The sequence below is a fragment of the Astatotilapia calliptera genome, chromosome 2 (assembly GCF_964374335.1).
Source record: "Astatotilapia calliptera chromosome 2, fAstCal68.1, whole genome shotgun sequence".
Lineage (NCBI taxonomy): Eukaryota > Metazoa > Chordata > Actinopteri > Cichliformes > Cichlidae > Astatotilapia > Astatotilapia calliptera.
The window spans coordinates 37,548,831-37,693,009 of NC_137423.1; the positions used below are offsets into that span (position 1 = coordinate 37,548,831).

Below are 144,179 nucleotides of genomic sequence, written 5' to 3' on the forward strand. Positions count from 1 at the left end.
AAAAACCGTCATCCTTCCAAACAGGCAAAATGAATAAGTGGTGTTTCATCACATACTCTGATTTTATTTTCTGCTAAATGTTAGGTAGAAATAATATTTCTAAATAAGTGGATTCTGTTTAAAATGTTGGGTATGCTAAATTCAAGATTTCTCACTGATCAAATTATAATGACAGCCAGAATATAGTATCTGCTAAGGTTAAATTATTATGCGTGAAAATAAAAAAGTTTACCAAGTATGTCCCATCATCTGGTGCTCCAGAAGCAAAGAGTACTAGTAGTAGTACTAAACACACATAAAACTCTGATCCACATACAGTCTGATGATCATTACCATCTGCAAACTGATTCACGATGACTCCTGACGTCTCCCGTTCTTCCTTTTTGCTCTTCATTTAGTTCTTGTGATGCAGGAAAAGGTAATGATATTGCAAAGAAAACTTAAGGAGAACTGGAAGATGTTGCTGTTTTTTTAAGAGCTGCAGCTTGAATGGTCTTGCAAGCAGGTCCACAGGTAGAAGAGAGTTGGGTCACTACACATAGCACCTTAATGCCCTCTCTGCCAATCAGAGACGAGTTGGTTCTAAGTGCATAAAATCATGTGGAAGGTGGAATATTTAATGAAACTACTTTTAACGCAAACTGGGACTCTTTGCCATCTTAACATGACTGCTTTGTAAAAGTTTTACTGCTGTTAAACAGTGACTTCAAACTATTTTTTCCCCAGTGAAGTGTTTATATGTATGATTCACTACAACATCACAGGCATTCAAACCAAGGATTTCTACTTCTGCATTCATTAGCACTATTTAAAGGTTTCTATTATTGTAGATATTGGCATGTGTTAGTTCATGTTTTTATATTCATAATCTTTGTAATCCAAGAAAAAAAAGTTATTGCATATGTTAAGTATACATATAAATTCCGTATAAATTATTTTGTGCCAAATGCTACTCACTGTTGTGAACTAATTAAAGCAGTTACTAGGGAAATAGTTTCCGTAGCCCATATTATCCAAATTCAGAGTAGTGTATGTCTAGTCTAGTCCAAGTTTTCAGCAGCTCTTCGTGGCCACACTTTGGGAGCTGTTTAAGCAAGCAGTGGAGACGGACAAGGCACAATAATCCAAAGTTGCAAACAAAAGGACCAAATGAGCAAATATCCTTGACTTCACCTCTTACAAGCTCTTCTCCTAAACCAATGGAGCTAAATTTAGTGCAATCATCTACCGTCATGTGTAATTTGTAACTTATTGTGTGAGCTTCTTCAAACAAACCTCAGATCCATAAAACAGAGTACTAACTAAATTTTTTCCACATTATCTTAATTTTTCAAGTCTTTTTCTTACCTCCTCTGTGTGGGGGACAAACGTTTAAGCAAATGAAGAGGACACTTAAAAAAATCTCTTCCAAAGTTGCTTGAACTTGCTAACACTATTCAAATTGCTTCAGGAAAGCATTTTCACAGCAAGTTATCCAATTACTTGCCTGCTGTTCATGGCTGAGTCTACATTACAAATTATCCAGAATGATTTGATTGCAGCAGAATAGTGCTATTTACATCAAAACTGCCTGAATAAAAAAAAAACAACAAAAAAGTTCAAGGAAGTCTAAAGTGCATGTCTGCCAACATGCATACATACATGTACAAACTGTAAAATGAAAAAAATGACCTTTTCTTATGTAGAAATATTTTAGAAATACAATTGTAGTAGCAATAAAGCCAGGTGTCACAACTTAGTCTGAGTCTGACTGGTACTTATAGCACTGTTGGTCTTTAACTGAGCACACACATTCATACAGCACTATTTTCTATGCTTTTAAGCATTTTCTAACTGTCAGGAAAACACAATGTTTTCATCATCCTTTATTCATCACTATCTTGCTCAAGGACACTCAGAAATGTAGGCTGGATGAACCAGGGTTCAAATCATCCACCTGCTTTACTAACAGAGCAGAGTGTTTTGAGCTATCACTCATTAATTTGAAATAGGTCCAATGATACATGGAAATACAAGAAATGAACTATAAGTATAGGGCTAAAACTGAGACTGTACTATTCCAACAGGTATGTGTAGGTTCTCAATCATCCAGGTCATGGTAGTCTAAGGAGCTTCGAAAGAAAGCGACTGGACTTCTTTAAAATTCTTGAAGATGTTTTAACTCTCATTCGAGAAGTTTCGTCAGTTAAAAAAAAAGGGAGCTGTCCCTTAAGAGGGTCAATGACCAACCATTGATCATGTGCCTCATCACATGAACCAAAAAGGGCGGGGGTCATTATCAGCTGAGGTTTCAAGTCGAACCATTGTGAGACCTTGTCTAAACCTGTCATGTGACCTGTTGAGGTCACCTGATGCAAGATGTGAGTAGGGGTTAAGGGCACCTGGGAAGGGGCCTCAAAACTGCATTCTGCGTGGCTGACATTTGGTGTCTTAAGCCATGGCCTCTGTTCAAAGACAGTCACGGTGGGCATAAATGGCCTCTTTCACTCATTGTTTTAACCATCTGTCTTCTCTGTCCAAAATGTGAACACTGGCATCTTCGAAAGAGTGACCTTTGTCCTTTAGATGCAGATGTACAGCTGAGTCTTGTCCTGCCGAGGTGGCTCTGCTATGTTGTGACATGCTTTACGGAGTGGCTGTTTGGTTTCTCCAATGTACAGGTCTGAGCATCCTCACTGCACAGCATACACTATGTTGTTTAGGTTGTGTTTTGGAGTTTTGTCCTTGGGCTAAAAGGCAAAGACAGAGTATTTCAAAATATATTTTGATGAAGTAATACATTTGTTTCTGTTATGAAGTTACTTGCACAGCTCTACTGTCATGACATGTCATCTTATGTATTATCAGCTGTCACCGGACAGAAAACGTTCCCTCTAAAGCCAGAAGAGAAAGAAAAGGAATACATACATCATCAGATAGCTCTTAAAATATGTGGTTATCCCAACTGGGTCTTCATTGAATCAGCAAAGCTAGACAGGAAAGAAGGTGAGACACCAACTTGGAAGAAACAGAATGACAAACGAAACAACATTTTTATCCCTTATGTAGCAGGTTTATCCAAGAAACACAGGAGAATTTTCTCCAAGCAGCCCAAGAAGTGCAGTCGTTTTCTTTCCAAGCTCCTTAGACTACTATTCCAACAAGCCTGAAAGCCTATAATTGGTATGATCATCTTAGTTTTCCAACACTTTTTGTAATTAGCTTTTTGAAGGACAGTCCAAAGCTCATCTTTGGGTGTTGGGTGCCTTTCATTTTGTTCTTTGGACCAAAAGAGTGGAAGGTCACTGGATTGGTTCTCCAGCTTCATGTCAAAGTATCCTTAGGCAAGATACTGAACTCTGCGCTGCTCCATTGTAGTGTGAACATGTCAATGAATGTTGGGTATACAAGGTATAGAAAAAACATGCTTGAATGATCATGTGTGGTTTGTTAAATGAGGGTTGCAGTGAAAAGTGCGTTCAAGAGTCAGAGTGGAAAGCTGCTAAATAAGTACCAGTCCATTTATCAAGACAACCCTATACTGCTTCAGTAATCTTGTGGGAAGGCCGATCCATGACTTATAGTGTTGTATTGTATGTTTTTCTATCCAAATGTGCTTTTACTGCATTGACAACATATTTGGGATCATTTTCATGCTGAAAAGGTTGAATTGTTGCCAATTAGATGCTTCCAGATGGTATTGTATGGTGGATTAAAAAAAACGACTTTTGTGTGTTCATAGCTCATAGCTTTTTTCATCCCCTTATCCATTTTTAAGGACACACTGCACACCATAGTGGCATATGCCAAATTTCAGGTTTTTCCCTTTGGGCATCACTATGTTGATGCAAAAACAGCATTTTATGTTGGTCGAACTGTGGTGTCGTTGGCATTTTTCTGAGCCTAAAGAAATGGGGAAAAAGACTTCTTCTTTGTGACAGTGCCTTAAGATGCAACTTAAAACTGTGTTATGTTGAGTTGTATGTTATATTTAGATACAACTGGTTCATTTCTTGAGTTAGGACTCAACAAACAAACAAAAAAAGCTCCTTAAATGATCAAGTAAAAGCACTGGGCAGAAATTCATGTTCAATGTTCAAAGACAAACTGGAAAACTATTGCTCAAGAGCACTTTAAAAAAATTAAAGTCTGGATCCTTGGAAGCAAAATATTAAGAAATGAGAAGTGGCTCAAGACTTTTTGCCAGGACGTGCTGTGTGGCAGGAGGATGTAGGACCCACATGCAGGACTTGGAGACTGAATGATAAACTAAAGGCAGCAGCTTTATTGCTGGAGAAAAACCTTAACATGAAATACAGGGAAGTAAACTAGAAACTCAAAACATGAAGCTTAAACTAGAAAACTGGGAAACTAGAAAACAAAACCAGGAAACAGTGAGCTTGAACATTATCAGAAACACTGAGGAAAAACACAGCACGAAGCAGGTACAACACGACACAGAGCAAGGAAAACACAGGGCTTAAATACGCTGAGAGATAAGGATGGAATGGGACACAGGAAGAGAGCACAGCTGGGAGTAATCAGACCTAACAAGACAAGGGAAGCAAAACTGGAAACGCTGACATGAGACATGGACTTTCAAAGTAAAACAGGAAACACGACAGGCACAGATTTGACACCGAACTAAACCTACGCTAAACACGAGGGCACAAGAACAAAACCTAAAACTAAACTCTTAACCAGAATTAAACTGAAACATAGGACAATAATAATAATCAAAACAGCACAACTAGAGAATCAGAATATAAATCATATCACAGAATAATACCAAAATACAAGAAACTAAAAATGCTCAGTCAAAATGACCCAGAACAGAACTGTGCCACTTTTGCTTATACGTTTACACTATGTTACAATATGTGTCTAAAATCTGGGCAATCCATCACCTTATGTACATTTTTAAAGAAATGAAATACAAAAAAGAAATGTATGTGGAGCATTTTAATATGGCCTCACAGCTGATAACAAATAAGCTGACATGTCATGACAGTAGAGCTATGCAAATAACTTCATCACAGAGACACAATTATCACTTCAAATTTTGCAATACATCTTTGCCTTTCAGTCCCTCCACTTTCCTTTACCTTTGCCATTTGCTGGAATCCCAAATAAACAGCCCACCAGCCTCTGGCACGTTTATTTAATCCCTTTCTTTGTTATTAATTTTTGCATTTGAACTGCAAATAAAATTCAAGGCAATAAATTCTATGTTTTAATAAAGTCAATGAGTAATTCTGTTAATCAATCTAAAACAATTGTTATTATAAGTTTATTATAACTAAGCAGCCTTGCGTGACCTGGACATTCACATAATAACATTCTATAATAACAGTTTTAACACAGAAGCCTTTCCAGGCATTCATACTTTCTTCTAAGTCCTGTCGTTCTACTCGTTATACTTGCCTCTTCCAGAACCTCGTGCATATAATACATCACCAGCATACATGAACTGCCCCTACACATCAGGAATTCAGCAACCAAACATGCAACACCCATACATGTTAAGCACCTGAAGGTTCTCATCTAGGTCACATATTTTCATGTTGTCTAGCACCCACCTTCTATCAGGCTAAATTTAACCATTTGGAGCACTTAGTCCATATAACACCTATGGATGTGCACCGATGTATAACACCTAAGAAAAGCACAACATTTGAATTTTCAGTTATATACTATGGTGTCATCATGTTGCCTAACAACCATTTAACAACAGACGAAAATCACAGACCAAACAACTAAAAATAAAGCATGGGTATATACCATGTAAAACATTCGAACATTCTTTTCATAGGATGTCTTTATTGGCTTACTGCACATGTAGAGATCAGGTCAATGTGCAAGTGGGACATAAGGTAGCCACAAATCAGATAGATAGAGAGATAGAGAGATAGAGAGATAGAGAGATAGATAGATAGATAGATAGATAGATAGATAGATAGATAGATAGATAGATAGATAGATAGATAGATAGATAGATAGATAGATAGATAGATAGATAGATAGATAGATAGATAGATAGATAGATAGATAGATAGATAGATAGATAGATAGATAGATAGATAGATAGATAGATAGATAGATAGATAGATAGATAGATAGATAGATAGATAGATAGATAGATAGATAGATAGATAGATAGATAGATAGATAGATAGATAGATAGATAGATAGATAGATAGATAGGACCTAAAGTCTTATTTGTGTTTACATTTTGGTAAATAAATTTACGTGGATAATCCTGCTGGTTGGTTGATAAAACAATACGCTTTCATGGCTCTCAGATCAATTAACGTCAGTGACAAAGCTAAAACCTGGATCTAGCATAAATTAGTCTGTTATTTTGGAGGCCACAAAGAGTGCATGCACTATGAACATCAGTTAGCAGTGCTTTAAAATGCAAAGCGAAAGCTCACATAGCTGCCCGAAATCTGTTTTCATTGTTGCTTGGTTCATGCCTGAAATGTGATAAGGAAGACTGGTATGAAGAGGTCATAAGGGCTTTGGAGTTAGTGAGCAAACAATTAGGTAATTAGTGACCTTGTTTTCTTTTGACCCTGACAGAGGTGTTAGCTATCTATAATAACCATGGTGAGAAGTGAACTGCAAGCTTTACAAAAAGGGCAGACATAATAATACAGATAGGTAACATATTTTTCTGCTTCAATGCCTCAACAGACCTTTGGCATCGAGGCAGTGCTAATAAGGTGACAGGGATAGGTTGCATCAAGGTAGCACATGAAGAAGTTCTGCCAGCTTTGCAACGTAAGACTGTTTTTGCACATAACACACAGGAGAAAATATATAATTTCCCTGTCGGCTTTTCAATAACACCTTTGCATCAAGGTCTCGGTTAATAAGTCTCTGTCAGGAAAAGCACAACTCGCATAATTGTGTGAAAGCATACATATTTAAATAGACTGCAGCTTAAAAGTATTTCCATTATCGAGTAACTTTGTTTTGTTATTCTACTTGATATATTTTGTCATAATCCTTTACTGTGTCTGTTTCCTTCTATTTTCAGTATGACAAATGTTAAACTATGTGTTAGGAAAGCTCAATAAATGGCATTTGCATTTGCCATTTTCAAATGGCATTCCTCGCTGGTCTGTGTGAAACTTGACTTTTCTATATAAGTATGTTTGAGCACCTGTGTAGACTCTCAGGCTGTTTCTCTGGGGGTTGCCATGACTGCAGAGCCTTAATTATTGCAGATTGCTTTAAGATGCTCTGAAATATCAGAGCTACAAAGAGGCAGCAGTGTGAGAATATCACTCTTAGATAGTATATACAACAAGCTTCATTTCATTGACTCCAGCACTGATGAGACTGTGTTCTTATCACTAAGAGTGATGGAGTCTTTGTGTTTCAAAGTCTGGAGAAGCGGGAGTTGTACTACTCTTTAAACCCATTAGAGGGCAGTATAAACCCAGCTGAGTCTCTCAAAAATGAAAAACCACAGATAATATTTTCTTGTTTTTCAGTTTTGATATAAGGAATTAATTAATGTTATACAGAAAATAACAGCGATGAGATTAAATATTCCTGTGAGGTTTACAAAGCATAATCTTTTTAGTGTTGTTGATCATGTCAGCTCCAGGACTGATTGCTTTTGTGTTTTGATTGTTAATTGCATCTTTCCTAGTGATTTCTATTCTTTACGTACCCACACTTACACTGTAGTTGTGCTATGGTCAGTATTCATTATAGAGTGTTTTTAAAAGACAAATAAGGGTCACAATTAGAATGATTGCAACAATTACTGGCTCAACTATCGAGTAGATTCATAAAAAATACTATTTTGATAACTGATAACAGTTTTTTTATATTAACAAGGCTCTTGGAGATTGAACTTCTGGATTTTGTGTGTAGAAAAGGCTTGTTGTAACATTCACTCCTTGTTAAGGGAAAGATGGAGAATGCACGCGTGGGTTTCATAAAGGCTGACTAGATCACCAATGGACAGGTGCTGACTTGGCTTACATCTGGAGCTAAAGATGTTGAAAGGTTACCCAGCAATATGTGTAAATCTGCAGAAAAAGAAGAGGCAGACAACATGCCAGCCTCTAGCCCATATCGTTGCCCATGCAGAGACTTTTCTTCAGGCCAAATAGCTGCTCGGTTTAATCTGACTGGCTTCACAACAATGATAGTGACTGAGTGAGGGCATGGCTGGTATCAGAAGTGGATGTGAACTGACATCCTCATACACTCAGCCCACCAGACTGTTGCCTTCAGAATGTCTCATTTAGCAGTAGAGCAGAAATACAGATAGAAATGCTCAGAAAGATTAATGTCAGTGCGCTGGTTCAGCGTCAAGATTTTGAATCAGCCAAAATATGTTTTTTGGCCTAATTTGAATGTGTGTCTATCTGCAACTTTTACTAACAAATAATATGCATAATCATTTGTGAGTATCGTATGTAATGACACCTTTATGTTTGCTCTGGAAAATCTCATGTTTGGGATCATTTATCTGATTTCAAACCCTTTTTTCTGGAAGTTCTTGCTTTGCCATTCAAGAGTCATTTGTTGAAAATGTAGTGAGGTTTTTTTTTTACCACTGGGTCATCCAATTAATTGCACTGGAGGCTATGCTTCTGTTGCTTCTGCTCTTTTCAAACCGAAAACACACTTTCCTCCAATTAAATCCCATGGGAATAGAAATAACCATGGGTGAAGAGTTTCATTTAATTATTGCACTTCAACTTGACTTGGGCTATCTATTTATAGGGCCTTTCTCAATGTACCTATTACATTTACATGAAGAGCTGCACTGAAACTGGAACTGAACGGGAACCTTTTGCAAACATGTGTTGACTGTGTTTTCAAAAGAAAAACAACCTCATGTTTTTATTCAGTCGTTCGCTTTTAACAATCATTATTTCCCATAAGCCCTAGACATCTGCCATCTAAAGATCACAACTACACATGAGAGGCAAGTCAGGAAAGGAAAGGCATGGTTCACTGCTAGTTCAACCATTTCTAAAACCACAGTAGCACAGAGAGGACAGGGAGGAGCAAATATTTTCGAGGGTTGCTGGACCCCAGAGATTAAAACTAAGAGGCTAAAAGTTGGAGAGTTTTGGTGAGGTGGGGGTGGATGAAACTAAGATCAAATGAAGCCATGTACATTTGCCTATCACATGGGCCATAGATTTTTTTTTTTTCATAAAAAAGTAATCATTGTTAAAGTCAATCGTTTCCATTTTTAGCTCATCTGGACAAAGATTCGACCTAAAACACTTTTTAAAAGTGTTGTAAATATGTTAGTTTCATTTTATGATCATTTTGAAGTAAAAAGAAGTAAATGAAAAGATCTGTTTCTGTTATTTAGCCGAGACTCACTAATAAAAACAAGAGGTTAAGAAAAATGTAACCAGCTTCACCTGAAATACTGAGACAGTAACTGTGAAATTGCCTCAGGAGAAGGAGCGTTTGTTCAGAAAATGGCCTCCACAGGGAGAATTTTAAGTATGTAGGAATCTAGTGAGCTCCCATGAGAACTCAGTTGGACCCATAGGATTAAAGGCCATTGAAGGATTGGTGAATAGTGGGCAGTCATTACTGTCCAGCTGCTCTCCCTCTGATGCTGTTCTGCTCCAGGACCTGAATGCAGCTAATACAGTGCAGCTGCTGGCAACTGTAACACATTACAACATAGTGAACCTTTAAGTGTAAACGCTTACATGCATCTATAACCCCATAAGATATGCAGCTAAAGGTACACTGAATTCCCTTCTATCAGAAAACATGGTAGAAATCGAAGCAAAAATTACATTTACTAGACTTCTTTGTAGTTGTCCATGCATTCTCACATGGACACATTTAATTACACAAAAAAACAGATGTCTGCAGACATACACCTACAGGCTTTACACACATAGCCATGAATAAGCAGGCTTGTATTGAAGCGCAGATACGAGTGGATGAAAGTGAATATACACATGGAATTGGAGGAGCTGTGCAACACTGTTTATTAACCTATGAAGACACGTTTTTCACATTTTACATTATAAATGTAATTCAGTTCGTTTTGGTTTCATGTCACAATTATATAAGATCCCTGCCCACGCCTTCTCATCACAAATTATGCTCAGGGCTCCTTTTACTTGATACTGATTGGTCTGTAGACAAAACCTGAATTTGCCATTTTGTTGTTCTTCGCCTTGTCATCTATTGGCATTTGACTACATGCTACTTTGTGTACTGTTTGTATGATGCAGTATAATAAACTTATCCGTAGTTACGTGTCCATGGTCTGGAGAGATTTAAGACCTATCATTGTGGTTTGGAACGTGAATGCTTGCTTGCTGCCAAAGCAGTTCATGCTGCAGCTACTTTTCCTCATCTGTGCACTCTTTGCCCAGACTTGCCAAAGTCAGCCTAAGGACATTTCCAAAAAAGAAACACCCTCAAAAAGAATAGATAAACTATTTTTTTTACTTTTTAAGTTTTACTTATTTTTTATGAACACCCAGTCCCTCATAAAATCATCTCAATCAGAATAACTAAATCTGTATCAATAGAATGACATCTGGCAGATGCTCCAGCACAAACCTAACCCTGAATTGGACTGGTGGAAGAAAATCTGTGTATTTTTCATATCATGGTAATAAAATGTAAAAGTGTCTGTTCATTGTCATACAGTCTGGCTGGCAAATGTCACAGTCCAGTATAATAATAACCTGCATTAGATTTTCTTGCTGTGACTCTTGCAGTGATGCTTTTCAGACCGATTAGTAATACTGAGTCCGACTCATTAAAAATCTGAACACAATGTACAGGGGGCATAGGGGGTGCAGGAGATTCTGGGACTGTACTTGCTTGAGGCTTTTTTGTCTGGTGTTTTTAAGCATGTTGTCTTCCAACATGCTTGAAAGACAAGCATGTTGGTTAGAAATTAGCAGTAGGTGTGGATACACAGCTACATTTATACTTCTGTGAAAGAACAGAGTGTTGTGATTTTGTTACATTTATCTGTGGAAGTAAAATTACAGAAGCTAACAAGTCATTATACCCTTGAAAGGCTAAAAATTGTCATGATAATGTCGTGAGCTATTAACGTATTTTTCTTCTGTGTTTACAGCTGTTAGTTGCAGGTAGCAGTCTCGCTTTACCTTGGAAACAGAAGACAAACACACCAGAAAATAACATGGTAACCTCATGGAGTTTGAAAATACTACAAGTGAAACTTTGTGTTGATTTGATGCAGGTAAAATGATCCACTGGTAAATGGCAAGAGGTTTTAACACCCTAGGGCAGAATTTGATTGTTGTTATTGATTGCTGTTCGATTCAGAGCCACCACTGGGTGGAAACTGCAGTGTACGGAGGGGGAAGGGCAAAAGAGGTGAATGAATCCAAGTGATAGTCCCAAACACATGAAAGTTACAGAAAAATACAGATATATTAGAAAGGAATGAGGTTAGATGTAGAGGGAAAAACATCATATTTCTTCTTTTGTTTTGTGCTTCAGGATCATTTTACCTGCCCAATTTATAAGGCAGATTTTCGATCTAGCGAAGCTAACCTGAATACCACAAATGGGTTACTGACCCAAATGCTAAATTTATATTTAATCTGAAAAAAAAATCTTCAAACCAGGATAGTGAACAAAATATGTTGTCTTCACAGGCAGTGAGAGCAGTGTTGGGAAGGTTACTTTTTAAATGTATTCCACTACAGATTACAGATTACATGCCCCAAAATGTATTTTGTAACATATTCTGTTAAGTTACTCAATGAGAGTAACGTATTCTGAATACTTTGGATTACTTAATATATTATCATGCTTTTTACAACTACATGAATGTACTATTGCTGTGATTTATTACTATTACTGAAGGTCCGCGGCTCCGAACCGTAAAGGGACCTCTGACTAATACGGCGGGGTCCCTGTCGGCTTGTAGCTGAAAAATAGCTTTACTTTGTTGTGTGGGTCAACTTTGAGACAGAGAGAGGCGTTGAAAGGCTGCTCCAACGGAACTTATTGTTTCGGAGGAAAACACGAACACAGTCGAGTCTTAATAGCTTACTTACAACTGGGCTCGTCAGGCACTCTTCTTGGCTGCAGTGGTTATTATTATATTTACATGCTTACGGTTCTCCACAGGGAGAGCACGTCACCCTGTAACCATGGCAACCGTAACACTGCCGCCTGGAACAACAGAGCGTAGCTGTCAAACAAAACCCAAACAGTCCTGACCCGCCACAATATGAAACAGGAAAGTACCGCAGTGTAATCCATTTATTTCAACAAAGTAACTGTATTCTAAATACCACCTTTTTAAACGGTAACTGTAACGGAATACAGTTACTCATATTTTGTATTTTAAATACGTAACGGCGGTACATGTATTCCGTTACTCCCCAACACTGAGTGAGAGGGATATGTTAGTTTCCAATAGGCACTGTGTGGCACAAGTGGGGTCCTGGAAATGTGTTAAGTGAGCAGCAAATGGATTTTAGCACATACTACAAATGTATCAAGTTGCTGTAATTGGTAATAATGAATATGATATGAATTCCTTTGTGTAAAAAGGTAACAATTAATTTGCAAGTAATTCATTATCACTTTTATGTCCTAAATTAAAAGTATGGACATTAATTTAAATACTTAAGTAAACTACAGAGGTTCTAGAGTGGAGTTTATTTAAGATAAAGTCATTGTGTTTTTCAATAAGTTGTCTGTCCAGATATCAGATAATCCATCTCATTGTCATGATTGTCCACTGATAATACCAGTGAAGACAAGTGTAGGCAAAATATCTTTAAGCTCTGCCTTGTGCCACTCTACAGCTGAAATATTATATTTAGTTTTATCTTTTAAAAAAAAAACATTATTGAGGGGAAAGACACACAGCAAAGGGTCACAGGCTGGACTCTGACACTCTGACCATGTGGCATGTGGCCACCTGCTTTTTCTAAGCTTTTCATGAACTTTAACATTTAACATGCTATACAGGCCTGTATAGTTTGAGCTGTAGCTCTTTGCTCTTGGGTTTTATCTGCAGTTTCTCTGAGCATTTGCTGGAGTGCCCAGTCCTGGGAGGACTATGGTCACACTTGCTGATTAATCAGTTGATCAAATCCATTTTATTAGCAGCCCTGTCTGCTGTTTACCCTCTTAATTCCTATGCAAGCAGGAAGGGTGGACATAGGTTTTCATGTAACTGAATAGAGTCCCGTTGAAGGACACAATCTACCCAGTGTATCCTGGCATCTCATCCCATGGACATGGCTCACATGGAAGGCATCCGAGAATGATGCCCAAACCACCTCCGTTTGCTCAGCCAGACTCAGTGTCTCCCGCCTCCCTTGGAATGGCGTACGACTTCTGTCAGAGGTGAGAGGACATCCCAGTCTGCCAAGCAGACCTCTCAGTCTTTTTCTCTGCTATCTGATTCCAATTCAGGTCTAATGTTACAATTAAGACAAACAGCCATCAGCCTGTTACCTAAGGTCTCCTAGTGCCAAGTACACTTAAACACTTGTTGTTATTGACAAGCTGCAGACAGGCCATTGTTCCCATAGTTCCCAGCGTCCCACCCGAGGATACAGCTGGCCACTTGTAGATTTGAATGCTTTAATATAAAACACTGCTTTGAACGCTAAACATCCAAAGCAATGTTATACTTTTATGCTAAATGATTTAAATTATAGTTAATCTCTATTATACTGCACACTGCAGCACTCTACTATAACGTTCTGGTTTCAGTTAGCCAACTTCTAGTGTTTGTGGGATTGACGTTCAGCCACTTTCCAGCAAGCCTTGGTTGCATGGACATAGAAAACACTATGTGTAAAGTAAAAGTGGGCTGCATTTGTCAAAATACATTGAATATCTTTTATTAGTTGTTTTTTTAAAATCCATCTTTATATGTAAAAATAAACGAATAAAAAAATAAAAGTGTCCAATAATAAGTTTTCAGTTATTCACTGCCTACACAGAAAGGTCTTGTCGGTGGGATCCTAGATTGTGTTTAAGTCAATGTAGGACTGCTTTATATTTATGGAAACCGCCATCTTTTTGACTGCAAAACAAGCTATGCTATATGGAACAATGTTATTAGCAAAACCTTTCTGTGACAAACTCAGCAAGAGTAAACATGCAAGCTCTATGCATGTGGAGGTGTGCATTTGACATTTCCAGAGCTCCATTAAACTTTCTTTAGGATTTTTTTTAATTTTCTCGTGGATATTAAAGGACCAATATTACAAGAAGTAAAGTTCCAGTTTGACAAATTGCATTATGGGTCATCAGGGATAAGAGATGATTCTAAACTGGGTTTGTTTTTTCCACGACGCTGCACAGTGAAAATGAAAATGCATCACTCATGAGGTAATGAGTCTGGTATAAATCAGCTGAGCAGTTCTGATATAATCACAGCAATCTGTTTATCATCCACATTAATTTTAAAATGAGCATTGTTCCTCACTGCCATGCATTATGTTGGAGGTCACTCCACTGACTTCATTATACATTCCTACGGTGTAACTGCACGATGATGCAAACAAGTGTTGTATTCTTCATTTAGTTCTGATAAAGAGCTTTGTAGGCTCCACATTTTTTTATCATAAGTGGGGACTTTCATCTGCAGTCATAACTCTGAGTCTTGTATAAATTGGATTTACCTGATTATTTTTTTCTCCTTGTTAACTTTCCAGCCTATCGTTCTTTTATCTCTGTGTTAAGGGAAAACTGCTATGTTTATTTTTAATTATTTAAAATAACACGGACATAGAAGACATAGAAAAGGACAAAAGTGCTGTAGAAAAAAGGCAAACATGACATTGTACAGCAGTTCTACTATGTGTGACTGTTTTTTTAAATTGTATTTAATCAGAGAGTAAAATTCTTCAGATTAGGAATCTCTGTTGAAATGGTGTTCTGGGTCAATATTGACATATAGGTTTTGCAAACCATAATGTTAATCTTTAATATCTTTGGGAATTTTTATGTTATTAATTAGAAAAAAGTAGCGCATTAGGGATAACTAAACTTGTAACTTTGTATCATTTTAAGAGTAATAATCATTTATTATTCAAAACAACACAAAGAAAGTTTAATAGTCAAATAAGTAGTTAGTCTCATTTTTGTGTGTTGACAATTTTCCCAAAGATTTGTTTAATACAATATGTGTTGCCATTAAGACGTTTTCAAATTATCAGACAAAAAGGGATATTTTTGAGCCAAAATGGCCAATAGACTGGAATTTTAATATCATATATAACTATTACTTTTCTACTTCTTTTGAGCACTTGAATCATTTTCCTCAATCATCTGTCTCACCCAAAGATACAACGAGACTAAGGGAGCCAGAGGTCCAACCACCAAGCTTCTGATTAGCAGAACTATCCTAGTCATAGTGTAACAAATCCTCAAAATAATAAGTAGACATATGTGAGGCATATACAGGTTAATAAAAGCTACCATACTACCTACGTGTGTGTGTGTGTGTGTGTGTGTGTGTGTGTGTGTGTGTGTGTGTGTGTGTGTGTGTGTGTGTGTGTGTGTGTGTGTGTGTGTGTGTGTGTGTACCCAGTCTTGCTTGCAATGTTTGCAAAGGTAATTTAGTCCATTGCTATTTTTAGTAGCTAGTCAGGGGATGACTATGAACTTTGATTCTGTCTTGGACTTATTACCACATATAACTGCAACAATAATATTTGCATTTCCAACACCTACACTAACAATTCGTTAGATGGTGCATGACGCTTGATAATCATCAGCTTGAGCTAATGATTATCAAGCTCCATTTTTGTCTGCAAGCAGAGTTACACCATAGCAAGTTCAGTCGAATGACCTTTATTTACAATTAACTCAATTTATAGCTATTTATATATTTGAAGTTGTCTTGTTTGTTGAAGAGGTTTGGCAACAGGCACAATGAATATTTCTAATCTTGCTAATTTCTTTCTTTCTTTCTTTTTTACATAAATAGCTGGATTAGGCCTACAACAGTTTATTGGGTGATATTAGCAATTTGCTTAACCAATATCTATCAGCATTTATATGTGTCTGAAAAAAATTGACTCATTTATATCAGAACATCATGAAATATTGGCATTGCTTTCTGTCTTAAAAATCAGTTTGTCTCTAATTTAGATGTAAATGATCTTTGCTTCCATTCAAAGATTAAACTCATGAGTATTAGTAAAAAGCACACTGAATTTTATCATGGCAGTGTTTGGAAATGTTTCATTTTGCACACAATTATGAGCAAACAGGCATTCATTTAGCCAGCTGTATGCAGTGAATCAACAAAACCCCAAAACGTGTTGGCATTTGTTATATTCCATAAATGTATGCAAATTTAATTCATTTTGCAATTTTTACAATGCTAACAACAAGATAATTCAGCATTTTATGTCACAGCTTATTGAATACCGATAATTTTCTGCTTAAACCAAATGCAAAATGTAAATACTGGTAAAGGACGAATGTTTATAGTGACTATCTGCAGAAATCAGCAAATCAGCCAGATTTTACTTTTACTGCTGAGCATTACAGCAGTTCCAGTTTTCAAAGCTATACAGGATTCTCAGAAAAAAAAGGATCACTCATGATAGTCATTTCACGGCAATTCGTGTGTGTGTGTGTGTGTGTGTGTGTGTGTGTGTGTGTGTGTGTGTGTGTGTGTGTGTGTGTGTGTACTCTGTTGAGCCTCTTATGAATAAGGGCTTTCCTTTAAAAAAAATATGTTTTGCAACATGTTCAGCTATGATGGTATAGTAAATTAGTGAATTTTGTATTGTCTTATTTAGTCTTTGGCAGTAACATGTAGCACTAGTTGTATCTACTGTTGGTAATAGCTAGTAAGTGCAGCAAAAATCAATACAGTTTTCAAATAATTAACTTATTTAAGTATGTATAATTAATATATTGAATGCCTTTAAAATTAGTTTCAAATAGCCGTTAAGGAATTCGAAGCAAGATATAAGCGCATCTCCAATATGAAGCAATTTATCGGCTTAAGACAGATCAGACTTTGTCAAAAGGGCTGAATTATTATGTAAATCCTGTTATATTCTTACTTCAAATAATCACTTGATAGTACCTCATAGGTTTTATGACTGTTAGTTTAGCTGTCAGTGGTTCTCAAACTCTGGTGAGTGTAAAAAATATGGAGTGAAATTGTAACCTAATAGTGTTAACTTCAACAGCACTAAACATTGCTAATTTAATTAGAAAAGGTTGAATAATAGCAAAATGTATTCATAATGATCAGAGAACTTTTATTTGCTACTCCTCTGGTTGGCATGTTCCCAGACAGGAAATACTGAATCATTCATTACTGTCAAATCTCTAACAGGCCCCCTACTGGTGTAGGTGACACCTCAATAAGTAAAACCATTCCCTTTGTTCTCCGGCACAAAAATTCAGAGCGCTGTATAGAAATGGTCACTTACACAATGAGAAACAAAGGGCCATTGCACTCACAAACACAAAGCACAGCAGCTACAGGTAAAGAGTCTCAGCTTCTCTGGTTATTTCCTTTCAAGTCCCAGAAGTCACCTTCGCTGATAAAGACCAAGGACTTCTATTTTCTATCAACAGCTTCTGAGGTTTTAGAGATAAAAAGTGAAATGTTGCTGGGGAGTTTGAGAAAGGGACAGTTTCAATGGAAAAGATGATGTCAAGGTTTTTCTTATGTTCTCGCCACATCTCTTCTTGATAGTTGTGCTAGACATTTTTGGAATCAGTGCATTAGTCCAGGATGTCTGAGTGAAATGCAGCTCTGTTGTCTCTTGGTCGCTCGACAGTTCCAGTATTGGTCAGGTATAATGGTCCTCTTTCACTCAGTTGAAGAGACAGCAGCTTTCTGAACACTTTATCCACAGAGCACATACAAAGTTTGCTCCAGTCATTTTTCAGAATCATATTTAAACAAGAGCCTCTGTTTATAATACAAATCTTCACAGTACATACTTCATGTCTAAATATCATACACATTTGTTATAATATAACTGAATAGAGATACACAGAGAGCTGAAAACTTAGCTAGTCCACAGAAGCAGCACCTTGACTTCATTTCAGCTTGATCGCAATAATATACAAATGCACAGACAGGCATCTGTCTGTCAAAGGCTCCCACACTCAGAATGAGAACTCTGACAGGTGGAACCGGACTATTTAGAGAGAAAAATAGAAGAACAGAATCGCTGTACAAATTTAGAGGGAGGAATAGCGCCACACGGTCCACTTCCTCTGAACTGCACAGGTGCTCCCATTTGCTTGGTACTAGGAGAATCCTTGGCATGCCCCCTGTGCTCTTTAGCGTTCATTGATAAGGATTTGAAGGAGTAGCAACAGAAGGCTGAAGGCAGCTTGAAGCATTAGACTGTGAGGTGAGGCAGCGTTTAGGAGACTGTTAGATGACATGGTGGAGTGGCCCACCAGTAATTCATTTCCCAAGACCTGGAAAGAGACAGGGAAGTTAGTCTTTTCATCTTTTCATGACTTCCAATCTCTTTAATTGTTGTAAACGCTTTGAGTTTCATGTGTCATTACTGCTCATATAAAAGCAGATTAGTGATTAGGTGCCAAACACAGATATGAATTAATGTCCTTGTGTCATCTCTTGTCAAATACAAATTTATCTCTTTCACCTTTGAAATTTCTCTTTTCATTTTCAGTAAAATTAAAATACTTGGACTTTGTGGGAGCTACACAAACATTTCAAAGAATGTGGTTCATACCTGATGTGCTCATTTGATTGTTTCCCCCCACCTCCTGGTCTAGTCTGTATTGGAACCTGCTATTCAGCAGTCGTCTGCAGCTTCTGTACTACATCTCTACCTAAAGTACATCTCAATATAAACTATTCAGTAACCACTTTAACTTAAATCCATCTTGTTCCACTCCCATTGAATTTTTACATATTTATTTTCTTATTTCACAACAAGACACTCAAAGTAAAGTTTTTAGTTATCATCATTGTATACAAAAGCTATGCAGTGAAGCAATGTAGCCCAAATTTGCACTTCCCAATGCAAATACAGGCAGCAACTTGGGTGAAAAATGTGTTTAAAGCTGCACCGTGAAAAACCCTATCAGCTGGGACTCTCCTACAGACAGTGGTGTGTGTGTGTGTGTGTGTGTGTGTGTGTGTGTGTGTGTGTGTGTGTGTGTGTGTGTGTGTGTGTGTGTGTGTGTGTGTGTGTGTGTGTGTGTGTGCAAGGCGTAGATAAAAGTGCTGCATAACTGTGTGGCTAAATGAGACTTGTAGTAAGAAAGCAGTCTGAGTGCTCAAACAGACACGCTGTAAGTACCAGGCCATTCTCTCCTGCTGCTACCAATAATCACAGGACAAACTTAATGATACTTTTAAACTTTGCTTTTACATAGAGAAAGGGAGAAAAGGATTCAGCCTAAAGACAAGTGAGCAAAAATGTAGAGCTTAATGGTACATAAGTACAAAAATCTTTCTATAACTAGAATCTATCTATTATTGTACCTGTTTAGGGATTTGTAATGTGGCTATATTCACAAAAGTAATAAAAAGGACAATTTAGCTTTGCTTGTGGTTCACCGTGAGGACTGAAGTAAAGCTAAAGTGGAAGCAAGAGCTGCTTCCACTGCTGAAATGCAGTGAGAAGACCCTCACACACACAATCGCGTTTTGAAATGGTTTCTGTGTCAGATTAGGTGATCATAGTCAAAAATGTAATATATTATATTGTAATGTATTATACTTAATGTCCTCCCCAAGAAAAATGGCTGGCTGCAGTGCTACATTGGACCTTGAACATGCATAGCCTGCTGCACATGGATGTGCCAAAGACTAGCTGCAGTGGTCCATTGAATATTTATGTGTGCAACTTACATTTTTATGAATAAAATTTAACCTAGGCGCCACAGATCATCACTTGGCAATGAAAACAGTGTTTTTTATACTTCTCATTCTGAATAAAGAGAGTGAACTTGCTATTGTGCTGTATGTGTATGCAGAAGTTAAAATGCACTACATATTTATTTGCACTGAAATGAATTAACAAAAAGGTAAACCTTATTTCGAGACTTCCTAATCAGCACCCCATGTCAGCTTGGTTAGGGTATTATCTGGCTAGTATTGTGTTGCCTAATGCAAGTATTAGCAGCAGTATTAGTTATAAAAGTGTCCCATGATGGTCCTATATAAGGGTGAATTCAAATGTCTTGATGCATGTTCAATCATCCAGGTAAGTAAAACTCCAAAAGTTGATCCTGTTCATCTGGACGAAGCGTTTTCAGTGGGAGAAACGTTTCGTCACTCATCCAAGTGACGGCTTCAGACTGATGAGTGACGAATACTGATGAACAGAATCAACTTTTGGAGGTGAATTCAAATGTTTATACCTTAAAAAAATGGTCATATTAACACGATTTATGTCATTTTTCAGCAGACAAATTCCATTTGGAATACGGAAAATGAGCAGCTGAAACAATAACACAGACAGCAACAAATCTCACTGTCGTTGTCTCGGTCCTGTACAAAATAATTTCAGAAGCCTACAATGTTGCACATCTGAGAAAGTTGTTTTGCCAGAAATGGTTCACTTCTAAACGTGGGATTTTGTAGAGATGCAAGAAAAGAATGACGAGAAAACTGCACACCTGTGTTGGTATTATTGTATCCAGAATGTTCCTCATAGTTTCTATGGTTCCGGGTGGAGAGGTGGTGCTGCTGTTTTCTCTTCTGCCTTGGCTGGTTGTGCTGTACTGGCTGTGAGTCGGCTGTTGGTCTGATTCCCTTCCAAACATCATGAACGCATTACCTGAAACATTAGATATAGCAGTAAAAAACGTTACTATTCCTCAGCAGCAGCACCTTGGTGTTTTCATTGAGTTACATTCATGTCTTATTCAGTCATGACAGATGCCTCCTGTTCTGCGTTGTAAATCTTGCATAAGAGGTTCTCCTAGGCCAAGGCCAGTTTGGATTTGGACAGCATAGGAGAAAAGGAAAAAAGAAAGGCGAAAATACTCAGTATTCTCTTCAAGCATCCAAACTGCACCTGCCTCTCCACATCGACCTCATTAACACTTAGACCGTTTGCACTGGCCAAATAACTGTGAGACGTCTCTGTATCTTTTCTAGGCAGGGGGCCCGAGGAAAGACTGGCCAAAGATTCACCTCGCTACACATACCAAAGATTTTCTCAATGTGTACAGGTTCTGTGATAGATATATGCTTGCCAGGGTCAGTAATAAGGACATTCATTATTCACACTCCAGAGCAGAGGTCATAAAAATATGAAGGAAAGAGAGGAAGTTTAAAAATTTGCATGGAAAACAAAGAGACTAGAGAAAGACATAATGCAAATACATGTATGGCAATGGTGACTAATTTATGTTGTGTCAGCTGAGAGTGTCTGAGAGTTACAGTTTAAAAAAGCATTATATACATTATATACAGGGAGTGCAGAATTATTAGGCAAGTTGTATTTTTGAGGAATAATTTTATTATTGAACAACAACCATGTTCTCAATGAACCCAAAAAACTCATTAATATCAAAGCTGAATGTTTTTGGAAGTAGTTTTTAGTTTGTTTTTAGTTGTAGCTATTTTAGTTTTAGCTATGTCAGAAATATACATTTCTGACATTCAAAAACAGAACAAAAACAAATCAGCGACCAATATAGCCACCTTTCTTTGCAAGGACACTCAAAAGCCTGCCATCCATGGATTCTGTCAGTGTTTTGATCTGTTCACCATCAACATTGCGTGCAGCAGCAACCACAGCCTCCCAGACACTGTTCAGAGAGGTGTACTGTTTTCCCTCCTTGTAAATCTCACATTTGATGATGGACCACAGGTTCTCAATGGGGTTCAGATCAGGTGAACAAGGAGGCCATGTCATTAGTTTTTCTTCTTTTATACCCTTTCTTGAAGCCACGCTGTGGAGTACTTGGACGCGTGTGATGGAGCATTGTCCTGCATGACAATCATGTTTTTCTTGAAGGATGCAGACTTCTTTCTGTTTCTTGGCCCAGTCTTGACGTTTCAGCTTGTGTGTCTTGTTCAGTGGTGGTCGTCTTTCAGCCTTTCTTACCTTGGCCATGTCTCTGAGTATTGCACACCTTGTGCTTTTGGGCACTCCAGTGATGTTGCAGCTCTGAAATATGGCCAAACTGGTGGCAAGTGGCATCTTGGCAGCTGCACGCTTGACTTTTCTCAGTTCATGGGCAGTTATTTTGCGCCTTGGTTTTTCCACACGCTTCTTGCGACCCTGTTGACTATTTTGAATGAAACGCTTGATTGTTCGATGATCACGCTTCAGAAGCTTTGCAATTTTGAGACTGCTGCATCCCTCTGCAAGATATCTCACTATTTTTGACTTTTCTGAGCCTGTCAAGTCCTTCTTTTGACCCATTTTGCCAAAGGAAAGGATGTTGCCTAATAATTATGCACACCTGATATAGGGTGTTGATGTCATTAGACCACACCCCTTCTCATTACAGAGATGCACATCACCTAATATGCTTAATTGGTAGTAGGCTTTCGAGCCTATACAGCTTGGAGTAAGACAACATGCATGAAGAGGATGAAGTGGACAAAATACTCATTTGCCTAATAACTCTGCACTCCCTGTATATAGACATTTCAACAAATATCAGCAAGTTCTGCAAGGAAAGCTGTAGCATCCTTGTTACATGGCTACAGATAATCAAAGAGTGTGTCAGTGTACTTTAGTTTAACAGTTTCAAGCACTTTGGTTAGCAACACTATAAAAATAAAGTTTGGCCTATGTTATCTTATAAAGGTAAACAACAAAATGCTCACTACGTAAGTCAACAAACGTATCAGCATTGTTTCCCTCTTAAATAACAGGAGAACCTGGCAGATTAAATGCATGTACAGATGTGTGTAAAATACCTTTAAATTAACAATGAAGAATAAGTTAAAAGAATAAACATAAAACCAAAGTTCAAATGCAGCCTATACTTGCTAATTTGATAGTATAGATAGTATAGTACAAATAGGTGCTCTGTTTTAAAGATCAGATATCAATCAGATCTTTAAAGAATCTTTAAGATTCTCTTTAAGAAAGAGGTTTTTACAAGTATCTAAAGCAGGAAAGGACTATTAGTTTTCCAGAGCTTCCATAAGACACACGGGGCAGTCCCAATTTCTCATGTGGCCCCTTGAGAAAATTAATTGCCCACTCCTTTTCTAAACTCTTTTTTTTCTTTCAGAGGTGAGCAAGAAACAAATTCTTAGACACAATTTTTATCCCTTTTTTTGTTTGTTTGTTTCTCTTGGGCTACTAGAAATTTTAAAGTAATGTTATTGTTCTTTAGACCTTGATATCTTATGTCTGTGAAGGTTCTCAGTCATCCAGGTCATTGTAGTCAAAGGAGCTTGCAAAGAAAAGCGTCTTTCTACCTACCCACCAAGGTCTGAGGGATCTTCCAAGAATGGTGTGATTATTTTCCTGAGCACTGATTGGTCAGTAGACAGTGCTTTTGCACATTTATCTCTTTTTTGATCACTTTAACACACCTGGGGAATTAAAAAATTTCCAAAATCTTCAACAGCATTTATTTTCCATCAGTTCTTTAAATAAGATATGATAAGTTTTAAATAGGCTAATAATTACAGGGTTGCTTACATATAATTCAGTTAGAAGTGAATGTCTGAAAGAGCAGGTGGAATTACCAAGAAACCACATAAAGTGCAAATGATCGTGCAACATTTAAAAAAGTGTTTTGTTTCATTCATAAATGAAAGAATGAACCAGAGGGAGTGAGAAAGAGCACACTCTGAATTTTACAAAGAGACCTTTGATTTAAACACATCTCTCTCTGTGCCAGTGATGAAGTATGCTGGAAAACATTTTTCTCACTGAATCCCAACAGCTCCATCCTATCATTATGCCTGCCATGGAGCTTAATTTGGTTTTCATATCAAGCCCCTTGAATGTCCTGTATTACAGGTTATCAGTGAAAATTATACTGATTACAAAATTCATTTTTTCTGTTTTATCTTACAAATGAAATTACACTGCTCAACCAGGAGTTAAGTGGAAGGATGTGAAACCACAGAAATCAGAGTGAGCCAGCAATTTGGGAAAACAGGATTTGTTTCATCTCTACAGTTGCAGGCTCTGTCTTTTTACCTGTGCCAGATGCAGTTCAATTTCACATAAAGTAATGTACTATATAGTGAATATAATATGAAATATAAATGAGCAAAATTGTTAATATCCCCAGTAAGTCTCCCTGAAGTTTAACCCCTAACTTCATTCTGTAAACACTGAGTGGGTGGATGGAGCAGGGTGTATTTGTTTGTGTATGTGTACCTGCATGCATGTCCATTTTCATCTTTGCTCCTGATTTTCCTGCACAAGTTCCCAACAGTGTTACATTTCATGCACTTACACCTGTCATCCTGTACATCCTGCACACTTTACCCTCTTTTTTGGGAACTACTCAAATCGACTGCAAGTCAGTGGTGGAACGCAGCACTTCGCCTGTGTTACTGTGTATCCATCAAGACAGTGAAAAGATTTTGAACTCAGAAATTGTAGAAGAGAGGCGAATTTGGAAGATAATGAATGCAAGGCCTTTTGCTTTTATTGGATAGGACAGTGTAAACTCTAGTTAGAAGGGTGGGGAAGGAGTGTATGTGTGTGGGGGGTAACCCATAGGAAATGGTCTGGGGCAGAGTCAAACTCTCTGTCTAAATAAATAAATAAATCTTGTTACGATTCGGTGTTGTCAGTGTTTTGTTTTAGGCGTGACTGTTATGTGTTTCCTGCTTTACTCTGAAAGTCTGTCTTATCTCAGTGTGTTCAGTTTACGCTTCCTTGTCTCGTCAGTTCTGATTTGCCCCAGCTGTGTTTCCCTCCTGTTGTCCGTTCCCTGATTGCTCCCTCTATGTATTTAAGCCCTGTGTTTCAGTTTGTCAGGTTGGCGATCTTCCCCCCTGGTTGTAAATAGTTTGGTGTTTTGATGTAAATAAATGTCTTAGTTTGCTTTGATGTAAATAGTTGTCGATACTTTCGTTTTGGGATTTTTTTGTGGAGACCCGTAGTAGTTTTTTTTGTTTTTTTTCCTTTATTTTTATTTTCCCTGTGTTGCACGCCGGTTGCCTAGGCCGGGGTGTAACAATCTGGGTAAATTGCCAGATGATTAAACATGCAACTATTTTGCTGGTAATACCTGAAATTAGGAAAGAAAATCAACAGCCTATTTATGCAAAATAATTCATAATTTTATTGAGGGAGTTATATTGGAGGGGTCATAACCCCCCTAACCCCCCTGGAAATTACACCCCTGTGCTCAACCGTTTAAGGCAGGGCTGCCCAATCCCAGTCCTCGAGAGCTACTATCCTGCAGCTTTTAGATGCATCCCTGCTCCAACACAGCTGAATCAAATGGTTTGATTACCTCTCCAGCATGCCATCATGTTTGGCAAAGGCCTGATAACAAGCCATTCATTTGATTCGGGTGTGTGGGAACAAGGATGCATCTAAAAGCTGCAGGACGGTAGCTCTCGAGGACCGGGATTGGGCACCCCTGGTTTAAGGTATAGCAATGCATATGACAAGGATGAGCTTGACCATAATTTATGCCGAGAACAAGCCCAACACCAGCAAGGAGAGAAAACTGTTGAAATTGATTGGCCTTCTTCCCCAAGGAATGAGCGACCCCGCAGAACTGCCAGCATGGGGCAACCATGACCAGGACCTCAAATCTGATTAAGAACTTTTCATCCCAGATGCCACTAAAATTCATCAAGAAATGTTCCCTGTTCTAAATTCTGTTCTAGATCCAGTGACAACAAATATAAGAGCTGCAATGTGTGACAAAACAAAATGGGCAGGCAGTCACAGTATACTTTCATCAAGTGTAGGAAATACATATGCAAGACACAGCAAAATAGTCCCTCATGTGTCATATAGATCAGCAGACACGGGCTATTTGTTTTCCAGAGTGGCACTAATCTAGTCCGTTTCACAGAAGTAAACAGTTAGTTACCAGAAAACCTTCCTTCATTTATATTTGTTCAAGATAAACATATTTCTTTCTGCCTACAGTATATCTTGATTATGATTGATTTTTCTTTTTTCATTACATTTTGTCACGAGTATCACTTCTGTACATACGTGTGTTTTAACAGCGGTAAATTCTAAATATTAACCATACATGTGGTCTCCAATGCTTGCCATTGAGAAAAAATAAACATCCATAAACTGCTATGGTTGTACCCCGCGTCTCGCCACGTGGCGGCTGGGAAATGCTTCAGCGCCAGCAAGTCCCTGACATGGATAAGCGGAAGAGAATGGATGGATGGTTGTGGTTGTATTGATTTAATAACACAATAAATGTTGGCAGAGTAACAAAAATATTGACATTACACAGGCAAGGGTTAATCTATAAACCAAAACTTACAAAAAAGGCGCATTAACCCTTTCTTTTGAACCACATATCACCAGTTAAACAGGCTGCCAACAGCATAGTCTAATGATTTATTCCCAAATATCTCTAAATGAACACAATCCTACAACAAAAACCTGAGTCTGTGCACTACTTTGTTGACATTAGAGTAAAAAGGTAGCACTCACTGAGACAGATGTTGTCTGTGAAATATCCCAGGAAATTCTCACACTCTTCTCTCTGGCTCCCACTGGCTGAGCATGAGCACCATGGGGCTACGCTGGACGTGGAGTTGTCAACATAGTTGGGAGTTATTGTACTTCCTGCAGAGAGACAGCGCCAGCCGTCAATCAATATTAAATGCGCATTGCTTTTGAGTTGTTACACTGTAATCATGATGCATTATTTTCTGAAGCCTTAATGGACTCTGCATTCCCTATACACTGACCTGATGTAAAAGCATGGTAATATTATAACACCACAGGTTAGATTAGCTGCAGTCATATTATATAATAGAGTGATGCTGAAAAATGCTCCAATTTTCTCTTTTTTAGGTCACAGAAGTCTCTGGCATTGAGATTGTTTTCTGTTCCCCCCGCGCCCCCCAACATAGTGTTGGTGGGATTTCAAGTACTTTAATAAATACAAGACAAGAATGAAAACGCCAAGTGTGTGTTTGTGCTGAGGGGCACCATTTGAGATTCTTGAAATGCATTAGGTTAGCTCCTCTTTCCAGTGCATGGAAAAGAAATGTCTGCTCTACCTGCTCCTTTTCTTTTGCCACCTGTTATAAAACAGATTAAACCTCACTCTGCATAAAGAGCTTCAGTTTTTTCTGCAATGAGAGATATTTATACTTATACCATCTTATACCAAGCTGAACTTTGTCTTTTCGTTCTCCCACTCAATCTTAACCTGTTCTGTATTTATTAATTTAGCTTCTAGCTAGCTTTTGCTCATTCCGGTGCATTTAAGGCTGCACAGTTTTCTCTTTCCTTCTCTCTCCCAACATATGCCACACAGCGTCACTTACATACTGTCTTTTTCCTCCTACAGGTGGTGATTTTATGTTTTCGACTGTGTGTTTTCGCTCTCCGTGTTACATTCCAGATGTTCACATACCTATAAGCCCTGTGTAGGCAAGGAGGCAGGCTCCATAGTTCTCTTGCTTGCAGCCACTGGCAGATGTTTTGGACGGTTCACAGTCATACTGAAACTGTGCCAGACGAGACCTATAAAAACACAAAATGCATACTAGTTAGGAAGAACACAACAGAACTCTACATTTTTATCTAAAAGGTTTGCTGATTTCATTTTTACATATCATTTCTTACTCTAAGTAACTTAAGTTATAACTCAGTCATTTAATTAAGAGTTTGCTGCTCCAACATTAAAGAAATATTGCAGGCCATGGTGAAGAGTGAAAGCACTGAGCTGTAATGTGAAAGTGATAGAAAGAGTAATATATTTCATTCCCCAGACCTGGGATCATTAGTAAAGCCCTCTGAGTCTAATGGGGCTGTGGAAAAATAATGGCCATGACCAGAGATAGCAATGAGTGATAACTCTGATCCATCTGGCTCTTTATCTGTGCTAAATATTTAATGTGTTATTCCAACAGGCTCTCTGGGGTGTTCTAACCACTGGTGGTACAAAGCTTTAGGGTAAAACAGCAGGCCATTTTGTTGATTGAGTGGCTGTTTATTTAGTTTCAAAGAGCCATACGATTGAACAGCACTGGCCTAAATATGTATGGAGAATACAAGTAAAATCTATATCCAAGAAAAACAAGAGAAACTAGAGTATTTAGCAATATCAAAGCTGGAGTAAACAATTATCTTAGTGCCGTGTGTTGCTGTATCAAAATAAGATGCATAGTGATAAATGCTTTCCAACAAAAAACTTTTACTCATGCAGGTTGCTGAAGAAGGCTGCATTTAGAAATTTTTTTCTTCTTCTGGGAGAAAATGCCATCTGCAATTGATTAACTAGTTGGTAATACCCTCGCTCTTACTTTGAAAGAGTCGTTTTTGCTGTTCAGTCCTTTCCGTTTCCTGCTTTCTCACCAGCTACCTTCTCCAGAGAGAAACTCTAACTTCAGTAGCTGGTGATGTTAGTCTTGTTCTGCCCTGGAAAATTTACTTCAGGCTTGAATTACCCTCTAGCCAGAACCTGTAGCAGGTGAAAAACTGGTTTTGGCTCCAAAGCAGAACAAGAAGTACAACCGTGACCTCACTGGGGAGGTGTCTGATTATATCTGCTGGTTATTTATTTCCCAAAAACTGTTGAAAAATTATATTTGTAAGGAGAAACCAATAACATGTTGATATTATATAAATAATTTACGGATGCAAGCAAACCTCCTTTATGTTTTGATGCATACATTTGCCAAGTGGAGTCTGTTATTAGTCTATTATTACGTATTTACTTCTGTTCCTACCTGCACACATAGTCAGCTTTGCAGATCCTCATCTGTGCAATGCAGTTGGGTTTATCCACCGTTTCATACGAGCAGCTGGGCACAATGGTCTGCCTTCGACGCTCTGCACAGGCTGTGTCCGTACATGGGCAGAAGAGCAGCTCATGTGTATAATCAGCAGGAACACGGTCAAAGAACCTGCGCAGGGCCTTATTGCATTTGGGCCGGTTGCACAGGCCTGACTTGGCAGTGGGTTTGATACAAGCCGAGACATATTCTGTGCGGAGCTTCTGGCACAAGTCGTCCACATTGCAAGCCTTGGCTGCATCCAGGCAGCGATTCACAGTTGTCATGCCAACATCAGAGTCTGTGGACGGAAGTAAGGTTAGTGACAAGGTTTCAACAGAAAACTAATCGAGAGGTTTTGTGTGTATGTGAATGAGAACATAAGCATGTACTAGTTTACCAATTCATCCTGATGAGATGTAATCTCCTGTTGTTAAAACATCAGATAAGGAGTTTGGAATTGAACATCAGGTTTAAGGAGAAAGTGTGTGTGTAAACAAAAAATGGGGGACTTGTTTTTGACTATCAGAAAAACAAAAGGAGCATCAGACGAAGAGTCTGGCCTTCAGTGCTTTGAACATAGCACAATGTCATAATTTTGAATGATTGGTTGATTGCTTTATTTCAACTCTTAACATATTTAACACCCCTCTATGACCTTATACTGGAGAAAATTTTTTTTTTTTTTTAAAGTGTTTCATATTTGGTAGAGCGCAGTGATTAGCACTATTGCCTCACATCAGAAGGTCCTGAAGGTGCGAATCGAGCCAGGGCCTTTCTGTGTGAGGTTTGAATGTTTCTCTGTGTTTGTCTGGATTCTCCCCTTTGCAGTCCAAAGACATGCAGCTAGTAGGGTTAGGTTAACTGGTCTGTCTAAATTGCTCATAGATATGAATGAGTGTGTGAATGGTTGTCTGTCACTCTGTTAGCCCTGTGACAGACTGGAGAACTGTCCAGGGTCTACCCTGCCTCTGGCCCTATCATAACTGAGATGCGCTCCTTTAATCTGAATATTGTGAATCTTTGAATTTAATTTGCCTTTTAAATTGTACCCCGTCCCCCAGCCCAACAGAAAAATTATGAACACTCAATTGTTCCTTTTTTCTAATTTGAATTCCACAGGGTCGCAGAATTTAAACATGACAGTAAGAAAAGAAAAATTGTGCTTTCACAAAACCCAGTAAGACGTGCAATTCTTGTTACTTTTCTGCAGAATGTACACCAGAACGTTTACATGTATTTACCCACACCTCCACAAAGTAGGTTAAATAAGGTATTACCAGAGAACAGTAAAGAATTTTAATGTATTATTATAGAGTCCTTAACTTACGACATAAAGCGCCTTGGAGTATTTGTTTTACTGATTTGGTGCTTAAAAAAAACCTGAATTAAATGCAAAGTGATTTCTGAGTTGCCATGTCCTTTGCTTTAGACAAGACTGAAATGCTTGTCAACAGCTAAAATACTTCACTATCAGACTTTTAACTACTTACTTTTTATCTTTTACTTTACAAGATCTCATCTTCCATTTCTTATTTCATGGTGACTGTAAATCTTCAGTCGTATGTAACATCCAATAGCACAGGTACACAAACTTATTGTAACAAGTTATCTTTTGCATCAGAACACTATTGTTATACTAATGTAATATTGAATTAAAGGTTTTGACATCTAAAATTAAGAGTCTGAGGTAAAATTTTAGATGTCATGACTAATTATAAATTAACATGAAACATAACATGTTTCATTATATTATAGGTAAAATATATCAAAATCATTAGGAGTTTTTTTAACTAAGGATGTGTTGGATTATAATGCCCTGCATATAAGTTACTGTTCACTTATACTTCCTGTTTTTTCTTACTGTGTGGAACTGTGGGGCATGACCCTCAAAACAATAAATCCAATAGTTATGTTACAAAAAAAGAGTAATAGGGGTCATTAACAAGTCTGGATATTATGATCACACTGAGCCATTGTTTCTCAGGTTCGATATGATGAAACTGGTTTAAATTAAATGCAAACAAATGAAATGTGTTGTTGTTGTTGTTGTTGTTGTTGTTGTTGTTGTTGTTGTTGTGTGGTTTTTTTTTGTTTTTTGTTTTTTGTTTTTTTTTTAAACAATGCTAATTAAGTTCAAGCTAAATCTAAGGTACTCTCAAACTGCGTGTGAAGGTTTTTCTCAGTGTGGGACATTAAGTTTGACTTGAGAGATTTTTTTTCTATTTTATTATAATAAAGCAAAGAAAGAGATTCAACAAAGATTTATTTCTGTTGTTGGGATTAAATTGTGGAATGATGTTAATATGTGCATAAAAATGTGCAATTCATTATTCTGTTTGTTGATGTTTGTTAATGATAAGAATATAGGCGGGGCATAAATATAGGGACTACTGAGCCTGTTCAGTGATTTATTAGTATTATTATTATTATTATTATTATTGAAGAGTGTTATTTTTTTTTGCTCGTAATATATGACGACTGAACTAATAAATATATATCAAATATTTCTGTGTAGATCTGCCACTGAAATGAGCAGCACAGTGATTGCAGCTTTTGCTACTTTGTGACAATTTGTGAATGAGCCTTTGGGATTTATGTTGGGAAATGTGGAAGTGAGCTGACCTCTGTGAGTTGTGTACTTCAGAGATGAGTGATAAGCTTGTTTACATATATATTTTTTAAAGCTGGCAGGTCCTCTGGTCAAACTAGATGAAGACAGCGGTGCAGTTTATGAAATGTCAACGGAGAAAAGTCAGCAATATTTTAATAACTGATTTATTTTTAGTTCTTTTTTTGGGCTAAATGCCAAATATTTGGTCCCAGTTTTTAACATAAACATTTGCTACTTGTGTTCATTATTTATGAATTTGGTTTTGTTGTGTTGGTTCCAGTCCCATTCCCAGCAGATTCATATAATGTAGAGCCAAAACATGGCTTTGGCTCTTGATAACAATGACCACATCAGTATCAAAACCTGATTTCAGCTGTTCTTAAATAAAACTTTGCCTCATTTGATAAGGGATATTTAGTTCAGTCTGTTGTCATTCGGTGTTATATTAAGCTAGTATGTTCTTTTCATAGGCCAGATTTGGAATAGTCACTTATTTTAAGACAGTAGTATCAAAAAATGCCTCCATTAGTATGCTTTGACGTTCATGGATTATGTTATTTCAGCTGAGTCTGAGATGTGAATGTTTATATTGGGCATGTTTACAGTGAAAAGGCTTTGGCGTAATGTTGTATACTTAATAGAACACAAACATCTTCAAAGGGTAAAGGGGTTTACAATATGGTGAAAGTTAATGAAGGTTGGTGAACTTGCCAGCAGAAATAGAGGCCAAGCGGACATAGTTGTAATCCCTCTCCACTGTCTCATAAGGGTAACTCTCCACCAGCTTGAGTCCTGGGGAAAAAAACAACACACAGTTAGGAATAAAGGCTTCAGTAGGCACTACAGTTTATCTAAATCTCAAGAAACACAAATAATGGCATGTAGTCATTTTTATTTAGTCACTGAGACTCCAGTTCACTCAGTCATAAATTACACACACATTCCCTCAGCTTATTATTCATTTGTCAGGGTTATTGTGTTATTTTCAACCCACTCGCCAATGCTGGCATTTACGTTTCTGTAGCCACATGTATAATCCAAACATTTCTCAACCTAAAAAGGGTTTCATATCTATATTTATATCAACATTGCGGTATTTTTAAACACTCATGGTGCTCTTTGTTTTCAGAAAATACAATGGGGGTAAGTATAATAACGTCTATGAACATAAATAACAAATGATATACTTTATTGTACACCACATGTGGAATCCCCCAGTAATCCAGTCCTCTTATACAGGCTTGCTTACAGCCTCTGGCCACAATTTAATTTTCCGCCACACACTTCCTGTAGACCTTTTCATGAAATATGAACACTAGTTGCATTCTTAACGGTGCCTCAAAATAACTGATTCTTGATTAATTGTTTAGGTTGACACTGAGAACAGTTCACTTTATTTACAAATGTCTGGAATCTATCTATTATCAGTGACAAAGTATTCCTTGGGGAGCCATGAGAAGACTGGAACCAGCCTTTCAGTAGGAGAGTGCTCCTCTGTCTGTTATCCTCCTCAGCCTGTTGCTTCTTGCTTTGATTTTCTGCTGTGCCATGTTGTTTGATGAACAGCGCAACTGATATATGAGCCTCTATTGGCCTTTCACAGATAAATAAGCATCGGTGTGTATGTTATCCAATATGTCTGTTTTTTCTTTTTACTGAATCTAATGTTGATAAATTGCATTTCATTTAAAATTTCTCTCTCATAGGTTACCCAGCAGAGTGCCTTCGACTTTATTGCTGGCTGTACCTTTCAGCACTGCCCACACCACATACGATACTATCACAGCAAAGCGGACGGTGGTGAAAAGTCATGCAGTGTCTTTGTAGTAAGTTGCCAATTAGGTTGCAAAAACATTGCTTTAAAGTTAATAAATATCTCATTATTTTCCCTTTACTTCAATGTAACTTTAACATGATCTGTGTTTATCCGGTATAACAGCCTGTGACCCGAGCTCTGCTTCACAACGCATTTTAAATTTCACCTAGCTATTCCAAATATGTTAAGTATTGAAACTAAGCATTAACGTAAATTGTTGTTGTTGTTTTTTAAGTAACAATGTAACAAATGATAAAACACTGAGTAGAATGAATTATAAGGTGCAGAAAAACCAAATGTAAGGTCCATATGAGGGCATAGGGTGTCAAGAGGGTAGCAGAGTATTGGCTGGTGTATGATTACTAATTTTTATTTTTATTTTTAACGCTCTGGATCTGCATATGCACCCATACAAACAGTATTGGTCAGGCTCTAATCTGACATAGTCCATACTGGCCACATATACATTCCTGCTATCCATTTTAGCCAAAGATAATCTGTTCAAAGCCTGTTCTTTTATTCTGATCATTCTTTTGTATGTATCAATGGACTCTCATGTACATATATACATCAATGCTGACAGTGTTTATTATCATTAGTTGTGACTTCTGATCACCACCTCCTGGGAGACACTGTCTCTGCCTGAGAATGGTAGACAACCGAAAAAACAACAGCAAAAAAAGAACATTTAAAAAATATAGAAAAAAAAATGAAATGGCTGAAGTGCTTAAGTGATATTCTATAAGCTAAGCTAACCGGTCTGGATGCTAATTTATCTATAAATTACGTATGACTTTGAATGCTTGACAATTTTCTTAATTATTTCTTTGCTTCATCATAATGTTGTGTTTTTAAAAAGCCAAGAACCAATTGTTTCTGCAGGTGGTAAGAATATGCTTTCATGCCACAGAAACTAAATTCTGGCCATACGTAGGTCTATAAACAAGGGCATGTACACAGCCTGGGTGGCTTCCAAACATAAATGTATTTCATTGCTCCACATAGGTAATGTATGCTAAAAACATGTTACCTGACAAACAGGCAAATGGTTGTTACGCCCAACCTTCATTTTATTCCATCAAAATGGCAAAGCCACCAGTTTACACGCTGTAAAATGTATACATATAACGAGAAACACATTTTGGTTCAGATAGAGTGTGTGTGTGTGTGTTAGATACCATGTATGATAGACTGGTGCAGACTCCAGTAGATGCTTAGACAGTTCTTCTCCTTCTTCATTCCTCGTTTACATTGGCAGCCATGTAAAGGACTGGACAGCAGAGCAGACACTGCACTGGCACACTGGCTCCTGGCGCCCGGGCCCAGTTTCATGCTGCCATTGCCTGCCACACACTGGCGCAAAGTACGAAGACGTGGACTACAAGTCTCATCACTCGAGCACGAGTCTCCGGCCACCAAGCAGTCTCTACTGGCATGTACAACCTCTAACAGAGCTGTTTCAGGAAAAAATGAGAGAAATGTAGAAACATGAGGGGATTGGAAAAAGCAGTTAATGTGTAAGATCATGAGATGAAAAAAAGACCCATGCTAATGCAGACCAATAGTGCATAAGAAGAAAGGGGAAGGAAAGAATTGACACTTTGAATAAATTGTAAAGTGTTCTGAAAAGTACAGAATTTTAAAACAGCCGGAGATTTTATTGTGAAATCCTGCCAATGTAATGGTTGAGGTGAGCAGGACAATGAACGAGTTTACTCTCTTTTGTATATTTCATGCTTGTGTGGTAACATATTGACCATTTCATTCTAAAACCAAGTGAAATATAACTATTACTCTGTTTGTTTCCATAGCTTCCATTAATATTTTAACAGAAATGCCTAAAATGACCACTGCAAAATTACAGTGAACAAATCCCCTGCAACTGTTGATGGAAAACCCCCACCTGCAAACAAGGTCACTCTTTGCTCTTGCCATTATGAATTTTTATTCCATTGTGGTTTCTTGTTTGTAAAGCTTCCCCAAAACCTAGAAAAATGAGCTTTGCTTCTCATGGTTGGGTCTATGAGCCAAATAGGGCAGCGGAACATTTTTGGACAATATGCAGTTGGCCACATGATAAAAGAGAAGACACAATAGTAAAAAACCAGCTGAAGTTTGATGAGAGATTATTTCCAGACAGCAGTCGGTTGATATTGAACTTAAAATCACCTAATGAATCAGCATGTTTCAGACCTGACTAAATATAACAGATGAAGACTTTAAGCTTTGAGTTATAATAATTTAATATAAACCTAGAAATGGACATGATATGTCGACACATCAAAGAGGAGAAAAGGAGTCTTGATAGTTAAAAGCATGAATTAATACGTCTTTGTGTCCAGAAATGGAAAATAGAGTTTTGCATAAAGTATATCAGATCTTTTTGTTGAGGTTCAGTATTTCTTTCACACAGAGTTTCTCTTTACGTCAGAAAAGTACGAACTGAAGAACTGAGCACACCTACTCTGAAAACAAACCTATTACTTTATAGGTTTGTTCAAATTCAGTGGATAACTGGATGACATGTATTTGGACTATTCAGTACCTTGCAAATGGCCCTGCAGGCTACAGCATTTGCTGCTTTATTGAGAAGAGAACAGCTTCAAGGATGAAGATATGAAAATAATGTCTCTGCATATTAAATGTGCATGTATTTTATTCAGTTACTGTGGGAAACCTCTTGAATGGCAGACCTATACAGATGCTAATTCATGTCCTTAACAATTCATTGCCAGACCTTGTCCCGAGTAGCTTGGACTCCTACAGTTGTACTGCATGACTCAAGCTCATTCTATTCAATATGCTGAGGTTCTTGAACCTCCAATGAGTGTCATTTACAGAACATGTTAAGAACATTATTGATTAAGAGGAACACACACACATTCATCTGTTGCTTTGGTGAAGAAAGGCTTTTAATTAAGGTTTAGAATAAAGTGAAATAACCTCCAAGCAAAAGGCTTTTTTCTTTCTTCTACAGCCAACTGGGCTCTGTTGTTTGTGTTAACATTCTGTCCACTTTTGTCAGATTTCTCAGAATATGTTTTTGTCTATTTAAGTCACAAACCCCTTTAAGTGCTGCCATTTCTAAGGATGCTCCTTGTGTACATTTGTATCTTAGGGAAATTCTGTAAACATATTCCTTAGCATGGCCTGCAGGAAACCAATTGTATCTTTTTATTCAAACAGTGAAAAATCATACCACCTTCATTTCACATGAAATCTTTTACCCCATCAGCTAAAACCACATTTTTCCATTTCATGCTGTTTTCATCTGCTTACACAGCGGGTATTTCTGGGGCAACATTGTCTCAGCTACCGTTTTGATCTCTAAAACATATATGCATACTCAGGAACAATGTATTAAAAAACAAATAATTTTCCATTCAGTCAGCACTATGCTATCAATTACATCTCCTTCCAAAGCTGGAGCTTTACTCAAACCCCACAGGTGTCCTGCGTCTCACTCACATCAGGAGTTTTGCATACGCTCATATTCTATTCATCACATACCAGCTAAGCGCAGACATGTGGATGCTGGGTTGGGGAAAAGTTGCAGCCAATGCCAGTGTCCTGGAAGGCCAGATGGTCAGTTGCAAATTTATCCCAAGCCTTTCTTTACAGCTATGTCTGTCAGTTTGTGCTGCCTGGGCAGAAGCTGGAATAGACACCATACATCATGAATGCAAATTAGCCACTTGATTTGACATTTCCAATAAGCCTGTCTCAATGTACCAGTAGGGTTAGCCAATTAACCATGTCAGTAATCAATGCGTTCCAAGGCTCAGTTAAGTCCTCAGTTTCCCTGCCACATAAATCACAGGCAGATTAGCTGATCAGTTACCCTCGTGCGCCAGCTTAATCGTCCACTTCAAGAGAGATAAAATGGAAGATGAAACTTAATGAAGTCAGCTGGAATGTTACCGTCACTCCTATGTCTCTATAAAGCTGTGAAGCTGTGGGCTAAAATGGCAACACACTGGTGCATGTAATGAGTGTCTTTTTTCCAGTGCTTTTAGAATTTGTAAATTATCTTGGATAGCTGGATTAAAACTAGCAGCCTCACATTAAAGTGATTATATGACTGCTTAGCCAAGGGTGTTAGCCAACGTGATACAAGCCATTGTAGTGTAACTGCTCATTTAACACAATTGTGGCTCTATTTTTGCTCTATTTTGCAGCGCTAAACCTGTACTGAGACAAAGGGAGTTTGGTTCACGTGGGGCTTTTTTTCTTCATATGCAGCTCTTGAGTCATTTTCTGCCACCAAACAATTGTGGTTAAGCCAAGGCACTTGCAGAGCTCCCGCAATACACGGGCAAATATTGTAATTTGTAATTAATAATTTATTTTACCATTTTTTTTCCATCTACTGCAGAGTGGCGTGTGCACTGAAATACAGTTTATTTCTGCAACTGATGAAGATTCTTGCCTATAATCCAATCCACTAAAGTGTGATCCAGTTACAAAGAAATGTCAATACTGACGTTGTGTTTGATAAGTGAGCAGTCTGTCTATGCAGTTAATTAAACACCTGTAGTCATTACAGACCAGCAGAGATTATATGATTTGCGAGAGGGGCTCTACTAATTCACATGGGTGGCAACGCAGCAATTTCATTGAATCACAAGGCTCTGTGTTACCATTGTTCAGGATTTAAAGATAAATAATGATAAATAATCTGGTGTACCTGTAGCACCACAAAATGATCCATCCTATAAATTAAGATTCTAATTATACTAGAATTTAATCTTGATATGATAACTAAGAAAAAACCAATAACCATTGCCATTTTCAATACCATGGAAGGAAAAATGACAATAAATTAATAAGATAATCTATAATGTATTGTAGTTTATGTACTTATAAGTATATGTACAGTGTACAATGACAGTGCTATTTTAAGCTCTTTCACATAGTGTCAAAATAAAGTCAACATGATTATCATGTATTTATAACATATTAAATTTTAAGTATTAACTAAAAATTTCAAGATATTTTTAAATAGCAAAAAGCAGAAATATTTCAAGGTTTTGTCTTTAATACGTTGCTTAGAGATGGTGGTGACTCTCAAAGCAGAGCCAGTGAGAACCGAATGAGAATTGATAAGGAATTGAATCAATGATAACAGAACCAGAATCTCTAAATTCTTATCAATTCCCATCCCTAGTAACCTATGACATAATTTAAAGCTTATCATACCTCACTAGTGCCTCCCTGGTAATATAGATATATTTTATGTTGCCACAGCGCAAAACTATTGAGACTGCTCAGTTTAGTATTGACAAATCTTCCAAAGCATGTCTGGCTACTTTTTAACCAAAGTTTTTCAATCATTCGGATCCATCAAGTCCATAAAAGGAAGAATAACCTAATGGCCTAAATATAAGAAATCAGAGATATCAGAGAATATGTGAAACTATTGGGATGAGTATCAGGTAATGTGCAAACAGTGGGGGCACAGAAAGGAAAAAAGTCCTAGGATCTCAATTATCACCACATATAAAACCCAACAGCAAAGTAATTAACATATAATGCACCACACAAGCATGAATGCTGGCAACAGCATCGGCCACTTACGTAGGTTACATAGTAAACTCTACAAAGATTCAACACAGAGGTCTACATCTGGGTAATTGATAATAGTTAAACAGTGTCTGGGATTGCATCAAGGAGGCCATCTGGCATAAAAACACAAAAAGAAGAAAGAAAAAAAGAAATCCACCTCCAAACATGATGTGGAGCTTCCTGCTGTGATAGCATCGTGTGAATAAGGAAGGAACTGAAAGTAGCTTCTAGCACATTAGACCAAAAAAAACCAAAAACAAGAAGCAACACACAAAAAGACCCTGATTAAGACACATGACACTGGGACCGGAGAGATAAAAGAACAAAACACAGAGAAGAACATGGGGAAGGAAACAATACAGGGGCCAGGGCTACAATCATTTTATCTAGACGACGAGTACAGACAACCACTGAGACAATTCAGAGAGAAACCAGAAAGACACTATTACAAATGCGTTTAACACTTTAATTCACACATCAGAAGTCCTTAACATATAAAGTGTTCCACATGACATAATTTAATAACATTCAAATGAAATTTGCTCTTACTCCTTCTTGATCTACAAATGGTCACAATGAACTTCTTAAGTTTGGCATTTTACCTCTGAGAGAAAAGTGAACCTCAACTTCCTGTGAATGTGATCTAAGTCTTAATGTTCTGTGAAATTTGGCCGCCTTTTCAGTGATGACATCTACGAGGTTATGATTTAAATGAATTGTTAGTGAGCGTAAATTGTTCTTCCAGTGTATCAATCTTCTTAGCAGAGATGTAGCCTGTGCCTTTCTATTATAACTTATTGCCGTCTGATGCTCTGCATAAGGCAACATTATTTCCACTCATAGCACAAAATTAGTAACTTCAGACATCAAAGCAGAGTAGATTGAATTTGGAAAAATGAAGCCGCAAAATAGCATCTTCATTCAGAATAAAGCAAAGTCAGCCGCACTTATACTTCATGTTAGACATCAAACAAATAGCACATGAAGACCTAAATAGGCCTGTAATTTAGCTTCAAAGTTTTGAAAGCAGTCTGACTTTCAGCAGAATACATCACGTTATGAGCTACACACATATTTCTTTTCAGTTTAGAAATATTATCCATTCAGTTGATCCCATTCCAACAAGAGATATTTCCCACTTTTACTAAGGAAAATGTTTAGCATCATATAAATTGTTTACTGAGAGCTTCGGTGCAAATATGCGACCACATTACCAGGAACAGGTACAATAGCAAGTCCAAGACACACACATGAAGGAGCTATTTTTGAGGTGAGCTCATTTGCCCAAACATAAGATTCATAGCACTTAAAGCACAGTTAAAAAGCACCACCAAAACTGGGCCTTAAGAACCAGGATTATAGGACGCTGTAGTGATGAAAGGACAACCAATGAAAGATGAAATAAATGCCTGACAGCAGGAGTAGCATGAAGGGCTACAGTGAAAGAGTTCATTATAATACAAAGACTGTCTCACTAGTTTAAATCAGTCAGCCAATAACCTACTCTCATTCTTTTATATTATATTATTAGGATATAAATATTAGGAGATTAGATTTTTTTAGTGTAGCAGGAGTTCAGGCAGACCACAGAATCAGAGCAAATGTTGCAGATGTTTTGTTTAAGCTGCTTTACTGTCCCCAGTTGCTTCACTTCTGCAAGCTACTTTGAAACCCACTTCTCGTCTGTGGTGAGATCTTGCTTGTGGTCTGTCTACAAATTTCCACGCATGTACATGTAAGGTAGTGGTGGGCGGATCGATCCAAATATCGATTGTATCGATACCAAGTCGGCATCGGTATCTGATCAATACTAGCCTGGTGAGATCGATTCTTTACTTTAAGTTCTGCTCTTGTTTGCAATGGTGTACTTTCAGCAAAGACGAAACAGCCAGGTCGCCGGACTCGCCGCTCCTGTGTCAGCGAAGACCAGGCACATTTTGCCCCCCTTGTGTTTAGGTGTTGTGCTGTCACGTGACTTACACACTTTGGGGGTTGTTAAGTTGTTTACATATTAATCATATTTTCACCAGTTGTTTTTGTTGAGAATTTTAATTGTAATTTTTGTATTATAGTTTCTCAACAGTACCTGTTTGTTTGAATTTGTTTACTGGTTTGCGTGCACTTTAAAACAAAACAAAAAAAACACTTGATAATTTTCATGCTTCCCAGCATCATTTACTCTTACAATAATCACTCGGTTGCTGTAAAACTACATCAACGGCTGCAGCTCTCCCACTGCCAGCTGTACACATCACCACCAAAAACTACAACAGCACAAGCAGAGCACAGGTTTTAAGCCGGCCAGGCATGATTGTAGATGCCGTGCAGGTGAGTCCATCTCACCTGCACGGCATCGCAGACCATAATAATAAAGCGTTTTCGATTTAATTATAAATTTTGTCCTAATTATCTCCTGGGTTTGAACTATTTAATAATAAAAAAGGAAACATCACAAAAACAAAAAAAAAACTCAAGGTCATTAAATGACGCATCCACCTTATTTATTGAAAATATTGATATCGTTATAGGCGATACTGGCCTGTATTTACTTGGTATAGGATCAATACAAAAATATGCAGTATCGCACACCATTGATTTAAGGCCACAGTGGTCCTAGAATAAACCAGTACTGCCAAATAGAAATGACTGCAGATAGTAATGAGAACCGGTGATTCTAAACTGGCCACAGGTGTGAATGTGAACTTAAATAGCTGTCGATTTCTCTCTTGGTTAGCTCTGTGATAGACTTATGACCTGCCCAGGGTGCACCCTGCCTCTAGCCCTATGAGCTATAGATAGGCTTTAAATGGCCCCCACCCCTCAACAACCTTAAACTGGATAAGCAGTTAAGAAAATTAATGGATGGGTGGATTTTCTCTGTAACAGCCATTTAAAGTATTTACATTCTGTATGTTTATTTTCCTTGGTAGCAGAATAGCTTGCTATTCCCCCACTGGGTTCAAATCACCTTCACACTCACAGAGGATTCATTTGAAACAACGCATGCATGTAATCAGCATTTTAGTTTGTAATTTAACTTGTGGCTATCAGCCTCACTGTTTACTGTTCACTTTCCCAGCTGTGTCAGAGCTCTACTAAGATAACAGTAATTCTAACAAAATATTTCCTGCTGCAGCTGCATCACATTAAAAGCAGTCAACAGGAAGACTGAGTTGGCTCTTATTTTGATAGTGACAGAAAATGGAATATTAAGATCCACCATGTGTTATTATCAAACAAAATTGTTCTCTTTAAATTTTCCATATGGATCATTTTAGAGAAACATGAAGGAGCAGTGATTGAACTGCACACTTCCAAATCCTCACCATGGTAACAAACTCCTTAGTGTGCCTCACGGCCATGTGCTAAACTTTTCACGCAGTGTGCAGAGCGAAATCAGATTGCAGCTGCAATTGCAGTATCTTATTTGAGACAGAGTGACAGAAGTCTGTTACAGCAAGCACTAAAAACCTGTATTCCTCTAAATGACGTCTCAGGTCCCTGAGATTGCATCAGGTCTTGGATAGAAACCATTTAGTTCCCTGATAACAATCTCTCTCCTCCAGCAACATGAACGACCCCGTCTTTAATCAATGCTTTCCCTCAGAGGAGCTTCAGCCCAAAAGGAGTGACTCTTCTTCCTTTCACTTATCCAAAGATTCACAAAAACACTGCACTGAAACACTTGTGTGAATAACAAATATATACCACACTCATCCTTAAAAATATCAAAATTACACGTGTCTGCTACTCTGGATCAACTATAATTATCAATAAACCCTAATCCTTCTTTGTGATGCTGCATGTCCTCACATCTTTGCCAAAGCTCTTATTTTCAATATTCTTATTATAAATTACTGTTACTGGAAGCAGTAGCATTCATATGCTTGCCAGACAAGTTTTCTTTTCAACTGTGTGTACTTAAGTCTTTTTTTCCATTTTGCCAGTTGTATACTTTAGAATTCTTCGTCCCTGCTATGCAGTTAGAGAAAAAAGCAAACAAACAAATTGATCCTATAATGCAAGGGCTGCTGTGTGAAGGGAACAAATCCTAAACAAAAGATTATATTTGAATGCATGAAAGAGGCTTTTTGTTATTCATGGCTTGAATTCCTGATTCAGTTGAGCATCCGTGTCAGTTTGATCTAAGGGCTAGATGCAACAAAAATGACTGGCACAGCTACAAAAGTATCCTAGCACTGATGTTTGTTTAGCTCTGTGTCAATGTGAACTGCTATCCTTTTGAGAAGCCGTAACTTTGGTCTTGGATGAAAATGTGTTATCAAGTGAAATGTGAGATTAAGGCGTTTGGGGTTTAAAGATACCTTAAGTAACTTATGACACTAAAAGAATTATATAGCCCAAGTCACATGAGAGCTGTCTGGATAAAGTGTGCCAATCGCCATAGGCTAAGTGTGGAGACATTTTGGAAGTATTTTATGTCCAAAGAGTCAGTTCTAAGAGTTATCTCGCTCACATTGCACACTGTCTGTTGCTTAAATACCAAGATCAGAGATTTTAAATGTATCTGTCAGCACGCTAAAATTCTGTGAATGTATTTACTGAATATTTAACACTAAACACATGAAAATATTATTTGCGAGTTTTTGAAGTTTTGCAAAAAGCTACAAATGTCAACCTCATAGAGTCATTATGTCAGCCAAGTACAAATAAAGGAAGATTTTAAATATCAAGAGTTTTACTTTGCAGTCACATAAAGGTTTTAAAAAAAGACAAAGATGCATTGGGGTGTTGAGGCTGAGAAGCAATTCCTGCTCTCCAGCCTGTATGTTCACATTTCACCTTTACTGTTAAAGACGGGCTATCCCTTGTCGAGACCGACTGCATGAACAGGCCAGTTATTGTCCCCCCATGAAAAACAGAGCGACTTGATAAAGTAGTTGATCAACTGAACAATAAGCATTGCTGTTAGTAGATCCAGTAGATACATTTAAACAGATTTTATATGTAATGAATAAATGTGAATACCACATGACTAAGAAGTAGAAGTGAAAAATGAAATGAGAGGTGGAATCTAAATCCATTACTCATTTAGATTGTCTCATCTTTAAAATGCTGTTCCTCCAGGAATGCAGATTTCTAACTATGCTTGGTTATATTCTTCCATTTTTTTCCTCCCTTGTTTGCTGTGAAGTACTTTCTATCCTTCTTTTGAGACAAGAGTTGTAAACTACACGATCATCATCATCGAATCATCATCATTACCTTTCTAAATCTTGATGATCACTGCTCGATGGTTAACAGGTGCTGTAACTCTACAGCCACAATCGAGAATCTAGAGTTTGCTCTGGTCTTTTATGGAGGATTTCATCAGTGTGATACTGTAGTCCTACTTTAGCAGTCTTCTTATTTAATGGTTTAAAGATGGCAGGAGGAGACCAGCATACACGCAGTCTGCTTGGCTACTACTGACACAAGAAAGATTTTTGCCAAATCCAGTCTTCCAGCAAATAGAGTTGTCTTCAAATTTGATCTTAAAAAACAAAAGCCTGTGGCCCGGCTGGGCTCCTTCCGGGGGGTGGGATGCCCTCAGGCCTCTGGCCTCTGAGCCTGAAGCTCGGTCCTCTCTGGCACAGCTGGCTGCCGGCAGAGCCCACGGGCACACCACTGCAACCCCCTCTGGCCTCTGCTCCGTAGCTGCGGGGTGACCTCTCCTTTGGGGCTCTACTCAGCTCTTCCCAGGAGGGTGGCACGGTTCCCCCCCCCTTTGGTGGTCCTCCTCGGGTCCTTGTACTCTGAGGCCTCTGGATATCTGGGGCCTGGATCTCCTCCATACCTGCTTCATACCCTGGAGGACGGGGCTATGGCTCCCCACACTCCCTAGCAGATCGTTACATGGAGAAACCTTTGGAATACAAGCGCGCTGATCCACACAGGTGTGCACACAGGTGTACACACGGGTATTCACAGACGCAGACTACAGCTTTCTTGGCTGCTGCCTCAAAGCACATTGTGCGCTGTCTATCTTGCGTGCTGCACAATATCGTTTATTATTTAGTATCTACTGATATCTACTGCTAGCTAGTTTATTGTGATGGTGCTGTTTTTTTTATTATGTTGCTCTTTGCTGTTTGCTTTCTCTTCTGTTTTTTTTCTCCATACAGGTGATCCAGGTGTTTTGTTTGTTTGTTTTCTTTATTCCCCCCTTCTCACCGTCTCTTCTCCCCTTTGGTTTTCTTTCTCTCCCTCTCTTTCTTTCATTCTTTCTCCCTGTCCTATCCCCCAGTCATGTCTGTCCCGTTTGTAGCAACCGAAAATAAAATAAATTCATAATTATAATAAAGGTCAATCAAATGGACCAATATGGCAAGGCCATGATGATCCACTTGGTAAAATAAATCCGCTTGGCATCTTTCTTGGCCTTAAGACAACAATTCTGATGCTAAAGATCCAAACGGGACACAAAAAAAAAAAAAAAACACACACAATACAAACAGTTGTTATTGTTACTGAAGTGACACAGAAGGAACCTAGTCCACAAAAATCCTCACCTGCTATTCCTCATTTAGTTTCTACAGTGTATCTGAATCATCAGGCTTGTATCAACAGCAGACTGAAGTGGTCTAGAAGCCCTGGGCCAGGTGCCAACATGCAAACCAGTGCAACACCTCCCATCTGCTGAAACATACACACAACCACAACTACTAATCCACAGCATGGTATGTTCTTATTAAACCATAAGAAGGACTACAAAACACTTGGCTGGGATTGGCTCGTTGTCCTGGTACCTAATTAAGTTACCTGGAAATAATGCCAGTCATTTTGGTGAGCCCAACAAGGATCAGGTCTTAATGAAGGAAACAACACAGCTCCTGGATGACTGAGGTCACTCCATGACAAATGAATAATGCAGACAAATGTTCTCCTTCTTTACTTTCATTGTTCTCAGTTTTTTAAAGTTATACACATACTGTAATAGAGACAATAGTTTTACCATGTGACGTGATTATTTGATTTTAAAAAGTCTCTCTGAAGTCACAACTGCTCTAAAACTTTCACTTGGGTGTGTGAAAAAGTTTTTGTGAAGGCCGAAGTAGAAATCCATTAACACCTTGTATCTGCTTTAATGCCGAGATGGTCTGAGGAGCCATCGTGTACTTTGTCAATATAGCATTTTTTCTGTTTGTTGGAGAAAAAGTAAACATGCAAGCAGATATTGAATTGTTTTAAATTGTGTGATAGTGAAAGATATTATTGGGGTTTTTACAATAAATGTTTAGAGTACTTATTCATACTTCCTTTGCTGCAGAGCCTATATATTCCAGTCATAACCCAAGAGGCAGCTTCGAGCATTTACATGGAAGGAGGAGATGCAACTTGTTACTTTTAATGAGAGAGGAAATTATGAAATGCTTTCTTTTGATATGCAGAGCAGTTTCCATCAGACTGAGTTGGAAACATTTACATTTAATACATTTTCCCAGATGTGAGAAAAATAATAGTTTATTTTTCTCTCATCTGCGATTATTTAGTGGCAAGACTTGAGGAGCGAAGGTGGGTGTGTGCCAATTTGTGTGTCACTGTGAAGCCTTGTCAGGGTTCAGTCTCAATGTCACACAACAAAGACTGCTTTATCTCCACTTGGAAATGGTGACATTATGAGTGTGTCGACTATTGGTATGTAATGGCTGCAATTAACTTATCAGAACATCGTCCTTTGCTTGCAGAGGGCGAGAGCGTGACGCATCAGGTTTTTCTCCCAGTGTGAAAGTGTTGGCTGTCTGCAGCACTGAAGAAGAAACCAAGGCATACAAATGATGAGGCTTCTCAAATACAGAGGGCATACTACAAGATGGCTGGCAGTTTTTTCTCTGTTACATAAACAAACACCAGCCTTGAAAGCTTCATTATGAATCATCTTCTCACTGTCAGGGCAACTTGATTATTTTTTTGCAGATTAAACACCTGGTCTAGAAGTGTTCATAGAGCAACATTTACAATATGTTTAATGCATGTGGTGGAGAAAAGAGCGGTACAACTCACTCTAAATTTTAAACAGCAATTAACTCCCTGTTTCATGTTGCATTATTTTATTATGTAAATAAAAATAATAAATAAAAATGTTCTAAAGCTTTATTTTGATGGCATCAAACCAAATGAGAAGTTTGGTTAGTTTTGATCAGCATTTGCTGATTGCTTTCTTTTTATGAGGAGGACATGTGAGACACCAAAAGCACCAAATCGACAAGGCACAAAGTAACTGTTGATGAAGGTTTAAAAGGAGTCCTTGTCACACAGTAGAATCAGAAACTATGAGATCAGGGCTGGAGAATTTTGAATCTGAACCCCCGTTAACTTCACTGCTCACTTCACTGTTTTCTCTCCTACAATTGAACAGAAAAATAACAGCTACACATTGCACAAGGCTAACCAGAACTTCTTGGATGGGTTGCCATTCGTCTATCAAGATTTCTAGTCTGGTCCTCGTCCTCAGCGCCTCACAATCCTAACAAGATACAGAGCAGCCTGAGCAAGTTACACGATGCAAAAAAGTTGTCCTTTGGAGCCGGCGCATTTCATTCATTTTCTTTTTTATAAGAGGTTTTTCTGTGTGGAGTTGCATGTGTGTATTTTCTCCTGGTCGTGTTTCCAGAGTCCAAAGATATGAATATTAGATTAATTAGTGATTTCAACTTGGCCGTCTTTTTTGTAGTGGTTTTAAGAAAAAAGTAAAAATAATCCTCTTAACAATTCCCTTCTTTTAATTTATCTTACATAACTTGCATGCTCTTTTGTGTTTTCAAATTTTATTTTATTTTTTTGTTTTTAAAAAGAATGTAATGAACAACTTCAAATCCTCCTCCCTTTCTGGAAAGGGCGAGCCTAGCACCAATCTCACATCAACCTGCACATCAACCTGTATCTTTAAAGTAGTCTCCAGTGTATCCTGGAGCGTGACATCACGCTGTTAAATAACTCTGACAAGACAGGTCACTATTGCTTTAACAAACTCACATCTGTTCAGTTCCTTGTTAAATTTTCATGTAGCTGTGCCACATAAATTTTCACACTAAGTATGATTTTCCCACATGTCACCATAAACCAAAGGATCGTCTAAATGGGATACACAGCCTGTCAAACTAGCCGAAGGCTTCATAAGGCTTTGAAATGTTGCAGGAAATCAGTAATAAAAGCTGAGATTTCTTCAGTCCTGGCCGTTACTGACATCTGCCAATATCCCTTTAAAGGTCTAGTCTCATGACAAATTTTTCACTTCCAACCCAATCAATGAAGTATTTCATGTGTAGCACTGCACAATCAGGTTCAGTGACAGCATTAACCTTTCTAAAGTCAGTACAGAATCTGTCAGAACCATCAGCCTTATCTGCCAGCAGACACGGAGAAGCACAAATAGAGCTTGCTTGTTCAGCTTTCCCATTTTCCAAATGTATTTAGCTTCTTTTCCCATCCCTTTGCACTTTTCCATAGGCATCCCATAAAAATGCTGGCTTAATGGCTTGAGCAGCCCCCACATTTATGTCATGCTCAATTAGTGTGGTGTGTGTAGTGTGTTAAGAGAGATGAGTGTTATTGAAACAGCTTCACAAGGTCTGACTGCTGAACATCTGACAGAAAACCCAACTGGTTGTTTAAATGTGTTAGATACTCAGAATTTTTTTAATTTGCCTGTTAGAATGGGTCCAGATGGAAATTTTAAGTAATCAGCAGACAAAGCTCCCACTGTGACAAATGTTCCTAAAGTTTCCAACTTAGGAGTTTCCTAGCCCACCAATCACTGTTTACTTCAGAGTGAGGTGGCAGCATGATAGGACTTTAATAGTTTACTTCATACGACTGAACTTTCTTCCTCCTTTCTAGAGTATCAAATGAGATACGGCTTTTAAAGTCTGCTAAACCCAGTCTGAAAAGGTGAGTTTGTCAAAAGCAACAAAACTTGATCTTCTGATTCAAAATGTGTGCTTCAGCTTTCCTATCAACAGGCTGTGTGTTTCTTGGTAAACTGACAGTTTGCATCTTAGCAGTGGAGCAGGCAACAGGCAATATAAGATGGCACAACATTCTTTAATTCATCACCTAACTCAGTTAGCTATCCCCATACTGTGTGCCCAAATACTGCTTCATTAGCACTGATGTTTGTGCTTTCTTGTTCCCTCATTGCAAGTATAACATAGACTTTAAAGTCTCGTCCAAATGTTGTAGGGCTCCTTGAGGCTACTTGACACCTGGTGTTTAAGCCTCAAGCTGTTTTATCATTCGTGTGAAATTGAGAGCTGTGAAATTGCCCTCTTGGTCAGTTTGGACCACAAAAAGTTGACATGAAGGAGTGCAAGTGAAATGCTCCAGAATAATGAGAACTTTTACATATTACAGTCATCATATAGTAATTCCTAGCATTGATGTTTGGTAATGGACCCACACAATACAAGATTAGACATTCAAATGGAGTGAAAGCATGATGGATTGAAATTTCTCAGTCCTACACTTTGCATGTGTCATAGCAGAAGAGTTGGTTGAGGATGCTGGCCAAGACATTCATTTGATTCCTAAGGTTCTTGTGAGGGTTGACCAAAATAAAAGATTTATGAACTCTCTTTCCAAACCTTCCAAAGCTAAATCATTACCCAGAAGGACAGGTGTTGGGGACAGGTACCGCCTCTCTTCAAATCAGATTGGAATAGAGATTGAAAGTATCAAAGGACATCCACAGAGGAACCAAACCTATGCCAAGCACAGAAGATTTAAGTTGAAGTGCAGGCTGAGAAAGGTAAAACACTCCACAATAAAGCACTAAGTGGTACTTTTTCCCTTCCATCTAAAGATACAAAACCATCTAAAAAGCGCATGAGTTACATGAACAGAATTGAATAGTGTGCTCTTTAAAGAAAGAAGGTTAGTTTTATCAGATAAGTCTCAGCTTTTTACTGTTGGCATAAGCCCAGCTGACCACACACAGGGGGAGTCTGTACATTTGGAGGGAGGCCTGCTTATTGGACAGTTCTTTCTAGTGTCCCTCGTTTTGACAAGAGTAGCAGACTTTGTTTGGACCTGGAACATCTCTCACAGCACTATGAGAAGCCTCATGAGACACACCTGGCCTAAATCTAGAATTTTCAAAACATACTCATCGACCATAAGAGCAACAGGCTTATAATGCTACTGATATTAATAAGAATAAGGCGTCTTAACCTTCTGCTCATTAATCTAAGTAGCAAGGTGAGAAGGCAGAGTGCTAGTAAACTCTTCAAAGGCAGTAAGGTCACATAAACCATCATATTTCTGTTTCAGAAGACGTGCACCACTGTATAAATTGATGCATACATGCAAAAAAGAAAAAACTGGATCAACACTAAGGACAGAGCTAAATGCTAGGACCAGAAAACTGCACACATTGGAAAATCAAGGTTTCATGAATAAACCAGCGTCATACTGAAAGAGTGACAAATGAATGTGGGTCTTTTTTTATCAAATTTCATGGCTCAAGCCTCCCCTGACATTAAACCACAGAAACCACTAGATTGTGTTCTTCTCCCAACAGTCGGGGGCTCATCTGTTTTTCCCTCATTTCTCAATTCCAGTTTTAACTGTTCCACTATTGCACTCAACTTTCCCAATGCTGCCTCATCCATCAGCCATTCGTGGTCTTATTCAAACTGTAACACTTCTTAACTCTTATTTTATCCTTCCCTTTCTCCTTCTCAAATAACAAAGACCCATTAAATAATTTTTAAAACAATGTCACTGGAGCCAGGATTGCTAGCTTTTTGTTTAGTTATGTTGATACTTACACACCTCAAAAATACTCCTTAAGTCGGCCTTTTTGGGGAAATTTTTTCAGTTTTTTAACCAGTTCAAGTCTACTGCTGAATTAACCAAACCAGCATTTGTAACCTAAGCCAACGTTTTGAGAGACAATCTTTTCAGATGCACAAAGATCAAAGCATTACTATGGTTAGTATCCATATTTGGCAGTTTCCTTAGACTATGTGGCTAGAAAGAATGAAGGAGGATCAATCCAGAAGAAGAACACAAGGCAATGTGAGGAACCAAACACACAATTATTCTCCATAACCTGAAGCGTTTTGGTTTAAACCCCCAATTTATGCACCCCCTTGTCGTCATGTGCACACTGGCAGCTGGTATTGATGCATGTCTAAATTTCCTGTATTAGGGAAGACAGAATGTTTCAGCCAATACTCCAAGCTGCTCCCAATTCTTCAACCCCATGGACAACTCAAAAAATAACAAAGAGGCCTGAAAACAACAAAATAACTGTTGGGGGATACAAAAATGCTCTAGTCAGACAGCAATAAGTAAATAAAGATACCCAGTTACAACCACCCAAACACATCTCACTCCCCCCAAAAAAGAAAGAAAGAAAGAAAAATCTTCACTCTGGGTCTCCCAAACCTTATTTTGCAGGTATAAACGTTTAAGGCTTTTCTAGATTTTATCAGTGGAGGTGCCCTTACCTCCTATGGTTAGCTAATTCAGGATGTAACTAAGAAGTTAGAGCCACACAGTAATAATTTTCACAAAGTCAATAATTCAAAGAAAGTTGAACAAAAAAAAATGGTGCTAACCTATGAGCTACATCTGGATATACTAGAGATAACTACAATATAATGCAACCAAAGCAAATGTAATCTGTTGGTTGTCTGAATGACAGCCTTCTGAAGGCTTCCAGGAAGGTGAAGTAATTTCCTTTATTAGGACCTAAAAAGGAGGACCCAAAAAAGCAGGCCCAACAGCCAGTACTAACATAAGCCTAAGGCAATCACAGAATGCCAAGCTACTGCTGATGAGTGGACCACCACTGTTTGAGAAATGGGCTGTGCGATATCCTGAAATGAGAGGACAGGGCCGAGTAAGAGCATCTTCTCTGGAAGTCATAAGAAAATATTTATAGAATACTAGCTGGATGACTTCATGCTGTTATTAAGTGTTAACACTGTCAGGTCTGATGTTGTGGCAAGACCATAACACCTGGCAGCTGTGGTTGTCACTCAAGAGTCATAACAGGATATGCGAGGGGCCATGAATTCCAGTACAATGATTGATGGGCACTTTTACTGATGAGACTCAAATTCAAATTCAAATTTTATTTGTCACGTACACAGTCATACACAGTACGATATGTAGTGAAATGCTTGGACAACTGCTCGTGACCTAAAGAGAACAAAAAAGGAAAAGGCTATGAATAAGATAGGAAATAAATATGAAAAATTAAAAAGGGTAAATTTAACTAGGAAGGAATAAAATATAAATTAAGGTTAAAAATGAAATAACTGTACAACACAAATTAGAATGAAGGGTAAATTTAACTGGGAAGAATAAGATAAAATATATAAATTAAAGTTGAAAATAAAATAACTGTACAACAAAATACACAATATAGAACTATATAAGAATGTATGAAGAAATCTAAATATAAATAAATATATACACAATAACAGCAGCGTGATTTAAGTGATGAAGTGAAAACAATGTCCAGAAAGTCCAGTGTGTGTGTAAGAACTGTATGTGTGGGTCAGTACTGTGTGGTGGTGTGATTGAGAGACCGTATCGCCTGCGGGAAGAAGCTCCTCCTCAGTCTCTCTGTGTTGGTCTTCAGGGAGCGGAATCGCTTTCCTGACCTCAGCAGAGAGAACAGTCTGTTGTTGGGATGGCTGAGGTCCTTCACCATCTTCCTGGCCTTGGTCCAGCACCGCCTGCTGTAGATTGAGTGCAGGTCAGGGAGCTCGGAGCGGATGGTGCGCTCAGCTGACCGCACAACCCTCTGTAGAGCTCGTCTGTCCTGCATGGTGCTGTTCCCGAACCAGGTTAAGATGTTTCCCGCCAGGATGCTCTCTATGGTGCAGGAGTAAAAGTTCCTGAGCACCTTGGAGGGCAGTTGGAAGTCTCTCAAGCGTCTGAGGTGGTAGAGACGCTGTCGGGCCTTTTTCACCACGGTGTTGATGTGACAGGACCATGACAGGTCCTGTGTGATGTGAACTCCGAGGTATTTGAAGCTGTCCACTCTCTCCACTGGGCACTCGTTGATGACGGGGGTCTGGTAGTTCCTCTCCTTAATAGCTCTGTGTCGTCTGTGTTCCTCAGACTCTCAGCATGCCTCCAGTCCTTGAGACCTGTCTGGCACTGTGTAGTGCAGCAGAAGCAGCCACACTGACAGGACGTCATACATGAATCTTAAGATAGGGCTGTTCAGCCGATCGCCTTCACCTGCCTTGTCATAAACGGGTGGAACATTTTCAGTGGCATGATGTGATTCAAGATGTATAGAAATCCTGCAGGTTTATTCTACTTTTTAATTACATGGGTCTTGACACACTCTACTGGTGATATAAAACAATAATCTAGTCTCTTTCAGCTGTGCATCATTTAAATGTGTATCGTTACAAAATGCCATTTTATCCCCATTTGATTTGCATCTCCTCAGTAACTGAGTAATCGGTATCTTCACAGATGCTCCAACCTCTTTGAGAAGTCTGCACTGGGAAATTATCATTCACCTAGAGACAACACTATGATGACAAAAAGTGAAATGTGGGTCAGTGTGACCAGATGTTAAGCTATTAGAGTAGAGTCTGGAGCAAAGGACTCTGTCAATCATGCAGGACCCATAGGTGGAAACCATTCATCTGCAGTATCTCAGTTACATGAGTTTTTATTTATCCCCTTCGTATATTTTATTGTGTGGATGCTTTAAGCATCCACACTATTGAGTTCCTCTTGGGACTTCCGTACACTTTTTGGCACTTAACTACTTCCACAATTTTCAGCCGATTTTCAACGTTCAAATTTTAAAATATTCTGCTATTTCTGCTAATTCCTGCTATGTCTTTTGGTATTTTTCACTATTATACTTTTTAAAATATTAAGCTTAATTTGTCCCATTGAAATGAATGGGAAACTTCTGCAATTCTGCTAAAATTTGCTTGTTTCTGAAACTTAACTACTTCCTCATATTTTCACGTAGAACAACCATTCAAACTTTAAAATGTTCTCAAATTATTGGGCTATTCAGGTATGATTCAGCTTTTTCAAATCTTTTACCGTTTTACCTTTATGCCTCTTAAAGTTTTGAGTTGCAAAATTGTGATTTTTCACAAAATACATGCGTTGTTATGGTTGCTGTGCACTTGGCTTCCAGTGTGCCACTGAAGGTTTTGCAGTCTTCTCTTCATGTCCGAACAACTTCTTGCTACTTGCTCAATCTTCACTCAACTTCCACAAATTATACATCAAAACGTAGGTATTTTTGATGGGTTTCCGAAAATGTCACTATCATTGTTGTGGGATTTATAGAATTTTGGCAAATCTCCTCAGACCAACACAAAGTCGCAAAACTCTCCATAGAAAGTCAATGGAGAGCTTGTTCAAAATCACCGCTTGATTTCTGTAATGAGAGGCATATTCGAATCGTCATATCTCCTTAACGAAGCAAAGTTAAGACATAAGGCTTGTCCCAGTATATCTTCAGACACTCCTGACGCTCACAATTCAAGAATTATTTTCTCACCTATTACCGTTCTGAAATGAGTTAGACTTGTTTGAGGGTAGGAACTTTGTCCTTCGCTCAGATTTCTTCAGATTTCAAACTCTGGAAATGAACCACTTTTTTCTCTCGTCATATCTTTTTAATGGATTTCCACAGAGACCTGAAAATTTCCATGATTGTTCACCAAAGCCTGCTGTCTCTTACGGTGAAAGAATGATATTGATACTCCAAATAGATTTAGAGTTAGAAAGCGTTGTTTGAGGGCAAGTCAAGGCAGTTTTTGCTTTGCTCTACTCAGTTATGGTGCATTAGAAGTCAATTATCTTTAATAATTCATATTTTAATGATAAATTGTCAACACTTTAAGATTCCCCCATCTCTTCTGAACAAAACGGTGTAAGAATGACCGTTCTAGCCCCTACGGTTAGGAAATTATGGTCATTTATTTGAGGGGAGTCGTCATTATGAGAAATAGACTGCAAAAATCCTGTGTCTCTCTGTGCTGCGTGCACCTGTTTTGGCGGGAAAAAGTGCACAGGCTCTCTGATTGGTGGATTCAAATTCAGCAGCTCCAAGGCTGCTTGACTGAGCTAGAAACTTACTTCTCTCTGTGTGTGTGAGTGAGTGAGTGAGTGAGTGAGTGTGAGAGAGAGAGAGAGAGGAAGCCTTTTTATGGGATGATCTCATTGTAAGATTCAAATTCAATATATTTAGACTGGTTGACTGAATTGGATCTTGTGTGTGTCTCTCTCTGTGCATGTGTGTTTCCATATGTGTCCATATTTGTGATTGTGTGGCTGTTATATTTTTTTTTGCCAATTTTTTTCATTTAACAAGTATATTTGAGGGACCCTTAGCATGTTCAGCATTTTTTCAGCTGTCCATTTTGCTTTTCCAATTTTTCTGTTTAAGTTATTACTATTGTGCTAAATCATACTATTTCTGCTATTTTATAAGATTTGTGCTAAATATAGTATTTCTGTCAAATTATAGTATTTGTGCTAAAACATAGTATTGATTTAAAATTACAATATTCATAGTTCATCACAGTGTCTCTGGTAAATCACAGTATTTCTGCTCTGTTGTACTATTTTTCTAAATCATAGTGTTTCTGTAATGCTTAAGTATTTTTGGCTAAATATATTCTTTCTGTTATCTTATACTATTTCTCCTAAATTCTTGTATTTTTGAGAAGTTATCATGTTTCTGGTAAGTTACAATATTTCTGCTAAGTTCTGCTATGCTATTGTATTTCTGCCAAGTATTATGTTTCCTCTAAGATATTGCAGTTCTGCTAAGTTATTCCATTTTAGCAAAGTTCCTTTGCTTCTGCAAAGTTTTTACAATTTCTGCAACTTTTCAGCTTTTTCAGCTAGTTTTTGCATACAGCTTCAGCTTTAAAGCATCCACACTGCATTTTCGCAGGAAATGCAAATCTTTCTAGTTTATATTGTCTCTGTATTTATATATATGTGTGTGTGTATAACTCTGTAACTTCTGTCGGTGCTGTGCTTTTTTGGAAATCGAATTTCCCAGAGGAACCCACCCGAGGGATTAATAAAGTTCTATCTTATCTCTTATCTTATCTTTTTGAGTTCCTTTGTGATTCACTGTTTAAAGCTTCAAATGACAGGTCACAAAGGGATCAGACAAACCAAAAGGCCTTTAGTCAGCACAGACTTAAGCATAAAGATGCAACAAGGCTGGAAATGTCCACTGCTAAACAACAAACTTCTTCTTTAACTAGCGCATGTGTTAAAACAGAGCTGTTTACACAGCTAGACTATGGACAGAGTTGAATTGTAAAGGACGTGTGAAAGTCATTCCTCAAGTATCTAAAACCTGGCAGCTATTTGTCATCTTCAGAGCTGTCAATCATGCTTAACAACACTGTTAGTGATACTTGTGATTTACAGTCAGATGCTGAAGTCTTTCAAAATACTAGGAGTACAGTCAAGATAGGATGACAGCAAAGCCTCAGCATTTTCCTCTCCTCATTAGCATGTCACAGGAGTGATTCATAACATACCATGCAGCCTTGCATGGTTCTAAAAGCTTTGACTGCTAATCAACCAGGTAGTTATTTAAACATTACTGTGCATTTTAATTGGGCGTGCTTTGGGATTTCAGTATCATTTCATGCTTTTGATTTGATCGACTCTGACTGTGTGTAATATGAAATTATATTTAAGTAAATTTTTCTTCAGATCCTCAACACTGTTTTGTGTTTTTTCTACAGATTTATCCTCGTATTTTTCCTGCAAACAGGAACACTGAGTGACTGAAGCAGCTATCTCTTATTCTAACAAAAAACCCATTAGGCATTTCTGTCACAGTTTATAGAACAAAAGCACTTTGTATGAGATGATTACAATTTTCTTTTCCAGTCACTTCAATTTAACTTCCAGTGGCAATAAACCATAACAATGTCCTAATTAATTTCAGCTCTGAAATTCATAGTTAGTCAAACAGACTGTCGGGATTATAGCTTGCAGGGCCAAACATGACTGAGGCTGAAGTATAATTGAAAAAGTGGCTTCATTAACTGTGTTTGCTGTATTTCTGCAAAGGCAACAAAAAAGAATTCTAAATTTATGCAGGATTCATTGCTAGAAAACTGACAACATAAATAAAATCTCTCAGATTGTATTAATTCAGCATCGAGCTGCTTTACTTTCTTTTGCAAAATCTGCCCTGTACCACATGACTCTATGTGAGTCTGCTTTCACTTAATCACAGTCGCAGCTCATGAGTTATTTTTTATGCCAAACTGAATCAAAGCACTAAATCAGCTGGTGGCAGTAATCATACATGAATGTTTCTATGAAGACAAAAAAAATTAGAAAATGTGGGAAAAATCTTTCCAGAATCAACCTCCCACCTGTCCAAGATTAAATAGAACTGAGACGCTGCTTTGTGGTTTCAGCGTATTTCAGTCTAATTTATAGTTTAGTCGTGAAGTCTATGGAACTATGTAACAGACGTCTCAGCCAACAGTGACAACCAGAGATTAAGTTATGACAGCTGTCTTTTCTGAATAGGTCGAGTGCACGTTGAAAGGACCCACATCATACATGCATTTCCAATATGAAAGGAGTTTCAGTGGAACACTGATGGAAGAGAAGACAAAAGAAACTGAATTAGCAGTTGGGAACAAAGAGAAATGAAGACTTCTCTGTGAATATAAAACTATTCACCAACATTAGGTTATATGGTTCAGTTATAGTGTGTGTGCTCCATTACCATTTGTATGATAATCACATAGATTGCTTCTCTGCCTTTCCTTTGTCCCTGAATACCAAGACTGTCAAGGCTAGCTCATAGTGAATGCAGTGTGTGCCACTTCCCAGCAGCTTGTTCAAGGTCTCCTAGTGTTAATTTGTTCAAAAATGTATGTATAGTCACATTAAAGAGATTTTCCACCTTAATAAAAAAAATATCCCCACTGATAGATAAATATTTGTAAAGACTGAAATGAAAATGGAAACAACGTGACCTGAAAATATTCACAGAAGAGATAAAGCGCATCACGCCATAAGTTTTGGAATTACTTATTTTTCCCTTTCTTTTCCTTTTTTAACTTTATTCAAAATGTTCCTTGTAAATGTCAAGCTGACTTTAGTGTCATTTTCCAAAAGGTTGCTCTGTTATAATTTCAATATATGAAATGCCATAAAGTAACATGCCCAAATTAGTTTTAACAAGAGACTTCCACGTGTACTTACTTATGATTGTAATTAGTCAAAGAAGTTTAGTGTCTATGATTCTTGGGCTTAACAATATTTAGATTCGATATTAATCCTGAAACTACCTATTTTTTCACAAGGCAGCTTTGTGTCTTCAGGATTTTAAGAGAGCAACGTAACCTTTTACATTATATTATGTGTTTTTAAGCCCAAATAGTTAGAAGAGATTGTGCTGAAGTGACATTGCACTGTAGACTGTAGACGCTTGTCTAGACCAAAATACTACATTTTTTTTTCTACAAGAACCTGATATCTACTTACGAGGACATTATATATATCATTATATACCCACTTTAAATTTCTATTGAAATTTAAAACGAATGTTCTCATATGTGGATCTAATTTTTCTCAGAAACAAAAATCAGGTAAAATAAATAAATAAATCGGTTTTTACATTCTTCAGGTCCCAATCAGCCCAAATAGCAAAGATAAATTAAAAATGCATGTCATGGAAGAGTTTGGGTCTTAGGAGGTTAAAGAATATAAAGCTGATATATTTAAAGCTGCACTTTATAAAGAAACCTGCAAATGAAAATGCTCCAAATGTCAGTTACTGTGTAAAGGGGCTTAAATATATGGTCTTATTGCTATTCTCAAAGTTAGCCACAAATTACTATAAAATACCCTTAAATGTAACTTTAAATAACTGCAGTAATACCTGCCCAACCGCTCACTACAAAAACAACAAGGAAGAAAGATGACTGATTGTGTCACATCTCACGGCTCTCCTGCTGCAGCAGAGCAGCGGTTTTTACTCGTGACCACGATACACAGCTGTGGCTATGAGTGGGGTCGACACCTTGAATTAATTACAGTACAGATGCCTGTATGCACTTTGTAACTCACTCTTTTACTGTCTCATCAAAAATATTACCAACATTAAAAATGTCTTCTTTTCCGTTGCAATTCCTTGTGCACAGAGCTTACACTGCCCAGAGAGCGTGCATCTGCCTCTGAACAATCTGACTCTAAGAGTGTGCATTTGCCCACCCTCCTCACGCCAAAATTGGCCTGCAATCCCACTGCACTTAATGATCCGAGCCCAAGTATGCTTCAGTTTGCTCCAGCATCTCGACTCTTCTCCTTGTTTTTGAGAAGCTCTCTTGGAGAGAACCATGAGGTTCATGACTTATTTGGGACAGTTTCTGGAAAGAGTGAAATCCTCCCCTCTTGCACGCCTTTTAAATCTGGTAATTACCTAACAGCTGATGAAACACTGGAATTCCACGCTTGGAGATCATGCAACATGATTACTGTGCCCGAATCCACTTGAATGACGCTTAGCCTCGTCTCTTCAAGTGTCCCGGGCCACAACACACAGCAATCACTCCTGTCAAATGAAATCAGCTTCTGGGGTTTATCTGTAGTGCAGATAAAATAGTGTGAGAACACTGTACGTCATTACATTACATATCAAGTTGATAGTAGCATCTCCTGCTTATTCACAGTGTAAACAGCAAAGACATACATTAATTTCCCCTTTGACAGCTTTGGATGGCACTAACACATGTTAGTGTTTCAAAGCCGTAGCACCTCCTGCTCACTGGGCCTCTCCACCTGCAAAATTCTGCATTTTAATGTAATGTTGTGCTTATCCCTTTCAGCCATGGGCTTTTTAATAATATGAATTCCTTGGTAATTCTTTGCCATCTTGCTAACTGAGCTGCACGCACCGGAGGATTGGATACCTTCCACTCGGATTAAAATTATAACGGTAAAGATCGGACTAAAGATCTGAGCGCTTTAAACAAGTCACCCCAAGGCTACCACGAACACCTAATAGAGAGAGGATGCCACAGCACTCTGCTTCTGCTGACCACACCAGGAAGACGAGCAGCATGCATAAAATCCACATACATAAAATATATTTTTATTTTATTATTATTTTATGTAAGGTGTCTGAGGCAGAGGCGTATTTTTAATGAGGCTACCAGTATGGGAAATTAAACTAAGATTGGTATTTGAATTTTCAGTGTGCTGTGCTGTGCCAAAAAGAGGATTAATGATTCATTTATAGCGCTCACATTGACAGACAGTGCAAAGTGCGTTTCGATTTTTTTTTTTTTGATTAAATAAAAATATAATGAATACATGGAATTTATGGCTCAATTTTAAATGACAATTTGATTGTTTAAGTAAGTTTATATTAACTTCATACATGTCTATCAATCAATGATTATGTAACATTATGTTTGATCAAACTATTTTTGTTTATAAGCTGATCGACTTCACCAACTATTATGAAGCTATATTTATCATGACACTACTACATAACTTCAAAACACACTGCAGCTTTCAAAGCGTGGTTCTTATGTGTTATCATCACAGCAGCAGGGTTGGATCCCTCAGGAAGAGCGTGGCAGAGAGTCAGTGGACCTAATGTGGAGGGATTCTTCTCCGGGGGCATTCACGTGGGAATGTGGCTCTGGTTTCACAGTTATCACTCACAGAGAGCTGTCAAATGCTTAGTGGCATTCACTTGATCCAATTAATTAGGACCTAATAAGCCATAGAGTGGAAAGGGATTTGGATCTACAGGGTGGTGACAGAATCAAAGGCCTTCAAATGAGGCCACCATCCATCTCACCGTGGCTGTTAATGAGACATGAAGCCGTCTACATATAAACATGTAGAAAAGCAAACCAGTCTCACTATTAATGTAGAATAATTTCATGTTCAGATCAGACGTTTGTGCTAAAACTAATGTGGAGGAAACCAAACAGTCCTAACAGAATATTTAATAACTTATTTTCCTGAGAAGTATTGAGCTTATGCTAACATGGTGATTTTCTATGCATGCAATTTACAATTTGTTGGCTGTGTCATACCCAGTGCCTGAAATAATTAATCAAGTAGTGGTAAACGGAGGCGGCATCCTCGGCTGCACGGAGCAGATGTTGTAAATCCAATGCAGCTCACGAGGACAGGTGCCCTCCAGCCGGTTCCTGTCTGCTGCTTTGGTAATGGTTTGTTTCCTTTCTGGGAACACTGGAGGAATTGAACAACACTCAATCTAACCTCTATCATCTACTTATTATAAGGTTGTACAATAAAGCATGAGATGACTAATCACCTCAAGAGTATGCTCTGTGGGATAAAATGCATTGCGTCTGAGATATACATTGAGTTTGCTCAAGAGTCCCTATTTTGTCAGATAAATTCCAGTTAATCCAGTGGGGTTCTCAGAGGATAGTAACTGTGTTCTGCCGCCTGAGTATTACAAGGACACACACACACACTGAAAAACCTTTTAAAGTAAATGCATCAAATTTTGGATGTTTTTTGAAACTTCAGCTTCAAGGATTCTATATCTGAGATATTTTCAAGATGTTTAGCTCTTATGTCAGTCTTTGTCTAATCTTATTTAGAAATGTGACGCTATGGGTGGAACATTCAAAGCATCTGTTCACTTACTTGTGTGCTGGGTCACAGTGGGCTGGAGCAAGCGTATTTGCATTTATAGCCACGGGAAATGTAGTTTCCAGTTCACTTGTCCTGGGTGTTTTGGGGTTGTGGAAGGAAATAGAAAAAGCTCACACCAAAATGAGAACAAGAAACACTTTGTCCACTATTTGTCCTCCTGAGCTGGTGGTGTTGAGAACTATAATGTCAGTGTGAATGTGTATTTTTGAAGGATGAATGTGCGATCATTACCAGCACCTTTCAGGGGAGCCTCAATAGATAGATGGGGTTTCTCCTGCATGCAGATGTTTTTAGCATCTCACCAAGTGTCAAAGGTAAATGTATACTACTGTATTTTTCATCCAGTGGTGTTTCATGCACACAAGAACAGACGTCTTTATTTGTCAGATATATGAAAATTATTGGAAAACTGATCCATGTCTGTTTTAATAAATTAAGACTTACTGCCCGTATCGTATGAGTGCACCTCCTCCTGGAAATTCAGGTAAATGTTAATAGCTAACACATATTTATATCGCTAGGTAATTTAGTATTTTTTTGTGTGACCTTTAATATTGTCTTTGTTAGTATTGCATAGATGTTCATCTCCTGGAAAGCTCCAAGGTAGGATCAGTACTTTTACAACTGTAACTTGAGTCATATGGATCAGACTGAGGACAGGACCGGCTCCGCAGATTGCTGGTAGGTTCTGATTTTAATCGCTTTAGTGCCATTTTCTCTATTTCATGTTTCTCGGTCAAGACAATAATTCAATTCATACTGTGCAAACGAGAATTTCCAGTCATTTCTTTTTATTGTGGTTACAATAAGGGCACAAACTGATTTTGCTGATTTGATTAACTGAAGAGATCCTCCTAAGGCATAAAAGATGCTGAATTAATTTCAGTGAAAAACTGTTTGGTGTCGTAACTCGGCTGCTGTATGGTCTAGTCTGGGAACGCTGATAAGAAACAATTCCATTTGCTGGCTGAACTGTAGTGTAATTCACTTGCCTGCGCCTGTAAACAAACAACGAAACGGTAATTAAATACTATAAAGTCTGATGCAGCACTTATTTTAATTGAATAATAGCAGTCATATAAGCCTACAACACATATGCGCGGCTACAGATATCAAATAGTCCCGTTGCTGAGCTCGTTCATCCTGCCTGTCACAAAACCTGTTTTTAGGCAACAATGATACAAGGAAGCTGCATCCATCATGTGCAAGCAATGTCGTCTGAGCTCCTTTTCTGGATTAGAGTTTGGTTTCTAAACTTTTTGCCACATATTTTAAATCTTCTGGGCCAATATAATAGGCCAGCAGTTGTGAAAAGAAGTTAATTTAGAGAAAGGGGAACATACATATCAAACCTAAGACACTTTCTCTTGGCCTTTTCATAGTATGCGGATTTAAGCAGTAATTACTATTACTGCTGGATACAGTCTTTTCAAAAAACATGACCAGTGTATGACAGAGTAGCTTTTACCACAGTAAAATTGGAAAGGGGATAAGGGAATGAATTTCAGCAGCTGTCATTTCTGTTGAGAGGAAAAACACTGGATAGATTACTACTGCCTACACTCTGTCGTTATTAATGCCAGGAAGTCAAAGAAGAAACAGAAAACTCACTATATTATTCAGAAATAAATTCCAAAGCAGACTCAAGGTTATTTAATCAAAATAAGAGAGATCAATGTTATTAAGAAAGCCACATAAGCTAATCTTATAATTTGTAAGAGGATTACACCACTCTGAATCTCATAAAAATGTATTTTTGATGACTCAGAGGTATTTAAGGCTAGCTTACAGACATTTAAATAAAACAAAACAACTACCGAAGACCAAAAAGTATGTCTTGGGTCTTTGTCCTGAGTATTCACCTCCATATATCTTCGTGAAACTTCACTCACCCCAAATAGATCTAGCAGTGGCCCAGAAATGCAAGAGGAAAGCAAAAAATGGAGCTTAAGCCCTCCATTTGAAACTGTGTCATAATGGGGCCATGCCTACTTGTCTGGAACAGTCCTTTTTCTCTCGATAACCGCTGACAGACTCTGAGTTAATGAGCCTCTGTTTGGCCCTTAGAGGCCACTGTATGTCTATAACCTCAGAGCCATCTTCTGAATTTGCTAACGGGTCTAATGCACCTTTTAGTCAGATCAGGTCTACGTATCGTTTTCACTTTGTGCCTCTAAACTTTGTAATCCTCAGCAGTTTTCAGCGTTCATATTAAGCAGATTGAAGAAATCCATTTTGCAGCTGTATCACTGTTACTCAATTTAAAAAGTAATATTTCGCCTGAGTGTTTTTAGTGCTTCTTAGCCTCTCTTTTGAAAAGAGGTGTAATAGAGTTTATCTTCTCTAAGGATCAGACCTCATTGATTTACCAGTGACCACTGATTGTCAACTTTTAACAGTTGTGAAAGAAGGATCCTAAATCCTGCCCTTCAGTAGTTGCTGATTCACTGAAGCAAAATCATACCATGATTTACAAGCTGATTTAATTCTGCTAAATATGACAGTCGGCAATTAAAGCTTTAAAAGGAGAACAAAGTAAAGAAAATAAAGCCTTCAAACTACGGTTGAATTTATTGTGTCTTTATCTCAGGAGTGCAGCGGTTTCATAACCCTCCAGTTTCTTCAGCAATAACGTAATCCATTGACAGTTAACAGTATATCTGTTTTTACACAGCAAAAACTAACTTTTGATAGTTAATTTGTCGAACTTTATTTTCAAACTGTTAACAAACATGGTGTAAAACACCACGGCGTAACTCACACTGTCAATCATTCCCAGTCCTAGAGTTTGTGGTGCCACTTCTTTGAAACTGACCAATCACATTAGAGCCCTTCTTTCTTTGCTCCACCCTTTTCTTGCCAAGCAGATACTCTTACATGCATGATGGCTAGTTTGTGGGCTTGGCTCCGAGTTTGTGGGTTTTTTAAGTTACACATGAGGAATTTAACTGAACAAGTGGCAATAAATCCTTACACCCCTAAAATGGAATTATTTGCTTGTGATTACGTTTTAACACACACCAGTTTTTCCACAAATATAATTCCACATGGTTACAGCAACCAGACCACCGAGGCTTCCACCTTTGGCTGCCACCTGATCCACACTGGAGTGGGCCCCTACAGCCGTTGCAGGTGTTGGTTCGGCAGGCGTGTTGGCTCATGTGGCTCATTTGGGCTGTGCGCGACCGCACCCCGTGGGCTAAGATCTGACCACAGATGCTCACCTATACCAAACCAATATCCCAGTTACTAAACCAACTGGGATATTGGTTTAGTAATCCCAATCTGAGTGAGGTAACATGGCCTGTTGTTTTTTGCCACAGAGCTCTTGTGAAGCACGTCAGTTCTTCACCCAGCGCCAGTTTTTCTTAAGAGATCCTACCAGGAACAAATTGCCTCCATCGACATAAATCCTGGTTTCAGAGCTGGAGAGAGCGAGGTCTATCCACAGACTCGGATAAACAACCAAAGATGGATGCGTGGATGGATGGATAGTCTTCTATAGCTGTTTTAAACAGTGTGTTATTTTACTAAATCCTCACCGGTTCTTCACAAATTTACTTCATACTAAAAGAAACTGCTTGCTCAACAATACATATCGGTAAAACAAAACAAAATGTAAGACTGATCTTCAAAAGCATTTATCCATGAGCTAGAATGTTCTTCCAACTTAAACCGCAGTGATTTTCCTGCCCAGACCTTTGTTAGTGGCTGCCGTTGCATGATCCTGGACTGATATAACAAAGTCAGTTATAAAGCAGCCGCTGCATCTCAGTTTGTAATTATGTATGGAGGGAAAGCCAGTCTTATTCTGGCACCTAGGAGCATAGCTCTCTGTTTTTGTACATTTTATTTGTACTTTAAAAACATTTTGCAACCAGATTTCTTTAAATATATAAAGAATTGTAAGTCTTGCGTAATGTGTGTGAAAACTGTTCCATGAGGTTTCCACGCAGAGCTCAGACTGACTCAGATGGTAGATTAACAGTTTAAAAATGAAAATAAACTCTGTATATGTAGTGTCCAGGCATCCATCTATCCTAACTGTTCAGACCTGATACTGATGCAGATGCACATCCTGATTTTCCCAACTTGATGCTGTTATGTGATCAACATTTGCATCAAACCCAGGGGCAACAGTTACCTCAACCAATCAGTTTGTAATCACAGAAAGCTGTGGTGCCAATGCTGACAGAAAAAAGAAAAACAAATAGTTAGCATTTGTGCTGTGTCGCTTGATTGTTAGTTACCTATACTGGGTATAGGCTAGGCTATAAAAATATTAACATCTATTTTACGTTTAGATTTTAGGTTTGTTTTTTAAACTTGAGTCAGTAAGACAGCAAAGCCATGAAGAGAGCACTGGTTAGTTTTGACTAGTAGCTCCCTGGCTAGTTCGCCTAAACAAGCTAATGCTGCCTTATTTTTTTAATAAGCAAACTGAACTGAAAACTTTACATCCAGATGAACAAAATCAACTTTTGGGGCAAATGTCTACAGTTTTAATATCATTATAATCCTAAAGCTTCTTATTTCTTCTTCTTATTAGTTATTTTTATTTAATTTAATAACGGTACAGTACTCTCTGTATATAGTAACCATTGTCCTTAAAGTAAATATGTAAGAAAAATTGTGTATGTTTCTGCTCTGTGTCCTGTTTGTTTGTATATTTATCTTTTTGGCTGCTGTCACAACCAAATTTCCCCTTGTGGGACAATTAAAGGATTATTCTATTCTTATCCTTACATTCTTACTTTTACCATTCACTGGGTAACATGACACTCTGCATTTAGTATATGTACTTACAATTTACAGCATTGGGATTCATTTGTAAGTAACACAAAGAGAAAAACACACACTTGTATGTATTTCTCCCTCTCTCGTTGTCTCTCTTCATACACATATAATGGAGCATATAAGTGACAGTTAAAGTGAAGATGAATTAGATCAACTGTAAGTGCAATAAAAGCCTCCCAATAAGTGTTAAATCTTACATAAGAAGAGTGACAAAGAACTGGCTGTGTGAACACTGGACTTTTCACTTGTCAGCTGAACCCACCACTGTGTGGGGTCTGTTTCATCAGGTTTTATCATTTAGAAAAAGTCCATTTCATATCACAACTGTAAAGAAGGAAAATCATGAATGACAAGTTTTCTTTTACCTTTGACTTGTATTCAAGTACGCTTTAATTATGGCTGTTTTCATAGCTCTGTTGAACCGAGGGCCGTGGGGACAGGGTTTGAGCCGATTCTAGCACTGGGTGAGGTGAAGGATACAACCATGACAGGCTGTCAGTCTGTCGCAGGGCTCACAAAAACAAGAGAGAGTTATTCATGCTCACATTCACCTCTACAGCTAATTTATAAACCAGTTCACCTGGATGAATATTCTTTTATTCTCTTTTGGAAAAATACATTTTGTCTGAGATTTATTTCATAGAATGCGGAAAAACGAACGTGGCACCACTGAATTTACCAAGAGGTATATAAAAGGCTTTCATCACATTATGGAGAGAACTCTTAAAGATTTTTACAGCATCGTTAAAAGCTTTTTACATTTCAGGATATTTACTCATTCACTAAATTTACTACACCTACAAAATTCAGATTAATTTATGTATTTGCAAATCCCAACATAATTAATTCCAATGCTCGTTCTCCTTTTTCCTGTGCACTGGTTTCCAGCATCATAAAAGGATAAATATGTAATACTAGCAATCCTTTGTGATCACCATGCAAGTAGCTTAATGTTGTTTGTCTGTTGTTTAGTTGCTGGCTGGAAACCCAAATGCAATATCATTGTGTTACGTGTAAAATGATGCTACTACAGGCATATTTGGCATCTCATGTTCTTACATTTTTAGCTTTTTATAAGTTTACATAACACATGAAGAGTTAAAGCTGGGTTAGAGTGTTGTTTATGTGTAATTTAAATGCACTGTTAGACTATTTAATGATGCCTTGCTGAAATGCTCTGCAGAACTGCGGGAAGAGTCTGTAGAGCTGTCTGAGTTATCTGTGTGTTCATCACAAACAAAGTAAGAAAAACTTTTCATATACAAAAGTGATTTGTTTCTGACCTGGTGTTAATATAAAAATTCTGCTTGCAGCAGCTTGAAACACCTAATAAGATCTCAGTACACTAGGGAACAACATAACCAAATGAGACATGACTGATTTGTGAAAACAGGAAAATGAGACCGCTAATGTTAGACAGGCATTGTATACTGTGTCTCCAAATTACCTGTTGTTGGTCATTTTCCTCTAATAGAATGTCTTCAATCACATAAATCTTAAAGTGTAAACACATTTGGTAATGAGGTACCAGTGATATAACTCGGGGCACCCGACTATAATAATGGATTAGGGCTTTAAACTCAGACTCATTTATTTTTCACCCACATACATCACTCCTAATCAATGGCATGTCTTTCGCAATAACCCTCCCCCAGCTTGTCTCAGACTTTTAGACAGTCCAACGGTGAGTGGCTCTTTTACTCTCAAACTTTATGTACTGTTTAAAGTTATCATAGTTAAATATTATAGGAAGATGATGAGAAATTAAATAATGTCCCCGTTAAAGGTCGGAGCCATCAGACTGACTGACATCAGATGAATGGCAATGTGCCAGCTTAACAGCAGATTCTGAAACCTCAATAATTAAATACAAAGGCATTTAAAGGGCTCCTAGAATAGCAGGAGAAGAGAAGCAGCCCACAGGAAAAGTGTAACAGCCTTTCTGTCTCTGAAGCGTTTAGCTTCCTGCTCTGCCAGCAAGTGACCGCTGCTCAAATGTACTGTATTGATAGATGAAAACTCGCATCTTTTATAATTTTATATTCTGTAGACTGATGTTCACTAGATGCAACACTAACTCTTGATGTCTAATAATATAGAGCTCAGCAAAGGTGTATTTAGGACAGATGCATTAAGTTATTAATGCAACTTTCACTTGTGCCGAATTCCATAATTTTATTCTCCTTTATGTCCTCACCTGCTGCTCTATATTAAAAAGTGCTTTGTGTACAAAATGGTACTTTACGTCCTTTTTCTACTGGATAACCAAATGATTATCGCTTCGGTAAGTGCTTAATATTAACATTTAAAATTAAACGGTAACAGTGAAATTATAACTAGGGCTGGGTATCGTCACTGATTTCTAGAATCGATTCAATTCCGATTCACAAGGTCCCGAATCGATTCGATCCACGATTCGATTTAATTCGATTCGATTCGATTTAAATCTGGGAAATTTTGACAGTCAGAAATATTATAATTCAGATCAGTACATTTACATATTTTTGTATCAATAAAAAGGAAGCTGACACTCGCAAGACTCTATCACAGGTGTGAGCGTCACAGCAGATGCCTTTGTGTCAAAGTAGCTGAGGATAAAACAGAAAAACATGAAGGAGATTTTCCTGGCCTGGATTTTATAAAAATATTCTGCAGTACATCAAAAACAAAAGAAAACCATTAATCAACATATGAACATTACCTCTGACGTTACAGCGGTTTTATTAGAGACACGGCTAAGCGTTTTGCATTTTGAATAATTTTAAAAAGTTTAAATTTGTTCAGTATTGAACGGCAGAAATGAGGTTTTCTTTTCGGAAGAATGTAAAAGGGAAAAAAAACAGCGGCCGACAGCCTGTAAGCAACAGTAGACTTGTGTAACAAGCAAGCGAATAATGAAGAAAGCGAAACTGTTCTTGAAGTACAGAGAGAGGGAGAGAGGGAGCTGTGCATGGCAGTGGAAGCAAAACAGCAAAAGTCAGAGTGAATTCATGACGATGTTTATGTGAAGCGTAGTTTGGATCTTCTTCTGCTGCTGGTTCGGTCAATATTGTTTGGAGAGAGATCAAACTAACAGCTTTAGAATCGGCTCATAAAGGACGTGAACACAAAGCGCCGACCCGCCGAAACATCAGAATCAGCGAGCTGTCGGCTTTCAGCCCCGACCGTGAGAAAGGCGACATCTCACTGATCCTGATCCGCGGGTCGCGCTGTGTGTTTAAGTCTATGTGCAGAATCCGTGTTCCTGCTCTCATTTACTGTCTTAACTGTTTGGTGGTTCTTGAAATTTTGTGAGATGTCACCAGAGATTCTGGCATTTCGGACAAAATAAATTTATATTTAAAAAATCGATTCAGGATTTTAATGAATCGATTTTACGTTATCCAAGCCAGAATCGATTTTAATCGATGAATCGATTATAAAAACCCACCCCTAATTATAACTGTCTTGTGGCTTTGGTTAAACAGTCAGGCAGTGAAGAAAATGAAATAAAAGAGGACATAATTTTAAAGCTAACAGCTGCCACTAAGTTTCCTAAATGGTCTTTAAAACTGCAGGCAGTACAGTCAGCACTGTTGCTTCACTGCAAGAGTGTCCTGGACTTGAATCTGCCAGCTGGGAGGGAGAAGCTTGCGTGGGTTCTCCCAGGGTACTCTGGCTTCCTCCCATAGCCCAAAGACATGCACACTAGGTTAATTGGGAATAGTAAACTGACTGAGTGTGAATGGCTCTCTTGTGTGACAAACTGGTACCTGCGACCTGGCTTTCACCCTATAACAGCTGGGATCCAGCCCCACTGTGACACTGACATGAAAGAAAAGTGGAAGAATATGTATGGATGTATGGATGTATGGATGGACGATCAAAACTCACAGGGAAAAACTGAATATTATTTTTATGGCATAGACACAATACACAAAACATAACATGAAGTACAATACCGCCAACTAAAACTAAACCAGTATAGATGTATGGTCAGCTTGAAATTCGTAGTGCAGTTTACAGTGTTGCTGTATTACATTATGCTGGCAAGTCATTTTTTCGTATTAGTTTATTTTTATGTAAACTAACTACTATTTTTACGTGTCATTGATGTTAGGAAAAGCGCTTTATAAATCCAATCCATTATTATTATTTTTATTTTTATTGTTATGAGCTGGAAATGTGGAAAAGTCTGTATACTCGTTTTTGTTGATTCCCTTTAAATAGAGTTTAGAATGGATACTTGGCTTTATAATGTGTGTGTGTTTAGCTTACTACCATCTGAATAGTTGATCTTCCCTTGCCTGCCCATTTTATTTCACTTCATTTGAATCACTGAACAAATCAGAGGTGTGGGTGGTGATGAGCTCTGGAACCAGGCTACATTTTCCCTACAATCAGTACTAAATTACACAGTGAAACAGACTCTGTGTTCCAAGAAATACAGAAAGTGAAAATGTTCCTCTCTTGGATGTTATTTGGATACCAAGGGGCCACTAAGAGAAGTGCTATGAAAATTTCAGGCTCTCTGACATAAACTATTCTTGTCTCAATCAAAGACGTCCATATAAATGTCTGTGGAAGCTAAGCTGTTAATGAGCTAATTCTTTATAGAGTGATAAAACAATTGCTAAACATAACATAAAATTTGTTGAATTTCTAGCTGCAGTGAAACAACATCCCTTTAAATTGCATAAGGTGTTATATAATCTGTGTTTTAGCCAGAATGGGAATGGAGACAGGGTTTTTAGCCCTTACGTGACATTGATGTTAGGGTTCACATGCATCTTGTGTCCTACATGGGATTTCTTTGTTAAAGTGGCATTAAGAAGAAGCATGGGCTTTCATCACGTAGGATAGAAGAAAGCTTGTGATGGGCTGTCTCTTCGCCATGGGGACTACCTGCTTCAAATGAGATTCATGACAAATCCCCCTACGAGAGGCCGGCCAGTATGCTAGGTAATAGCATGCGTGGCAGTACTTATCTATCTCCATTAAAGACACAGGTCATATCCCACAATGTCAAAACCATTAAATCAGAGAATATAGCATGATGGTAGGCTTAAACCGGGTGCTGAAGCAGCTGTGATTGAAGAAGGTGCTTTTAAATGATAGATTCTGTGCACTTTCTTCTTAAGATGAACTAAAACGCTGTAACAGGCTTTAATCAGGAAAAATGTTAGAAGAGAAATACATTTGCATTCTTGTCACCTGATATTGAGTTTTCACTGCAACTATTACTAGTCTGAGTGCCACTAGAGATCACTTCTGATGCTTTCACTCAGTTAGACCTACTAATATTAAATGCAATCACCTTGTCCTGCAATTGGGAGTTGCACCTTGATATGAAATCACTGTGATGTAACTGTGGCATACAATTTTCCATTTCAAGTTTATACTAAAAGAAAAGCTTATCTAACCTTTAAAAAGACTTGCACAGCACAATTGTGCTTAATTCTATATAATTTTGAGCTTCGGTGTGGACCCGTCAGTGAACACCAGCGCACATTTATCACGCACGATAAAATCAAAGCTCGGACAGTCAACTACTAGCCTCAGATTCATTTTAGCTTTCCATAACAGCGCAGGCAAGACTGATTCACTCTGAACTCCATAAGTCCTCCGAATGCATAAACTGACCCTCTCCGAGATTAATGTCTTCCTCAGTACCTGCAGGTCTGGACCGAACATCATCACTGTTTGTGTCTCGTCACAGACCAACCAACCAGATTTCGCCAGGTGCAGCTAATTAATGAAAAAGCACCAATGGAACCATTTGTAAGTCATTTCCAGAGCTCTTTTAACCAAGCCAACAAGCATAAAGCTGCAACTAATTTGTTATTATTATTATCGTTGAAAAATATGTCACTTATTTGTACTAAAAATCAAACAGCTTGTCAGATTTGTTTTGCCAAGTGTCTGAAAGGAAAAGGGGGAAAAAACAAAGGAGAAAAACGCTTAGATTGTGATAACCTGAAAGCATGCATGTTCCCGGGAAAATAGACTTAAGAGTTTAAAGCTGTCAACTAACTCTATCCAATTAATTGACTCATTAGTTCAGCCCCTAAGGAAACACGTCTGGTTCTTATCAAGGGAACAATAAAAGTGAAATGACACACACACACACACACACACACTCACACAGGGCGCACTCCAGTACATATGCCTCAAAGTGCCCTACTACATCCTAATATGGTGTAAATCTGTGTGGTTCTTTGCTGGAACGAAAATCTTTCACCGTTCTAACTTGATTTCACAGCAAAGTGAGGCAACAAACCCAGAGGAATAATCTGACAGCGCCAACCTCTAATGGCCCAATTCCCAGCTGAGAACTACGTCTCCTGGTGTTCGGTTTAAGAGCACTTTCTTGCAAAATTGTGGTCATTTTGAGATCACTCTGTGTTGACTTGCAGGTATCTGGAATAGTTAGGAGAGCTTGGTAATGTGTGATTTTATTTTTCTGCCCACAAGGCTGACTAAATGAGTTGAGTCATCCAACCAGGCTGTATTTTCTGACCTTTTACAGTTGGATCTTGGCTGATTAATTTAAGCAGATGGCTAAGCAGACTTAGACAGACTTTCTTTTGAATAAAGACATGCTTTTTTATGAAAAATATTCAAATCTTAACATGAATATGCAGGTTTGTGAAGTGAAATATAAATTGGGAGTTGCTACAAGGCATATGGTCATATCTGTCTTTTTCCAGTTATCCATTACCAGCCAGATCATGCCAAAATAAAGTGCTTTCATCACAGGTCAATATGGAGAGAAAAGCTGAGCAAACTGTTTTCCCATTCAGCATTTCTTACTGGCATCTTCTTTCATTTCTCTAATGAAGACCTCCAATGTGGATATTAATAATGAATAAAGGAGTTGGATACAGTGCTTTTTACTGTCTTTGTTAAGCAGGAAACCTGGTGCCAATTAAAATGGGCATGATGCTGCCTTGTGTTGCAGCCATCAGTGGGTATAATCATAATAGTTAACACTGTGGCAGCAGGACTGAGATTGACACATTTGTGTATAATGACAAAGAGACACTGAGACCCAACAACAAGCTGCTCTTCTCTTTGAAGACAGTGGACGGTTACCACAAAAAAAAAAAATCAATATTCCAGCTCCATTCAATTACACAGAGAGCAGGTACCTCAGTGACACTCACAGCAATGACTGATGTACTGCTGCTGATGGTCACTTTTAGAGGCTTTACTTGAAAAGAAAAAGAAGAAATTCTGCTATTTAAAGTTTGAAAATGTATATTTAAGGATATTTTGACTGATAGAGCCATTTAACGTTTTTCGGTATATGAACACATGTCACGTGGATATGTATCATGGTGTATTTCGTATAAATGCAAAGGTTAAGGCAAAGATACTATACACATCGATACCTGTAGTGGGAAAATGCACCTACACCAAAAGCATCCACGCACGGGCGCTCACAAATAAGCACGTGCACGTAGGCATATCCGTTTTGCATAGCCGACCACACAGACTGAGGAAGAGCGCTAATTTATCATTCTCGTTCTTGAGTTATTGTTGATTAATTAAATGCCATTTTACGGGAAGATTTGAAATACAGTTGTGATCATACAGCCGTGCTAAAGGCTCAAGGAGGGGGCGACCGATGAACTCCTTCCAACTTCATTTCATCAGCTTTTTGCAATCAAAACCCGAACCGTGATTGTTTTACTTTGTTTCCCGGGCGAGGACAGGTGACATTGGTTAATTGGTGCTCTAATAGAAAAGACAAGTTTTTACTCACCCAAAGTTATAAGATGAAAGAGATAAACTCCCCACAGATCCATCTCCGTTTCAAATTTGAATTTCTGGTTATGCGTCGGAGCTACACCTACAGCAGGATAATTACACGGTAAGAATGAAGTGCCCCTTTATGCATTTGGAGATCATTATTTGCGCAAAGAGAATAACCTCTTGAAAAATCCTCAAATTGTCTTTTTCTAGTTGCCCCTGTCTTTTTTGTCTTACAATCCCATCAGTTACTTCCAAGTCGCTGTTAGAGTCGCGCTTTTGCGCAAAGGCAGAGCCATGCGTAATATTGTGAGGGGAAGTTGTCCAGTGCGTTGTACGGTCCGGTATTGTCAGAAAGCCTTCTGTTGCACGTCGAGGTGGTCACACAGGTCCTTGAGTCCGCTGCTGGAGAGATGCAGAGTGCTGGGGAGAACCACTGCCAACGACGGGGAGGAGGGGGGACTGTTTGTGTAGGAAGGGACATTTTAAACCGCATGCTTACGTGGTCAGTGCTTAGCGGTGAAAATGAGACGTTAATTCACAGAAACACTATAATGTTATGACTCAGAGGACCTACGGTGTGGCGAAAGTAGTTAACTGCGTCTTCACTTACTCTGTGATACTATTGAGCATCTCGTGTTTTCCTTACAGTTTCTGATTTTCTAACCCAAAAAATGCAGAATATTTCAAGCAGTTGACTCTATACTTTTAACGCTACCTGAATTCCATGAAACATTAAGAGATAAAGAGCTCCCTTTTTTATAATTCCTACTGTTCACTTCCCTGTCCTGTCTCATCACCTCAAGGTCTAACACCTGCCATTCAAATTGCTTATATAATAAAAAGTATGAGATTTTGCAGCCAGTTAATAAAGAAAGTGTTTGAGCTCCCCAAATGTTATTAAAGAAGCCGAACAAAAGGTTAATAACAATACCGACTCTCAAAAAAGGCACATTTGGGGCATTCTCAACCAGAAGTCTGTTTGATTAGGCGTCTTTGTACGAGCTCTAACAGTTGACATATGCTAACCTAACATCATTATTAGAAGATACTGATGAGATAGCTAATATAGACACACACATAAGATAAATACGAGAGACGCCATCTGATGGCTGAAGACAGAAAAATCATTTTTCTAATCACAGGACAACACCTGGATACCAGTGTGAAAGTCACATGTTTCAAACAATATTAATACACTGCAGTCTTATCAAACTATAAAGTTTTCTCTTTTGTTTCACGGAAAACCTTTAATGCTTGCCCCCTACAGAGAGGTGGATGCAGTTCCCGATCAGTACTGACAGCCTGACCCACAGTGCTCAATTTTCAGAGCTGTTCACTGTTTTGAAACAGACAGTTATTGATTCTTTAGTGTTAAGAATTCAACTTTCGCACCATCTGTTCGTTTTATGGTTCAGAGGGAAGAGAACATCAGTGGACCAGGATGTGCATTTAGAGTTTGTTGACTGACCACTTTAGTGCATCTCCAAAACGGCAGCAACAAATAGAGTTTCCAGATGATCCATGCAAACAAAGCTGGTGAGGAGCAGATAACAAAAGAGTCACAGTATTGGATCAGCCTCAGTGTGTATGCTTTACTGTATACTTGTGCACGTGTTTGTGTCTATAAAGCAACCAAGGGTCCAAAAGGATGATCCAGCTGTGTATGGAAGACAGAATGAAGACCTCGGAAGGGCCATTTCCGCCTGTTAGTATTATCTTTACTGCCTGTGGCTGCTGTGCTGTAGTGCTTCAATGGACTTACATGAGCCAGCAACATTCATTTAAACATTTTCAGAGCCTTAGTTGTTTCAACTTATTATTTTTTGCTGAAGTCTCACATTGGAAAAAGTGTAAAATGTCTTTATGGCTCAACGATTGTAATTTTAGTTCCCTAACAAGTTTGCAGTGAGAATCTCTGGAACGATACATTAACATTTCCATTGGGAGTCCTTAAACATGGGAAGATGGGCTCTGAAACTAATTTCTGAATCTTTAAAGAGCAGCTCAGTGCCATGGGGATTTCTTCATACATATTTGCAATGTGCATCTGCATTTGTAATTCAAATTAACATTAAATTTGGAAGAATGAAAAAGCCAAGTAAATGGAAGAATTAGAGAGAAAATGTCTGTTTTCTCATAACCCATTATTCTCCGGCTCCTTCCAAGTCTATCGTGGATTCAGAAAGGTCTATTTTATGCTCAAATTAGGGCCAAATGTCATCCTAATCCCCTCCGCTAGGAGTTCTCTTGTAGATGGACCTGCCTGGTAAACATGATTATGTTGCCCTTTAGAGACTAAGTTACTGCCAGTAGATCCAGAATTTCTTACTTCTATAACGATCTTTCAGTTTGGAGAGGAGGTGCCATTTAAAGGTGGGAGATGGACAGCTCTCAGTTTTTGCTTCAGGCGAAGGTTCATTGATTTCCTATCCTTGTGACACAGAGCAGTGAGGACAACATTAATGAGGGATTAGTTATTGTACCCATAATCACTAATGTCAAAATCACCAAACTGGGTGATGAAAAGAAGCTTTGTAAATATTTCTTGAAACCATTTAGCAGCCATATTCACTGCAGGCTGATTTCTGCTTGAAAAATCAAAGCATTTTATCCTCATTGTCTTTTACTTTAGTCTAGAGTGTCCTATTTGATGGATACTTTTATTTGTTTAGTTAATTGTTTTTCTGTGCCATACTTTGTAGTTTAATTTTATTGCTGATGACAGTACAACAGTGAGGCAGCATGTACAACAAAGGAAGAATACACCATACTGTCCCGAGGAGCATCTATCGTAATGCGAAACCAGGAGTTCAAAAGTAAAAGAAAGGCCTACAGCTGATACAAAAAGAGGACTTGACAGTGTGAAAGAATTTTTTCACTACTCAAAGAATTTAGAGAGCTACATTAAAACGCTTTAGTTTAGCTCAGAGAGATGTCGTATTCATCCATTCTCTTCCACTTATTCATTACAGGGTCATGGGATGCAGCTGGAGCCCATCACAGGTGCAATGGAGCAAGAAGTACATCCTGGACAGATCACCAGTCTGTCGCAGGGCTATCTAGTAGCCTAAAACTAAAATTTGGATAGAAGAGCAAGAGCTTGGTGCATGGATTTGTCTAGTGGTATATTGATGCAGACAACAGGTGAGGAAGACTCCTGACATAATGATTTTTGGGTAGGCACTAAAGGGATGGAATTGTGGATGCAGCCAGCAGCCGTAGACTTCCTCTGGAGATGTCTGACTTCTCTGTTGGAGCGGGGTGGAGAGCTTGATCATTCCAGGGGGAATTAGGGGTGCAAGTTAAACTGCTTCAGGCATCTGATCAGGATGTGTCCTGGGCACTTCAGGCACGTGAACGTCTGGGTGTCTGTCCTGGATGAGTTGGAGGAGGTTGCCGGGGATTAGGATGGATCAGTTTTTCAAGCAGACAATTATGCCCAATCATATGTGAGGGTATGTACTCTGTAACATATACAGCTGGTTGGATATTGTTATCTTCATTAATGTTAGATCCCCAAACACTATATTCCAATAAGGAAAGCATTTGAAATGACTTAAATGTGATTTATTGAGATAAAGAATTAATCATTGTGGTGTTTAGACTCCAGTGACAACTTATGGCAGAACAGAATCCCAGCAGTGACTGGATTAAGAACGGGACCCACCAGAGTGTAGATGCTGGTGGAGGTGAAGATGGAGATCTGAGTGACATGAATGTGGTAAAGGGGGTGAGTTGGGGGGTGGATAGCATCACACAAGAGTCTGACAGAGCACGCATTGTGGAGGATGACTGGCCCAGAAAAAAGGCTGACACGAAGATGATGGGAATAGAGTAAAGATGTGAAAGCGTTTTTTGAAACAATAAGAGCAGCAGCCAAACAGGAAGCAGGCAGATCAGTGATCACACAGCTACCTTCTTGAACTTACACACAGGCTTCATTAGCTTAGCATGCCATTTACAGTAGTTCACACATGTGCGCTCTAAGTAGTCACCACAACAGCAACCTTTACCCCCCCCCAGGCCATACTAAGGATAAAGTAGCCAAGTGAATAGCCACAAGACAACGACTGAATTGAAACATTATATGCACAATGCAATAATGTTTAAATAGTGACTTTGCTATTAATTACTGCCAGTTTGTTCTCAGTTATGTTGTACTAATCACTTCTCTTGTATACCTATTACCATAATATGAGATCAGACCTTTCTGTCCTTGAGAAGAAGCTTTAACTGCATTTTGTTCTCTGCTGTTGTAAACAAATGACACTCACTTGAACCTGTACCAGGGTGGATGATCCACCACAGCAAACAATGCTTTCAATTTAATTTTGTTACTTTGTTGCCCAAGTTGAAGATTTTTGTTCTCCTCTGCTGCCGATCATCTGACTTTTCCCAGCAGGAAAATGTGCTCAGCAAGAACTTACGCATTACTTTACCTTTTCTCTCGTACTCATTTCTAACATATTTGGGTTATTTACAGTTGTGATCAGAGGTTTACATCTTCCACGCAGCACCTTCACTGTCTGCAATGATAAGGATTAAGCCACAATCAATACATTAATTGGTGCCTGCTGATACAATGAAATAACAATAAACAAATAAACAGCAACACCCATTAAAATTGTCATCAGCTATTCACTGTCAAGTTAAACCAGTTTTAAAACAAATTACAACAGCCAGCAGTGTATAAGGACCTCGGCCCAACAGCCAGAAATCCACCCTGGCAAAGCAGCAGCTTGGCAAGCTGTAAATGAAAACAGGACATCAATTACACTGAAGAATTTACCTCAGAAGGAATATCTCTGCCACTTTGTCCGTTTTTCAGTTACCTGTGTCCAGGTAACTAAAGTAAGTATCGGTAATCAACATCCAAGAGGTGGGAGCCCACTACAAGTTTCCACAGGGGTGCAAATAACTTTAAACCTCTACCAAAACTCAAGCAGAATGGTTTCTGTGACCTACTGCTCCAACAGAAGGCTATGCAATCCACACCAAGCTATCATAGAAAAGTTAAAAAGGCCAAATAGCACAGCGTAGACCAGGTATTCACACAGCTCCAGGTTCACACAACAGATGGACTAACTACACTGCACCTGTGCTTATAAAAGGGAACAACCTAGCCCCGCCTACCAGGGGCGGTTCCCAGACTCAGGTCTCACCTGTCACATAAACATACGTTCAAACTTCAGCACCCAAGTCTTCTTGGATTAATTAAAGATGCATACTGTGCAATCATTCCACCCTGGAAAAAGAACAGTTAGCATGGTATTCATGTTCATGACGAGCGTAAATAAACTGCATACAACAACATACAAACACAATAAATAACAACACATCACTTGTTTTAAGGTGGACGGTGGGTTAGAACTGGAAGCAAAAGCTCACGTTTAGTGTTCAATAATGGGGGTGGCTTCTCTCTGCACCTTCAAACATTCACAGCGTTGACTTAAAAGGATCCCATACATACAGCTCCCAGGATAGTGACATCATGTCTGTACTTGATTGCAAACAGAACAGTAGCTGTTCTCTGTGAACGCTTGAGACATTTGCTTTCTCACTCTTCTCCCTTTTTTTGCACCTTAATGAACTAAGGACAGATTTGAAACAGCTTAGACCGTCTCCTTTTAAGTAACAGAATTGTGTTTCTCTGTTAAAGAAGTGTAATGTGATTTATTAAAGCTTAAAGCTTAAACTTTGCACCATACAATTTTATTGTACTGTTAAACATGCAAGGAAATTTAGGAGTATGTAGTCACAACAACCTGGCAAGCGTGTCACCGATACCATGCCAAATAGAGTGATGCTCAATTGGTGCCAGACTCCATGGCGAACATTTGCACAGACGGTGACTTTGTTACCTCTCACTAGAACAGATGGTGTGTCTCGTGCATGGTGTGTGGAAGGTTACTCCTCTCTAGATGCCTACTTGTGTCTTAAACTTCATTTGGACCACACAGGTGCAGACACAAACACACACACTTGCACAGAGACAGAAGAGAGAGGGCACTATTGAATTAATTAATCAGTAAGTGATACAAAGGTAATAGTTCTCTAATGCCTCAGTGAAGACTGAAGGTATTTTTCCCCAACAACTTTATTTAGAATATACAGCATGCTTACTGAGTCTTTTTCTCATACTTTAAACCCTCTTTTTCACCTCGGAGTTCAGCCATTATCACTCATGTAATCAAAGATTAGTAGAGCGAAAAGATCAAGTTACACTGGCAGTGACAGATTCATGAGTTCTTGCTTTCTCAGTACAGGCTATCTATCTGTGGGGTAGGTCTAAAGGGGTGATAAGGTTATCCGAGAACATCTATCACTGATTTCCTGACACTCCCGGTGGCCAAAAATAATCAGATGGCACCTGGATCAACAGCTCTGTGTTTTAAGTTCCACAACTCCTCTCTCATGTGTAAGTATTCACACCAAAATAAGTGGGCCAGTCCAAGTTTTCTGCTTGTATATAGATGTCTCTCTTTGGTCTTTATCACAGATATCTCTATGAGATGTTTGTAGGAAGAGATGCTGCTGTTGAAAAAAGAGGTTAGTCATGATGTTTTATTTCACTGCTGGGATGCTGAATTGTAAAATACTTCCTACATTCCTTCCAGCTTCGTAGGTTTCAGGTGATTATAGTCTTCTACAGCTAATCACTGTGTACTAATAACAGTAAGATTTTGACTAACTTGTGTATTTGTGATGCTTTAGAATCAACAGATTCATTTGACATATCATTATTAATCCAGGATGATATGCTACAGTTTAGTAGTACATGGACCCTCTATTTTAACTGACTTCCTTTATGCTACCACATCTGGATGACGTGTTGTTCCACTGTTTTTCAGCTGCTGCTTGTGCTGTGCTAAAGGGTTTTCAGTCATGATGCAACAATGGTACTACTGCACAATGAAGCCCATTATTTCCAGTGGCTTCCACTACAAAACTTTGCCGCTTCACCGAGCAAAGCGCACATACACTGCGGTCAAAGTTCATTTATTTTGAACTATAATCTACCCATGCTGTGATAAACACCCGCGGACCGACAGAAATCAAGCATCCAGTCAGGCAAGGACAACAAAATCTGAGTGTGTCATTCTGAATTCCCTGAATTGACCCCAGTCTGTATTTGTATCTATCCTGAAAACTTGGTATACCGGTGTGTGTGTTTTAGTCTGGTAGGTGGTTTAAGGTAGACTACCAACAGCTTGTGTAACTGTGTAAGCAGTTAAGCGTTAACTGCTCCACCCAATCTCTCTATAGAGTATATAGTAGTTTCCCAAATTTAGTTAATAAGTTAATGAGGTACAAAAGTTTTCATACAGAAATTTTTTTATTTCAGTGAAATAGTCCCACAAGAAACTTTTAGATCTCCACCTTGTTGGAGTTGGTTAATATAATGATGACACTCTTCAAAAAAGAGGTGTTATTGTGGGATAATATCTATAATACCTATGCTCAGCCTGCACTTAATGCCTATCACAGTTAAGCGATGTGTGCATCTTAAATTATAAACTAAAGTATCACCTATATCTTCCTGCTGATCATTCAAATCACAAGTTAGCACTTCTTTAAATGCTATTTTTAAAAGTCTGAGAACAGAATAGAAGAAAAAGTTCTTCACAAATGAGAAGAAAATCTACCAAACATTATATGTGATGCAATGCAATTACACACAATAGATCTTTAGTTTAAACAAAGAAGGAACTTACATGTCAGTCTGAGACGAGAGTGATCAAGCTTGTGTTGGAGTTTGTGAGTGTGCGTTAGTAGACACTTGGAATTTGTTTAGATTGAAAACAGATCATTAGTTTGGAACATCTGCATAGAGCAGTTGCTTTTGAATGCGTATTTAACCCCCACCAACACCCCGCAAACACACAGGGGTACGCAGGTAAACACACGCAAGATTTAACCTTTTAGTGCCTAAACCCGAACATCGATTTTTAATGCCTAAACCTGACCAAGTGTTAACAGAAAAGATAAAGTTAAAAACAACAACAAGTGTGCAAAAGAAAAAACAAAAACTCCCCACAATGCTTGTTTCATTGTGCCATCTGTCAGCCCTCCTACCTCATAATGTGGGCTTTAATGGGTTTTTGTTCTTCCTCGCGTTTCAAAATCTGCACAGAAATGGTATCCCTGTGTGTCAGAACATACGGGTTTCATTAAAATATGATGAAAAGGGATTCCTTAGCAACTACCAGAACATAACAAATCAAGAGTGAGACTATAGTTTAACAATGGATGTGTTCATCTGATCGTTGAATACCTGAGAAACAACTGTATGCTCCTCACACCAGCCCAGAAAAGTATTTGAGCTCACTAGGTTGTAAGGAACTGACCTTATCATTATTATTATTGTTTATTTACAATGACTGCATCACATAAGTTGCATATACAGTACATGACTAATGCTACATTAAAGCATTGGGCATTTCACTTTGTGGTGGCATGGTGGTGTAACGGTTAGCACTTTGGCCTCATAGTGAGCGGTTTAACCACCAAGTCAGTTGGCGTTTGTATGCTCACCTCGTGCTTGCGTGGGTTTCTGCTGGATATGCTCAATTCCCCATTGAATAAGTTGTAAAGTAGATTAACGTGTGGATGGATGGATTTCAGTTTGTGAGAATACAAATAAACTGGAATGAATTCTTGCAGACTTATGCTGGCAGCTCATTGGTTAAAATTAAATGGTTTTTGTACTTGGTGGGGGACAGCCATCGAAACATACAGGATATGCATACAGTTACTAATCCTTTTAGGGGTTTTAGTAATTACATAAAAACATCAGTATAAAGTGGAGATCGTAATCAGTATGCAGATTTAATACTTTAATGCTACTCTGACAGTAAAAGATGGAACTCTTTTCCACATGTCTGTGTTGTGACCTATGTTTTAACACTGACCTGACACCCATTCATTGACAGCCGTGTATATGGATCCCCTGGGAAAAACACAATTAGCCAAATTAGAAGGCAGCGTCTGGTGAGGGCAAAGGTCAAAATGGGAGCCAAAGCTGTTTTCCATAGTGGTTCTAAGCCAAACAGCTCAGCCAGCTCAATTACCTTTGCAGTTATCGCACAGTAACCTCACATATAAACATAGGTTGTTATTTTGTGTTTATTCGTCACTCGCTTAACACCTACATACATCAACACATACCAGAATGTTCACGTGCCCAAATTTCTCTTTTAAACTCACGGTTTATAATTGTCTTCATAGAACATTTTACATAATTTCCATAATGTATTCAGAAACCCTTTGAAGTCCTCACTGCTTTCATTCCCCCTCAAACAAGCTGAAGTAACAATTTACCTTGTGTCTTTACTTAACAGGCTGCAGAGTGAGTGGTTGAAGCCACGTATCTGTCTTCAAGCAGGAAAAAAATGAATTTACAATTTTTGATGAGCCCTGCATCTATGCAAGTAGTTATTCGTGAAATGATCTGTTTGGCTGTGCAGAGGGGGGTGCAACTTTAAAAATCCAGACAGCAGTTTGCAAGCTGTTTTTGTGGAGTTTTGCTGTTGTTATACTGCTGCTGCTTGATTTGTATTAACAAGGAATGCAGCAGCTGCTTGTGAGAGGATTTGTTGGGAAGCTGTGGCAACATATGCGATAATAATTTTTATTTTTTTTCACCATCTGTGGTGTATGTAAGGAGTATGACAGCTCCTACGTCAAGTAGTGATTCAATCTTTTGGCCCCAAGGTAACTCGATGTTATCCTTCAAGTCATGCAGTATTCAGCTCTGTATGACTTTCAGTACCTTGCATTCCTCATACTGGCCTGAGGTTTACATGAATATTGCATAGTACTATGCTCTATGGTGAATTCCATGTTGTGTGCCGTGTATCCCATTACTTAATGAATTATAGATAGGGGTTATGGAAGAGGGATACCTCACATTTAGTGTGATCTCCATTGCTGATTTTAGGGCAAACAAAGATATTTGCCAAAAACAACAGTCGCATATAAAGAGTCGTTTTAATTGTGTTTGGTTTTTTAAGTTGTTCTTTTTTTTAAACTTTTTTACTCCTTTTTTACTGCTTAAGTAAATCTTGTTCCATCTTTATTGTTTTTTGTTCAACCTTCAAATCTAGCACTATGTATGCAGTGTATACGGTTTACAATAATGGGCAAAGAAGAATCTATCTCAGGATTCTTTAGACAGAGTAGGGCTATGTTGGTTGGTAGGCAATATCAGGTAGGCAAAGGTTCTTTAAACGTCATGCTCAAATTTATCATTATTATTATTATCATTTTTTAATTTGGAATCTTATTGATGTAAAGTTGGTAAAACATTCGAAAGAGTATTCACAGTTCTGAAAAAAATCTTTGCACCAGAAACCAAGAAGGACTTTTACCAGAATGATTGGAAGAGAAAAGTCCGGAAAAGAAGTGAAGCAGCTTGTGATCTAAAACATATCACATTGTCTTTCAAACACGGTGGAGACAAAGTTATGACCATAATATGCAGCATTTTTATGAAAAGTAAGTAAGTTACTCTTAATTCAATTATCTTGGGTTATTATTTTCTCGACACTATAAGTGGTGAAGTTTTCAGAAGTACTTCGATGCAATCAGCACAGCAATGATATCGGTCTAATATACATCTTTATTATGAAGGTAAGTTTTCATTATAAAATTCTCTGGACGCTATAAGTGGTGAAGCTCGTTATTAAGCTCCAACGTAAAATTCAGTACATTTACCGCATACACAGCAAAACTTACATAAATCGTTTAGAAACTTTAAATAAATGACCTGTCAGTGACTGCTACGAGAGAAGTTATGTCATGATTTTAGCTTAACTCTCTTCACAGCAGTGCTCTCATAAGCTGTCATTGTAAAACTGCTCACATAATGTGCAGCAAGCATTATAAATAATAAGGCAATCTGCTGTAGGTGTCATCCCCTCCTGCTTTAATAAATAACTGTTGCAACTATGAGTCCCCAGATCTCATAGTGCTTGCACTTCATAGTTATACTGGAAATCACTGCAATATAACATGCTTTACACGTTTCATTTTTTGCAAAGATGAGAAATTAAGAACTGTTGAGCTCTTCTTTGTCTTCCAGTATCCCTTAAGACATTTATCTCTGGTGGTTCATCACATCAGCATGATATACTGCAAAGAATAAACAGCTGCTTATTCGGGCATTTTTGCAATTTATGCATACAGACAAAGATCAGAAAGTTATGAATGTTTCTTTACTGAAAGAGCAGAAAGATTAACTGATGTGCCTCGTCAAAAACATACGTCAAAGCTGTTAATCTGTAACCGTTCAAACAGGCCAACTATGCCTTTTCAACAGTTGCAAGCTGTTACCAGTTGATAGTTTTCACCGACTCTTTTTTCATATAGTTTGGATTTTTTTTTACCAACTTGGTGCTTCAGACCAAGTTCCTCCTTTCATTATCAGAAAGCCTGTTTAAAAAGTTGTATAACTGCAGCTGACATTTGCCGCTGTTGACGTCACCTTTGTCATCCGAGGCAGACATACCAATGAATGAACAGCTCAAACCTCAGAGTACTTTTGTATTACAAAGTTCACTCACCTTCAGTTCCTTATCTAGGCTATATAGGCTCACTAAAACTATTCTTTTTTCCTTCTCTTCTGACCTTTTCATCAGAAATTGCACAGTGTGTAAACAAAGCAAAATTCTGGTGGCTTTCAAGTTTATTTCTGTACAAGAAGCAACAGACAGTTTGCAGTGTTGTGGGGTTTCATCATCTACTTGGAGAACTCCAGTCTAATACAGCCTAACTGATACAGAATACTTGTTGAGCTGAAACTTGTTTTGAGTACGCCGTGGACTCTTCTGAGCAGAACATCCCTCACTACAGTAAAGACACTTGACAGGTCAGTTCATGTTTCCTAGTTGTGTAAGGTTGAGGTCCATGGGGACATCAGCTGTGATTATATAAATAAAATTGAATTAAACTGAACTGAACTCAATTGAATTAAAGGTACATTTAAAAATAGCAGCTATGCTTGAAGTACAAGAACGGCTAAAGTTAGATCAGGTATGATTTTTATTTTTATATTTTTTTAATAAGAAGAGTCACAGAAGTTTTTTACATTTGCGATTATTACATTTCACACATATTTGCTTATCTGTCAAATGGAAGAAAAAATAGCCTGAATGAAACAGATTGAATTCAATATTATTTATATAGCCCCAAATTGAAACAACAGTTGCCTCAAGGTGTTTGATATTCTAAGGTTAAGACCCTACAATAACATAAAGGAAACAGAGAAAACCCCTGCAATCATATGACCTCCTATGAGCAAGCATTTAGGCGACGATGGAAAGAAAAAACTCCCTTTAAACAGGAAGAAACCTGCAGCAGAACCAGGCTCAGGGAGGGGATTATTTTTTTCTGGGAATCTTTTATATTTTATGCTTTTATTCATGCTTTCATTCAATAGTTAGGTTTAAGCTCTGAAAACATCTTGGTAAGGTATGGACTGAAAAATGATTAGGTACAGCAAAACGTTGTTTCACTTAAAACACACTCATGTTGACAAATGAAGGGCTGAGAGGGCCTGATCCTTCTCATCAGTGCATTAACCAGTGCATCAAGACACAGACACCAAAAGACACCTTGTGCATAAATGAGTGACGCCAGCTATTTTGACAGAACTGCACTAATGGATGCCCTGGGAGTGAGAATGGGCTTGAACGACAGCTAATCTATAGTGTATGCAACCAAATATGATCCTGGTCTTAGAGAGCTCTTTCAGTGTTGGCCTGATGACACCAAAAGCTTCCACAGAGAAAACAACCGACCAATATCTGAGGTTTGAGTAAGTCAGGTTCCAGCTGTTACTCTATAAGCAGGTTCTAACCATTTACCATCACCCATTTGCATGCTCTTAAATCGATTCCCATGAAGGTATAGTAATTATGATCTGGCATTTATTTATTTTAAACACTTCAAATTTCATGAAGATTTTAGATGTGCAACTTTTAATGAGTCAGTGGTTACACTTGGTAAAAGCATGTCTTAAACCCTGGCTGTATGACTTAAAGGACTCGCACATAGCAGCCAAGGTGAGTGAGTTAGGTGGGAAAACACTTTGTGTCCATGATTATCTGCAACTTTAGAAAAATCGGTAAGTAAAAGCTAAGAACTTGTAAAAATTCATTCATTCATTTCTTTTCACCTTCACAGAGTGAAGCACAGAGATGCTTGTTACAAGTGCTGAAAAGTAGCCGTACAATCAAAGCTGATTGAGATAATTATGCAATAACCATTAGCTGAAGTAATAACTGCTCTCATTATGCTGTTGAGAACTGAAAGAAGGCTGGTGACTGCAATGGGTCAAACCAAATGAGGAAATTACTACTAATTTACTTTTTATATATAAAACCCAGCAAAGTTTAAAATGAAAGGGGAAAAAATCCATACCACACTTTTTTCCACTTGAAAAAATTAATAACTTCCTTTTTCCACAGTGTTAGTCATTAGCTTGTGTGATGAATAAAAAGGCTTAACTAAATCTGAATCATTTGCTTTATTAAATTTCATGTTCAATTTCTCCAAGCCTCGTTAGTTACATACTCTTAACTCCTGAGTGAGTATGAGTACAGGCAAAGCCCTTTAAGTTTTTATTTTCCTGTGCAGCTTGTAAGCCCCTGAGGAGTTTCTCATCTTAAATTCATAGTGATGTTACAGATATATCACCAAGGGAAATCAATGCAAAGTCCCAGTTAATCACAGAAAACCCCAGCGTTTTGTTTGATCTGAGTCTGGATCTGTTTCCTAACTCTGTGCTATACGAGTATGAGTTACCCCACACACACTGAGGGTAATATGAGTAATCCACTGTCCTACTATCTAAAGAAATACATGCCCTGTTCATGATAAAACATAGTGATTGAAACCATATGCGTTAAGGCATTTCTTATGATACAACCATTCTCCAATACACTGCACAAATGCAGAGTTATTCAAGTCCATAGGAAATGTGCCCTTGTGTCCTCGGGGGAGCCAGAGTGAATGGGAAGATTCAGGATCCACTGGGCTGGAGAAGGACTACATCCCACAGGGTCCCATGGGGAGAAAGACACAGATGCAGCATTGATCCTGCTGAAAAACACTGAATGGCTGGAAGCTTGAGTAAGTGTCAGGTTTCCCAAACGGAAACACCAAGCTAGGCTGGGAGGAAGATCAGAGCTATGAATGTAAAATTTGCAGATTAGCCTGGAGCATGTCAAATTAGCAGAACTAATGTGTGCTATTTGCCAATATTTTACATATTTTTTCTTTTTTTACCATGTGGTCCTGTGTCCTGAGTGTTTTGTGCAATAGCAATAATAACAAGTCTTTTTTTGAAAAATGTTGGGTAACATTTTGTTTTTCGATTTCTCACTATTATTTAACAGAACAAAAACAAGTAGATCCATTTTAGCTGTTAGAATCTGATATTTTATACATAATTTAATTTCAGTGTAAATAAATAACTATTAATTAACTGCTTGTTGATATCAATCAGTTAATTGATTAATTGTCTCAGCACTAAAGACGATTGAGATCTTATATTTAATTCTACTTGGGCTCTAAAAGTAATCACCATTATGTATCCTGGCATTTTTCGCCAAGATAATCACACCATAAATTGTTTTTATATCAGCACTTACCTTGAGCCATCGCTATAAAGGACAAAAGCCACCAGGAGGCAGATACTGCAAATTGCTGTGGACAAAATGAGGAACCTTCACAGTGGTCATCCAGTGGTCATCCAGGAAACAGTAACCACACATGAGAGGACCCTCTATGGACAAGACAGGATGCTGCACTGTAGAGGAAACAAAACAATCTCACCCCTGCTGCTCTTTGATTTGCGCAGCGTGAAATCACAGCCCTGTTTGTATGAACAGGAGCCGTGGCCACCCATCAGGTAGTCACTGTGGAGAGAGGTCCAAGAGGCCCTCATGAATTAAGGGAACATTCATAACGTCTCCAGGGAGGTCTTCTGATTGCCTGCAGCACTACTAATTGATTTAGTACAAGGTCGCAGCCTGAGTGACGGAGGGCAAAGGGAGGAATTTCCTGTTTCTGCATCTATAATTCAGTGGCTTCCTGTGTATGTCAGAGAGAGTGCTGTTGTATGAAAACACATTTAGTAATTCACATATGCCTGATATATATCTATAGATAGAGACACAGTATCCACCTTTAACTGAATTAGAAGTATATATATCAGCATTTCTGATGCTGTAAATCTGAGATTACCTGCAGCCCTGTCACCTTCACCTTTGTCAACATCGGCCATCATGTACCAAATATTTTATTATTAGATACTATCCAAAAGCTGCCCCAGAGGCAGTTTTTGTTCGTCCTGCAATACCTTTTGAATTTTTTCACAGTGTGTTTAGTGGCGACTTCTGTAGAGTACACAAATGTGATCTGTTGAGTTACATGCAGGTGACATACGTTCAAAGTGACATGAAAGAAACACAGAGAATGTAACATCACATTTGCAGGCGGATGATGAAATAAACCTTACATATAGGAAAATTACAAGAATTTAAATTTATATATATATATATAACTGAATTTACCATGTATTAACAATAACCACTAGTGGTGTATTCTTCTGCAGCGATCATGTGCATCATTGCAGAGCAGATGGATTGCTAACATGGCCTGTTGTCAATAATCACTTTCGAAGTTTAAATGCATTAACCCTGCTCATCAACAATAGTGGGTGATGTTTTGTTTGTGGGAGCTGGTCTGTTAACTGAAGTTGTGTTGCATGGTGTGCAAGCTGTCCAAGTCAGCAGTCTGCCAACACTCCCCACTGCGCTGTCTCTTTGAAGGTCTGGTGGATTTCCCTCTGGTGTCTCAAGACTCTTCTACTAGCCACACAAACAGAGCGCCAGCTTCATGAGAGAGGCCTTTGTTTTTGTTCTTTTCCTCTACAATGCTTGAGCCGTCCTATTAGATTTGAACAAACACTGCAGTGTTTGAAAAACCTGTGATACAATTCCTTCAGTTAGAAGATGAAGATGGTCCATCATCTGAAACATGGAGCGAGGCTATTTTCATCCGAGGTATTTTAATGGCTAAGAAGTGTCTTCACAAATCCCACAAGCAATAAAGTTTCAACAGAAATTGCCTATATGAACCTAAAACCAATTTCAGGGTGCATATTAGTGTCCTTTTTCAAAAGACAGAAAGCAGCCCTTACTTTAACTTACTGAATATGTCAAACAATTTGAGTTTGAGAGCACCTCGGCTGGATCTACGATGGCCCTTAACTCCCCAGTGTCTGAAATAACACCAAGTCGTTTTTGTAACCTGTGGACTAGAGGAGAGAGAAAAAGAAAGGGTGCACTTTATTAGCTCTGAGCTAGACGTCCATGTCAACATGCAGACCTTTCACCAAGAAAAAAGGAAAGAGTGGATCCACACTGGATTTCAGAAAGCCTGAAGCAATCTGAGTTTCTCTTACTCAACCACACAGTGTGCCCCACTGGCACCACCCCCACATCCTCCCCTAAAAATTGATTCCCCATCACATTTAAGAGAAACATCTGTCACTTCAGGGGCCTTCATTCCATGTCACACTAAAGAGGTTTATGTTAACAAAATGCTAAATGCCTCCTGAGGAACCACAGCAGAATTACAGTGTAGGGTGTGGGATTTGTTGGGTGGATCACGTACCACGGAGTTTCAGGCCTTAATCACATTTCCAGCTTGCGCTCGGATCCAACTTTCCATCCTGGTGGATTTTGCACCCCTAAGCTCAATCATGAAACTTTTTGGAATAGTCTGCTTTCAGTAAACACAGGCTTTCAGAAGCATTTCCATCTGGAGAATAAGACATTTACAGCATCTTAGTATAAACAGAAACACCTGATGCAGCAACTGATCTGTGCTTGTGCAAGATTGTGATGTGAACACTGAGTCATCTGGGAAATTCTGACTTGTGTGGGGACACCGGTGCACATGTTTTGAGCTTTGAACATGCTCTTAGTCGTTTTTCTTTTTTATCCGTTCATTTCATTAACAAACATTAGATGTAATGGAAAACTGCTGCTAGATAATATACTTATTGTTTGTTCCAGACGTGGCGTTGCTTAGTAATTAGATTATGTCCTGAGGTGATATTGATGCCTAAGAATAACTCCTCCAATAAAAGTCTCCCCCGTCTTGCACAAGGCTTATGATGTGAAATAAATTTGAAAGATTCTAGAATATTTAATTTCAAATCCACCTGGAAAACAAATCCAAAAGTGTCGTTTTGCATACAAAATGCAGTCTGTGTACCGTACGTTCTAAAATTACAAATGCAATTATTTGTGAATATAACACGTATGTATGAAGAAAATAGTTGCTGGATTATTTCACCCTGAAATCATAATGACGGGGCTTTACAAGACCAAGCCTCTCATGGGCTCTTTTTATGTGTAATCAATGGAAATTGTGAGGACTTCAAATAAGGACCCCCACCCCTGACCCATATGCTGGTCAAAGCATGTCCCCGGGCTCAATGGTAATGAAGGAGGGAGGATGGGTGGGCTCACTTTCACTTTTTCAGGCCATTTCGTTTGGGAGAGAGTCACTAAATTTATAGCTAACGTACTATTTTCTTTAAGTTGAAACATGGAGATCAAGCACCTTAACAGACTCACTGTGACAGGGTTCTGCAGACATTTTCATCTGAGATGTATGGAACGACAAACTTCTTATAATATAAAGGCTGTAAGTACAGATGGTCAAAAAAATTTAGGCTTTTTGAAATGATAATTTCACCTATACTGTATACTGTGTGTCCATTACATATTTACATCAATGATTTTCACACAGATCTCAGCCAAAAAAAGCAGCTATATAACAATTTGATATTCTCGTGTATCTGCTTGTTGTGAATGCTGCTGTTTATCTCAATCATCTTTGGTAAAACTAAGTGAAACTGGCTGAATAACAGAAGTGTCTGATCTCATTCACGTCCAATTTTCTGTGAAAGTTTCATATTGTAATTGGTTCACAAATGTGACCTTTTTAATGATGAACAGTCCATCAACCAGCTGCCCACAGGATGTGAGCGAAGCCCTTGATATTGGAAAGTGTCTTATCTAGACAAGCCATCTTACTACCATGCTTATGGTTCTGACTTGCGAGAATAAGCTGCACATAATTGAATATTGTTGCTGCTTTTGCATCCCAGACTTTGAAATGCCACAGCCAAAAGAAAGTATTAGCCTCATCCAGCAACGATGTGTTGAATGTCCTACAAGAGATATGAAAATAAGATAAGATGAGATAAAGCTGAATAGCCAGTGTGTTTCAAATGCCTCATTTGCACTACATGAGTCAGACCATGTTTGGTCTCAGTGGGAATGTCTGGCTTGACCTTAGAGAAAGAATGCATCCAGGCATTCACAGCTGACCTCTTTCACATATAGCACAATGATCTTTTTTTTAATTGTCCAAGTCTTAATCTTGCAGGAACTATAAATATAAAATTCACATCCTATTAGCCTCAAACCCGAGCTGCGGAGAGTAAAAAGAACAAAACAACAATGGGTTGCTGTGCTTGGAAAATTGTCCAGAACAACAAATGCTGACACAAAATATTACATGAAGTCTTCATCAACTTATGCAGACCCCGCAAACAGGGCTGAAAGAGCAACGTTATCTCTTGGGTGGTTCTGTATGATGATATCTTTTTAAACTTGCCTTCTCCACCTTTTAATTGCTGGTTTGTTTGTTTGTTTGTTTGTTTGTTTGTTTGTTTGGTTGCTGTGACCTATTGACCTCTTGTATTAATTCCCTCCTATCTTTCTATTGGTGTCTTTTATTATGGTGGTACAGCTTTTATCTTGCTATTACCCATGTGCTGTAGTCATTCTTATTGGTAGCTTTTATCTATGAACATAACTCGTTATTTTTATTTATCCGTTATCAATGTTTGAACCTTTTATTGTTTTATGTAAAGCACTTTGGTATGCCCAAGGCTTTTAAATGTGCTCTATAAATAAAGATTGTTGTTGTTGTTGTTGTTGTTAGGAACTGAACTGTAAATGGATGCATATTGTTTCCATGTATAATACAAGTTTTTGATCCAGAGTGGGAGGTCTGGGGTTTGATCGCCCCTGGAGCGCAGAGTCTTTTGATGTTTTTACTGATTTCATTTGATTCTTATCAATAAACGTCTAATTCCTCAACACAAACTTTTTTTGGAGCTATTTCTCAACCACAACTAGACGTCCATAAAACACCTCCAGGAAACAGTCATTCAACCTCAAAATATGTGCTGTAGTTTTCTGTTAGGAAGAAATACAAAAATCTGACAACCACATCAGCAACCCTATAAGACTGCAGTGGCAGACATGTACTACTGCTAGCGTCTGTACTTGACATCATCAAATTTGGGCACAGTAAACAGCACTAAAATTACCACACACCATATTAACAAATAAATAAAATGACTTATTACAGTTTCTTTGAAATGTCTGCTTAAGTTTGTGCTCTGGCCTGCTCTCTTGGGGTTGGCTTAGGCTTCTTCATCATGTGGTGGGGGCTCTGCCGGGTTTCGGGCGGTTCTCAGAGATCTGGGGTGGCTGGCCTCTAGCAGGGTCAGCTGCCCGCTGCCTCTGGTCTCCTGACACCCCTTCCCTTGGCTGTTAGAGCTCCGTCCGGGGCCTCCCTCTTCTCACGGCCAGGGTGGACACTTGGTTGTCATCGGGATACTTGGCCTCAGATCTTTAGCTCTCGGCTGCCGTGGATGGCCGGGGTCTCCTGGGTCTTTCGATGTCTGCCGCTGGCTCTTGGGGGGGATGGCATTATTGCAAACTCTCACCCTCATTTTTCAAGTACACTCTATGCTAAACGCTAACACAGAGAGAGAGAGAGAAACAAACACAGCAAAACTGTATATTTGTTGGTGTACCTTCCTCTGTTTAGCCCCCCCTTCTTTTCTCTTTTTTTTCTCCCCTGCTTTCTTCTCTTATCTTTCACCATTCTGACCTTTAACCCCTGTCTCCATCAGGATAACATCCACAGGACAATAATCTAAATAATAAAATTAAGTAAATAAATAAAACAAAAACAATAACAGGAGCCTACAGATAGTCTACGGTGCTCCTCTTGGGAAAGCAAAATATGTTTGGCACAACAAAGCATTCAGACCAAAAGTCTCCTTGCTCCTGCTGGACTGGACAGGTTAATAAAACAAAACTGTGCAGTGTTTAAATTGAAGGAATTTTCCCTGTTCAGTTTTTACGGTTGTTTTTCTGTAGATCTTAACCATGCAGTAAATTTTTAACCCGAACAGTGCGATTGGCCTTTTCACTCAAACAGTAAAAGATGAAATAGACAATATGGGACCTCATAATGCTGAATCCACTGCAGATCTTTTAAGTGTATTCACAAAGAACGCTTAAATCAATGAGTTTCAGAAACATTAGCCATGGCTGGTGGTTCACTTGTGTTACTGCAGTCGTACGACCTCACAGCAAAGCTAGTTTTATACAAAAGAGAGTCTGCTGATAAAGTGGACTTGCTCTCCATTCTTCTGTCACAACACTGTCTTATTTCTACTGTATGTCTTGCCGTACTGTAACATTTGTGATTCATAAAACCTCCGTTTGGATGATTCATAACTCAATTCTTCATGTTCCATTCCACAGGCTCAGGCTGCACAGCAAGATTTATACGATGCCGTGGAGGTCTTTAACGTTTCTCCCTGAAGATGAATGTGAGGTTACTGGGCTCCCCCACAATGTTTCAAAAGTTTCCCAGATGACTACATGGCAGAGGTACTGCTGACACTTTGTACTATTTTGACTTTAACCAAGGAAATGGTTTCAGCTGAACTCAACCACATAAATCTCAAACACTGATCAAATCCAACAGTTCACTCAGCAGCGATGTTTGTGTTGTTAAACTGTGTTTCTCTCGTGTTTATTTTAATGGAGGGCGAGCTAAAGTGCTATAACCTTACTTCAGGTCGGGTGATTTCACATGGAGCAGTCATTCATCAGCTAGGTTGTGGTGTAGCCCTCCAAGGCAGCAATGGTATCCATTGGGTTAACCAATCTGGACAGTGCTAATGTAGGCTGGAGATTGTTTCCATATGGGGTCCATTTCAAACAGAGTCACTTTGACGGGGTCTAAAAATCAGCTTCATTTCATAGTTTGACCACTTCAAGCAGGCGATGTGAAACAACTTTCGCACTACCAGTCATAAACAAAACAGTCGACCTTTAACCTTAGCGTATAAATCACGGACAGGTAGCCAAAACATTTCACAATGTTAAGGTTTTAACTACCTAACCCTTTACTTTCAAAGCTGAATAATACATTACTTAAGAAAAATAATGTAAAATTATGACAGCTGTGTTCCATAAATCAATATAAAAATATTGATTTAAGGAACACAAGTAGCAAAATAAGGCAGAGAAATTAAATTATAAAACTTAATCAGATTTTTTTACAGAAACATCCCAGACTGAGCCAAATAAGAATTAAGATACTTTGTATGAAATTAGGCAAAACTGCAGCTAATAGAATAGCAAATAACTCAGTCATAGTCATTTCAACACGTTACATCTAAATCACAGTAAGTGCCATTGGGGTATACCTTTATCTCCAAAACCAAAACCTGACAAAACCATTTGAGTTATTCTGTATTCTTTTGTCCAGATTTGTAATTTATGCACCTCTGTGTAAGACTGCAGCAGTACAAACCTGCATGGCCTCTCAGGCTGAGAGAAAAGAAACCTCTGCAGTACAAATGTGGAGCCATTTCAAGTAAGACTGAATGTTCCCTACACATAACATTAACAGTAAAATGTACCATCTTTTATCTCTTTAAATAAAGTCAAGTACTCTCCCTCTTGTATCTGCATAATATGGCAAAGGCAGGATAAAGAAATGTGCTGCTTTTATATCATTGTAGTCTTTAGTTTGAAGGGGCTTTTTGTACTTGTCAGAATAAGAGACCCATTCTCTGAATAGTAACAATTGCCTTTCATAAAGCTTTTCCCACTTCCTTTTTTCCTTTCCTCAAACACTTTTGTCACTTCCCACTCCTTCAGTCCTGAAATGAGCCTCTATCTGCCCAACTTCTGTCACAGCAGACTGTGACCTCTCTGCTTTCTTTACTTGAAACAGCCAGGCTCTGTGATGTGGAGGCCTACAACTACATGCCTGGCTGCGCGGGATTGACCGTTGCAGCGGGCTGCCACAGCAAAGACGACATTTCACAGCTACAAAGCTCCTGCAGCGTTTCTGGAATCGCTTCACAGGGTGACAGCTGATGGTGTGGGAGCTTCAACTGAAGGATGTGACCAGAGGTCCGACTTCATACGGTGCTAGGTCCCAGGTGTGCATCGTTTCACAGACATAATGCGTTCTATTATTTTCCATTTCTCTTACATGCATCCGTAGTGAATAAGCGCTTGATGTAAGTGCAGCAAAGAGCAGATACTGGAGTAAACACAGGCTGTTAATGGAGAAATGTCAACCATGTACAACCAACAGAGGAAAGAACAGAATATAGTCAACTTTAGAACTACACACTTCAAATAAATTCATTGTTATTTAGCATCTTAGATTCTTAGTGCCCATATTCATAGTGATGGAGTGGCAGGCAGTCAGCAGTAGATTACCATAATTGACTGCTGGGGGTTTTTGTGCTTGTTTTTACTACTATTTGAAGGATAATTTGAGAACATAATTTGCTACAACATTTGCTATATTTCTCTCATTGTCAAAAAATCCTTTAAAAAAAATCTCCAAGTGGCAGTAACAGCGATTGCCATTATTAGTCTTTGGAGCTGCTGTGGCTCACTGATGTGTTTTCAATAGTTTTTAGACAAGAATAGAGCTCTAACCACGGTGAAATAAGATAAATGTGGTGTTAGACACATAGCAGATACTTTGCAGAAGGATCAATTCATTGCTTTCGGACCTTTAATGGAATTTGTCGAGGATAAAAGGGCCCAAAATAAAAAATAAAAATAAAAAAAAGACAACTGCTGAAGACCTAACCTCTTTGAGAAAGACAATTTGACTAAGTTAATGCAAAAGGACTGAACAAATATTTTACAAGTACAATTTTCAGCAGCAAAGACAGGAGGCGTGTAAAACAAATAAATGACTCAACAGACATCCAATTTCAATGCTTTATGCCAGAGCAGTAAAAATGACAACTGCTAGGCTCCTGTTATATTTAAATTTTACATGCGACTTACAAAGCCATGTTCTCCTGTGCCACTGCGCTGATTGCTAACTGAGAAAATTGTCGTTCAATATTTCCAATCTTTGTTGAGCAGCTGAAAACACTGCGATTTGTGATTACAGTCATTGTTGTAATATTGATTCACGTACAGCAGCAGCAGCGATTTCACTCATATGGAACCGTGGTCTGAAATACAGTTCTCAACAAAGGGCAAACAGTTACTGACAAAGCAATTTTCCACTCAAGGTCTCCATAATGCATTAAGTAAGGTTTAACTCAACCCAATAGATCAAGAGGTGGAAACCAAACTATATATTCACCGGCTGGATGTCTCCCATATGACAAGGCTGTAATTAGGCCTATAAATAAAAAGCCTGAACAACACTGTATGCATAGTCATGTAAGAAACATATATTAGGTAAAACAGAAGCACCTATGAACCAACTGACTTTTGCTGAACTGCTTTGTTTTCTTTAAGAGTCTTTAGAAACAAATGTTACATTAAGTGAACTTACATGTCAAACACATTGCAAACGCCAATTTTAACAGTTTTTCTTTGGCTCTTTACTCCCAACACAACGGATTACAGACAAAATACCTACACTATAGGATATAGACCTGACCTTGTGCTAAAGCTGCTCTTATCCTCTTACTGTATACATCGGTGGTGAATGAAACTTCTATTGTGACAGCGGTGCTGACAACAACAGATAATGAATGTTTGCCAGAACTCCAGTTCAATTCTCCAGCTTCCTGGAAATCTGCTGGAGGAAAATAAGCCATTCTTCCAAACGGCATCCCATCATTTGGTGTTTTGATGATGGTTTTACAAGTGCTCTCTAACTCTCCAGTGTGTGTGTGTGTGTAGACCTGCTGATTGTGAGGGCAGCAATATGTGCCTCTTGCATCCTGAGGATGGTAGATTTTCACCTTGGAATAGATCACCTACTTCAGGATTGCAATCCAAGGACAAAGGTGACCACCCAGAAAAACTTTGTATTGATTTGGAGTGATGCCAGAAAACTAAAAGGTTTCAATCTTTACTCGTTTTTCTTCAAGTAGAACGAATATTTGGGATTGGGTATAGTTATCCTTGGAGAGTAGTAGTATTTTTACAAGTTGTCCATATAAAATAGCTTGAGAGAGTTCCCTCGCTGGCTTCTCTCTCTGCCTCCCTGTGGACAACCAGAAATCCAGGAAATATTCATGTTACACTACTGCTGCTTGCACAATTAGCCAAGCATTATTCACTCAACACTTAATAAAAAGCCATCACCGTGCAGTTCAAATAATTTTAAAAGGAGCTCCAAAACATCAATTTGACAGTTTTAAGTCCCCATGTGTTTGAATGGCACGCACTTTCTTTGTTCCACTGTAAACCACCAGTGTGCTGAAGTGAAAAAAAGAACAAACATCAGTCTTACACACACACAGGCGTACATCACACAATTTCTGTGACTGATCTCTAAAATAAGCGCTGTGTGCCAACAGGCCATTTTCGACACACATTGAGACACCAGTGAAATGCAGATCATAGTCTGGACTGGTCGTTAAATCTTCCGGGCTTCATGGGTGCTGAGCGTGGTGGCAGGAATGGGAGGCGGCTGAGAACAATATGGTCAAGTCTTTCATCAGACATCTGTCATCTCATCTTCCATCTCATCTCCCTCTGTTTCACCTTCTGCCACACCTTCTTCTTCCTCTTCCTCCTCGGATGTCACATCCAATTCATCCATCTGGGAAACGCACTTTGGACACGAGCAGACAAACAGGTAGTTCTCCCTGTGAAGAAAGTGTCCCACTGGTCACATTGTTTGCACCTCTGATAACAGCTCTTTTTAATTAGAACCATTCTGCACTTTGCTGTTAAGAAAATCTTGGCTTTTTAAGTGGCTTCTGTGCACAAAAGCAACCGACTGTTCAACACTGTAATTAATACTTCCGGACCACAACACCATCCTGTAATGAAACGACACCTTCTCGAGACTGAGAATTAACACAGGATGCTCTAACACCATCATGCATCTCAGAAACTTGCAAAGAAAAAAAAAGCTGTTGGATCATGCTAATCAATGAGCAGAGTGAGCACAGGAGTAACCATCAGACCCACTAGCCTATCTGCTTCGAGACATCCTATTATTGCCTGGAAGGCTTTTTATTGATCCTGATGGAATTCATAAGAGTATGACCCCATTCAAGTGAAGTATCCCAGGGATTACAGATGTTTACCTCAGAATCTTATGTCTGCTATGTCGGCTTCGGTCCCGCTGACAGCAGTCCAAATAACTGATGCAAATCTCCTGAAGATGGAAAAGACACACACACATACACGCTCCTGAACTGGCTGAAGAATCCCAACATCAATATAATATTACTGTACCATAACAGTTACAAACTACTCGTATTGCAATTTTTCCAGATTTTGCACAAAACATTTTCCCAAAATGCCGTCGCTTCATCATGCAGGAGGTCGCTCTGCCCTGCTCTCTCGCTCTCCTGGTACAAAACGCTTCAGTCTTCGCCAGCATTCAAAGGAGATCTTTGCTGTGAAAGTAGCACGGCCGCTGTGACATTACTGTGCCGCGCGGATGCAAGGCTTCTCAATCTTTCTGACAGCTTGACTAACCCGCTCCAATCCTTAAAGTCTCAGCCTTCTAATGCCCCCTGACAAGGGGGCACACAAGTGTTCTGTGCAGTCTATTTCAGGCCAGAATTTATCACTCAAAACCCAGACGTGTCAGCTCACCTCTCCCTGGTTGATGTCACAGAGGGCACTGAGGTGAAGGAGGAAATTGTTGTCGGGGAACGACACCTCTGCGTTGGGTATGCAGCTGTGGTTACCTGCAGAGGTCAAAGAAGCATATGGTTGTGTGTGTGTGTGTGTCAGGGGAGGTTATCATACGGCCTTTTAGCCCAGACCAACAGCATCTTTAATCTGAAGTAACAGTTTTCATAAGAGAGACATCATCAGCACTTACATGAGCTTTGAAGCAGAAAGAGTCCAGACCCCTCGCAGTTTAGAAAGTCTCCGGTTTCTGCACAGAACAGACAAATTATGCATATTTCTGACCTTTGCTTGGATACGCACGGGTTTATGTAACAACCACAGCATTGGTCAACACACATATACAAACTAACTCAGACAATTCAGCCGTCGCAAATCTGCTCAGTTGAGACAAAAAGAATTTATTGTAGAAAATACTGCAATACTGAGATAAAACTGACCTTTTTCAATGTCCTTGTACAGCTGGTCAATAAAAGAGTCCAAATGCTCCCTCTGCTGGGCAGGAAGCTCAAGTGCATCGCAGGCATGAACCCACTGGCTCAGAGAGCTACGTTTGGATAACAGAACATAAAGACAGTGGAGTGTTAGAACCATATTGAGCCCCAGTGTTAAGCTGGTTAAAGGTTGCAGTGATATTTACCTGGTGCCAATGCCTTGTCCGTTGGTCCCCACCAAAGCAAACAGAGAACGGAAACCCTCAGGGACAAACCACTGCAATACAGTCACACCGTTAATCATCCACGCAGGGAGCTGGCAAATTAGTAACTCTTTTGGTAATTAATACATTTTTTTCCTCTTTGATTATACAAATCAAAGAAACTGTAAGAAAATAGAGCAGTCAGATTTTCACTTCAAGCCCAAGGTAACTAATACAAACAATTATAATGAGGAGAAGAAGAAACCCCTCACATTTGACAAGCTGCGATCAAAGAACAGAATTCCCAGAAAAAGTCTGAGCGTCTGTTGGAATAAACCAGATTTTGATTACTCAGAAATTATGACGTAATCATAATTTAAGTCTTTTTCTTTAAACTAAGCAAACTGACTCATATCATACAAGTAGGGTGAAGGACATGGTTTTATTTACTTGTTTTTGATAAAGTTCAACCATCAACTTGCTAAACCAAGTAGTACGTTCTTTTCTTCCAGCCTAACTCTGTTGCTATGGCATTATTTACCTGTACAGGGAAGGGTTTGCTCCATATGACCAATAGTGAACATGGAGCTTCACAGTTCTTACAAAGGCCGCAAACAAAGACGGTATAAAGACATGAAGGTAGCTTCAAGGTGCAAAAGTTAAGCCAAACCCAGGAAGCGCCTTGAACCTGCATTCTATCTCAAAGCTAACAGATGGCGACAGCTGTGGTTGCAAAAAAAGGACTTCTGATCCTGTAGAAGTGAAAAACAGCATTCTGTTTCTACCTCTGCAAACACGTTGGGCTTTATCATTTCAGGTCATATTCAATAAAAGAGTTGATTCTATTCTGTAAATCATCAGGAGGATTATCCATGCTATGGTCATTGAAGATTTGTGACAAATAAGCTGGTTGAAAGGAACAAATCTGCTCTGGCTAAAGCCAAGAAGGAAAGCTGCAAAAAGGTCAATCGTGAGGAAGCGTATCAAAACTATTTTATGCATTTCATTATGAAGTCTAAACAGAAAACGAGCCGTTTCATGCTGAAACTGTTGTCATGTTCTTTTGAGACATTTTGAACCCAAAAACACAGGCAGGTATTTATAGTTCATTACTTTCTCTTTTTGTCGTTTCCACAAATTAATGTACTATTATTATTTAATGTTGGACCACTGTTGTGTCTCAGTGTTGCAGGAAAACTTGTAAGCGAATGGGATTGTCTCGCCAAGTATGAAGGCGGGCAGTACTGCACACTGGCATCGTATTATGGTGAAAGTGTTTGTGCCACATCAGACTACAAGGATATAAATAGTATTTTCTTGTCCTATAGCTTAAATAAAATATCCATATATCTTAAGCAGCTGAAGTATTGTCCAGCATCATCATCTGGACCAATACTGGGCTCTGGGAGCATGTGAGGGCATTTTTCTCAATTTTCCTGTGATTGCCAAGTGAGATAATAATGATTACAGTCACTGGGCACTAGGTTTTCATGTGTTCAAAAAAATAATTAAATAAATAACCTGTAAAAATGATTTAATAGGTCGAACAATATTAAGGAGGCAAAGGCGGCCAAATAAATCAGAGCTGTCAGCTCTAATTCCACCAGTGAGCAGCTTTAATTAGCTGTCTCGAGCAACAACCGCTTTCTGTGATATTTTTGGCAGCATTCTCTAAAAAAATGAATGAACGCTGGATTGAAAACAAGAGGAAACAACGTGTGCTGTGGCTTCACAGAACATACTTACCCGGCCGAGACGGTCGTCATAAAGTGCTTCTGTAAAAAGGCTGTGCAGCAAGGCCAACTGCCCCTACAAAAAGACGTTGAAATAACTTCATGTAATATTTTACATAACAGAAAATACACATCACTTGTATGTTTGACGCCTGGCGTGTGTTGCTTACTCGAGCTGTGAAGAGCTAAGATCACCATAACAGCATGACACTGTGTTTGAATTTGAACTTTTGACTTTTTGTACCTCAATGAATTCACACGTCAGGCAGAAATAAGAAGAAGGTAACTCACTCTGAACTGTTCTCCTAGGAGCTTATGGGCGATCTCCTCTTCCTCGTTGGCTGTCCGGCTGCAGAAGTGAGTAAACAGCTTCTGCAAGTGTGCTTTATCTTTGGCCTGGAAAACATAAATAATGTTTTGTGACTTACTGAATATCTCCCACACACCTACTTGTGTTTTGCATGGTTTGTTTTTGGGGGTGTTTTTTGAAAGGGTTAAACGATAGTACTCATTCAAACCTGCACGAGTAATCTTAACATCCTATAACAGAAGTCAACACTTTTTAGAGTTTTCAGAAACTAATAACCAGGACTTTTAAAATGAATACATACATCACACTGTGATTTGTTTTCTGTCAGTCTGGTGAAAAGAGGAAAGTCTGCAAACATTAGTCTAGTGACCCTGTGACCTTTCAAAAGTTAACATGTAGCTTTTCTTGTTTACAGCACCTGAATCGCAGCAAAGTTCATTTCAAGCCAGCAATAATTTCATATAGTTTCATTTAAAAGTGAAACATTAGCAACACAGAGTTTTTTTTAAAAAAAGGAAAATCTAATCAGGTGCAGCATATCATGTTCCTTTACAGAGAAGCGTTTGTATTACATCTCTAATACTGAGCATAAGTACAAACACTTGAATATTTTCAAAGCTGTAAATCAAAAGTCTCACCTGTTTTACCATAGCTACCATTTTGGCCATAAGCATGATGCTGGAGGTCTCAGGGGGATAATGCATACTCCTGAAAGAAAGCAGCAGTAGGTTATTGGGGTGAATTAGAAAGTCAGCGCTCCCAGAAGATGAACGTTTTTAAAATGCTTCCTCACCTCCATGCATCTTTGAGCTTGTTGATGGGGTGATCAGGATCTTCTTCAGAAGGACCCAGACACAGAGCCTGATGGTACTGATCTGCCGCTGCCTGTCGACACTCGCTGCTGCAGTACATCACCTACAGAGGGAGCAGAGGCCGGGGGATTGACCCCAAACAAAAACATTCGAAATGTTAAACTAATGAGGAAACTGGGTTTATGGTTTATAATTTCTTGAATCTGCGGGGCTGAGTAAAGCACTATGGCTTCGTGTTTTTAAATCACTGCTTTTACCAAGTTCGCAGTGACTCCGGGGATAAATTCATCACCGAACTCTTTAATCCCCATTTATGAGTTTAAGTTTCCTTTGGAGAAATCAGGAAAGTTATGACTTTCTGGAGAATGAAATTTACTGGAGCCAGTTTTGAAGTTAATAAAGGACATAAAGCATTTCTGGAACATCATCATCATCCATTCTGAAAAGCAGATCTGATAAATCTGCATCCAGCACTCGGTTATACTGAGAAAGCAGTGAGCATTAAAAGTGAAGGTGTAGCGCTTCAAAAGCCCCAAAGCAGAACGGCATGAAATTATGTTTAGTTCACTTTAATACAGTCTAAGCGTTGCCTGCCTGTTTGCTTGTTGCAGGTACTGTACAGGCTCATTTGCCACTTTATTAGGTACGCCTTGCTAGTACTGGGATAGACTCCCTTTTGCCTCAAAACTGCCTGAACTCTTTGTGGTAAAGATTAAAAAGGTGCACTGTGGTCATACAGGGGGTTGGACATGGTCAGCAACAACACTCAGGGGCTCAAGGAATGCCATAACATACCACCAACACCATTACACCCTCACCAGCAGCCTAAATTGTTAAATGTAATACGGATGCATCCGTGCTTTCATGTCATTTATACCAAATTGTGACGCTACAATCTGTATGCCTCAACAGAAACCGAGACTCAGACTAATCTTCTGTTGTTCAAACTGTAACTTTAGTTTCCTGAGTGGTACCCAGTGTGGTCTTCTGCTGCCGAAGCCCATTTGCTTCCAGTCTCTGTAAAGCCTAGAGAAGGTTGTCTGGGCAAATTCCAGTAGATCAGCACTTTCTGAAATAGACCAACCCACCTGCCACCAAAAACCTTTCCACATTCAAAGTCATATAAAAGTGACGTTACTACAATCTGTCTTCTGTCCTCCAAGGTGACCACCCCCATACAGATTAATGACATGATCAGCATTAAGTGCTCGGGACTCCTCAGCTCTATCGCTTAAGAGATTCAAATCTGTGCTCCAACTACACCATTCAAAAACCCTCCATTTTTGTATTTTTGACTCATCCTTTGGTGAATTTTTAGTTTTTGTGGTCAAATTCTCGCATCCAAATAATAACCAAGCCCTTTCTCGAACAGGCATTGATCCTCTACTGCAAAAGAGGATTAAATGTATGCTCTTCTAGTAATGGGGGGGGGGCATGTATTTACATTTTCATGTGACCTTAGCTTGGCTTATTGACTGGGTGTTAGTAGTGGCCTCTAAAGATTGATTAGCAAGCAACCACCATTGATGTAGCTGAAGCTCTTCCTTAACCACTGCCAGGTTAAAATCAATGTTTTGTATCTTATATTGACCTCACCAGTTGCTGTGAGGGTTTTACTTTCACAAAAAATTGCAAGTTATACTTTTTGGTAGTGGACTGTACTAAAATAGATTTACCTGGCACTGAGGGCATGCTTGATGCTGTTCTGGGCGTACACGGCACAGCTCAGGATGAGGAAGGCTGAGTCCAGGGATGCCGCTAAGTCTTCTCGCATTCCCCTCTGCAGTCTCCAAAGCACGTAAGCAGTATTCACAGGCTGTAGGGGGCATGATGGTAGAGCCGGTGAACAGAGATGACATCACAGCAGGGCAGCATTGAGATGATAAGTTTCATTGTAGATCCACATGCAGTATACATGCAGATTATTTTGTCCAGTTAGTCCAAAACCTCAATAATCAATGAAAAGATGCAATTATAAGTCTTATAAGTGCTTCTCTATATGTGCATCAAACATCTCACCTTTATATTTATACAAAGTGTTCCACAGGAATTGGGCAGAGACGAGAGGCCGCTCAATGAAAATGGTTTCTCCCTTCTTTATGCTCCTTTTGGCAAAGAGACCCTTGCCCTGTAACATGAATAACTAACTGTTACTGCAGCCTTCAGTCACTACAGAAAAGTTATAGACTATGAACATTTTACAAGAAATTAAAATGTAAATCACAGTGGGACCTAAAATGATTCATTTCTTAATCACTATGTTTAAGAAAACTCATAACTTGCTGCAGCCCAAACATGTTTTTCCCCAGAAATTGTAAGTTGTTGTTTTCATTTTTTCATCCACCAATCACACATCAACCAATCAACATGAGTAAAAACTGTAAGGAGGAGGAATAACATACTGCTGCATTCAGTCCAGACAGACCACTTAAAAAACAAGCACCACCATTTAGAGTCCACTCAGTTTATTAATGCGACTATATTAACAATCCACTGGTATTTGCATTTATAACAGCTGATTAATGAAGAGTAACAAAGTAAAGAAGAGATGGCAGAAGTGCCCTTTCTAGCTTGTCCTACAGAAATTCATTCAATTTTGTGTGTCTGAGAGATATCTCTAGATAGATAGATAGATAGATAGATAGATATCTGGCTGTTACAGTAGGTGAGCTGGACAGGGCGTAGAAGGTCATCAAATGAAAAGCGGACCAGAAACTGCTTCTTTGTGCAAGGAGGGACAGGAGGAGCGATGGAAGAGGCCTACAAAATGACCCCCAAGGGCTATTCTGTGCATGTTACTGACTAAAGTGCCATAAAAAGACTCCATGAGAGCCCAACATGGTTTAGCGGGACCTGTGCTCACAGGCTGTCATCCTCCAGAGAACACCAGAGAAGGCAGGTCCACCAGGGGCTCCATTCTCATTCACAGATGATGTGACCTGAAAGCTGTGGAAAACGTCATGATGCCTGCAACATCACGTGTCAAGAGAACTGATTACATTTGTCTATTTAAGAATTTCCTTAAAAGAAGAAGAAGAGGAGAAAAAAAAAAACACACACGCACAGAAAGACCAAGTTAAAGACGTGAACTTGTTAGCACTCTATCACAGTTATTATTATTAGTGGACATGAATAGTAGGGGTAATTTTCAGCTAGTAGTTCTTATACTGTGATATTAGCGAGCTAAGCTTTGGTCTCTGGAAGCTGCTGTCCTAAATTTTCCTGAAGGCAACATAGAAATCAAACCCTTCATGGAGGATTTAGACAATCATTCAATCTCCACTGTGTGTCATACATCAGCCAGTCGTGCCTGGCTGTGATCCGCACTGACAGCCGACATGCGACTACAGCACCGCCGCTTTAAATCTGTGTTCAGCCGCAGATTTCTTCTAAATCCATTTAATATGAAAATCACGGACAACTCTGACCTTGACATTGTCGATAAATCTGACTTCCACACAGCTGGACACTTTGCCGGGGTCCACGCAGAAGGAAAACATGTCATCCACGGGAGCAGCCATGTTTCAGACGACCTTTCAACTCTGACGTTGACGTTTTATCTGTGAGACAGGCGGCAGCGACCTCTGGTGGTGAACAGAAAGTTGCATAAATGTTGAGAAGGGTCTGCGATTGGGTAGCTGTTGTAAGACATTCCGCGCATGCTCAGATCATGCGCTTTGAAATTAACGGGAGTTTTTGTTCGTTTGTTTATTAAATAATCTGAAAACAGTCGAAATTAAGCAGATACAATACGCAGTCTTGACACAGACGGACGTTTTTAACGGTGTTTGGGACTGATGATATCTGGCCATGAAGTTAGCTTAGATGCGCAGACTGATTCGGACAAAAACCTTTTTGTCTTCTTGATTTATGGAGGGGACTTTGGATGCCACTAAAAGCAAAAAAAATTAAAGTGTAGACTTTTTAGAAGCGAAAAAAAGCGAGTGTGTCCAATTAGTGATCAGGAGGGGGAGGGGAGAAGTGTCCCCGGGACAAGTCCACAGTAAATATAATAAAAGCATGCAATACTGCAAAGATAAAACACTCAACATGGGCACACAGCAAAACATGCAACTTCAAATAAATACTTTTTTTTTTTTAAATCCACCCTTCCCCCGGATGACATAAGGACAAATTAGTCAAGTGAATAGAATAGAATAGAATAGAATAGAATAGAATAGAATAGAATAGAATAATCCTTTAATTTTCCCACAAGGGGAAATTTGGTTGTATCAGCAGCAAAACAAAAAAAACACACATATACAAACAGAGCAGGACACAGAACAGAAACACAATTTTTACATATTTACATCATGGACAACAGTTACGAAAGCAGAGCACTGTACAGTTATTAAAATTAAATTACAGATACGTGGCAAACCCAGGTTGTAGTGTGCAAACAGAGCAGGATACTGAAAGATGTTTAAATAGTTGAGAATATTTAGAATAATTAGAAAAGTGCAGATTGTGTGATTGTACCTGTGCATTAAAAAGTAGATATGTAACTTTCAATAAGTTAGTGTGTATATAAACTGAAAAAAGTAATGTGCAAGTTATAACAGTAGAAGTTGTTACAGCACAGATGTAAACATCCACGTTTGTTGGGAGCAGTTCTGATTGTACAGTCTGACAGCTGCAGGGAGGAAGGACCTGCAGAAACGCTCCTTCATGCATCGAGGATGCAGCAGTCTGTCACTGAAGCAGCTCTGCAGTTCAGCAACATTTACATGCATGGGGTGGGAGACTCTGTCCATCAGAGATGTTATTTTGGCCACAGTCCTTCCTCTCAGCTGTCAATAAACTGCTGCTCCAACACACCACACTGTAAAACATGACAGATGCCACCAGAGTCATAGAAGGTCTTTAAAAGCGCTCCCTGGACTCCAAATGACCTCAGCCGCCTCAGCAGGTAGCGTCTGCTCTGACCCTTCCTGTAAAGAGCATCAGTGTTGTGGCTCCCGTCCAGTTTATTATTCAGGTGAACACCCAGGTACCTATAGGAGTCCACTATCTCAATGTCCACTCCCTGGATGTTCACCGGTGTCAGTGTGGTGGGTCAGCGTCTCCGGAAGTTCACCACCAGCTTCTTGGTTTTCCTGGCGTTGATCAGCAGGTGGTTCTGCTGACACCAGTATACAAAGTCCAGAGTCCACTGTCTGCACTCTGAGTCGTCCTCACCTGTGATGAGGCGACTATGGCAGAGTCGTCAGAGAACTTCTGTAGGTGGCAGCGTGGGGAGTTGATGGAGAAGTCTGCGGTGTAGAGGGTGAAGAGGAACGGTGCCAGCACAGTGTGGGGCCCCCGTACTGCAGACCAGCCTGTCAGAGACACAGCTCTGTGTCCTCACATACTGTGGGCGTCCTGTGAGGTAGTCCAGTATCCACTGGGACATGTGTTGGTCCACTCCTGATAGCTCCAGCTTGTCCCTCAGAAGTCGTGGCTGGATGGTGTTGAAAGCACTGGAGAAATCAAAGAACGTGATCCTCACAGAGCTTCCAGGCTTCTCCAGGTGAGTCAGAGCTCGGTGCAGGAGGTAGATGATGGCATCCTCCACCCCGATGCCAGGCGGGTAAGCAAACTGTAGCAGATCCAATGAAGACCTCACCAGGGGGCGCAGATGGTTTAGAACCAACCTCTCGAGGGTCTTCATCAGATGTGATGTCAGGGCTACTGGACTGTAGCTGCTTGCGTCCTTAGGATGGGAGGTCTTTGGTACTGGTACCACGCAGGAGGTCTTCCACAGCTGTAGTACTTTCCCCAGTGACAGGCTTGTTCCTCACTTACCACGTTTTGGACTGAGAAGACAGATGGTTTGAAAGAGGAGTGAAAGAAACCATCTATGTCCACTACAAAAGGCCATGTTGAACAGAGGGGATGGCTTGCAGCACCGTCTGCCACCTACAATGCAGTCTTAGGATCCCTTCCCAGGAACCTTAACACCCACTCGCCTCTTGCTTCAGGTGACCCCAATAGATTACATGATAGAGTGAGGCAAGATCTCATAGTGGGTTAACCTGAACGACCCTCGTTGACGCGGGAAAGCGCCCGTCGTTGGGTAATTCTGGTCGGTTGGCCCTCCTGGGAAGGTCCACCACTATGCCAACTTTTCTTTATGTATAGATAATGACTCTCACCGTGGTTTGCTGGAGTCCCAAAGCTTTAGAAATGGCTGTGTAACCCTTTCCAGACGGACAGATGCAAATTAATGTGTTTCTCATCCGTTCTTGAGTTTCTTTAGATTGTGGCATTTTAGCCTACTTCACTTAGTCAGACAGGTTCTATTTAAGTGATTTCTTGCTTCAACAGGCAGTAATCAGGCTGGGGCACAGCTAGTGAAACTGAACTCAGGTTTCCAAAAAGTTATGGTTAATCAGAGTTCATTCATATTATAACAGCCAATTACTTTTTCACCAGGGAAACCAACATAATACAGAAGCCTTACTGTAAAGGGTGGAAAAGCATCCTGTAGCAACATGAAGTAAAGAGTGCAGACACTTTACATACAGTAAGAGTATTTATTACAGGCTATATAGTAAAATAATATCAGGTTTACATTGTTTGACTGGCAAACATTTGCAATAGTATCAGTGGAAGTTTTACACAAAGAATTAAAAACAGTCAGTTGTGTAGTATATGTTATGGTTCTATTTCAAATTGTGTACAAAAGAAGCAATTCTTTAATAATAAAACAGTAACTTGACAACAGTCAGTAATGGAGCAAAATGACCTTCATACAAGAAAATGTAATGCCATGTTTTAGCAGTTCTTTCACATTGTGTGGGTTAAAATCACTGGCATGTATCAACTGCCAGTTTAAAACTTGTATAAACAATAAGACATCGAGAGTGCAGCTACTTAACAGGAGCTTCACCTTTTTACATTGTTTCATAGTGAAAGTTTCCCTCGTCCGAGTGAGTCTCACTCAACAACTTAGTTTGCATGCAGCTGACTCCTTTCCATCTCCATAATCAGATTATTATCAGCTGCAGTTCAGAAGATGTTTTCATCTCACTCACTACATGTCACAGCCACAATACAGTAGATTTATGTCTTTAATGAACCTGATGAAAAATACTTACTACTTGTAGTTTTATATTTTATATATATATATAATTTTATATTTGCCTCTACCTCCACAGAGTCATCAGATGGATAGGAGCCAGTACAAGGAAAAATAAATACATTTTTATATTAAGAGGCTCATAATGATCCTAATATATTGGTATCGGGTTTTGTCTTATCCAATATAAAAGACTTATTCTGCATGGCCATATTCCTTACTGTCAGTAAACAATAAGAAAATGTTTTAAATATATGTGGCTCAGCATGGGCACTGTGAGAACTGTGTTTCCCATATGAGGGCTGTAATTAGGAGGTTGCTGCAGCAAATCTCTTAAAAATCTAACTAAAATCTGATCACAGCGCAAGCAACTCAGGACTGTGAATAAACATCACTCAACTTAAATTAAGGTTCCTTTTTTAGAAATAAATCTAATTCCTCCTTTCAGGCAGGGAAAACCTTTCATCTGCAACATTTCTTTAACTTTTTTAACTTTATTGGATTATGGTGCTGCTCTTTATGCATGCATGCACCACTAAAGAAGTTAGGTACCTGTGTGCTCTTCTTTATTAATGGCTGTGGAAATTGTGCACACTGGTCTTTGTACTGCTATTAAGTGGCTACAGCTTAATAGCAGTGCACAGAACAGTCTCTGGACATACACGTCGCTGTTTGTCCAACGATTTTTGGATTCATAAGCTTATACACGTTCATCTCTCCTTGGGCTGATTTCCTCTCATATAATCAATACTGCATTTGCTTTCAATATATTTTACAAATGTTTGTCCCAAGATTCAAAACAGAGTGAAGGAATATTTTTACTGTTTTGGTTCATTTGCAGCAGTTTCAAACCAAAAAGCTCAAACAAACTGGCTCTGCACGGCATACACAGTCCCCCAGTCACAGACGGACAAAGTTAGGGATGACGCAGTGAGAAGAACTGTACTCGGTCGGACCAACAAAGAATAGCATATCTGTAGGGAACACTTATTTATACAGCATTAAATAATGAACTGATGCTAAATCTGACTTTACAGAGAATAAATCAGCATTTCTATACAAAGAGCTCTTAAAAAGGAGACGACAGAATAAAAAACCTCTCAGAAAACTATGATTTAATAACTGCTGGGATCTTGATAAATGCAGAAACCAGTTTAAAAAGCAGTCTTTCCTGTGATAAAAATGCAGCACATAGTTCCCAAACCTGTCGACAGGAGGAACCCTACAGCTGAGACTCCCTGACAGCTATTCACACTGCAGCCTCCTTTTCCTCCTGGCTCCCTTTGCTCTCCTCTCCCACTCCACCACCATCCATCATAAACCTTTGTTGTAGGTCACCACCTTGCAATCTGTTGCCATGGCAATCTCCGGCTCAAGGCAAGACACCTCGATCTGCCAACAAAAAAAAGAGAGTGAAAGAAAGCAAAACAAAGACCATGAAACCAAATGTAAGAATTGAGCTCTTCTCTCCTTCCTTTAGCCTTGAAAGTCATTTAGAGTTTTAATTAGACGCTGGAATAAAAGGATGTGGGTCGGGGCTCTGCATGTCAAGCTGTGCACATGTAATTTGAATTTTTGCACAGCTGCTCCCTGTGCCATCTGGCCTTGAAGGCAGCAGCCCGTCTAACAGTGTATGTCCTGTACCTGAGACATCTGGGGGAACAGACTGATGGCCACGGGTAAGGAGAGGCCAAAGGTAACCAGGCACACAACGCTGTGGATGGGCAGCAACAGCCTGCGGTTGCTCTGCAGAAATCGCAGCCTACACAAGTCAAGGCAGAGATAAAAAAGAAACGTGAGCGTGCTGTGTGGATCGATCCCAGATGACTCCTGCAAAGCTATGAGTTATTTTTGGATCTGGAGAAAAACATCATGTGCAGATTTAGGGGAGCTATTTCTGCACGATTAGAGGGTGTGAGATTTATGTGTGTGTGAGAGAATATCATAAATCTGACTGCAGATTCTTCTTTAAAGGCACAAAATCTGCTTTACTTTTCTATTTCTTCTTATATTGTCTGTCCTTTACTCTTGTGACCTTTGACTGAATGAATAGTTTAGTAAACACTTCGGGGCACAACACATGTCAGCTTTGGTTCAGTACACACAAAGTAGTACTTGTAGTATTTGCTGTGCATTTTTAGAACAAATTCAAGCAGCCAATACTAAAAAAGAGCACAATTAAAGCAATGGTAAAGCAGTCCCAGTTTGCTGCACAATGACACAAAGCAAACTACTGTAATGGATTTATTGATTGCTGATTGTGTTAGAGTCTGACTTTGGATAACCATCAGGAGGCAAAAACATCAAAGCTGATAATACAAAGCCCTGCACCTGCCAGATTATTAAATTGTACTTTAATTCAAAGGCTAACTTAGGCTTCAACTGTTCTTTTGCCATGATTTGATTTAGTCACAGTCATACTTAAGTACTAGTGTTACTTCAGTTTTGACTAAATGGGTGGTCGCTGCATTTTCTTGTATTATAGGTTGAATAAAAAGCATCATTACCCACAACAGCATTCATAAACGTAATTATTCTATATGAGTACATTTGTTTCTTTTCATTTGCTTTTCTTTTTTGTTTGATTTGCTTTGTTGGAAAACTTACTGCATTATATTTTACATTCTGATCATTTTACATGTTTGAGGTTTGTGCTGTTACTGTTTTAACTGTGCCACATCGCTCTAGGAACTTTTGGCAGCAGCTTTATGTACTTTTCTAGACCAACTGGCCAACAACTAACAACAACTAACAGCAACAAAAGTAAGTCACTAGTTGCAACCCTAACAGGAAAAAAATCTTAACAATGTATTTCTGCACAAACCTCTCGAGGTAGGACATAATGATGGGGGGCAGGACAAAGATTGGCATTGGGAGGACCACACGTGTAAAGGCAGTTTCCATGATTGCCTGGGGATAGAGAACATTGTGCACATGCTCCATTTCAAACACTGAGTTTATTTATTTATTTTTCAGGAAATCAGATGGCGTTTGGATTTCAAACGAGAATCATGCATGCAAAAATGAAAGAGCCCTCACATGTCTCGCAGCAATTCTGGAGGATCCCACAATGTTCCCGTTGTTGTCAAGCACATCGATGCCCTCGGACAGCTCATTGTGTCTCATCAGGCCCACGTTACAGATGTTTGCACTAGCTGGAAAGGGAGAGGGAGACAGCTCAGAAATTATAATGCATTTTAACCAGAATCTGTGCAGAGACTGACAAACAACGACTGCAGCCACAGACGTTGTGACTGTAGTCTGTGCAGCCACAACACTGTGGCCCAAACCAGGACACTACCATTACTTTCTCCATTACCATCACTGTCAAATCCTGTCTCAGAGTGATGACGATGCTGAAAAGATCGTGCACGTATCAATTCCAGGCATGACTATTGTAATGCATTATTAGGTCACTTTAAATGTCCCTGAAACACTTTCAGTTGATCCAGAACACTGCAGCGAGAGCGCTAACTAAAACTAAAAGAGAAATCACATTTCTTCATTTTCAGTTTCTCTTCACTGGCTCCGTGTTATCAGAATTTAATTCTCATAAAAGACATAATCAGCCTCCATCTTATCTTAAAGACTATGGGGTGGCTGTAGCTCAGGTGGCAGAGCAGGTCAGCCACTAATCAGAAGGTCGGTGGTTCGATCCCAGGCTGCCTCCTGGCTGCATGTCAAATATCCTTGGGCAAGATACTAACCCCGTGTTTGCCTACTGGAGGTGGTCAGAGGGCCCGGTGGCGCCAGTGTCCGGCAGCCTCGCCTCTGTCAGTGCGCCCCAGGGCAGCTGTGGCTACAATGTAGCTTGCCATCGCCTGTGTGTGAATGTGTGTGTGAATGGGTGGATGACTGAATGTAGTGTGAAGCGCTTTGGGGTCCTATGGACTAGAAAAGCGCTATACAAATGCAGGCCATTTTACCAGGCCATTTAAAGACCACATAGTACCGTATTATCCTAACAGAGCATCGCTCTGTGACTGAAGGTTTACCAGGGATTTATGCTTCAGTGGGAAATCTACACCATTGGCATGTCATAACTGCAAACCTCTTTGAAACCCCACACCTACGGCATAACCCAACCTGCACTTCCTTGGAAATGTAACTACATTTCAGGTTGATGCAGCTTGCACCTATTGTGATTGGCCTATTCAGCACTGTTCATTCCTCTTATGTATTTCCGGTTACTTTTTCCGGATTGGTTAAATTACAAGAATAGAATTGAGTGAATGTACAGAGTGGTTCCCAGCATTATCAAAAGCAGAATATCAGATACAACCTTCAGCTATCAGGTCTCTCTGCTATGGAGCCAGCTAAGATTACACCTAAAATGTGCATTTTTGATTAAGCTTGCAGTTCATACTCGTGTAGATGACCCTTCACCAGCCTTTAGTTATACTGCAAAAATGTCCGGTTGCTGGGAGCTTCTAATGATGCACTGTTTCTTCATCAATCATGGCGGATGGCTGCCCCTCCCTGAATCTGGTTTCTTTCTGTTAAAAGGAGGGTTTTTCGTTCCCACTGTTGTCAAGTGCTTGCTTGTAGCGGGTAGTGTGATTGTTAGTTTCTAGCTAATATTCTAGGATATAAAATGAATTAATGCAGCACTTTTTGGTCTTTTAGTTATGAGAAACCTTTCCCATACAGCTTTATTCAGAGCTAGAAACATTCAGGAAACATACAAAAATTAAACATGACCTGATATTAAAATGTTGAAATGATGTTAACCAATTTGTACAAAGTACCAGGGTGTTCAGTCAGACATGAAGCTGACAAAGAAGAAGAAAATAGAAGCATGTCGTGGATTAATCTGTAGAACTGCTGATGTTCATGAGAATAACAAGTTCAATAATAAAAGGAATACATAAAATATCCTAGCACAATTACAAAACTCTGAAATCATTTTTAAACAAGATGTAAGATCAACCAGCAGAGGGCCACATGAAACCCACCCTCATCATAACAAAGGCTCCTTTGAAAACCTACCTACAGCTGGAAAGGGGACAAGTCTCTGTATTATCATTCTGGTGGCAGGACTCAATTTATTGGCCTTCTGAATCAGCACATTCAGTCCCACCTATAAAATATGGAATAAATATCTGTTAAATCTCGTAATTCCAAGTAAAACCAGCTTTTTATACAGCTCCACAGTGCTGCAGTTAAACATCTGCAACATGATAAAAGTTATTCCACAAGACGAACTGTATTAATCTTAAACCCACTCACTGCAATAGATACAGCACTCGTCACAGCTCCTGCGTAGCCTTGAATAAACTTGGATGTTGGTGTAGGCTGAAGAAAAACAAACAGTGTCACAACATTTGTATAGTTGGTTTTTTTAGTTTAGTTTGTATTTATTTGCATTTTTACCTTTGTCGCATTACGATTCGCATAGTTCACACAGGCATTGTGACTCTGGTTCAACCACTGAAGAAAAAAGGAAGGGAGGACATGAGGGAAGAGCCGGGCTTAAAGGATGAGCGAGTAGTGTTAAACAGAGCAGCAGCACTTTATTTTACAATGTCCCAGTGTATAACAGGTGGTAAAGCTTTGCATGTACCCAGTAAAAGTGCACTTACCAGATGTTCAAAATGGACAATAAATGCAATGATTTACAATAAGCATGTTATTTACAGTACCTGCCATATAATGGTAGACACCACAGTCTGATTTGGGAGAAGAAGGCCAATGACCTAGATGAAATCAGGGAATAGGAGCTTATTTTTGGACAAAATAAGTTCAAAATCTCCTTTCATCTGTCCCCAAATTTGACCGTGTTCTATGAAATGCATGGCTTTCATATGTGACTTACAATTGGTGTTCCAAATGGTACATAACCTGCACAGTGAAAACATGATTTTCAGTGTAGACAATGATGATACAATGGATCAACTCAAACAAGTTCAGCAAAGATCTTCATCTGAGGCCGTACCTGACATTCGAAATGGCATGAAGATCTTCTCTCCTGTGTCAGGATGAATGATGGCCTGCGTGCAGAGAGCATGAAAGCTTCCTCATGCCGCCAGCAGCCCAGAGACTTGAATGTATGAAAGGGCAGTAAACGTGGGCCGACTTACGTCCGATATAATACTTACCTGTTTGATCTTCTGTGCTTCCCACAGCTGAACATGTGAGCAATGCAATAAAACAAAAGAACTATAATTAAATATGAAGTATTATTATAATTTTCCTTAAATGGATGGAAGATGTTATTGAGTTTGCCTTTTCTATATTGTGAAAATGTACATTTTGCTGTAGCCAGGATGTTGTGATTTCTCTCAGGAACAGATTGTGTAATATTATGTCGTAACATTCACCTGAACGTCAGACACTCCAGGTGGGAGTGAGCCATGTTTGTAGTCATCGAGGAGTTTGATGCATTCGTTTAGCCGTTTCTGTCAAAATTGGAACAAGAATGAAATTATCCTTTTGCAGGAACAAGATTGTGTAGAATATAGAATTCTGTATTACTGCGGCGCTGTACCTGAACATATATAAACAAATTTATCCACAATACAGCACCTTTCCATCTGAAAATACACTTGAACATCACTTTGCATTTGACAGGAAAATATTTAAGACTGCAAAAAAAGCTTTACCTTGTAATTAATTTGGCATTTTAACAATTATTTGTTGTAGAGTTATGAGAAACCTATCCATCATGTGCACATGGCATGTTTAGCAAGTTGATAGTTGAATTCTTGGGTTTTTATTACTCCACTGTGACACCTTTTAAGATGTTCAAATACAAAATGTTTTCATGAATCAGGAATATCACTGTGAAATATGACACACAGATACAGATATATGGAGTTTTATTTATTGTACAAACTGAGGGTGAGAAATTGCAGAAAAACCCTGAGCCCCTTGCCCACACAGTGAGGGGACCTGGTGGCTCAGTTATGATGTGGAAGGGGGGGTTTTCCTGGAATGGTTTAAATCCACTTGTCCCATGTTCAACTTTATCCTCTAATAAAATGTTTCTGTCCTCGTGGGAGTGGCGTCTCAGGATACCAGGGTCACCATCCAAAGAACACGAGGGGTCCCTGAATTAGAGTTGGATGTCTCGAGACCGGTCTTGGTCTCGAGACCACTTTTACGTGGTCTTGGTCTTGTCTTGGCCTTGACGGATTTGGTCTCGGTCTTGTCTTGGTCTTCCTGTCTCAGATCGACATAGTGGTCGGGAGATTTGGAGTCAACAGTATCCACGACGCACAGCGTAACGTTCGATAATGTGTCATGCACAAAAGCATCAGCTCTACGAGCCGTGCTTACAGAGCGCTTTGTAGTGAATCAGAAGAGTCGACTCCCATTGAGCGAGAGCCGCTCCTCACTTAATTTCCTTTCAGCTCTCACACAGTGGCTCAGCTATGCTCCAATCCCATAATCACATGCGAGGATATAGGATAATATCATTATGTGAAAAACAGAGAGGGTGAGAGACGCGACAGTCAAGTGGAGCATCCGTCTGTCCTCTCAGTGAGTGAGTGAGACAGTAGACGGCGGTGAGGAGGGCTGTGCGAGTGCATTGCAAGAACACATAAATATGCCCGACACCTGTAAACGAAGCAGCATCCGGCTGCAGTTTAAAGACTTTTTTGTCTCGTTCTCGGTCTCATCTCGTCTTTGTCTTGGTCTCGATACCCTCTGGTCTTGGTATTGTCTTGGTCTTGGTTTAGGCGGTCTTGACTGCAAGTCTACCCTGAATTGGCTGATGGGTACGAAAATGATGTGAATCGTATGACATGATCTTCACCATCATCCGCTCTCAATACAGTAGAACATAAATAGGAGATTCACTACTAGAGACTAGAGTTGCACTGAAGCAGTCCTGGCAGCCCGAGATGGCTGAGCATCTTACAAAGAGACTTTGTTGTGTTTTTCCTTTAGTTTGACACCTGTCTGTACATCTAGATGTTTTAGAGAAAACGTTACCTCTGAGACAAACAGAGTGCTCGGGTCAATGATGTCTACAAAGTGTCTCAGTCGACCAAAGAACGAACCCTGGGAAAGACAGCATGACAGAGTTAATCCTTAAAAATAGCAGGAAAACATGTTTTCACTCAAATACACAGAACCAATTCCATTCGACTTGTTCGTGATCATAACAAACAGTTTTATCTGCCTCACAGTTACACTGAGTCAGCAATAGCTTCATAACATCACATGTCTGCATCCTGTTGTTTTATATTGACGGAAGAATATTTGCAAGGTCAAAACCAAGGTTCAGAAACACTGAAATGAATACACATGATCACGTTAATCTACTTCAAAATGTAATTCACAACTTCTTTGTGTAGCAGTTTTCTTATAATCATATGGAAGGAAATAATGCTGAGATGTAAAAGCAAATTATGTATTTTAAGATTAAAGTTTGGGGGAAATGCACCAGCAATCTGCACATTTACTCCAGTAAAAGTTCCTCCCAAGTGAGACTTGAAGCTGCTGGTCAAGCGCCCTGTTTTCTGTTCCCTTCACTGTTTCTACATCAGCATGCCAATTGCTAAGTATGTGTGCCAGCAATCTGAAAAGGCCCAACAGGAGCCTGTGCCAAGAGTCTCTTTGGCAAACCAAACGGGTGAAAACATGGCAGCTTCAATCAGAATCCGTCAGAGACATTTATCAGAGATGAAGGGAGGGAAACACAGCAGAATGACAGTGGAACTGACACGTCTCTATTTTCATTACCTCTCTAGCACCAGTTTCAAATTGAAATGACTGGAAACAACCTTCTGTCCTTATAAAGACCGTAGGTGTATAAATCTATCCGTATCACTGCTCTGGGTTTTCTGTCACTGCCTCGTTCCCTCATCGCATGTCTCCTCCTCTGACAGGCCATATGTGCTGCAGTGCTGTTTTGTAAGAGTGGGGCGAAGGGAGGATCTGTGTGAGGAGCCCGCGTTAATTATGCATGAGTTTCAGCTCCCTGGAGAACACACAACAAGGCTAGCAGAGATGGAGCGCGGCACAGAGCACAGACAAACCAAACAAGATTCATGCTGATTCAAGGACTGCCCTAATTTTTAATGCTTTGATGCAAAGAACTAAAAGTATTGCAGCACCTTGAACAGCCCAACATGAACTGCAGGTTACTGATGAAAAACGAACGTCTTTTTGAGGACCAGAGGGGAAAGAGCAATGAAAAACTAATGGCGGGGCCGAGCTGGGGAGCCTTGGTGATGGTAATCAGTTAAAAAAAAAGATAAATATCCTGAGACAAAGACTGTTAATAAGCTGTCACTTGGGCAGTCTGTGAACAATGCAATATCCTGTACTAATTGGTGCGTCCATGAATGAATTATGAAACAGATCTGGAGGCACACTCATGCATGCAGTGCTTCAATCCTCCTAAATTAGATCAAGAGAGACAGATTGCGAGAGACAACATTCATTTGTGTCTCTTTTGGTCTTTTTGTCTCTTTGACGTCATCTTGTGTCTCTTTGTGTTGTTCTACATCTCACCGTAGTCATTTTGTGTAATGCTGCATCCCTTCCTTATCCTTTTGTAACTCTTACTTGCTGCTTTATATCTTTTTGTGGTCATTTTTGCAGGGTTTTCTTTTTTTTGTTTTTTGTTGTTTTTTTTGGGGGGGGGGGGGGGGGGGGTTACAATTTTTGCAGCGATAGCACTTCTGAACCACTGAAAGAGGGTCCTGGGGTTAAACCTGGTTTTAGGGCCACTGGGTGTGGAGTTTGCATGTTCCCCTCGTGTTTGTGCTCTGTCAGAGTGCCAGCTCCTGCCTGTACTGAAAAACACTCCAGGTTAGGTCACTCCTGCAAAACACAGTGCCTCTTGGTTAAACTGAACAGCAAGTTAAGAAATAGAATGGAATGATAGAATAATATCTGAATAATATTTGAATGATTTCTGTGTCTCTTTGTGCATTTCTTCAGTAAAGATCTGTCACATCAAATGTACTTGACCCGAAAACACTTCAGTAGTTGTGGGAAAATTTTCATATTTTCCAATATTTTTTTCTGCTGTCATGGTGGCATAATAACAACTGTATTGGTCGCTCGTGTGAGTTGAGAGAACATCAGATTTAAAGCAGTTTAGTGTGACTTTAATTTACACTCCACGCATGAAGACTTTACTCTGTGCATTGACATTACAGCGTAAATAACTCCCTTAATACTGCTGTTCGTTAAATGGGAATGACCACAGAATAATTAGATGCGAGTTTAACTTGTCCTCAACGTGCCATCGGAGTCAACGTGAAGGACACGTTATCTGTCAGGCCTGACCACTGCAAATTAACTAACGGAGGGAAAATTCAGTAATGAGCTTCAGACATTCGTGGAAGTCACCGCGGTAAAGTGAGCCGTCATTTGTGAGCCGCAGTCAAGCCAGCCGCCTCGTATCCGCCGCATAAATTTCCTTGCGCTTTTACACCAGTCTTTACGGTAGCGCCTTTTCGCTTTATGTGCCGATTGAAAGCCTAGACTCGCGCACACGTGCGCGCGCGCGAACAGTCGCACGCACATGCGCGCACACAAATTACAATGAAACAGCCCGATACAGTCAATACAATTATGGAAATGTCAGAAATTCATTAAAAATCATCCTGAGTAGTTGATGTCCAACTTTCAACACATCCCTCCTCTGGGACACCTACTGTACCTGTGTGCCAAGTTTCATCCAGATTTACTGTAGAATTCCTCAGAAATTACAAGAAACTTGTATTCAATCTAATACAGTCAATACAATAGAATTATGTCAATTTTCAGAAATTCATTAAAAATCATCCTTAGTAGTTGAGGTCCAACTTTCAACACATCCCTCCTCCGGGAAACCTGCTGTACGTCTGGGCCAAGTTTCAGCCAGATTTACTGTAATATTCTTCAGAAATTGCAGGGAACTTATGTTCAGTTCAAGAAAGGCTGAAAGACGACCACCACTGAACAAGACACACAAGCTGAAACGTCAAGACTGGGCCAAGAAACATCTCAAGACTGGTTTTTCTAAGGTTTTATGGACTGATGAAATGAGAGTGAGTCTTGATGGGCCAGATGGATGGGCCCGTGGCTGGATTGGTAAAGGGCAGATTGGTCGCTGATTTGTTTTTGTTTTGTTTTTGAATGTCAGAAATGTATATTTGTGAATGTGGAGATGTTATATTGGTTTCACTGGTAGAAATAAATAATTGAAATGGGTATATATTTGTTTTTTGTTAAGTTGCCTAATAATTATGCACAGTAATAGTCACCTGCACACACAGATATCCCCCTAAAATAGCTAAAACTAAAAACAAACTAAAAACTACTTCCAAAAACATTCAGCTTTGATATTAATGAGTTTTTTGGGTTCATTGAGAACATGGTTGTTGTTCAATAATAAAATTATTCCTCAAAAATACAACTTGCCTAATAATTCTGCACTCCCTGTAGGTCTGTTGACAGAGCTCTGTACAGGTCTGCTCGAGCTGACCTGAAAAGGGGTCCCACCTGTCCAGCAACAACACATGGCATGGAATAATAGACATCATAAACCACAGAGGCAGAACTGTGAAAACAGAAAACCTGAGTGTGCAGCTAGCAGAGGAAATAAACAGCTTCTTCGCCCGCTTTGAAACACCACAACAGCAGCATTCATCTGCCTCAGCCCTGCTCCCATCCTCATCCTCACCTGGTTCCTGCACCGCTCCATTCACTGTAACGGAGCACGATGTCAGATGTGTGTTCCTAGCAGTGAACCCCAGGAAGGCGGCCGGTCCAGACGGAATACGTGGTAAAGTGCTAAGACCATGTGCCCACCAGCTCACCCTCATCTTCACCAGAAGCTTCAACCTCTCACTGGATGAAGCAGCCATCCCATCCTGTCTAAAATCAGCCACAATCATCCCAGTACCAAAGAAGTCTCCCATCACCAGCCTGAACTATTATTGCCCTGTGGCCCTCACACCGGTAATCATGAAATGCTTTGAGAGACTAGTCCTTCAGCACACCAAGGATTACCTCCCCCCAGAATTCGACCCCCACCAGTTTGCATACCGTGCAAACAGATTCACAGAAGATGCCATCACCCTCCACTCGGTGCTGAGTCACCTAGAACAGCGGCAGAGCTACGCCAGAATGCTCTTTGTGGACTACAGCTCACCCTTCCACCACTCGCCCATTGAGAGCCTACTAACTTACTGCATCACAGTATGGTACAGCAGCTGCACTAAGGCGGATAGAGCCACCCTCCCAGCATGTTTGCAATGAGTAGGAGATGCTCTGTATCTCACTGTACAACTGTATAGTGACAAAGGTATTGGGTTCTTTTCTAAAAATTGCTATAAACAGAGGAACCCAAACTGATGAAAAGTGGCGAATATTTTTTTTCAAATGACTATTTTTAGTGGATGTTTGATATAGAAGCAGAATGACAGAATGTTAAAAGAAGTTACTTTTAGTCATTCTAAGCTGGGCATTGCGTTCTCTGGCTGTTCAAAGCCATGGAACTTTAGACTTTCCAAGCAAATAATGATGGCCATACTGATGTTCTTTTCAGTACATTTTACTTTATGTTCATTTTCATTTTTATGATGTTTCTATTTTTACATAATTTCTCCCACATAGCAAAATTGGTATGGCCTGGATCTGTCCCACACAATGTGCTGACACATGGCCTGCGTACCGCAAAGAATGACGGCCCTATGGTGGCCCAGATCTGGTTTACCAGAGGTGGCCCACACATGCGCCAACACAAGGCCAGTTGCAGACACACTGCTGGCCCTGTGCTGGCCCAGAACAGTTTCAGCTCTGGCCCCAGATGTCAGCCTAATGTGTACCTTAGCCATGTAAGCCATGTAATAACAACATGTGCTGGAACATAATAGTGCAAAAGTAACATGACGAAACTCTGTTCAGACAGTGAATGGACTGATTCTTATACAGCACATTTTTACTCACCCATATTACTCAAAGTGCTCTATACAACATGTCACATTCACCCAATCAGGCCAAATGTGGCATGCCATCACATAAACAGTGCCATCTTACCATGCCAGAAGTCAGCCAGCAGTGCCGGCTTGACACCAGATCCAGGCAAGACCCGTCTGCTATGTGGGATGACTTGTTCTTTTGGCATTTTAGTTGTGGATTGTGTTTGGACTGTGTCTCTTGCCCTTTCAGTATTGTTTTCTTGTGCTTCTAAGTGTCCCTTTGTTTCTTTTTAGGTTATGTAGTATGGGTTAGAGATATTTTGTATGTTGTTTTTGTTTAATAAATCCGCCTTTTTGGATTATTCCCTGATGCGCCTGAGTTCTGTTATTTAGTGTCACTTTGAAAGGACACACATCCAGCATTGACATATAATTGTTCTTTCAATTTTTGATAAAGATTACAGTGAATTGAGATGTAACTTGGCCCAGAGGTACGGTAGGACGCCCAGAGTAAGAAAGTGTTGAAAGTTGGACCTCAACTACTCAGGATGATTTTTAATGAATTTTTGAAAATTGACATAATTCTATTGTATTGACTGTATTGAATTGAATATAAGTTTCCTTTAATTTCTGAGGAATTCTACAGTAAATCTGGATGAAACTTGGCACACAGGTACAGTAGGTGTCCCAGAGGAGGGATGTGTTGAAAGTTGGACATCAACTACTCAGGATGACTTTTAATGAATTTTTGAAATAAACATAATTGTAGTGTTTTGACTGTATTGCACTGAATATGAGTTTACTGTGATTTCTGAGTAATATTACAGTAAATCTGGGTAAAACCTGGCCCAGAGGTAAAGTAGGTGTCCGAGAAGAGGATTGTGTTGAAAGCTTGGCATCAACTTTTAAGAATGATTTTTAATGAATTTTTGAATATGCAACCAGACTGTCACGATGGCTGTACTGGGCTGTTCCATTGTAATTTGTGTGCGCGCGCGTGTGCGCGAGTCTAGGCTTTCAATCAGGATATAAAGCGAAAAGGCGCTACCGTAAAGACTGGTGTAAAAGCGCAAGGAAATTTATGCGGCGGATAGGAGGCGGCTGGCTTGACCGCGGCTCACAAATGACGGCTCACTTTACCGCGGTTGGAAGTCCAGTAACGTCAAACAAAGTGGGAGCAACAGCAGTCTGCAGGAAGCATCCTGGGGGTAAAAAGAAAGTTTGGTTGGACTGGATTATTGTACAAGATGTTCCAACAGATTTTGAAGCCTAGATTAAAAGTGAAAATAGGAAAAGCCAAACTCAGACAGCCAGTTGAAGATTTGAGAGAAAACGACCGACGGCGAGCTCTCAGTGTGTTGACTGCAGATCCGAACAGTGATATAACCGTGCGTCGAAGAGGCGTGGAATCTCATAAAACACTGATATGGCACTGCCGACGAGAAATCATTTCCACTATAAAAACTGCAATAAAGTCAAAACTCATCCATCTCTACCAAGTTCACTAGCAGCTGGAAGTTACTGCGGTTTAAATAAAGGCAACGAAGAATCGGATCACAAATCAAAGCCAACTTTGTGCCCACAAACTGCCTCAGCATCCGGAACGGAGCGGCTGCAGGGCGGAGGATGGAGCTGTTTTCCACCGAAAAGCCTGAAAACAAAATCCCATTAACGGATGGTTAGCGGAGGGTAGAGGGGGGGCTTACCTGGTCGTATCGGGGTCTCCCGAGCTGGAATGCAGGACACGCTGCGGATTCCGCCATGACACTCAACTATTTATTTATTAATGAACTGGATCATGAACGGATTTCCAAGTACAGCGAACTACATTCAATGTGTAACTAGTGAAGCAATGTGCCGCTAAGCCTGCCGGGAGATGTAGTTTTCTCATTTGCTTTAACGCTGGCAAAGTTGAAGCGCATGACTACACATCCCAAATAATCGATTAGGTGAACGCTATTGCATAACTGTTCGGATTGATCTTGGGGAGAGATAACCGCTGATGCCACCATAGGTGTCAGATAGACCCAATTACTCATAATGTGAGGGGGCGTGGCCGGATGTCTGCAAGGAGTAATGGTCGGCCTGGAGCGACTTAATAAAGAACCAGCAGCGACAATCTATGTTATCAGTCAGCGCATTGGACACTTTCATTACCTCTTATCATTCTGTGGAGAGAAGCAAGACACTGCCGCTTAGGAAATTACTTCCATCTCAAAACACCAAGAAAAAAGACAAGAGATTTTGTTTTTTCTCCTCTTATAACGCTGATACATATGAAGAAAAATAAGAGGAAACTGAGAAAAAATAATAAATAAGCCAACTGTGGCATATGGAGCGAAATGTGCATGATAAATTCGGATAAATGACACTTCCAGCGTCACTTTCAAAGCATTCATTTTTCCCCTATAGTGTTACTTTGGGGTTACTTAATTATGAACACTGTTAATATGCATCAGATACCCCCCAAAATAAGATTTTAAATGCTATCTTCTACTATTACATAAGGACAAGATAAGGATACCCCTTCTCTGACTGCAATTACATTTTATCTGCTAAATTTTGTGAGCCCCTTTCTGTGTGTACAGATCTGTTCCTTCTAAACGGGAACTGTGCCAAACCTGATAAAGTCTTTGCTTTCTTATTTTACTATAATCCAGCCACCTGAAACCAACACTTCCAGAAGCACAATTACGTCGTCACTCCTGCAAAGGGATGTGTTTGCCTGGTCTGTGGAGTCATGGATGCAATTTTCTAATGAAGTTGCAGAGCAGAGGTCCCTGTTGAACCAGCAGGTTTCCACCAAAGCTGTAAAGTCAGGAGTGCCCTCTAGCGGAGATAAAAAGCATTGCTGCATGACTTACCACATACAGCACAGTTTGCAGGACGGCATTGATTTGTCACTCTGCAGACCTACTGCAGTTTGATCAGTAGCAAAAACAACATAAGTAGTGTGGAAGGTTCGGCTCATGTGCACTTTATTTTATTATATTACAGTACTGCGGTCGTGTAAAGCATTGCAAGTAGCTACAGTCACACTAGAGTGGCATTAGGTATGATGTTATTATGACAAACTTTATTTGATAGAAATAACTTATAATACTCTTATTTACTGAATGTTTACTCTGTTATCCCTACAGTAAAATGTTATAATTTCAACATAAACAGACAACAAAAGCTTAAAAATATATTAAAACATTCTGACTATTTTAGCCTGTAAAATTCCAGGAGAGGGGGAGAGCACTGAAGAAACAGAGTATTTTATTGCAAATGCAAACTGTAAGTCTTTATCCTCTTCAGTCTTTTCTGACACAAACATAAATGCTGTTTTTTTGGTCATCATACAGCAATGTTAATGCAGAAACAGTCATTTTTTTAATATAATCCACTTTGCGAAGCAGCAGTTTATGTGTTGCTACAATCTTTATTCTTAAATACAATCTAAAAATATGGTGTTAGCTCAAGTTAACCTCTGTGGATGCATTTTTTCACGGGACTGATAAAACAGCCTTGTGTCAAAATTGAATTGGCTGTAAATCCTACATTTTTAAAGTGTTACTTAAGCTAACATCATATTTGACCAGAGCACATCAAAAACATTTCCAGAATTTTTTTCTGTATCCTATTTTCTTTTATTTTAAGCACATGTGAAAGCAGTGACTTTAAGATTAAATTTACAACAGCTGACTACATTAATGCATAAGCATGAGTAAAAGAATTTTTTGCTTCTGCTTTGATAAAAGCTTTTTTTCTGCTTTGTCTGCTTTCTGTTTGTACCAAATTGAGATAGTAACCAGCATGCATGTTGGGTAATATCGTGTCTACATCAACAGGGCAGTATCAGCAGTGAGAAGACCTGGATGTTTGTGAGATCGGATTTGGTGGAGATCTGCCTCCAGAACAGTTACGTACTCTCATCCATAAATAACAACTTTCAATAATGCAATATCCTAGAGGCCTGAAACACACCAATCACACACTAGCACTGTCCTCACTTGTGCCTAGCACGCACTTGGAGCAGCGTTGGCGTCTGCTCCATGATCCGCAGTAACAGATTATCAATGTAGTCCTCCAGGTCTCGAACCTGTGACTTGACCTTCTTCAGCTCGGCCTCGCATTTCTCCAGCTGCGCCTCCTGCTGCTCCGAGGCTGCTTGCTGCTTCTGCATGTCCATCTCCTGCTGCAGCAGCAAGGAGATCAGCTCCATGTTAGTCAGGTGCTGGTACTGGGCTGACCTGTCCACCATCACCTCCTGCAAGACAGGTCAAAGGAAAATAAGGTTTCATATGTGAAAAATACCTGTAAACAATCATATTTAGAGGAAATAACTATATTAATTCACATTCTTTCTGGGCGTGACAGCAAATGTGTTTACCTTAGCTTAGCATAAAGAGTGAAAGTCAGAGTCTGAACTCGATTCACTGTGTTTACGTTAACCTAAACATTTCCAGGCAGCGCTCTCTAAGCATCTCAGAAAGAAAGTCGAACTATTCTTTCTGTGCCAAATGTGATTGAAACGATTGATGATTGACAGATCCCTGCGTTAAAAAGTTAAAGTGGGGACATTTTCATTTGCAGGTGGTTAAAAAAAATGACATGAGTCACAGGAAACAGTGAGGTCATCACAACAGTCCTGCAGTGCAGTTATTAGCACCACGTGCACTGCTGGTGCCAATAAATGCTCATGGAAGCGTTAAACAGTCACAAACCTAATGGCTTTCTGTGATTTACTATGGCAGGTTAATGACTTAATTCTTCCACTGTTTGCACAAAGTCAGACTCGTGCAGTGTTTTGAAAATTGAAATGGTGAATTAGAAACTAATGTAACTGTTATGAGCCAAGTTCTGACCAACAACTGACCACACATGGGGCGACATTATCCAGTGTTATATTAAAAAAGAAAAACAATATTGCTGATTTGCTAGTTAAGTTTCACCGATGCGAGAAATGCTTGAGTACAACTGTGATTTTAAATCCTCTGCAGTTTGAAACATTTCATATTTACTTAAACAGGATGCAGAAATGTAAAAGAGAACAGCTCTCCTGCAGAAACAAATAATATGCTCGTGTAAGTAGTTACAGATATGAAATTAATTCCACACTTATGCTTATCTAGGTCAAAGAATTATGCCACACCTAGAAGGCGTAATGGGATCAGTATTTCTCTCCTAGTGTTGAAGGCGATTTCAGTTTAACAGGGGGGTGTTAGGAAGCAGCTGGTGCACTGTTCCTGTGTTGCCCTGATGTGTTATTCAAACGGTCTAGAGCAGCGGTCCCCAACCCCCGGGCCTCGGACCGGTACCGGTCCGTGAGTCGTTTGGTACCGGGCCGCGAGAGTTGAGGCTCAGGTGTGAAATTTATGGTTTTTAGGGGTTTTATCAATTTTTAGCATTATTTTTTATCGTTTTTATCTTTAATTCGGTTTCCCTGGGTCTTTTCCCGTGTGTTATGAATAATCTTTTTTTTGGTATCGGTACTGGTTTTATTTTGTTGTATTTATCCGCAACACCTTAAAGGCCGGTCCAGGAAAATATTGTCGGGCATAAACCGGTCCGTGGCGGAAAAAAGGTTGGAGACCGCTGCTCTAGAGTTCCTCATCCCAATATGACAGAGAATTTATTTAATTAATAATCATCACTGGACAAAGTAAGATTACAAAGTATTTTTCACAGTACCTGACTCTTCTCAGGTTCAGCTGTCACTTGATGAGTGCTGCGTCCAGGGTTAATAGTCGACTTGAGCTTCTCCAGAACTGAACGACCCTCCTTCTTCTCTGATTGGCTAGAGGTTATTGGCTTCACTGGGTGAGGCCTGAAAAACAAAGGGGTGAGCACTAGCATTTCCACACCGGTTCAGCATAACTGCTTCTAACTGTTTTCCAAGTCCAAGTCAAATGATAGCTTGGCATTTCCTAGAGAGGTTTAACACATCTGAGACCTCACTCTTTGAAGGAAAGATATGCAGCATGTGAACATTTAACATAAAGGTTGGAGCACAGCATGAAAAGCTGCAGCTGTCCAGATCGAGTTTCAGTGTAATTTCTTTGAGCTCCATTGAGTCCCGCTGAAAATTCTAACCTCACCCCCAAAACAGCTGGGACACAAAACAGACTTTTGATTTCTGAGTCTCATAAACGTTTAATGCTCAACACCAATGACGATTCTGGCTGCCTGCCTTACTTTTGTACATGACAAAAGTACAAAAATGTAATACTTTTGTGAATAAGGTTAGAAAAAATGCATATTTTACCACTTTTTTGGTGCTGTTTACATATGTGACTCTTTAGCAGAAAAACTGGCTAAATTTAGGCACAGCAAAGTGTGAGAAAGCAAAAAGAGAATAAAGAAATAAAGAAATACAATAGGCAACCACAAACTGAAACATGAGATGAATAACATAAATGTGCAGCAAAGCCAAGAGCACTACAGCAGTAATCATCCAATCGCTTTGGATGAGAAGGCAGAACTTATATATGCAAGTGCATTCAACGAGAAGCAAGCCGGACCAGCAGGAAACAAAACTATCACAGCAACCAAAGAGTTAAAAACAACAACACATCCCAGTTACATATGTGCAAATCATGGCTATTGTCAGGTCTTCTAATTTAGTACAGCTTGTAAATAGCTACACAGGTGATGTCCTAGTGTGAGGATTCTCACCTGCTCTCCTGACGGGGCAGGTTGCTAGCTGTCTGTGTCTCCTCAGGCAAAAGTGAGTGCCGTGCAGCGACCAGGGGCTGGTCAGTGGTGAAGGTGGTAGAGTAGGAGGAGGTGTAGGGGGCCACGGCCAGCGTAGTGCTGGCTCCAGCACTTGGCCCCATGCTTGAGGGATGTATGGACGGACAGCAGACAGGTGTATCAGCTGACAGGGAGAGTGCAGACAAGATGGAGGGAGAAAAAGGGGGTTCGTGCAAAGATTGCCCAATCTTTGCCTCACAAGGGTTTCTCGAGTTTGGCGCTACTTTTGCGTGGAGGTCTTCAAAACTGATCTCAGAAGGTTTTCCTGTAACGCTGTTTTCTTTAAGACACGCTGCTGTTTTTCCTTTTAGAGATAGAGCCGATGTTGTGTTTGAGTCTCTGTGACACGTTTGCTCATTGTTGCTACATTCAAGCAAACCTGCCTGTTTATCGAAATCAAACGAGGAAGAAAGAATTGATTTAGAGGGCTGATATGATGACGGTCCTTCACTGATTTCTGAAATGTTTTGCACAAGACATAAAAACTGTTCAAACTCTCTGTCTCCACTTTTGCTTTGGCTGTTCGGGCTGTCGCTGCTGCTCTGTCGGGACACTGCCTTTGGTCTAAAACGTGCACTAACTACCCCTGAAAATGACTCCGGCTGGTTAGGTTTACCCATCTCTGCTTGAATATTGCAATTTTCATCAAAGTCCTTCTGCGTCTGGTTAAAATCATCATAGTCATTTCTTCTTTCTTCTCTGCATTCAGCAGCTGGTGAAACACTGGTCTGATTTTGAGACATCAAAGCAGTCATTTCTCGGCTTGTTACCCTGGAGTGACCAAGCGGTGCTACATTGTTCAGTTCGTTTCGATAATCACGGCAATTGTCTTGGCTGACTGGAGCTACTTTGCACAGCTTATTGGAAGATATTTCAAATGACGAATTCATCTCGGGGATGTAAGTGTCCTTCAAAGTAAATATTTCCTCAGGTTTGGTTTCCAAATGGTACACGGCCACCTGTGAATTTTCAAGCGGTTGCTGTAAAGTCCCACTTTTATCGCCAACCTCCGAGTGCGAAGACCCATCAGAATCAATAAAACCAAAGTCTGTATTATTCACATTCATGTTCAGATCTCCTAAAGTTAGCGAGAAAGAGATGTTATTGTTGGTGCAGGGAGTTTCTGCTAGGTTCGTTTCCAGTATGTCTTCTCCTGGAGTGGGAGAAATACCTAGCGCCTTGGCATGTGCATGTGAGAGAGTAGTGGGCGACATTTTCAAAAGCTCTGCAACGGATATCTCACTATCAAGAAGCATTTTAGGCCCTGAGCTCTTAGACGTGATCTCAATTCCAGTAGTTTCCTCGGCGTTCAGCGATAAACGATGACTGTTTACTTTGCATTGTCCATAATTTCTTCTACACACACGTCCGTACAAGTCTTGCTCGAACAACATCCCCCCCCAGCAATCAGTCTCGTCTTCCAGAGGTTCATATTTGAACTTTTTGAGCTTGTCTTCTGGCGTGAGCCCCGGAGAAGTAACGTTTGTGTGCGACTGGGAGTTCAGGCTGAGGGACTCGCTGGTCTCGCTGCTCGTGTGCGGGTCAGGAGATATGTTGTTTCTTTTACATTCTCCTTCTCTTCCACGCTGTAGTGAGGCCACACCGGTCTGAGAGAGGAGGTAGGCTTCTTTATGGACAGCTAGCTCCTGACCTCTATGCAGCCAGCCATCAGAATAAATCTCATTCACTGATGTTCTTAAAAGTCTCCTTGGAGGCAAAGGTGGAGGCTCCTCATTACATGTTTGCAGTTCTTGTGCATAGTTACTGTTATTGGCCAGGGGATAACTACGTTTACGAGATGAACCCGGGCAGGTTGTCAGCTTTTTTTGGGGAGGACAAACTTTTGGGGAATTGAGCCTGCTAGAGGCAAAGGCATCAAATGAGTCCTCCCATTCTCCTGTACTCTCTGACCTGGAGCAAGGGGCGGAGTGATTAGGAGAATTTGGTGAGGCCACTTTGGGCGATAATGCAGGAAGTGATATCTGCCTAGCTACTGCCCTTGGGCGCTCCCGCTTTATGGAAGCCATATTTGTGGCGCTAACTTCATGAGGAGCAGTGGGTGTGTGGGGCTGGGCAGGTAGAGTGGTGTAATGAAAGGGGGATGAGCCAGCAGAGGAGCAAGGTTCAAAAGGAGGAGACTTCTGCAACTCTCCTGCTATGAGCTCCTCAAAAAAGGGATTGCGCTGCATACGTGGGAGGAAAGGATTGGAAGGGGAGATGGGGGTTGAGGAGGGAGAGGAAGAAGGGGTGAAGACATTGATGTGACTGCAGTCATCGGGTGAGACATGACCGGAGAGAGAAGCAGAGGGAGAGGAGCACTGAGGAGGAACAGGGGAACGAGGAGGGAGGGGAGGGGGTACATCTGAGCTGCGTTCTACCTTAGGAGAAACTTCCAGCCTGTGAAGGAAATAGGGCACAATAGTCCTCTTAGTTAATGATGTGCCAGGTAACCAGATGGGGAACATTGTTGGTACAAAAACAGAAAAGATAACCAGAATACAAGCTGATATTCCTCAACAAAAGAGGGATATTCCCGCTTAACGTCAGTCTTTAAACTTCACGAGGTTCATGACAGACTTATGGAAAGAGTAACGTAAAATAAAACAAAGAAGCAAAGCACATCTGCAAAATAATCAAGCAACGAAAAGTAACTATCGCACTTAGCCATTCAAGCACCAACTGCACTGGCAGCTATTCTGTTGGGTGAGCTCGTGTCAACATGGAATGATATTCTTCACATCCTTTTTCAAAACCACTCACAGAAAGAAACACACTCTGGGTAGAAAAACTGGCAATGCAGGAGTGCTGTTTGTGGAAAATATAGCATGAGGTGATGGCACAGCATGGTTGTAAGATGGAAAAAATTATGATTTAAATCAATTCCATTTTCAAATGAGCAGGCAGAAGAGTGAAGGCTGAACCCAGGACACCCAACTGAGCACAGGCCTCTGTTGCGCCTGGATCATCAAAGTGTCTGAAGCGCAGACACGAGGTCGTAAATGAGCCCAACTCACCTTGGTTTGTTCTGGGATTCACTAGAGCCAAACCAGCCTCTGAGCCTCCCCTCTGATGTGGAACCAGCATGGCTGAGTTCTGACTTAGATGGGAGAGAATCACTCCTCCCTCCAGAAAAGAACGTCTTTCTTAGCTTCTTTCCTTTGTCAGCTGATTCAGCAGCTGACGAGACCGTCATTGCCTGCACAGGGCAACCCCCTATCTGAGCTTCTTGAATAGAAGTAGACGATGCCTGAGCATCCTTTTCTTCCTCTTTTTCCTCTTTCTTCAGTTTGTCAAAGGACCAGCGTCGGCCCTCTGCAAAGGAAGCTTTGTCCTCACTTCTTTTGGTGAGATTCTGCAGCGAGCGAGAGAGCGGGGAGCATTTTTCCAGCAGAACCAGTTTGGACGAGAGCGCTCCAGAACCCTTTGGGGTCGATGGCTCAGAGTCATAGACATGGCTTCCATTTATACACAAGGATGACTGGGACTGAGTCATGGTCTGTCCCTTGAGTGACTCGACTGCAGGATTGGCTCGAGGGAAGGCCGTTGTGATCTTACTAGCTTCATCGCTGAAGGCGCGCTTGTGAGTGAGAACTTTTGTGGTGTGCTGACTGGTGAGCACTGTTGAAAAGATGGGAAAAACAGGTTAATAAAACTAAATAAGGACTTCTTTCATACATCTTTGTTTTTATTTGAAGACAAACAAAGCTTTGTGTCTGTATAAGGCTATGTATCTGAATCTGTATTTTGAGGAGGATCCTTGGTTCTTTTTTTTTCTTTTTTGGTTTGAAGCGGTAATGTTTGAGTTTTTGCCACTAGGGGCAGCAAAGATCACACTATTTCTGAACATTTACAGTTTTTTCTGGATGCTTAAACCCCAACTGTGATTCCTGTAGCACAATCTCTAAAACTATTCAGACTTATAGCAAAACCACTCACTGAGTTTGCAAAACTAAAAGCACAAAAACTGCTTTGCACTCAGTTTGCAATTTTGTAACACACACTTTGCAAAACTGTAGGCACAATTCACTGCACAACACTCAATTACCAAATTTCCAACACACTCCTAGCAAAAGTACACACATGTATGGCTATCATTAACACTAATTTGCCAACTGTCTGGCACACTTTCACATGTGAAAACTTTTTTAGATAATTAGTTCACTTTGCAATCAGCCTAAGCACTATAATACAGGTAAGCTGTGTGTGCGGAGTACAATGGAGGCAGCAGAAAGAGTGAGAAGTAGAGGAGGCCGAGGAAGAGGACGTGGAGGTGAAGAAGTAGGATGAAGAGGACGACAAGGACAAGGAGGAGCAAGAGGAAGACGAGGAGGGGGGAGAGGAAGATGAGGAGGGGGGAGAGGAAGGGTAGGAAGAGTAAGAAATAGAATTGCTGATGACATCAGAGCTACAATAGTGGACCATGTCATCAACCGTGGAATGACCCTGAGGGTAGCTGGCCAACGGGTCCAGCCTAACTCGAGCCGCTACACTGGAGCAAGCATCATAAGGACATCTTGAAATGAGAATCGGTGAGTACAGTCACTTCGCACTAAGATTTGTAGCACTGCCATATGCCAATGAGAAACACACCAATACCATTGATGTAAAAATACTGAAATTGTTACTTTACAGAATTGCTAGATGAGCAGATGCTGGGGCAGAGGAAGCATGTTCACTGCAGACCAAGTAACCCATAGAGTCATTATTGCAAATAATCCTATACTTGGAAATAAACACTTGTGTTTGTTTTGATGTACTTGAAGTTTGGATCCCTCTATGCTTATGGATCTATGACAGAAGTATGAGCTCACACTGACATAGCCTACCTTGTGCACAGAGAAAGCAAAAGCCAGATGTGTTTTGTATTCATACCATCAGTGTGCAGTTGGCGCATTGTGTGCTTAGTAGATGATGGCTTGTGTGTACTGTTTGATACGGAAACACCATTTTTACGAAGGTGTGGAGAGTTAATCTAGCTGTGTTTGCTTTTGCAAGAGAACTACAATGTTTTGATGATTGGGTGACAGGTTTTCTTATTTGTGTGAAGAGTTTTGCAAAATTAGCCAATAGTTACAAAAAATGTGCTTAAGCAATCAGAAAAAACTGTAAGCAGAATGGTAAATGCCTTCTTACTTCCTGATACAGCTGAGGCCTAAAAGTAATTGGACAGTTGATTGACAAGCAGTTACATGACCGATTGAGGCCTGTTCTCTTGTTATTTTATCATAAATTGAGCAGATAAGAAATCCGGAGTTAATTCCAAGTGTTGAACGTGCATTTGGTATAATTTCAACTGGAACTCTCATCATGAATTCGATTGAGATATTGATGAATGCGAAGGAAATGATCATTTGGTTGAAAAACTTAAATAAACCTATCAGAGAGAGTGAAAAGAAAACCCAGGGACAGAGAAAAATATGGAGAGGACTCGTGATCTGAAGCATACCATCACCTGTTAAACAGGCATGTATTTTGGCCACTGGGACTGTGTCACTGTTGTTTATTGATGATGTGACTGCTGATAGAAGAGCAGGAGCCCAAGAGTTTCTCAAGGCAAAGAAACTGAATATTTCTTGAATACAGTTTGATAAACAAATGCAGAGCTGAATGCAGACAGACCCACAAACCAGCAGTGATTAAAGGCAGCTCCAGTAAAGGCCCAGCAGAGCCTTTCAAGGGAGGAAACGCAGCACTTAGTGACATCAGTTGGTATTGGACTTAAGGGGGTCACTATTTGCACTATTTCCACTTATTAAAAATAACTGTTATATTTAAAATTCAGTCAGGTTTTCAATTAATTTTAAGGTTGCATTTTAATGACAGCTAGATTGTTTTTCACAATCCAGACTGAAAAATACAAAAAATGTATCAAATACTTATTTGTATTTAATCATATGCTGATATCGGGCATTGCTCATATCTAGACGATGGTCCATACATAGTTGGAGTTGCCTTTGAAGCCAGTCAACAAATATCTTAAGTTTTGCGTTTGCACCATTATTCAGGGAAACTTTGGGCTGTGTAGCTTCTAAGTAGCGATGGCATAGAGATAACTGTCTGTTCCCTTTTTTGTGCTTTTTTATCAAAGAAACAGCCGCGTTTATGAGGAGAGATAAAGATTACTAAGATGCATGATGAGATATGGAGGTCATTCAAAACAAAACTATTTTCAGATCCTGATGTCTCCTATGTCCTGATCAGTACAGCCGCTGCACACAAATCTAAAGAAAATCCGTGTTTGCTAAATATGCTGTATATTTCATATAAATGTGATTTTTTTCATCTGACTTTTATTCAATAAAAATAAAATGTTTGTGATGTTAGAGTAGGTGGAATTTGTGTAGCATGGCTGCTAGAAAACAGAAAAAAAGGTTTGGTTTTTTCTTTAACTCTGCGTTATGCTCTTGAACTATTTCAAAGCCTACCTTTTTTTGCTAAATCTGTCTCCCCATAGTGAGAGTCAACCCTCACTTTGCTAGTGTAGATGGGGGAACTGGGAGGGTCTGACAGCAGATCCAGACTGGGTGGAGGGCCAAGGTTATCACTGGCCATGGAAGACAAACTACTCTCTGAAGCCAGAGACGAACACGACCTGGTGTCCGACGACTTCCGCAGCTTGCCTTTGAAGAAATCCTTCATCTTGCTCCTCTTCTCCTCTGCTACCTCCACATCACGCGATTCCACCACCCCTACGCTCTGTTCTCCAAACGGCTGCCCCAGGGATCCCGAAAGGGCGGCGTAACGGCCCGGCACGATGGCCGATGAAGACTCCACGTCCCCCCTCTTCCTCCCTGTGACACGATCCTTGAGCTTTCCAAACGCAGAGCGAGGTTTGTCCTTCATGGTGAGGTCGAACATGCTGGCTGTCATGTTGTTGCGGGTGAACTGGACTGTTATCTGGAGCTGGCCACGTTCCTTCTCCTTTCTTCCTGCCTTCGAGTTGAGCTTGAACCACCTGCAGAAGTAAAAGAAACAGAAATACAATACAGCACGTGAGCAGGATACTGTTACCATATCTGGTTAAAGGTGAAATCAGAACTTTAGCAACAACAACAAAAAAACAAAACAAAAACAACCATTTCCTTTTGGCAAGCCCTTCGAAATATTACATAACCTGAAAATACTGGTTCAGGGATTGTGTCAAACTGCCTGGGAAAAACTGTTTTGTAAGCCTCAGACAGCAGATCACCACTCAAATTCCTCCAGATCTACCCACCTACACCTGGTATGCACGTATGGACAAAAAGACATGGACAACATGAGAGGTCAACTAATAAAATCCTTCCTCTGTTCATGCCTCCTAAAGTCTTGAGACTTGACCAGAGAAGATGTTACAGAGCCAAAACTAACAGCAGGAATCCAGCATGAGTTTCACAGAGCGTAGAGAGAGAGAGGCGAGAGGGCGGAGAAGCCACAATTAAAGCCAGATGTGCTGTATTGCTTTACTCCATTCTGCTCTTCAGTGTTAATAGTGGAAGAGTATCACACCAATGTCATGCATCCAGTTATGCCACCTGTGCCACAGCCGAGCTCTCGAATGACGGAATATAAAGATGAAGGTGGGTAACACCTAAAGATAAGAACCTTCTTCTGCTCACATGGTTAAATTTAAAGTAAAACCAGAGCCCTTTGGATTGGGAGGAGAATCTAGCCTGTAACATTTTGTTGGTGTCTTTTCTTCAACTGTATTACTGAAAAACAAAAAGTAAAGATAAACAGCTTTTGTTTTAAAAAAGGAAGCCAGAGTTAATAATCTGCAAAAAGCATTAAAATAAAATAATACTGGAGCTTTTGTGACAACTTGACAGCCAACAACTGGATGCAGAAGTCCTGCAGAGATTCTCCAGCTTGGCCAGGAAAGACAGTGGGTTTGATTATAACAAATGCGCTTAGTGCGATACACTTCATTTAGAGCAACTAGTCTTGTTTGGCCAATATTTTGGCCTTTTACTTCAACTGGTTCTTATCTTATCCTGAATATAAGCATTAATGGGTTTCTTTAATGGGAACCTATTTACAGGTCATGTTTTTATTCTCCTACAAGTTGGAGAAAATGTCTCCTTTGAAATGATGTGGGATAAAGATGGAGGTCTTCTGGCTACAATGGATCTCAGTGAAAACTGCATCTCATCTCATATTTCTGCGGTGCATTGTGGGAACTGCTGCTGGAGTATCTCTGTATCGGGACAGGGGGCCAAAGAGCCAGCGTGTAACGAGTTTTAAAGGCTTGGCAGCTTTCTAACCTCTTCGTCATCCTGCAAAAACAGCACATTTGATTCCACTGCTAAAGTCTCCCGTGGAAGGAGCTGCTGCCTTTTGGGCTGTAATGTTGCACATGACTGATAATCACTGCTGCGTGAGATGGGAACTATTCCCAAGATCTTTCATGAACTACATGCTTTTAATGAAGACCTGAAAGTTGCACATCATTCTCCTGGAAAACATATTTAACATAATCTTGTCATAGTCTGACAAAAAAAGAAAAAGACACATCACTTCTTTGTGGCACTAAACTGAAAACAACAACACGTTTGGCAGGCAAGTTGCACTAATAAAAAGCCAACCTACTCATCTCTTGGACACACTCCATCATGAAATATCTTATCAAGAGGTATAATGGTTTGACCGAGAAACACATCCAGCCCGATAAGCACTCGGTGCATGACCGTGAGGACCAGGTCCCCGCTCCCCGGGGGGTAGGCGCTCCGGCCGCCATCCTCTAGGATCCCGGGAAGCAGCTCGAAGCAGCACTCCTCGTTCCACACGGGCACCTCCGCCTTCTCCACGAGGCCGGTGGTGTACTTCTCCTTCCCCACCTGGATGATGGTGTAGAGGTAGCGGCTGCCATGCTTGCCCTTGGTTCGCAGTCCCTTTGCGCGGAGGACGGTGACATTCACATGAGTGGGCACCCATCTCTGATCATCGTCCAGATCTATCAGTGACATCATCTTGCACCGCTACAAAGGGGCCCTGCGTGTGCGACAGCAGTCGTTAATTTACTTAGTGGCGTGTTTTATCAGTCGATTAGGAGATCATCCCCCTTCACGCTGTGCTGGAGTTTCCGCGCTGCGCAAAAAACCCTCTGCAGAAAATGTCCAAAGTCGGCCAAGCCTCCGAGGGTTTATCCGAGGTCACTTTCCAGACAGCAGACTCGGCTTCTCCTCAACTTCCAGCTTCGCATACTACCATGACTCAATAAATGCAAATCCCGTTAGGTGAGCTGCGTGCTCAAATCATCCATGCTCGGCTCACGTCGCATCAGTTAGTTTACAGTCCACAGATCTGCCCAGCGTTTACGGCCCGCCCTCCTCCACGGGCCCGCAGACAACCAGAGAGATGCCGCAGAATTAAAGAGGAACACCCAACAAAGCTTCATCAGATCCACCGACGCGCAGAAGCTCTGCTCAGAGCCGACGTCAGTGCGTTTGAGCCAGAAAGACCAGCTTCAGCAGCTTCGCTTAATATGCGGGAAATGGATTTACTGAAGTTTCTGGGCGGAACCTTCTGTCAAAGCCAAATATTCTGCAGCTCATCCTGTTTTTCTGTCTTTTAGTGTGTTCGCCTGTTGTTTCCAACCAGACTTCAGGTCTAATTTGAGTGCAAGCTGAATGTAAAACCAGTTATATGGGCCTCCAGGTCACAAATTACTCGGGTTTTGTAAATGGCAAATGAAAACTGATCCGTATAATTTTAACTATTTATACTCCTAAAAGTGATCAAACATTATTTTAATGTATGAAAATATATTGCTAGCTGCTTTTCCTGTGAGAGCTCTACTTCCTAATATCAAAAATAAAAAACAACAACAATAATAAAAAAAATGATATTAGTTGGGATAAAAAATCCTTTCCCGAGGACATTATCCTGGAGCTGCAGCGCCATCTAGTGGACTTCAGAGACAGGTCAGTCATACATGCAGTTTACACAACTCAGACGCTGTAGACTTTCTAATTTTATGCGCTGTTTACCACAAACGGATTCCTTGATATCTCGGTTACATTATTTAATTGTTGTAAAAATGCTCTCATATTTATGCAGCTGAAGTTTACCTGGCTTACTGTGCCTAGAAAAAAAGTTAATATAATATTACGTTAGGTGATCATGTCCCTTAAGCTACAATAAACCATTGAATCACAAATGACTGATTTAAATATTAACATATAGGCTGTTTAACAATAGCCAAATGTTCGTGACTGTCCAAGGAGGTTTTTTTGCTTCCTTGCTGAGTAAGTCTGAAGTTTATGAACTTCAACGTCCCCCACCTTAGGAAAGGATATTTTAATTTGACAGCAAAGAAATTTTAAACAAAACATGAATGTTATGATATATCTGGTGTAATAAGATGATATGAAGTCACCTGGCAAACACCTAAACGGACTAAAAGGACATTTCTGCCATACAGTCAATGACAGCTGACGTGGTTCCCTAGATTCTCACCTGACACTTTGGAAAAATGACCTGCCCACCCTGCCTTCATTCCCTACCTAGATTATTAATTAATCACACATTGGTTTTGCTGTGCACAAGCACACAACACATCCTGTCATCCTCTCTTTTTCTTCAGATTAGCTATGATGATGTTTTTAAGCTTACCACTCTATTGTGCACACGTACTGTTTGTTTTTTGTATTTTTTTAAGCGACTCCCTTTCAGCCAAATCATTTTCATGAAGTCCCTGCAGTTTTGTATTTCTGTAGTATCTCCCACAGGATTTTGTGGCTTGTTTAAACATTTCCATTTTACAAGACTTCTATTTCATCCCTCGTCTGAATTATGCACCTTTTCTTCTACTACACATATATTACAGCTAATTACACTGCCGATTCATAAAATTAAGATATAAAATATGATGTAGTGTTATAGCTTAAGGAGCGGGACAGTAACAGGTGTTTCTATTATTCATTCAGTCTTTTTTTTAAACAAGTAAAAAGCAGCCTGCCTAAGAAATTTTAGTCTCCGACCCACATATGAAAAATACTAATGTCAAACATTTATAATGCTTTCAACATTTTTTAGGATAATTTATGTATTTAAATTATGTACCAGCTGGTTTATTATTAGTTATGTGGTAAACATTAACATTTGTTAACAATAGCTGTATTTGTCAATGATAGATCTCTGATTGGCAGAACATAAGAAGTTAATACTGAAGATGAATGCTCTTAGTCTCCTTCTTTGTTGCTTTGGTACAGTGAAATGACCTGTGATTGGATTAAATGTATAATGTTTGCTTTTCTTGCCAAGATCCCAGCCGGCACAAAAGGCCGTCTTTAACAAGTACATACAGTATTAATCCAGCAGATGGATCACTCTATTAGAAAATGGATTTGACAAACTTTAATGTCACAAAGATAATACTGTTTCATAGAGAGATAGGATTCAGGTATTATTTTATTTATTATAAATAAAAAACAACAGAAACTATATCTGTAAAAACCCAACTGATGTTTCACAGTGTTGATAACAGCCACTTTGAGGGTAAAGGAGTAAATACAAACCAACGCTCACATTCAGAACAGCAACACAACAACAGAATCCGACTGGTTTAAGGTTTCTGTGGCACTTTTCTACTTGGCTTTTTAAAGAGGGAGAAGTGGTATTTCAAAGACACCTCACACAATAACTGTACTTTATATTACACATTTACACAGCACTGTCAACTTGGCGGACTGACCTAAGAAATCTGGTACATTCAAACGCAGAAAACAGTGTCATGAGGTGAAGTCAATGAGCGTCAAATAAGCACAAAAGAATAAAAGTGGTTGAATCCTGCACGTGGACTTCTCACTTTAGGATTGCCTTGCCTACAGTAAGACACTTAAAGGTGCAAATTGGAGAAGTTGCAGGAAAACGATGAAGTGATCACATTTTTTCCACTTGGATTGACGTTTAAAGAAACTTTAGACCGACACACAAACGAAACACATTACAGGATTTCTGACACACATCTTTAACACTTTACACTGTGGTGGTCTCCAAACGAGTTTAAGGCATTATTATATGGCAGCTGCCTTAAACCAGATGTCTTGATCAATGCCGACATGAAATGCTCGAGTACGGCAACACTGTAATAAGGGAATGCTCGCGAAATACCGCAAATTCTCTTTTAGCTGAATTCCAAATTTTCAGAATGCAAAGGAAAAAAAACATTGATGTAAAAAATGCAAACATTCAAATAAAAAGATACAGCCTGATTAACATTTCCCAGGCTTCCATTTTTTCCTTAAATCTGCAATTTTTGTTTATTATGTGGAAAAAACATCAGTATTATATCACTGCTACACACAGTAATTCAAACAAGAAATGTCATGTGTCCTCTGCAGACGTGAGGAATTCTTACAAGCCAAAAATGGAAGTTGGGTCAAAACCAAACTGACTTTTTACATTTTAGCAATTTCCAATATAGTGCTTTTGATTAACTTGCGATATTCTTCCTAACATGAAGATTAGGAGCAACGCAGCATTGACTGAAACATTTTCCAGCCAAAGGAGGCTGGATTCAAAGTCATTTCACAAACTTTTCTCTTTTTAAATGCACTTTTCCTTCCATTAAATGAGGGAAAAATAAAGAGATTCAAAGTGCAAAACTACAAATAACAAAACATGATTTTCTCAGAGGCACTCCTGTTGAAGGGCTGCAAGTAAAGGTGCTTCACCAGTGACAAAAAATATATATTAAGTGCTACTTTCCATGGTAAAGTTTATAAGTGGTGTCAATGGTACATACATACAAGTCTCTAACTGGGTCATTAACATAAATAACTTCCATATGAACTCTAAATGCACATGTAGATTGTAAAAAAACAAGTAAAAACAAAGAAAAGAAAAAGAAATCAGCCTCCTTGAAGTGACTTCTTTCCACTGGCAGTGATGTAACTGCTCAAACTTTAAAAAAGGAGCATATGGAAGACTCAACCTGTTCAATTTAAAACCTCCAAGAGTCCAATTTTCACTAAACAAAGGGTTTAGGTATAAAAATGGGGAAAACTATAAAACTATTTGAAAAGGAGGACTGTAGTCTATATGTTAAACGTCTTCTGGAATGTTTTCTTCACTGTGTAAAGTGACAAGGTCAGAGTTTTGGGATATGTTGTTGTACAGCTACATTTCAGGCATTTGTCTTTAACTTCTCCTTAAACTTCAATCCGACTGACCGTTCTGGCAGCTTTTTAAATACAGTTCATCCTGTGAAAGATGTCCGTCAAAGCCGTCCATGTACAGGCTGCTGGTGCTGCTGCCGCTGCTGCCCAAAAAGGTGCCGACTGCTCGGCCCTGACGAGCGTGACCGACGGCATCGCTGAACACTTTGTTGATCTGCTCCTCAGAGGGCATCCACCAGTCTGGGTTTGAAGCACAGTGCATCCGGATAAACTCTGGCAAGATTAGGAATTTAAAAAATTAATTAATTTTTTTTTGGTCTGTACCTTTCAACTTATTTGAGCTACCTTACTAAGACAGGACGTGCTAAACAGAGGACATCCTGGGCTTACTGGGTGGTGTTTGGGTGTTTAGCTCAAAAGAGGAAGGAAATAACCAAAAAAGTTCAATCTTTGATGATCGACTGATATCGACTCACAATTTAAAACTGCGACGTGGAGTTCCTCAGGGATCTGTGTTAGGACCACTGAAGTTCATTTTGAACATGAATAATACGCGTAAAATTAGAAGAACATTACAAACAACAGATAACAACAGGCTAAGGTGCTGTGGTAATGACTTGGAACAACTTCAGAATGTAAAAATTAAATACATTAAAAATCTGGGTTGATAATAACAAATTAATATTTAACTTAAGTAAAACTAAATATATGATATTTGGAAACTGCTGGATCTATAGCAGTGAGATGATTATGATAAATAATATTGAATTTAAAAAATACAAATTAAATTTCCATGGTTGATAATAAATATTAAACTATGCTGGAAGCCACATATCAACTATATTAAAAATGTAATATTTACATTAGTTTTAATACTATACAAGAGTAAAACAGA

General features: G+C 39.4%; 6 protein-coding genes and 1 long non-coding RNA gene across 11 annotated transcripts in view; all 7 read right to left on the reverse strand.

The window, feature by feature from the left end:
* Positions 1-504, reverse strand: part of LOC113008765 (solute carrier family 4 member 11-like) — a 22,694-nt gene extending 22,190 nt beyond the window's left edge. The window contains exon 1 of the mRNA XM_026146491.2: positions 334-504. Within this exon, the coding sequence (XP_026002276.1) occupies positions 334-394 (61 nt within the window). The 5' untranslated portion in view covers positions 395-504. The remainder of the gene's footprint in view (positions 1-333) is intronic.
* A 16,709-nt stretch (positions 505-17,213) lies between these two features.
* Positions 17,214-74,525, reverse strand: gfra4b (GDNF family receptor alpha 4b). Of its 2 annotated transcripts, XM_026146515.2 has the most exons (9): positions 74,209-74,525; positions 74,042-74,128; positions 34,461-34,736; positions 32,178-32,258; positions 28,808-29,153; positions 27,490-27,599; positions 26,556-26,690; positions 20,599-20,759; positions 17,214-18,420 (listed from the first exon to the last, which is right to left on the reverse strand). In XM_026146515.2, exons 2-9 carry the CDS (start codon positions 74,082-74,084, stop codon positions 18,277-18,279), a joined length of 1,296 nt encoding a protein of 431 aa, XP_026002300.1. In that variant the 5' UTR covers positions 74,085-74,128; positions 74,209-74,525; the 3' UTR covers positions 17,214-18,276. The 2 variants fall into 2 exon arrangements, with proteins under 2 accessions (XP_026002300.1, XP_080164640.1); XM_080308514.1 differs by having other exon boundaries at positions 74,042-74,525.
* A 2,030-nt stretch (positions 74,526-76,555) lies between these two features.
* LOC145431972 (uncharacterized) lies at positions 76,556-79,142 on the reverse strand. Its single transcript, XR_013912307.1, has 3 exons — positions 78,821-79,142; positions 78,471-78,557; positions 76,556-77,405 (listed from the first exon to the last, which is right to left on the reverse strand). It is a non-coding gene; the product is annotated as an uncharacterized LOC145431972 (long non-coding RNA).
* Positions 79,143-97,629: 18,487 nt separating this feature from the next.
* smyd5 (SMYD family member 5) lies at positions 97,630-107,103 on the reverse strand. The gene is made up of 13 exons (XM_026146529.2): positions 106,946-107,103; positions 105,537-105,645; positions 105,194-105,333; positions 103,499-103,620; positions 103,344-103,413; positions 102,687-102,791; positions 102,409-102,471; positions 100,666-100,736; positions 100,466-100,572; positions 100,219-100,275; positions 99,987-100,081; positions 99,470-99,540; positions 97,630-99,022 (listed from the first exon to the last, which is right to left on the reverse strand). The coding sequence occupies exons 1-13, from the start codon at positions 107,036-107,038 to the stop codon at positions 98,872-98,874; spliced, it is 1,254 nt and encodes a 417-aa protein (XP_026002314.1). The 5' UTR covers positions 107,039-107,103; the 3' UTR covers positions 97,630-98,871.
* Positions 107,104-110,018: 2,915 nt separating this feature from the next.
* Positions 110,019-125,448, reverse strand: sfxn5b (sideroflexin 5b). 2 transcript variants are annotated; one of them, XM_026146540.2, is made up of 14 exons: positions 125,153-125,448; positions 118,516-118,584; positions 116,898-116,975; positions 116,676-116,702; positions 116,513-116,567; positions 116,393-116,418; positions 116,220-116,273; positions 115,951-116,007; positions 115,807-115,872; positions 115,567-115,657; positions 113,617-113,732; positions 113,402-113,487; positions 112,222-112,339; positions 110,019-111,969 (listed from the first exon to the last, which is right to left on the reverse strand). In XM_026146540.2, exons 1-14 carry the CDS (start codon positions 125,207-125,209, stop codon positions 111,892-111,894), a joined length of 978 nt encoding a protein of 325 aa, XP_026002325.1. In that variant the 5' UTR covers positions 125,210-125,448; the 3' UTR covers positions 110,019-111,891. The 2 variants fall into 2 exon arrangements, with proteins under 2 accessions (XP_026002325.1, XP_026002335.1); XM_026146550.2 differs by lacking the exons at positions 116,220-116,273; positions 116,393-116,418; positions 116,513-116,567 and having other exon boundaries at positions 125,153-125,447.
* Positions 125,449-126,407: 959 nt separating this feature from the next.
* Positions 126,408-140,238, reverse strand: rab11fip5b (RAB11 family interacting protein 5b (class I)). Of its 2 annotated transcripts, XM_026146565.2 has the most exons (6): positions 138,753-140,238; positions 136,610-137,139; positions 133,199-133,802; positions 130,107-132,581; positions 129,123-129,258; positions 126,408-127,698 (listed from the first exon to the last, which is right to left on the reverse strand). In XM_026146565.2, exons 1-6 carry the CDS (start codon positions 139,130-139,132, stop codon positions 127,438-127,440), a joined length of 4,386 nt encoding a protein of 1,461 aa, XP_026002350.2. In that variant the 5' UTR covers positions 139,133-140,238; the 3' UTR covers positions 126,408-127,437. The 2 variants fall into 2 exon arrangements, with proteins under 2 accessions (XP_026002350.2, XP_026002359.1); XM_026146574.2 differs by lacking the exon at positions 130,107-132,581 and having other exon boundaries at positions 138,753-140,233.
* A 1,319-nt stretch (positions 140,239-141,557) lies between these two features.
* Positions 141,558-144,179, reverse strand: part of bend4 (BEN domain containing 4) — a 9,737-nt gene continuing 7,115 nt past the window's right edge. For both annotated transcript variants that reach the window (XM_026146705.2, XM_026146697.2), the window contains exon 6: positions 141,558-143,557. In XM_026146705.2, the coding sequence (XP_026002490.2) occupies positions 143,325-143,557 (233 nt within the window). In that variant the 3' untranslated portion in view covers positions 141,558-143,324. The remainder of the gene's footprint in view (positions 143,558-144,179) is intronic.

Coding starts and splice junctions, on each gene's coding strand:
- sfxn5b (XM_026146540.2), bottom strand. CDS start 125,209: ATGGCGGAATCCGCAGCGTGTCCTGCATTCCAGCTCGGGAGACCCCGA. Junction 116,419..116,512: donor CATGCCATTTCGAATGTCAG/GTACGGCCTCAG, acceptor TTCACTGTGCAG/GTTATGTACCATTTGGAACA. Junction 116,274..116,392: donor TACCATTTGGAACACCAATT/GTAAGTCACATA, acceptor GATTTCATCTAG/GTCATTGGCCTTCTTCTCCC.
- rab11fip5b (XM_026146565.2), bottom strand. CDS start 139,132: ATGATGTCACTGATAGATCTGGACGATGATCAGAGATGGGTGCCCACT. Junction 137,140..138,752: donor GGAGTGTGTCCAAGAGATGA/GTAGGTTGGCTT, acceptor TTACTTCTGCAG/GTGGTTCAAGCTCAACTCGA. Junction 127,699..129,122: donor CTGAACCTGAGAAGAGTCAG/GTACTGTGAAAA, acceptor CCTGTCTTGCAG/GAGGTGATGGTGGACAGGTC.
- smyd5 (XM_026146529.2), bottom strand. CDS start 107,038: ATGGCTGCTCCCGTGGATGACATGTTTTCCTTCTGCGTGGACCCCGGC. Junction 100,737..102,408: donor ATGACGACCGTCTCGGCCGG/GTAAGTATGTTC, acceptor ACTGTATTGCAG/TGGTTTGTCCCTGAGGGTTT. Junction 99,023..99,469: donor AGCAGACATAAGATTCTGAG/GTAAACATCTGT, acceptor CTTTCTTCACAG/GGAGAACTACCTGTTTGTCT.
- gfra4b (XM_026146515.2), bottom strand. CDS start 74,084: ATGGATCTGTGGGGAGTTTATCTCTTTCATCTTATAACTTTGG. Junction 26,691..27,489: donor TGCCTACACAGGGCTTATAG/GTATGTGAACAT, acceptor GTCTCTCTGCAG/GAAGTACAATAACTCCCAAC. Junction 20,760..26,555: donor CACAGACAACATCTGTCTCA/GTGAGTGCTACC, acceptor CTAATGTTTCAG/GTAATGCGTTCATGATGTTT.